Source organism: Anastrepha ludens, chromosome 3, assembly GCF_028408465.1.
Source record: "Anastrepha ludens isolate Willacy chromosome 3, idAnaLude1.1, whole genome shotgun sequence".
NCBI classification, from domain to species: domain Eukaryota; kingdom Metazoa; phylum Arthropoda; class Insecta; order Diptera; family Tephritidae; genus Anastrepha; species Anastrepha ludens.
This window is the reverse complement of record NC_071499.1, coordinates 501,129-609,069: the sequence shown is the minus strand read 5'-3', so window position 1 is coordinate 609,069 and position 107,941 is coordinate 501,129. Positions and strand designations below refer to the sequence as shown.

General features: G+C 35.3%; 9 protein-coding genes across 12 annotated transcripts; 7 read left to right on the top strand and 2 right to left on the bottom strand.

Annotated features, from left to right (window-relative positions):
• Nucleotides 1–27,527: 27,527 nt before the first annotated feature.
• LOC128859388 (uncharacterized) lies at nt 27,528–28,305 on the top strand. The gene is made up of 2 exons (XM_054096421.1): nt 27,528–27,603; nt 27,669–28,305. Exons 1-2 carry the CDS (start codon nt 27,553–27,555, stop codon nt 28,281–28,283), a joined length of 666 nt encoding a protein of 221 aa, XP_053952396.1. The 5' UTR covers nt 27,528–27,552; the 3' UTR covers nt 28,284–28,305.
• Nucleotides 28,306–42,228: 13,923 nt separating this feature from the next.
• Nucleotides 42,229–54,914, top strand: LOC128856786 (uncharacterized). 2 transcript variants are annotated; one of them, XM_054092109.1, is made up of 6 exons: nt 42,965–43,370; nt 44,926–48,474; nt 51,700–51,874; nt 52,474–52,495; nt 53,830–54,345; nt 54,413–54,914. In XM_054092109.1, exons 2-6 carry the CDS (start codon nt 44,959–44,961, stop codon nt 54,594–54,596), a joined length of 4,413 nt encoding a protein of 1,470 aa, XP_053948084.1. In that variant the 5' UTR covers nt 42,965–43,370; nt 44,926–44,958; the 3' UTR covers nt 54,597–54,914. The 2 variants fall into 2 exon arrangements, with proteins under 2 accessions (XP_053948085.1, XP_053948084.1); XM_054092110.1 differs by lacking the exons at nt 52,474–52,495; nt 54,413–54,914 and having other exon boundaries at nt 42,229–43,370; nt 44,805–48,474; nt 53,830–53,919.
• Nucleotides 54,915–56,002: 1,088 nt separating this feature from the next.
• On the top strand, nt 56,003–59,998 carry LOC128859387 (uncharacterized). The gene is made up of 4 exons (XM_054096420.1): nt 56,003–56,101; nt 57,892–58,361; nt 58,440–59,415; nt 59,477–59,998. Exons 1-4 carry the CDS (start codon nt 56,092–56,094, stop codon nt 59,869–59,871), a joined length of 1,851 nt encoding a protein of 616 aa, XP_053952395.1. The 5' UTR covers nt 56,003–56,091; the 3' UTR covers nt 59,872–59,998.
• Nucleotides 59,999–66,266: 6,268 nt separating this feature from the next.
• Nucleotides 66,267–73,528, bottom strand: LOC128859386 (protein obstructor-E). The gene is made up of 4 exons (XM_054096419.1): nt 73,164–73,528; nt 67,147–67,362; nt 66,877–67,071; nt 66,267–66,794 (listed from the first exon to the last, which is right to left on the bottom strand). The coding sequence occupies exons 1-4, from the start codon at nt 73,216–73,218 to the stop codon at nt 66,565–66,567; spliced, it is 696 nt and encodes a 231-aa protein (XP_053952394.1). The 5' UTR covers nt 73,219–73,528; the 3' UTR covers nt 66,267–66,564.
• A 6,123-nt stretch (nt 73,529–79,651) lies between these two features.
• LOC128856784 (rab-like protein 3) lies at nt 79,652–81,024 on the top strand. 2 transcript variants are annotated; one of them, XM_054092106.1, is made up of 3 exons: nt 79,652–80,209; nt 80,292–80,738; nt 80,826–81,024. In XM_054092106.1, the coding sequence occupies exons 1-3, from the start codon at nt 80,131–80,133 to the stop codon at nt 81,005–81,007; spliced, it is 708 nt and encodes a 235-aa protein (XP_053948081.1). In that variant the 5' UTR covers nt 79,652–80,130; the 3' UTR covers nt 81,008–81,024. The 2 variants fall into 2 exon arrangements, with proteins under 2 accessions (XP_053948081.1, XP_053948080.1); XM_054092105.1 differs by having other exon boundaries at nt 79,654–80,209; nt 80,823–81,024.
• A 68-nt stretch (nt 81,025–81,092) lies between these two features.
• LOC128856785 (adenosine 5'-monophosphoramidase HINT1) lies at nt 81,093–81,777 on the bottom strand. 2 transcript variants are annotated; one of them, XM_054092107.1, is made up of 3 exons: nt 81,669–81,777; nt 81,470–81,617; nt 81,093–81,418 (listed from the first exon to the last, which is right to left on the bottom strand). In XM_054092107.1, the coding sequence occupies exons 1-3, from the start codon at nt 81,710–81,712 to the stop codon at nt 81,149–81,151; spliced, it is 462 nt and encodes a 153-aa protein (XP_053948082.1). In that variant the 5' UTR covers nt 81,713–81,777; the 3' UTR covers nt 81,093–81,148. The 2 variants fall into 2 exon arrangements, with proteins under 2 accessions (XP_053948082.1, XP_053948083.1); XM_054092108.1 differs by having other exon boundaries at nt 81,470–81,611; nt 81,669–81,776.
• A 2,670-nt stretch (nt 81,778–84,447) lies between these two features.
• Nucleotides 84,448–93,910, top strand: LOC128856783 (dynein axonemal intermediate chain 3). Its single transcript, XM_054092104.1, has 10 exons — nt 84,448–84,509; nt 85,220–85,364; nt 85,426–85,566; nt 85,623–86,284; nt 86,347–86,521; nt 88,607–88,797; nt 88,854–89,951; nt 91,067–91,242; nt 92,878–93,080; nt 93,153–93,910. The coding sequence occupies exons 2-10, from the start codon at nt 85,243–85,245 to the stop codon at nt 93,781–93,783; spliced, it is 3,399 nt and encodes a 1,132-aa protein (XP_053948079.1). The 5' UTR covers nt 84,448–84,509; nt 85,220–85,242; the 3' UTR covers nt 93,784–93,910.
• Nucleotides 93,911–101,008: 7,098 nt separating this feature from the next.
• On the top strand, nt 101,009–105,347 carry LOC128856782 (protein obstructor-E). Its single transcript, XM_054092102.1, has 4 exons — nt 101,009–101,207; nt 103,040–103,231; nt 103,376–103,579; nt 104,551–105,347. The coding sequence occupies exons 1-4, from the start codon at nt 101,147–101,149 to the stop codon at nt 104,805–104,807; spliced, it is 714 nt and encodes a 237-aa protein (XP_053948077.1). The 5' UTR covers nt 101,009–101,146; the 3' UTR covers nt 104,808–105,347.
• Nucleotides 105,348–105,768: 421 nt separating this feature from the next.
• Nucleotides 105,769–107,664, top strand: LOC128856781 (succinate dehydrogenase [ubiquinone] iron-sulfur subunit, mitochondrial-like). The gene has a single exon (XM_054092101.1). It carries the CDS (start codon nt 106,455–106,457, stop codon nt 107,388–107,390), a length of 936 nt encoding a protein of 311 aa, XP_053948076.1. The 5' UTR covers nt 105,769–106,454; the 3' UTR covers nt 107,391–107,664.
• Nucleotides 107,665–107,941: the final 277 nt, after the last annotated feature.

Here is a 107,941-nt window from a genome sequence, read left to right as displayed (position 1 = left end):
ATTCGCCACTTAAACATAAAAAACATTGATTTAATTGAGGCTGTGGGAATCTCCCTATATAAAGTATTTTTCTTAAATGTCAAGGCAGCAAACAATTTCACAAAAAACGAAAGCATTAAAGCCATGAAAATCAAACCCTTCATCCCGAGATCTGCCATTGAAACATATGGAGTGATCAGAGGAGTTGCACTCTATCTAACAGAAGACGAAATACGTAAAAATATCAAATCTGAAATGAAGGTTCTCTCAGTGTATCGTTTTCAGCGCAGATCAGGTGACGGAACCAATTTTACCCCAACAACAACGTTAAAAATTGGCTTCAGTGGAGGTAAAATCCCCAAAAACGTTACCCTGGAATATTCCAGATTTGGTGTAAGCCACTTTTTCCCCCCTGTGCGTCAGTGTCACAATTGCGGCAGACTGGGCCACACACTAAAAGGATGCCGCTCAGGCAAAAGATGCCTGCAGTGCGGCAAGCCGGATGGTTGCAACCCTCCCTGCAATGTAATATAGTAAAATGCATCCTTTGTGGTGAAGCTTCTCATGACTCAAACAACAAAGCCAAATGTAATGTTTGGCGAAAAGAAAACGACATTAATGAAATAAAAACTATTAAAAAAATCTCCAGAAAGGAGGTACTGAAAACATACTTCTCGTCCACCAACCAATTTAGCCTCCTTCAGGATGAAGAAGTGGATTTCCCCCCGCTCTCTCCTGCAAGTGACACAGCCTTTGACAGTGACATTGTTGTTAACAAAAAGCTCACCAAGCGCAGCTTTAGCAACATAGTCAAAAACCAACACATTCCAAAGGAACCATCCCAACCAAAGGCTAAGTATACAGGGGCCATACCCAAGGCCACCAGCACACCCTGTTATGAAAGAGAAGGATACGTGGTCAGCTCCCAGCTGGAGAAAGTTCTCCTTGAGGTGCTGAAACTGGCCAGAGCTGCCTTTGTCAAATTGCAGGATGAGGATGCCCTGCAGCAGTTGGCTTCTTTAGACAAAATAAAGGACAAAATACTCATCGGTAGTGACATTGCTCTAGTGAGCCAAAGAAAGTTGACTTCCTACAATGACCTCGATTCGAGTATTACAATATAATTGCCAATCACTCAAAGCAAACGTCGACAGCATTGATTATTATATCAATAACAATGATGTCGACGTGTGCTGCCTCAGCGAAATCTTCTCATTTCAAGTGTCAAACAGTAGAAAATTTTTGAACTTCAAAATCTGCAAGAAAAGCAGAGCGGATGGTTATGGTGGGGTGGCCATAGCCATACGAAAAAACATTAAATTCAAAAGAGTGGCATATCAAACAGTTCAAGACATCTTAATTATAAAAACAAAAAACCTAGTCCCTAACTTGACCTTCGTATCAGTCTACCTCCCGCCCAGTATCTCTACTGGTGACTTTGTAATAGAAATTGAAAGACTTCTAGTTTTCTTAGAAGGCTGCCAAAATGTTATCATCGCGGGTGATTTTAATGCTAGAAGCAAATTGTGGGGTGATATAATAGACACAGGAAAGGGGAAAAAGCTAGCTAGTCTCATTCTCGGTTCAAAATTCGCATGCTTAAATGATGGCAACATCACTTTCAAAAAAGACCTAAAGAGTTCAAATGGATCGGTGTTAGACCTTACCCTTGTTAGCTTAGCCAAAAATTGTGCTTGGAAAGTCCTCCCCTTTCCTCTCGGAGGCAGCCACCATTTCCCAATCGTTTTGGATATTGAAACGGTTGTGAAAAAACAAGTCAAATTTATCGCCAAAAAGAAACTCCTTCATGCCTTGCAAGATGCAAACTTCGACCCCTGCTTTGAAAATATTGAGAACGTTTTCAAAGAGGAGGTGAAGGCTGCCACCTTTCGTCTAAAGGACAAGATGGCGCCCAAGCCTTGGTGGAATGATGCACTTGCTAAATCATATCGGTTAATGGTAGCGTCGTTCAAAAAAAGCAAACAATTCCCAACGCCGGAAAATCTTGATGTTGCCTTGCAACGAAGGGAACAATGGAAATCCGATGTAAAAAAAGCAAAAAAAGAAAACTTTGAGAACAAAATTGACGAGATCAATCACAGCTCAAACACCACTGAAGCGTGGCGCTTTGTTAAATGTCTAAAGGGGGGTAAATGAGTCATCTTCCGATTATAGTTGGAACGATGAGAAAAACAGGGAATATTTAGCCTTTTTAAAAAGTCAAGTCCCCTCTGATGTTGGCTCCTGGCGTGGACCCAGTGGGGCGTGCGCACCTTCAAGTCTTCGCTTCACGTATGAGGAGATGGTGGCTGTCCTCGACCGGAGGAAAAAGAGATCAGCGGGTGGCTGTGACGGCGTCACATATGAAATGTTAAAAGCCTTGACCGACAAAAACTTATGCACCGTGCTCACTGCCATGAATGACTCCTTTCTTTCCAAGGAAATAAAAGAGTCATGGAGGGTGATCAAGATTGTACCGATACCAAAGAAAAACAAAGATATGTCCGACTACAGAAACTTCAGACCGATCTCGCTTATTTCGGTGTTCATCAAAACAATCAACCTCATGATCAAAGGACGGTTGACGAAATTTCTTGAACGGACGGGGACCCTCCCCAAGAGAACCTTTGCCTACCGTAACAATAAGTCGGCGGCCATGTGTATCAACGAATTGTTACACGAAGTAGCCATTCTAAAGAAAAATAATCACAAAGCTTTACTATTTATACTCGACATTAAGAATGCGTACAACTGCGTAAAAATAAGTAAGCTTCGAGAAATCCTTGACGGGGCTGGTGTCAATGAACACTACACATCCTGGATCTGCGACTTTCTGTCGAAACGGGTTCTGAAACTAGGCAAGGAGTCGACTATTGTGGAGGATGGGCTACCGCAGGGAAGCTGCTTGTCCCCAGTTTTGTTCAATGTTTACACTCAATGGCTACACTCAGTACAAGATGATAAAACCTCAGTGTTCCAATTTGCTGATGATTTTGCTCTAATCTCTCACGATAAAAACTTTGAGATCGCAGAAGCCAATTTGCGCCACAAAATAAGGAGGTTTGCAGATATTGCAAATCACCTGAACTTATCCTTTAATATTGATAAATGCAAAGTAATGTATATTGCTCAAGGAAACAGGAAGACGTTAAACATTGAACATGACAACTGTGCAGTACCACAAGTAAACAAGTTGAAGTTCTTGGGGAGAGTCATAAATAACTCGCTAGCTGTGAGGGACCACTACACTGAGGTGGTCGGGAAATCTCTCAGCAACTCAAACCTTTTTAAAGTATTGACCACGGTCAGGGCAGGATTGCACCCGGAAGCTGCACTAAAATTCTACAGAAGCTTTGTCAGATCCAAACTAGAATATTGCAGAACCACCACGGCGCAGGCCAATAAAACCACTGTTAAAAAAATCACAACATTCCAGAACACCTTCCTGCGCAGGTGTCTAGGAGTTCCTCGCTCAACCCCTGTGCCCCTTCTCTATGCAGTGGCACATGAACTCCCACCTGAGGAGAGATCCTGGTGGTTGACAGCGAAAGAAATTCTAAAGCTCAAACAAACGAACGAAGAGTTATTCAATTCAATTGAGAGTAATCCTGCCCTTAAAACAAGTTTTAACCTTGTCTTTCAAAAATTCTCAGGTGTCTTCTTAAACACCAAATGCCCCGATCCATTCGCCAGACACAAAGGTTTAAAAGTTGATCTAAAGACGCTCCCCAACGTAAAAAATCAGGTATCCGCGCCTGAAATGAAAGCTATATTTGCTCAAAAGGTAAATTGGTATAAGAGGAATGGCTTTAGCATATTGGCAACCGATGCTTCTGTAGGCCATCAGGCCGTCGGCTGTGCTGTTTTTGATGTACTTAGAGAAACAGAACATAAATTCCGAATAGACCTTACAACTTCGTCTACCTTTGGGGAACTCTGGGCCATCCTGAAGGCTACTGACATAGCTCATGGGCACAATGAAGAAAGCCTTGCAATCTTTACTGATAGTCTAACCGCTTGCAAAATCTTAGCAAAAGATAACTCAAACAACTATTGCGCTGACCTACTAAATCGCAGAATCCTAGAGTACAAGCTTCAAAATGTTCACATTATTTGGACGCCGGGCCACTCTGGTATACAAATAAATGAAAAAGCTGACTCTATTGCAAAAGAGGCCGTCGACACAGGGCTGCCATTAGAAGTAAATTTCACGGTTGATGAAGCACTCAGAAACATCAAAATAAACATCTACAGGGAGTGGTTTCACAGGTTTAATGAGTTCTCACAAAATAATCCAAACCTCTATCACAAACTGACTAACAAAATTCCATCTAAACCATGGTTTAAAGGTCTCAACCTTGACGTTCCAGATATCAAATTGTGCAATAGAATCGTCGTAGGTCATACCTATGACAATATGTACTTGCACAAAATTAAAGTTGTAAACACACCACTCTGCAGATGCGGCGACACCGACTCCTACACACACCAAACTTTTGATTGCAAACTCCTTACTCATCTAAGAGCCAAATATCACATATTCAACACCCATAAAGACTTTGAATCCGCATTTAAATTTGCACACAACCACAATTCATACACCCCCATCATGTCATTAATTGCTTTTATTCATGATGCTAATATCACATTTTAAAGTGAATCTTTCTACATACACACCAGTAATATCCCTACGTTGAAAACCCTGGCGATTTGTGGAAGTCATTCCCGCCAACTACATCAAAGCACAAAAAAAAAAAAACATAAATTGGCTATGAAAAAAGTTTTCTTGGATATTTTTACTTACAATAATTTTATATCAAGTTCCGATATGGGTAACGAAAATAAGAATTGGCAACATATTAGGAGTCTTGTAATATGATATTTTATATTGTTTTTTGTTTCTTGTAACATATCGTAGATGCAAACATTTTATTGATCGGATTGCAAAGTATACATATTTGGATGTTTATATTATTTATTTTTCAATATGTACATATTTCATCCTATAAAAATTCCAAATGCTACACTGACAGCAAATTTCTTTTTTTAATGTAAATGGGCAGCAAGCAGGAATTTGCCTAATATAACATAACTTATTGGACCGATTAAAATGAATTTACAAGAACTTAATTTGGAGTTTTTTATACAAACATACTGAGCAACTTAAAACAGTAAGTTTTTATATTTTATTTTAACAAATAAAATATTTTTTTCAACAAATATATAATAAGATAGTTTGAAAGTTAGTTTAGTACATGCCATATATACAGTCTGTCTTAAGGGGTTACGCCACTCTAGCTACTGTAAAAAAAAGCAGTTTTTTAAGGATTTTTTTTACATTGAAAGAAAGGTGCTAGGAAAAAACTTTTTAAGTATATTATTAAGCATGTATTTAAGTGTAATTACAAATATTTTTATTGAAAAATATTACAAAATGGCGCCTTTGGAGTGAATCTCTGAACGCGCCCTGCGAAAAAGGCACTTCACGGCACGCAGTACAACTGACGTAAATGTCCACCTAAACCAAATTAAAAAAATTCTTCTCAATCGACGTGAGTATAGCTGTAGAAATACGTACGGGATTTTAGAAATATTGAAATTTGTGTATTTTGCAGATGTTTGAAGTCAAAAGTAGAATTTTTCATCTAAAATGGAACCGTTAATTGTTTATAAAAATTTTTCTAATTAATTAATAAAAAAATCCGTACGTATTTCAGTGCGGAATAATGTTCTAAAGATCCTTGTACAATTACAAGTGAAAATATTAAAAATTGTTTGTGTTATGCTGCGTGCAGTTTTGAAAAATCACGTTTTGAGATAAACACGGTTTAAATTTGAAATAGTCGTGTCAGAGACGTCAGAGGCGCTCGCGCAAAAGTGCGAAATATTAGAGATAAACATTTTTTTCACGCATAGGACTTTTTGTTTTATATTCTAAAGAGTTTAAAGCATCTTTTAAGCAAAAAAAAAAAATTTCGATATTTTGAAAATCCTAGAGTGGCCTAACCCCTTAAAGAAACGTGACCGACAAAATTCAAACCTAGAGTTGCGTTACAAAAATTAACTATAATTAATAATTTATTTAAATGCTATCCTTTTCGCGATTCGCGCTGTGCAATTTGTTAGTTTTATGAGAAATTTATAAAGTACGTTGCTTGATTTGAAGCAGATTATTGGAAACATGTTTTTCTTAATTTTGGTGTTTCACTGAGATTCGAACCGACGTTTTCTCGATGAATTCCGAATGTTAGTCACGCACCAACCCATTCGGCTACGGCGGCCGCATTATCACACGTTGAAAATGGTCTTGCATGGGCTAAGGCAAATTCAGAACGGAATTGGACAAAGGTAATACTCACGCGGGAATCTTCCTTTTGGGCGAATAGTTGCATACATCGGCCCTGGTGTTCTGCTGATAATTGACAACTTTAAGAAACTTTTAAACATCCAGTTAAGGTTGACGTTTGGGGCTCTTTCTCCCAAAAAGGATTTGGCTGTTTGTGTTTACAGCCAATTTGAATGCAGTTTTGATGAATAAAATGTACCAAAAAGCATCATTGCCATTAGCTGCGAAGATATTGGGAAGAACTAGCCGAACTTGGATTTTACAAGATCACAACGATCTCAAGTATTGAAGCCGAAGGTGTAGGGAGCAGAAACAACAAAATGGGGTTGATATGTTGGATTGACCTTCATAGTCGCCTGATGCCAATCCCATTGAAAATGTTTGGGAAAGAGAAGTGAGCAATAACTCAAAGGAAAACAAATAAGGATGCCCAAACAGTTATCAAGAAGCCGATTACTTCCACATCGTGCACAGAAATTAACACAAAGTATGACTCAAAGATGTGTAGCCAGCCTAATGTCGGTGACTATACATTTTATTGAAGCCCATATAAAGCAGTTTGTTAGAATCGAATTGGTCAAATAGTTTCCGAGTTATGGCGGGCGCGCTTCTACTAGATAGGCCGTATATGTACATCATCACTTCCAAGAGCTGAAAAAAATGTGCATATACAACGCACTATTCTTAATACTTAATCGTCATTTTAGGGTGATGAATAAAAATGTGTTTATTTTTGTTTTACTGTGTTCGAATGTGTTGCTTAGCATTTAGTATTCATAGGATTTGCACTGGTTTTTCTTCAGAAAATATTTAAAATTGTGTATGTTTTATATTGTAATGAAGGGTGATTTTTTAAGAGCTATAGAAAAGTTTTTTAAAAAACACACGTAAATGCAGAAAAATGCATGAAATTTTTATTTAAATCGATAGTACAGTCCATATAATTTAGTGTTTGAAGATTATTTCATGCAAATATTGACCGCGACTGCGCTTCAAATGGTTCATCCGCTTAGTCCAATTTTGGCATACTTTTTCCAATGTTTCGGCCGGTATCTCACATATAAATGCGTTGATGTTGTCTGCATTAATTGAAGCAGGATTGAGAGCTTTAACATACAGTCAGCGTCAAAATGATAGCACAATCACAAATAAACTAAAAATTGCTTCAATATGTTTGTATCTTTTGTTATTCTTTTTGTTTTGCAATGTAAGAGTTAAATGTGCCCACTTGCTCATTTTGAGCGGCATAGTGGTAAATATTTTTTAGTTAAACTACCGTTATCTGAAAAATGTGTGAAATCGGTGGGTCAAAATGATAGCACATTTGCACAAAATAATTCGTAGTTATTGATGGACAGTCGTTGAATGTGGACAACAATTTTGTTTCGCAAAAAAACGTGTTTATTATGTACAATAAAGATAAAAATAACATTAATTGATAACAATGGGGCGAGGAACGCAGCTTAACAGTGCAGAAGAGAAAGTGGCTCTAAATCTGCATAAAAACAAAGCAAAAATAAGTGAAATTGCAAAACATTTAAATAGAAGCCGTAAATTAATTTCAAATTTATTAAAAGATCCCGAGAATTATGGAAAAGCTCATTCCGGAGGCCGCTCAAAATCAATTACGGCTGGACAAGAGCGAGCGATTTTGCGTGTTGCATCCAATTCTGACCTCACTGCCAAGAAAATTGCAGAAGCAGCTGGTGTTGAAACACGTGTACGTAATGTACAAAGATTTTTGCAAAAATCTGAAACTATCCAACGCAAAAAACTTCAAAGGAAGCCACCACAAACAGCGACGCATCGGCAAGAAAGATTACAATTTGCAGAAGAGCACATTAAGTGGAATAAACGTTGGCGGCGTGTTATGTTTACTGACGAAAAAAAGTTCAATTTAGATGGACCGGATGATTGGGCTTACTATTACTACGACTTGCGGACGGAGCCTAAGGTTTTGAGCCGTCGCCAACATGGAGGAGGATGTGTCATAATATGGGCCGGGATTGGTTATCGTGGAAGGAGTGTAATTAAATTTGTACCTTCAAGAATGAACAGCAGAGACTACATAAATCTGATTGGCAACGAAGTGGTTAATCGTGGCCATCATGTTACAAAAGGTTCCCTAATTTTCCAGCAGGATAACGCAGCTGTGCCTACAGCAAAAATTGTAAAACAATTTTTCAACGAAAAAAAACATTAATATTTTGAAGTGGCCCTCCCGATCTCCTGACCTAAACATAATTGAAAATTGTTGGGGATCTCTTGCGAGAAAGGTTTACTCCGAAAATCGTCAGTATGATAGTATTGACGAACTTAAAAGCAGCATTTTAGCACAGTGGGACGAGATTCCGCAAAAGTATATTAAGAAACTATTTAAATCACTTCCAAATCGCATGACTGAAGTCATAAAGAAAAATGGATGGTTTACTCATTATTAGAATAATTTTTTTTCTTTATTTATTATTGTTATGTGTTTAAAACTCACTGATTCCATAAATGTGCTATATTTTTGACGCAGTAGGAAAATAATTTTTTTCACTTTAGTGAAGAGCTACTAATTTTGGTTGTCCATAAAGACTATTTTTAAATATTTTATTACATATATATAGGAACTGTATGAATCTAAATTTATCATTCGTAACATATGTAAAATTAAAAATAAAAAATCAAATGTGCTATCATTTTGACGCTGACTGTATATCGCACGATCTGGGTGGCCAATTGACAGGTCCCGAACGTGAGATAGAAAGTTCATCGAACTCGCCTCTCAACAAGTCCATTGTTACGTGTGGTATGTGGCACCGTCTTGCTGAAACCACATGTTATGCAAGTCAAGCTCTTGCATTTTTGGCAAAAAAAAAGTTGGATATCATTTCACGGTAGCGCTCACCATTCACAGTTAAGTTACGATTCGCAGCATCTTTGAAGAAGTACGGTCCAATGATACCTCCAGCCCATAAACCGCACCAAACTGTGACCTTTTCTGGATACAGTGGTAGCTCTTGCAATTCTTCTGGCTGATTTTCACTCAAAAATCGACAATTCTGCCTATTTACGTACCCATTGATCCAAAAATGAGCTTCGCCGCTGAACACAATTTTTAGACTTTAAACTTTCTTAACAGAACACGCATTTTTATAATAAAATTCAATTATTTGCAAGCGTTATTCGTTTGTAAGACGATTCACGGTTAAATTATAGACCAAACTGAAGATGTTTGACAGTGAAACAAAACACGAAACGCGTAGCTGTTTAAACCAACTGTTTAAAAAGATAATAGGTAAAAAATCACCCTTTATTTGTAGTTTCATAGGCTGCCATAGCGGAATGGGTTGGCGAATGACTACCACTCGATATCTCCCGGGTTTAAAGCTTGTAGTGAGCACGAAAAATCAAAATGATAGCAAAAGTGTTTTAATAGTGGTCGCCCATATGCAGGCAGTGGCCAATCTCCAAGTGCATTTCTGTCATGAAATGCTCCTCATGAGAAACCATCTGTCGTTTGGAGGCGGTATAAAACGCACGCCCCAATTATTAAATATTATATGTAATTATTTATATATTATACTTCTTAGCCCTTCTGCATCGTTAAGAAAAACTTCACCTTATTTGCTAAGGTCAAAAATGACCAGTCAGATATTTCAGTTCAAAGATTACATCATGCGATTTGAAAAATAATGAATTTTTATTTTAAAAGTTATGCGAATTTAAAATGCCGCTAATTTAAAAATAGAAAAACTTCTTTTAAAGCTCAGTAAGATCACACAATGCGCGAAAATGTTTTACGATTTCCACTTGGGCAAAAGGTCATGTGCCATGCCACTTTTCAGTCACTTTCCATTTTTGGGGCGCTGCGTATACTCCAGCGCTTCTAAGTAAAGTCCTCGCTTGTATGTTTTGGATGAATTCCAGTCCCAGAAAAAACCGTTAATAGCGAATATATTAATGAAATTGCTAAAAAGAGTTATAGGCCACCGCTTAGTTTGCCTGTAACAAGAGTAAACTGTCTGGCTGAAAAAACCCTGCTTGTGAACAAGCAATCTACAGCTCTCTTTTTTTAGTACTGCCCATTGGGAGAAATCTTCTGTTACTTCGTACAGTGCCAACAACAGTCATATTTCGTTGGAGGAATTCTTGTGCCAAGTCATATCTGATAAAGAAATTGCCGGTTATAATATTACGGCACTAATAGGAGTTGACCAAATCAAAAACAACGCGTTTCTCTTGATTTCTCTCTGGCTGTGAGTTTTCTCAAATCAGGCAAACATCGGTCCCTACACAAACTTGAAAGAGAGTAAATATAGGGTAGCCTTGCAATCGATTTCTCACATAAATCCCGCATTGAAGCGACTTACTTCACTGAACTCAATGGGAATTTTGTCATATGCTTTGTAATACATAGGTTGATCTATTATTATTATTAGTTCTGAATAGAGGAAAACCAAAACACAGTTCAAATCATCCGTATGTTGGATACATAGCTGGCGTTCGTTGCAACGAGCATCACAAAAAAATTAAATTCTGTTTATGTTTCGGGTGATTGTTGCGGTTATGAACAACAGTCAATTCAAAATGCTTCAGTTGTTTCAACGGTAAGTAAAGGGTGTTTTTTTTAGAGGTTAGGTTTTCAAGTTGGCACTACTTTTTTCGTAGATGGTCTTTTTGACAGCTGTCACTTGATTTATGCTCAGTTTGGTTTGCCATTTCATAATGAATAGACTTACACCTGAACAACGTTTGCAAATCGTGCAAATTTATTACGAAAATAATGGTTCGGTTCGCGCGACGCATCACAAGAAAATTTTGTTCAGCGATGAAGCTCACTTTTGGTTGAATGGGTATGTCAATAAGCAAAATTGTCGCATTTGGAGTGAACATAATCCACAAGCCATTGCTGAGACGCCGTTACATCCTGGTGTGCTCTATGCGCAGAGGGAATCATTGGTCCATATTTCTTTAAAAATGATGCCGGCCTTAATGTTACAGTCAATGGAGAGAGAGAGTAAAGGCTGACATCACTGCCATCCAAGAGATGCGATGGACGGGGCAAGGAAAGAAAACCATAGGACCTTGCGACGTCTACTACAGCTGCCATGTAAAGGAGCGCAAATTCGGTGTCGGATTTGTTGTGGGAGAGAGACTTCGTCGCCAAGTACTGTCGTTCACTCCGGTGGACGAGCGTCTCGCAACAATCCGCATCAAAGCCCGTTTTTTTAACATATCGGAAGAGAAGGACGATGCGACCAAAGATTCTTTCTATGAGCGCCTGGAACGTTCCTATGAGCGCTGCCCCCGCCACGACATAAAAATCGTGCTTGGCGACTTCAACGCCAGGGTGGGCAAGGAGGGAATTTTTGGTCCCACAGTCGGAAAATTCAGCCTACACAACGAAACATCCGGTAACGGACAGAGGCTGATCGACTTCGCCGGGGCCCGAAACATGGTAGTCTGCAGCACCAGATTCCAGCATAAAAAGATACACCAAGCTACCTGGCTGTCCCCTGATCGAAAAACGCGAAACCAGATCGATCATGTTGTGATAGATGGAAGACACGCTTCTAGTGTATTAGATGTACGTACGATCCGAGGACCCAACATTGACTCGGATCACTACCTTGTTGCAGCCAAACTGCGCACGCGCCTCTGTGCAGCAAAAAACGTGCATCTACCTACGCAAAGAATGTTCGACCTCGAAAAGCTGCAATCACAACAGACAGCCAGAAGATTCGCCACTCGACTCTCACTCCTGCTCTCAGAGAGTACTGCCCAACAAACCGGCATCCACGAACAATGGAGCAACATTTCTCGTTCTCTACGTACCGCCGCCGAAGAAGAAATCGGATTCCGGCGAGCCCGAAAAAACAATTGGTACGACGAGGAATGTCATGCTGCCGCAGAAAGAAAGGATGCCGCCTATAGAGCCACGCTGCGATCGGGCGCAACGCGAGCCATGTGGGATCGCTACAGATAGCTGAAAAAGGAAGCGAGACGTATTATCCGACAGAAGAAACGAGAGGCCGAAATACGTGAGTGCGAAGAGCTTGAGATGCTGGCCAACAGGAACAACGCCCGAAAATTCTACCAGAAAGTTCGGCGGCTTACAGAAGGTTTTAAGACCGGGGCGTTTTCCTGTAAGAACAAAGACGGCGAACTGGTGACCGACGTACAGAGCAATCTTAAATTATGGAGGGAACACTTCTCGAACCTATTAAACAGTGACAGCTGCGCATGTCACCGAGAAAGTGAAGATCCCGATACCCCAATCGTTGACGACGGAATTGTCGTTCCGCTACCCGATCATGACGAGGTGAGAATAGCGATAACGCGGCTAAAGAACAACAAAGCCGCGGGCGCCGACGGACTGCCGGCTGAGCTATTCAAACATGGCGGCGAGGAGCTGGTAAGGTGCATGCATCAGCTCCTATGCAAAATATGGTCGGATGAAAGCATGCCTGCCGATTGGAATTTAAGTGTGCTCTGCCCAATCCATAAGAAGGGCGATCCTGCAATTTGTGCCAATTACCGCGGGATTAGTCTTCTAAATATCGCCTATAAGGTTCTAGCGAGCGTATTGTGTGAAAGGCTGAAGCCCACCGTCAACCAACTGATTGGACCTTATCAGTGTGGCTTCAGACCTGGAAAGTCTACCATCGACCAAATATTCTCAATACGCCAAATCTTGGAAAAGACCCATGAAAGGAGAATCGACACACACCATCTTTTCGTCGACTTCAAAGCTGCATTCGACAGTACGGAAAGGAGTTACCTGTATGCCGCTATGTCTGAATTTGGTATCCCCGCAAAACTAATACGGCTATGTAAGATGACGTTGCTCAACACCAACAGCGCCGTCAGAATTGGAAAGGACCTCTCCGAGCCGTTTGATACCAAACGAGGTTTCAGACAGGGTGACTCCCTGTCGTGTGACTTCTTTAACCTGATGTTGGAGAGCATCGTGCGAGCCGCAGAACTTAATCGCCCAGGCACAATTTTTTATAAGAGCGTACAATTGCTGGCGTATGCCGATGATATTGACATCATCGGCCTTAACAACCGCGCTGTTAGTTCTGCCTTCTCCAAACTGGATAAAGAGGCAAAGCGAATGGGTCTGGTGGTGAACGAGGACAAAACGAAGTACCTCCTGTCTTCAAACAAACAGTCGGCGCACTCGCGTATCGGCACCCACGTCACTGTTGACAGTTATAATTTTGAGGTTGTAAAAGACTTCGTCTATTTAGGAACCAGCATTAACACCGATAACAATGTCAGCCTTGAAATCCAACGTAGAATCTCTCTTGCCAACAAGTGCTACTTTGGACTAAGTAGGCAATTGAGTAGTAAAGTCCTCTCTCGACGAACAAAACTAACACTCTACAAGACTCTCATCATGCCCGTCCTAACGTATGGCGCAGAAGCGTGGACGATGACAACATCCGATGAAGCGACGCTTGGAGTGTTCGAGAGAAAGATTCTGCGTAAGATTTTTGGACCTTTGCACGTTGGCAACAGCGAATATCGCAGACGATGGAACGATGAGCTGTATGAGCTTTACGACGACATAGACATAGCGCAGCGAATAAAGATCCAGCGGCTACGTTGGCTGGGTCATGTCGTCCGAATGGATACAAACGCTCCGGCTTTGAAAGTATTCGATGCGGTACCAGCTGGTGGTAGCAGAGGAAGAGGGCGGCCTCCTCTGCGTTGGAAAGATCAGGTGGAGAAGGACTTGGCTTCACTTGGTGTGTCCAACTGGCGCCGGTTAGCACGAGAAAGAAACGACTGGCGCGCTTTGTTAAACTCGGCCAAAATCGCGTAAGCGGTTATAGCGCCAATTAAGAAGAAGAATGGAGAGCACTATAGAGCCATGATTAATGACTTTTTCGTGCCTGAATTGGACGATGTTGATGGGGACGACCTTTGGTTCCAGCAAGACGGCACTACATGCCATACAGCCAACGCAACAATCGATTTATTGAAGGAAACTTTTTAAAACTTAATGGCAAACCCTTATCTTTATAATAAAGCTAAATTCTTGGCCATAACATTAAATTATATACATTTTATTTCATCTTGAAAACCTAACCTCTAAAAAAACACCCTTTATTTATTTAGCACTACAAAATATGTCCTACCGCTAGTCATCGGACGACCTTAATGGTAGAACAGGCAAGTTTTTAAATAATTTCTTTTAGAAATAAAAATAATTTTTTTCTTCATTTTTTATTTTTGTATTCATTTATGTTCAGAGTTAAATTGCATAGACATTAGGAAAAATGACAAAATATAGGTTTTTTTAGTGTAATGCGCTCAAGGATGAATTCCAATAACATTAAGCTAAATTATTAAACAATAAATAGTTATTCAATCTATATATTGATTTTGAATCCGTTCAAGCAATAAATCCAGAAAAATTAATCTACCCGTTTTCATAAGACAGATTAGCTACAAAATAACAATCAGCTGTCAAGACAAAATTAGTCATCGCCAATCATCAATCCAAATCAAGAGTGTAAAGCGGAAATTCTCACCCAAAGAGCAAAAAAGCAAAAAAGTTAACGAACACAGAATTTGTTGTTTACAAAAAGTACAATCATAAGCTTTACGTTATGGAATTTTGGGGATGCGCTAGCCAAAAGTGCTCACCTCTGTCTAACATCTGCGAAACAAAATCCTCCGGAGCATGGTAAACGCGCCATACTACATAAGGAATAGCGACCCTCACGTTGATTTTTGCATACCAACTGTGACTGAAGTAAGGAAGCAATTTGCCACAGCTCACAAACACCAACTAAAAAAACATGTCAACGATGAAAAATGAATTTTTTTTGTTTTATATATACCTATGTGATATGGATTTCTTTTTTTTTTTTGCGCGGCTTTTTGGATTTTAGAATTTTTTCATCTTACATGATTGGGATTTATCGCCAAATTTACTATAAGTCGCATGTATTTTTTCCCACAATTGCTTGTGTTTTTGCACGCATTTCTAAGGAACGTATATACCGTGTAAAAACAAAGTTGGGTGTATATATACTTATGTACATATACATATGTATATGCTTTTATGTTTTTGTGATGGATAATTTTCGTGATGGATAATTCAATGCAATGCATTTATCAATATCATCACTTTCCAATTTTAAACGAACATTTGAACATTGGAACAATATTGGGTTGCCGGATGCCTGCAAATGAAAATAAAAAAACGATCAAAAATGAAGAATTTAAGTTCAGCGTTGATGATGGGAATGGGGGTTATCGTATCTCCATAATACACACATACATATCGCGTTTTAATTTGAGAGCATTCGTTTTTTCAAATACTGTGGACAGCGTAGCCGGAGATGGACTGATGGGGGCTATTTTTTGAAATGCAGCCGAACGACGCGTGCGCGGGAAGAAGCTCTACATAAAAATTCTACAAATTTACAAACACCCTTCTAGCCAACGCCACTGCAAAATTCTACCTGCATACGAGCTTCGTTCTGTTTTGAGGTGTCTGGCAACATTAACCCTTTCTGCTGTTTTGACTACTGTAGTGGTATTCGCAGTATCTGCAGCTACGCAATTTATAATACGTAATGAAATTATGTTATTTTTGTTAAATAAAGCTAGCTGTTGATTTAGATATATATTTTGTCTTTACACATTCAACCTCTTCTTCTTCTTAATTGGCGCAATAGCGGCTTACGCAATTTTGGCCGAGTTTAACAAAGCGCGCCAGTCGTTTCTTCCTCGTGCTAACCGGCCCCAGTTGGACACACCAAATGAATCCAAGTCCTTCTCCACCTGATCTTTTCAACGCAAAGGAGGCCTTCCTCTTCTTCTGCTACCACCAGCTGGTACCGCATCAAATACTTTCGGAGCCGCTGGATCTTTATTCGCTTTATGCGCTATGTCTATGTCCTCGTAAAGCTCATACAGATCATCGCCTGCGGTATTCGCCGTTGCCAACGTGCAAAGGTCCAAAAATCTTACGCAGAATCTTTCTCTCACCCACGCTTCTGCGAAATACGTTAAGACGGGCATGATGAGAGCCCTGTAGAGTGTTAGTTTTGTTCGTCGAGAGAGGACTTTACTACTCATTTGCCTACTTAGTCCAAAATAGCACTTGTTGGCAAGAGAGATTCTACGTTGGATTTCCAGGCTGACATTATTATAGGTGTTAATGCTGGTTCCTAAATATACGAAGTTTTTTACAACCTCGATATTATAACTGTCAACAGTGACGTGGGTGCCGACACGCGAGTGCGCCGACTGTTTGTTTGAACACAGGAGGTACTTCATTTTGTCCTCGTTCACCACCAGACCCATTCGCTTTGCCTCTTTATCCAGTTTGGAGAACAATTGTACGCTCTTATAAAAAATTGTGCCTGAGCGATTAAGTTCTGCGGCTCGTACGATCCTCTCCAAAATCAGGTTAAAGAAGTCACACGACAACAAGTCACCCTGTCTGAAACCTCGGAGAGGTCGTTCCCAATTCTGACGGCGCTGCTCGTATTGAGCAACGTCATCTTGCATAGCCGTATTAGTTTTGCGGGGATACCAAATTCAGACATCGCATACAAGTAACTCCTTTCCGTACTGTCGAATGCAGCTTTGAAATCGATGAAAAGATGATGTGTGCCGATTCTCCTTTCATAGGTCTTTTCCAAGATTTGGCGTATTGTGAATATTCATTACGGATATTTAAATAGATGCTTTGTGCATATGGCTTTTTTAATTCACCAATATTTGTATCTTTTAAGCAAGTTATGCATGCAAATATTGCATCTCTTATGCGGGTGACAATTATAATTTCAGATGTATACGAAGTGTGTTCAAAAAATACGAGCACGCAAAACATTTGTCTTATTAATGCCTCTCATAAACAAACTAAACATGCTATATTGCTAAAACCGTGAAGATTTCTTCGAGACGAGTGTATCTTATTTTTTGAACACACCTCGTATGTGGACATTTATTATTGGCGTAGAATGACGTAGAATTCAAACAGCTGAGGCGGAAATTTGTAACTGCTCTTTGAAACGCACCGCAAAACACAGGAAAGAATTTAGCCAGCGTTAGTGATGTTTCATTTTTTGTCTAATTTTGTATTTCAAACTTTTCGGTTGCGCATTGTTGCTTCTTTATTTTAATGGTTATAAGCTGATAGCCAACCAAGTACTTCTGTGCCAAAATCACCCTCCACATATCTGCTACACACATATGCGAGTAAAATATTACAAGTTCTATATCATTCGTTTGAAATTCAAGTTAATAATTAAAAGTAGGTTCGACAACGCGGAAAATATTATATAATATTATATTATTCGCACATTATGAGTAAGTCATGAAAACGGCGAAAAAAGGCGGTCAATACGATCAAAATATTACAATGGCAAAATTGCTATAAGTGGGCTAACAGCTTCCCTTAACGAAGGCACACAAGTGGTTGGCATGGATTAATTTTATATGAATTGGGAACCAGGTGCCTTTGCACTTCATATACTGTTCAATTTACGTGGCATTTAGTCTCCATTTAATTTCGAAAACTTTTGGGCCGAGATGTTAATAAGCCGAAACCCCCAAATGTGAGTGGATTTTACATCTCGAAGACGCTTCCATAAAATATTTATACACGTGCATGTGTACATATTAATATACAATTAAGGAATTATATCACAACTGAATTTTATGATCTTTATACATACATACATATTTCTAAAAGGTATTTTTGTGTTAGAACACGATATCTCCTTAATATTTTTTCAAAGTCAATGATTGAGCCATCGCGCAAAATATAGTCTCGTTGTTCAAATTTAGTTACGTCTTAACCAAATACTTAAGAAAGCCAAAAGAATCGTATTCGGTCAATTACAGCTTGTTCAATGTGCTTTCTATTGGACAAAAACCTCTAACAAAGGCGGCATCTTCGACTTTAATCAAATCGGCCATTTGAAGTTTCTGGCCAGAAAACCTTTCGCAACCGTTTCAAGTGATTCATGTCTCATTTATTTGAAATATTAAACCGAGTAAACATTCATTGTACTGAAAATGGGCAGACATTTATTCTTTACACATGATTTCTAAATTCGTCCCTAGTCTCCATGTTGACAAGACAAGTTTCTTGGTAAAAGTAACAATATCTCATAAGTATGTTGAAGAGACCCATTCCATATGTATTAAATCTGTTTATAGTTATTAAAATGGATCTGAAGCGGATTCAAAAACATAAAACTAAAACACATATGCTCGGTTGTTCGAAAAAAATCAATTATTAATTACATATTTGAATTCGCGAAAGGAAAATAATTAAGTGCACGTTGACACGAACTAAGCTGTACTCTCCAATTTTTCACAACACTACCGTTGGTGAGCGTACTAAATTAGCCTAAAATAATACAACACTACAACTCCATCAAAGAAATGATATATAAACTTTAATTTCGGAGCCGAATGCCTGGCGCTGCGATTGCTTTAGTTTATTTAATAATTATTATTATGCAACAAAGCTTGCAAATAAAAATAAATAAAATTTAATTTATTCCAGCAGTGAACGGCAAGAATACGGATTCTCTAGGGTGATTTCGTTTAGAGTGTTTAGAGTTTTTGACTTGTCTGGTGACGATGCTCTCTGATTTTTTTGTTTTATGTTCATAATATTTAGGTGTTTTAAGTTTGATATACATATGTAGAGAAGTATATATGTACATATATACGTATAGTATATAATATTGACAAATACAAATAGTTAATAACATGTACTTACATTGTTCTTCAACTCTATCTCGGATCATTTATAAATTTGTAAATTGGTATGCAGACTGTTTTAAAATTTTTTTGAAAGTATGTTTAGATAGTAAAATAAAACTGAATTAGACTAAATATTTTCACTTTTGATTTTTATTGAAAGTAAAACTTTATGTTTTATGCGAATCTATTCAGCTCGCTGCCAAGTAGAAATGACTTCGTACAAGAATTATCAACGTGATACTTTGTCAGAGGACAAACAACTAAACATTACCGAATTGAAGTTGCCGTAAATTAAGGTATTTCAACAGCAGATGAAGAGAGAGAAGAAAGCACACCACGCCACAGTGAGTGGGAATCACTAAATGGTTCGAGACTATGTGTTGCATGATTGTATGCAACTACAGTCTGCTTATGTACTTATACATGCATACATAAATATTATATATGTAGATACATACTTATGTATGCATTGGTTTTGTGTACTGTCTGAAATAAATACTCCAAAGAGAAATCAAACACAATGCATTTTTTCCATACATTATGGCACTCGGGTAATGAGTAAGCTTCCACTTTGGTTTGAGCTTCTGGTTTTATTATCAATTCGAAAACTTTTGACAAACAACAAAGAAACGAAAGCTTTGAAAGAAAGTGCACTAGTAAAATACTTACATACATGTATATGTATAATATATGTAGTATGCAAATACATATGTATAAACGCATGCGATATTTTAATATATAATATATATGTACATTTGTGCGTGCTTGAAGTTTTATAATTTAACATAAGTTTAAATGAAGCATAAAGTACGTACCATCAATTATAACACATATGTATGTAAGTAGGTGTGTGTGCGAATGTATGTTTTCTAAACAAAATTAGCAAGTTTTTTCCATAACTTGCAGGACTTAGGCAGAAGTTGCAGGAAAACATTTTACAACTCTAAAAACCTAAAATTAAAGTGAATTTTGAAAGTAACTTTGTTTGCCATTTAGTTCGAATTCTGAACTAAATTAAGTGAAATGAAGAATAGGGCAAGAATATTTTTAGTAGAAAAAATTAATAAATTTAACAAAATATGGATAATCCATATGGATAAAAATAAACTTTTTTGCATGTTTTTTGCATTCTTTTACTTTTTACGGTCTTTCTATTATCATCCTCTCCTTAGAAAATAGTTACACTCTTATGTTAAAGAATGATAGAATTCAAGAATACAATAAGATCACATAATAATATAAGATTGAGAAATAATACGCGAATAAATTGCTGTGTTTCAATCACCAATTTGATAAGTGTGACGTCACTTGGCTTTACTTGGTGTGTCCAACTGGTTAGTACGAGAAACAAACGACGCTTTGTTAAGCTCGGCTAAAATCGCGAAAGCGGTTAGCGCGCCAATTAAGAAGAAGAGGGCGTCACACACAGAGCTGACTCTGTCAAATTTACGGAATGCGGATTACCGGTTTGAGATGAGCTACTACCCTTGCATTCTCTTAATCGTGCATTTCTACAGTTTATGCCCGGTAAGTAAAGAAACAGACCTATTAATATAGAATAAAAAAAAATAAAAAATAATCATTCAAATCGGTTTTTCGTAACATATTACAATTTACTTCTAGAACTTCGTAAATTACGATTTTCAATTAAAGCCGCCTTCATATGGTAGGCTTCGAATTGTGGTTCATATGAAAGTTTATAAGTTTGTTCATAGGAATTCAAAACAAAGTTCGTGCGTTGAATCTTTCGTAATTAAAATAGTCTCCACTCTGTAAAAAAAACGGAACTGTGGGCAATATTGGAACAAAATTTACGGAAATGTACTATTTTTTTGGTTAGAAGTTTAAGAATACTGAAGGAATAATATATTTACTTATTCTGTTTATTTATATTTTATGCTACATTAACTTTATTTTTGAACTCACCAAAAAGTCAGTTTGAAAAAAAGAGCGGGATTTCAGTTGCCAAATCATCCCGGCCTAATAATTATGTTATTTTTTGCTGCAAAAAAGCCTTTAGGCACAAAATTCCCTTTCTTTTAAGATATGTAGCTATTCGCAAATTGTATGCATCAAATATTCTTAAATGGAGGCTTCTGTCGTTGATTGCCTCTGAATGTCGATAATGTCACATTTTTCTAATAGCGGTTGCCCCTCGGCAGGCAATGGCAGACCTCCGAGTGTATTTCTGCCATGAAAAAGCTCCGGCTTAAAACTGTAGGTCCCTCCATTTGTGGAATAACATCAATACGCACCCCACAAATAGGAGGAGGAGCTCGGCCAAACACCCAAAAAGGGTGTACGCGCCAATGATATATATGTATTTATAATAAAAATCATAGGTTATTCGTAGAGGACGGGATTATTTTTAAGGGAAGAATGTATTTGATAATACCTATTTCACATGGGAACTGCTGGTATGGTACTCACCATTTTGCTTGAAAAATCTAGTGTCTGCGATGAATTTTATGGCCTCATAATAATAAGATTGTAAGAAAAATTATGAAAATTACAGACACTTTACTCTTGGATTAATAGGAACTTTTGTTCCTCTCTCACGGGTGGGGAATAATCTGTCGGTAACATATAAATGTGAAAATCTGTTCGACTTGTTTATAAATTATAAGCCGTAGATAACCCTTAGAAGAAAAAGTTACTTGATTTTTTTGGGAAAATGGGCAGCTGAAAATTTTGACATGTGTTTTGAATTAAAAAAAAGTACATTAAACCCCTCGTACGGTTTTTACAATGCCAACCAATAAAGGCACAAAGACAATCACTGAAGCTCGCAAGAGTCCAATTAGAATAATAAAGTTTTTTACACAAAAAATTATGCGTCGCTTGTTCAAGGCTCGGTAACCCGAAAAATATATTAATTTACGCTCCAATCAATGCAATGAATAACGTTGTTTACCAAAATGCCTTAAAATGAAATCTGAATTAATGTACGCGTGTATGTATACTATAAGATATTGACCGTATTGTTCAGCGCAGAGTAAGTTGAAGCATTATTAACCAACGTTTAATGTTTGTACGAAACTTTCGATGGCGATTAAAAATTATTGAATGGCGATGTTTCTATTGAACTTTTTCCAAAACGAATGTAGACTCATTTTTCGAATAATTGCATTTTCCAAAATGCATGCAACTGCGTGAAGTGAATATACGGTTATTTACATAATTTTTAAAATTATTTACTCTGCACGCGTATTTAAGTGAAGTTATTGAATTAGGCTACAGTTTATGGTATTTTTACTTGAACTGTATGCCAACCGAGTATACCGCACACACACAATCCAAACAGTGCGACGTAAAGAAAAAAAGAGAAATGGATCATTTAAAATGGATTTTTAAGTATCAATTCAGGAGAAAACTGCCAGAATTAAAAGATTATGTTTCTGACTTTTCTGAATGCTATTTCCTGAATACATTCACTGACAAGTGAGGATATATTTTATTTCAGCGATAAATTACATGTTGAATGAGGTTTTTTTCAAAAATTGTTGATGTTACGCTATTAGGCATAAACTATTATTGCAATTTACAGTTACAAAGTTTGTATTTATTAGCTCTTCAAACACTATATTACCCCCGTTTCCTGATGAAATATCGTTTTCGTAAAAATGTCTTTTATTTACAAGTATTTCAACTTCTTAACGCTTCATCTTCAATGCAGTCATATTTAAAACAGAAAATCATGTGAAGAATACATCCATATACAGTTATTTGAACGCTGAAATCTAAGTTTATATTTTCCTCGAAATTATAATGGACTAATGGCAAAATTTGTTTATGTCTCTTCTTCTTCGTACTACCAAATTTGAAGTTGAAGTAATTTGAAGTTACATCCTAAGAGCAGCAGATTTGTTTATTTTTTTCAGATTTTGTACTTTGAATGCCATTGTTGCTTGCTTTGTTTGTTTATTTACATTCTGACTGAAAGTTTGGCACTCAAATTATTTAAAACTAAACTATTCTGCAACAACCTTTCCCTCATTTACAGTACAATTTTCCTATGCTAAATATTATGGACTTAGATGGCTTGATGTCCACCAAATAGATGTCACCCACAAACTCAATTGGCTTAGATGGTAAAATTTAGTAAGAGATAATACGAAGAGTAACATTAAAGGAAATTTTTGACCTCTGAAGCCAATTGAGTTTGTGGATAACGTCCATTTGGTGCACATCAAATTATAGAAAAAGTTTTTTAAAATGGCACCTTTTAAGTACATTTTTGTAATGAAAATATTTCTCATGGACGGGTTTGGTTTCTTCGTAACCAGAATTATTTTCTTTTTCGACATAGAAATTGCTTTAATTTGGCCAATACATTTAATTATAAGGGTATCTATTTGTACTACAATTTACAAATTGCCAGAAAGTGGTGGACTGTATTGGTCTAGACGATGGATGTCTCAAAACGGCGCTTTAGTAATACTTGGGGAGAGCCAGACTGGTACTTTAACCATTTCACCTACCTACAAATTAGCAAAAAAAACTAAGTAAATTTATAGCACACAATTTCATTTTTTCTATATTAGAACAAAATTCAATCATGGAATTTTATCTCTCCATATTAAGTTAGGTACATTTTTAAAACAAAAGTTATCGTTTCATAAAACATTCAAAACACAAAAAAAATTTAAATAAATTTAAATAAATCAAAAAATTGTGTATCAAAAAAATTTTTAGAATTTTTTTATATCAAAAACTACTTCAATAGGGTTGGGCATAGTGCACTAAATAATTAGTGCAATAAGCGTTTCGCTATCACTACCCCTTTAGTGACAGTTAAAACACGAATTCCACTCTCAGTGAAGATTTAGTGATAGTGATTCAAAAATTGCATTATTAGTAAACATTTTTACTATAATTTTTTATCTTCAGAATTTCGTTTAAATTAACTGCTGCCTCAAAAAAGCTTAAAAACACTGCTTTTTGCACCGTTAAGACCACTAAACTTGTACTGATAGTGGATTTTTTTCACTATCGCTAAAGGTTTAGTGATAATACCCAACCCTGACTTATACTCAGACGTATTTGCTTCCCACCTTTCGCACAATTGATGTTATTATACAGTAGAACATCTTCACCAAATTTCACTAAAATCTAAGCGATGAACAAACTCGGAGGCTGGCGGCCGCTATTGTAGCATTAGGAAGCAGTGGGGTTTTTAAGATATACGTGATAAATAATACTAACAATAATATTGGCACGCCCCTGAGAGCCCCTGTCGCACATTGACAAAATAGTAACTTACCAACTGTGATAAAGAGCGTTCGTGAGCAATACCTTTTTTCGGTATTGAAAAATGACAAACAAAAGTACCCTAATAAACACATAAAAATAAGCTTAATTGAATTTTTGATCTTATACTGGTTAACGCTAATATTAATATTACCATCTCTGAATGCTTCTCATCTGCCGACAAACTTCATGTCACTTATTGCTTAATGTTGAATTTCATAAATTTTCGAGGAGTTAACAAGATGGAGTTAAATTTCTTCTTTTGTTTGTTTTCTAGGTTAAATAGCATTTGTTTGTCATCAGGTGGAAGTTGATGAGTGCTATCTGCCTTCAAAACTTAGTTGCTCGAAATGTTTATGAAAAATATTCCAAAAATTAAAGAAACAGCCTTTTAAATTGGTAGACTTATGACCTTAAGAAACTTAAAAACAAAGGGAATAAACTTCATAAATTTAACTTTACTGATAAATTTGCCGCGCATTTAAAGAATTTAATTGGTTGTCGAGCTCTATTTCGCTTGATTTTTCGGTGTCAAAGAGGGAGTTTTATGCATTTTTTAACTTTAATTTATTTAACCAAAAAAATAAATAAATATATAAATGGCGCTTGCACTTCCATTGGATGTTTGGCCGAGTTCTTCTTCCTATTTGTGGCGTGCGCCTTGATGTTGTTCCACAAATGGTGGGACCTACAGCTTTAAGCTGACTCTGAACGGCAAATGGCTTTTTAATTAACTTTTTATTTAATCATCTATAGCAATTTAGCTTTAAGAGGTCTGTGAAAATGTTTAAGACTTTGTGTATGTATTTATACTTGTATATAATTTCCAAAACCAAATTAAATAAAAAGAAAATGAGGGCAAATATTTCAGAACTCTCATTTACGTATATTACTCGTGAAGTATACATAGAACCCGTCAAATACACACACTCATACACTACATATAACTGTATATATGTATATCTATCATATATATATTCGAACACTATAAGTTGCAACTAAAACATGTGTAAGCGTTTAAAATCAATTCAAAGTAGTTGTAACAAGACCGCATATTAAGTTCAATGCAAACTTCTATTGCTGCTTACCTTTGCCTAACCAAAAAAACATTTGAAATTCCAGGCAAAAAATTGTTTTACAGTCTAATAATTATAGTGACTACGTATTTGAACTCAGAGTGGTAGAATAGCCACAGGTTATTCATGTTTCTTCAGAGTTTAATACGCTTATTTTCACAATGTTTGCGCAATCCAACATCCGTTTTACTTGTACGATAATTTTAATTTGTTCATATATTTACACTAAAATACTAAGCAGATATAATCCCTTCCATTGCTGTCTTAAAGTATTGTAATGATAAAATAAATGTGTTAGTATCGACAAATCCAAGCGAAAAAGTTAGAACGGATCTCTAGCAACGGTTGAATACCAATTATTTTGGAATACCTATTCTCATTTCAAAATTTTTCTTCATAAAATTCTTTCTTTGGAAATGATGCATTTCAAAATTCTGTATTACAAACTCTGAGAATCGTACGGATAATGAGAAGAAGTGCGAACATATAGAATAAGCTTATATTGAGGTAATCTGGTAATATCGAAATAACTACCACCAAATTAAGAAATGGTTCAAATCGCTAAAAATTTAATTGCATTATATATCAATTTCTTTTGTATCTCATATTAAGCTGATTTATTGTAAGAAATGTGTACATACATACATATCGATATTAAAACATTGACACCTCGTATCTGCCCCCGCGTAATTACAATGGAAAATATGTCACAGCGTTTTGTCTTATACTCGTAGCAATGTTTTAACTTATAAAAATGAGAGCAGGCACAGAAGCAAAAAGGTATGTACAAATATGTTTTAACATCAACACATTGTTTTTGAGTTTTTAATAAATACCAATTTTTTTCTTGAAAACCACATACATTTCTTTTTTTTCAGTTCTTTAAAAAATACGGAATTATGGCCCAAAATAAATTTGTATACAGAATTCGAATACTCGAAACATTAGCATTACATTATTTTGCCTTTACAGATTTTTGATTCAAAGAATTTAGGTCGATTCGGTTCATTCCAGATTTTTATCCAAAGGAATATTGTGATGCGGAATAGAGGAACGCTCCCTTCTAGTAACTATGACATTTAAATATACATACTTTGTCATATTGCTTTTAGTTTCATTATATTCTGAAATATATATTACTAAGAGATTGTAAATTTTGGGCGTATAAAAAGTAAATAGTTACTACAGACATTGGTCTATCAAAATATTCACTAAAAAATTAAAGCATTTGCAAAATGAAAGGATCCGTTTGCACCTTTATTTTTTAACAAAATTTGTTTGTTTATGCTCCGAATACAACGGGTTTCTGATAAGTCAAAATGCGTGTAACGATAGGACCATTTATGGTAGATTAATTGAAAATTTCTGTCTACAATATTAGCACTGCCATAAATTGCTTTGTAGTGGCTAATCTTAAGCAGTTTTATTAACTTTTTGATAACTTTTGCTGGCTTTGGACAGTGGTTTTCTCCAGAGGCCTGAAAACAATACAATTTTCGGAACAGCTTGCAATTTTACCGATGAATTAAGTTGAAAATTACATTTTCGGAGTAGAAATTGTTTCTGCTATGTCTAACGAATTACCAATTGCCAATTTGCCATGGAAGTTATTATATAGCAAAAGCAAGATCTTCGAGATCAAAGCTGGACATATAAGTGTATATGCTACGCTTCACATTTACTTTATCTTCATATTTTTCCTTAACTATGAATTAGGGCTGAATGTAGCAAACATATTTTTCCTGCTCGGTTTGGGTCGAACTTTCCTCTCCAAATATATAAGTATAACTATTATATAATAGTTATAAATAGTATAAAAAATCCAAATGAGTTACAGAATCTAGAATCGTTTCTTTTAAAGGACACACTATTCAATATGCTATAAATTCACAGTGCTTCTTGTTATGTTCATAAATCAAATTACGCACATATGCAGTTATAATGAAATATTGAGCCCACAGTAATGAAGGTCACTTTACATAGATTATGGCGAATGTGTGGCGCTATATAAATTTATTATGGACTGCATGATTTATTGTAGCAATCAAAATTTCTTCATAATCTAAATACACTTGGAAATTGAGATTTTCTTATAAAAGAAGCTACTTAAATATTAAATATATCAGTTTTCAAATTTTCGTCAGGCTAAACCAACCTTGGAAAATGAAGACGCTTATTTTTAAAACTCTCGTTCTATACCTTTCAGCGATAGCAGTAATTAATTTTCAATTAAGTACAAATGAAAATGAGAAAAATATTATTATTTTTATTGTTTTTAGATCAGCGCTGCTGACGTTCCAGTTCCAATTGATAACTATGAAGGAATGGTTAACGATTTAGTGAAGGAAGCGCAAGATGCAGCATTAAAAACTGCAGAGGCTTTGGAGGTTCAGTACAAGGTAACTGTTGTAGAGCCCCTCGATCAAGTTGATACCGCCGTGCAGAAAATTGAGGAGCGACGTGAAGAGGATGCCAACTGTGTTGCACCTAAAGATCCAGAAATAGATTTGGTCGTAGATACTTTACATGAGGAGTTGATGGCGTGTGGCGTTGTTGCTGCTAGAACATCAGCACAAATTATGATTGATGTTAATGAAGCAACCCAGCAATTGGTGTTTGATGGTTATGACCTCTTAAAGCTTTACCAGAAGTGCAAAAACTACAAAAACAGTGTTTTGAAAAGTACCTGTTATACGAAGTTATCAATTAAAGCCACATTGTATCTAAGAAATTCTCGTCGATCCATAAAGACCATTAAACAATCTAAGCAGCGCGTCCCAGACGTATTTACGGACGCGAATATATGCACTAATAATTCGGCAGATAAGGCTGTTATTGAATTAGAGTCCATTCAGGTTGAAGTCGACTCCTGTATAAACAAAATATTTAAATAAAATTTCTATGTTTTCCATTTAATTGAACCGCATTCCACGCGTAACAGTAAACAGTTTCGTACCAAATTCTATATTTGTATTTAAAAGAGTGGTTTATTAATTTGAATTATTCTAGGTTTTGTCAACTTTTTCAAATATTTGTTAAACCAGAGCATAAATGCATGTCGTTTTAGAAAACTTGCTTTGAATGCTGTTTCCATTTTGAAGTGGGTTTAGTTTATATCATTTTATTTGACGGAGATGTATATGTGTGATTCTACATCTTCCTCTATGTTATGGATTTTGTCGACCAATCAAACATATAGTTAAACTGCTTACTCGAATGCTTCTTTGTAGTCAGCGGAGAAGTAAATTTAAATATTTATCACATAATTGATGTATTTTTTGACTAATCAAGCTTCAGGGTGGTGTACGATAAAGCAAACATTTGTGATAGTAATTCCAGGGTGATAGGTAACTTCAGCTGCCACGTCATAGGGGACTCGGCAGCAGAACTCTGCACAGGGATTCACTCACTCTTCTAATCTGTCGTTTTTTGGCTGCTACGAAGTAACATTTTTTTGCATATCACCAACCAAATCTCAGTTTTTTTGTAAACAAACCGTCCGGTTACGCCAGCAAATCAACGACGGAAACGCAAAAGTTTTTTTTGAAAAATTTCGAGATGCTTGGAAAACAAACCACAAACACTACTGCGTGATTAACTGTGATAAGTGTAACAAAGGGTAATACTAACGTTGTAATACACCAGAGTATGCTTATTTTTATCGCTATTACATATCATTTTTTACAGATAAACGAGTATATAAAACTTTTCAATAGATATTGGATTTTCTTAATTTGTTTGTTTCAAATATTATATAACCTTTAATAAATAAATAGAAATTAAATTAATTTTCTTTTAGAAATGATATTAAATTCTACATTCTTATACTGTATATCAGATGTCCAGAACACATAAGCAATAAAAGATTTAAGTGGCAAGCGGAGTTCCTCAACCAGTTTGTCTAACTCGCGGACATAGCACCATCTAACACTGTATTGCTAACCACGTGCACACATAGGTACTAAGTACGATGTACATATGTACAAGAAGGTAAGACAAGTTCATATGCACATACAAGTACAATCCGTTCGCAAGAGTTCAAGTTGAGTCAAACTGAGTACCCGATTGTAATAGTGTTTAAATTGTGCTCGCATAATGCGTTTTGATGGTGTGAGTTACGCCAAATAACTACTTGTATAGTGAAATCCGATTGCCGCATTGAACTTGTTAGCTTGAAGATTTAGTCGTTATTTCAACGTCAAGAAAGACAGTTGTGTTTCGGTTAGATACATAGTGGGGAAAGATATTTAAAGCGATAGAATAAAGTTCCTATGGAGTTGTAGCAGCGGCCGAAATTTAATTTCACAACAATGACTGTGTATGGTCTCATCGTTCAAATCATATTAATTTGTTATTGAACTCGCTATGTTGCGATAATCTTGGAGGCATCAACAATTTCAATGGATTATTTTTGAAACAAATTAGCTCACAAGTGGCAAACCAGTTCCAAATTTTGAGTGAGTAGTTTTCAAAACAGTTTTAGTTATCTAAACGATTTTAATATCTTTAATTTGGAAATCATTAACCTAAAATAACAATTTTCGGGGACGGTCTTAATTTAAAAAAAAATATGAGGACGCTGCTTTCTAAATTGAATAAATATTATATATATAAATTGCTTATTAAAATAAAATAAAAATAGTGACAGAAGTTAACTTGTACGTATATATATATACTCGTATGCAATTAATACATGGCTTGAGTGAGTTGAACCAGGGTTAAGGTCCCTGTGCGTCACAAACCGGTAGTTAACACTTAATTGCCAAAGTTTAAAAGAAATCTAAAAGAATGCGGAAGCAAACAAACACAAATAAATTCCAATTTTTAAGCCCAACATTTTGGAAGAACAATTAGTAGAGTAAAATAAACTTAGCGGCTAATAATGCAATCACACTCATCAGCGGAGTTAGAAAATGACATTTGAATTGTGAAAGGAAAAGCAGTGTGCTTTTTTGGTGAATAATTTATCTTGACACAGCTAATTAGAACCCAGCACTTTTACTATCTATGCATACGGAAAGAAAAAAGTGATATAAAACACCGTACATAAGTTATCCAATAATGAAAAATATTAAAGGTGGTATTTCACAATGGTCAAAAGTTATAATGAGAGATGTAAAATGGACAAAAGGAACGTTAATAAAAAGTATTTTTATATAAAGGGTGATCAATTTAGAGGTATTGGATTTTAAATTGAAATAAAACGGCGAAGCTTCAAATGGATTCGGCAATTTTTATAATTTTTATTGTAGAACCATTCTTGACATTTAGTTTTTAAAGATCATCCCTTCCCAATGTTCACCGCAACTGCGGCGTAATTCGGCCATTCGTAAACACCAATTTTGAATGACTTGCTGGAGGTCTTCGGTCGGTATCTCGTGAATAACTTTAGTAATGTCGGCTTCCAATGCCTCAATTGAAGGTGGTTTATCCACAAAGCATTTAGATTTTTCACGCCCCCACATAAAAGAAACAAGAGATAAATTGTTCACCGAAACGACGACGAACTAAATCCATTGTTTCACGGGCTGTATGACAAGTAGCGCCATTTTATTGGAAGCAAATGTTGTGAAGATCACGGGCTTCAATTTCCGGCATCAAAAGTCGACTATCATGGTGCGATAGCGCTAACTATTCACTGTTACATTGGCACCAGCCTCGGCTTTGAAGAGATACGGGTCGGTGACTTCTCCAGCCCATAGGCTGCATCAAACGTTTGATTTCAATGGATGCAATAGCTGTTCTTGAATGGCTTCGGGTTAGTCTTCAGTTCAAATATGGCAAGTTTGCTTATTGACGTAGCCATTAAGGGGGGAAGTACCTTTAGACGTTTCAAAAAATCGATTTTTTTTTTATTGTCTTAACCGATAGGTATATGCTCTAAGAATATTACTGCAAAATTTCAAAAGCCGATCTTGAAAATTATGGAAGATATGCCACTTGAAAGTGGCGCTCGCCGAGCCGACCGAGCGCGCCTGGCGTCAAGGATCCCCGTTGCGCGCGTAATCCGGAATACCGTGTTGTTTTATTTTCCAAGAATTTAGTGTAAAGAATGCGACTTTTCGCATTCTTTACACTAAACTTACATTCTTAAAATACTCTTCTTCACGCATCTTTTTCGTCAGTTTCTCGGGCTAGTTTCAGTGTTGCCTCGACTCTTGGCGAGTAAAGATGTATCCCAAAGGCACAAAAGACTCCGCGACGCGTAGTTCGATTTCGAGGAAACGTAAATTTTATGGAAATCGATTTACGAAAAACGTTAAGGACGATCCGAATGCAAGTTCTGCTCGAAAAAAAATTACAAGTTCAAGTGCAGAATCTGTGATTGTGAATGTGCTTCACACGTACAGAATAATCGAATTTTTGACAGTTTTTGGCGCGCTCTCGGACATTCTTATCTGCGCAAATTGTAAAAAAGAAGTGAAATTCGCGGAATGTGGACAAAGATGTTTGGGTTTTAAGATTGTTGTTTCATGTTCATGTGGTCGGAGAGAAATAAATTCGGAGCCAACTCTAAATACTTGGGCATCAGTGCAAGATGTTCGCCGATCAGATGGACGACGTTAGACTGGCGCGCGCAGACCGACGTCACAGCGACTGCACGAAGGAGGCCCGCAGTGCTCGTAGGGAGGCACAACTCGCCGAAAACGAATATTTTGAGGAAGCTGAGGGTTTGCTCTATGAGCCTGGTGGTGCTGATTAGCGTCCAACTTCGGTAAGTTTCTTTTTCCTTGACCGCGAACTTTAAACGGCGTTTTCTCGAAACCATGTTTTTCAAATTGGCGTAAGTGATTACGGAAAAAGTATTGAACCAATTTTCTTCATCAAGGTTTCATTTTAAAGGGCATAAAAAGCTACTCTAGGTAGACTACGGACGAAAAGAAAAAATAATTTTTAGATACTTTTTAACACAAAAATGTTTGAAAATTTTTGCAAAAAAAACCAAAAGTTTTTTTTGAAGCCTCATTTTAATGGTTAATCTTCGAATTTGCTAGAGATTGTAGTCTATCTAGGATAAAAAACCCTCCTGAGTAAAATAATGTTTGATTTTATGATTTCAGATGAAAGTTGCGGTCAGGATCGCTTTCGCCGAATTCGATGTCAGCGGCGACACGATTTACGTGAACCGCCATAACTCAATTAATTGCTTATTTATAATAATGTTAAATACGCTTTTTTCTTCTTGGAGCATTGCCCTAAATATATATCATATTAATTTCATGTGCACTGTTTTCATTTTCCCAAAAATAAATCACGAAAAACTGGTTTTTTTCGGCCCTCTAAAGGTACTTCCCCCCTTAAGCCAAAAATGGGTCTCATCGCTGTACACCGTAAGTTGGCTTGAGCGCGCGATGAATAATTTTCACAGATCGTCGATTCTCGTAATACAATTGTATACGAGTAATTTGTAAACGTTGTGGAGGTGTAAATTTTTCCATGATGAAATGTTAGTGAATACTGAAAAAAATATGTATTTAGTTTTACAGTAGTCACGGGTGACCTGTCAAAAAACTCTATTGGAAAAAGTACCTCCGATCTGATCACCCTTTACAATACGGATATTATCTCGATAAGGTAGCAATTCAGTATGTGCAAATAGGACTGAAGAAGTGGTCAATCAATAGTTCCAGTCATGGTCTTTCCGAGCTATTTCGGAGTTCTCCGGAATGGTGGCATTGTAAGCCAACATTACTAAAGTTATTCACGAGATTCTGACTGAAACCCTCCAACGAGTTACTCAAAATTGGTGTTTATGGATGGCCGAATTAAGGCGCACTTGCGGCTAACATTTGAAAGGGATGATCTTTAAAAGATAAATGTCAAAAATGGTTCTACAGAAAAATAATAAAGATTGCCTAATCATTTTGAATTTTCTTTGTTTTAGGTCAATTTAAAGTCCGATACCTCTAAGTTGATCACCCTTTATTGATGTTGAAGCTTATAAAGTTAGGTTTCCCTTTTAACCATGATAAATTTCTCTTCCAAGCAGAATTACCTGGATCTGGAATATTTCGTTTTTACAAAGTGTTTTAAGCAATCTATTCGAATGCGGCAACAGAAACAAATTGTCGGCTAATATCAGTAAATATTTCAACGTGAACCACGCTAAAAATCTAATTTCGATTGTCTCCACTTATATGATATGTAGCATTTCTAAGGCTTGCCTTTCCGCTTGAAATAGATTTTCGGATCTAGGTGCTGTTTTTCACTCCGGATGCCCTTTTGATAATCACATGAGTTTCATTATTCCTAGGCCTATTCTAACTTGGGCTTTCTTCGATGTTAGGCAAGAATTTAATGAAAACCCTTTATAATTCTATGATAATTTTTTAATTTTATTTTTTTGTGTGTTTGTTTGTCTATTTACATTTCTCGTACCTATGTATTTGCCTATTTGTAATCACTAATTTCCGAAACTAGCCAATGGATTTCCATGGGGCTTGAGTCATGACGAGACAAAGAAGAGATAAAGAGATAAACCAATTGAAAATGTAATGGAGGGAAAATTTGCTTTGCAAATTATTGTGAATCAAATTTTATTTTGCAAACAGCATCAACGTATGTCGGCGAGCCCACTGTATCGAAATGCTGCGGCTGTATCGAAATTCTGCCGCTCCGAAAGCTCAAATTAAGCGAACTGTGTCCTATGAGCCTTCGATCTAGTGTTTGAAAAAATGTATTTTAACCATTTAGCACCGGTTCATATGATCAAGAGTAGCTTTTTCACAAGTGAGCTACTTTTGTGTTTTTAAATGGCTTTTAATTATAATAATTTTAGGCATACACAACTTTTACAAACTGAATAGTCATATTATTGGTCATTGACTTCTAATGATATATTTTATATTACATAACTTTTCCGATAACCCCGTCAACGTATCTTCTGTAATTTTGAATATATTATAAAATCCAATAAAAGTGGTTTCTCTATAGAATTTCCACTATAACTAAGACCTATTATTTATCTCTTCAGTACAGGCTTGGCCAAAAAAAATTCATTCGAATAAAATACCAACAAAATTTAAATTTTACACAATGAAAACACAAAACTAACTTCAGACGAAAAATATTCCCAAGCAAATTTACCTTTCGCTAATAAAAATACAGCAATTAATTAAAAAGTGAAGCAGAATACTTTAGTAAATGTAAAATGAATCATCAAATTTGGTTTTTGAATAACTTTTTTATTAAATAAAAAAAAGAGGTTGTCTGTAAAGTCGGTTTACTGACGATAGTTTAACGTGACAACGTCATAAGAAAATATTGATGGAATGGTTGCAATTTTCAAAACAAAATTTTAATTTTATTTGTTTGATAGATATTTTGTATGGATATAGAGGAGGAGGTAAATGGAATCGCAATGGAATTGATCAAGTTACATTTACACCCACATGAAAAATGACGAAACATTTATCAAATTCATGAAAGATATGTTCAATTTAGATTGTGCATCAGACGTTAAACACTCCCTTTCATTTCCTACTTTTTCTATCATCGTCCTATTCTCAACAGAGAAATGGTTCATGCACACTAGGCTGGTCCTTAAGTGTACTGCATGAAATATTTTGGTGACTTTTCAATGCAGGAACCTCTCAATATAATATTTTTGATAAAAAAAAATTATTCCCAAAGTTTCATACCGATAAATTACCGTTATCACGTGCCGCAATGCCACTGAAGTTACGTTGTTAAGGTACTTGACCACCTTGGAAAGCTAAAAAGTACAACATATTCAATAATTTTTTTTTCATGTTCTGTATAATATATTAAAATAAATTTTTTTTTAAATTTTTATTTAGAGCTTATATAATACAAAAAAAAATTGATTTATTAAAATTTCTTTTTTTAACATATATCCAGGAGGCGCCAAAGTCGAGGCCTGAAGAAAATCATGTCTTGCGGCGGACAGTTAATCTTAGAAATGGTTATTCTAAAACAAAAGAGAGAAACAAAATTTTCAAAAGGAAGGTTCCTTGCGTGAGAATTTACCATAAACTGACAAAAAAAAAAAATAATAAAAAAATGGCGGATGTTTGAAAAAAAGTTAAGAAAACACCCCTGTTTTTCACAATGTTATGCTTAAAAAGCAATACTTTATTAACTTTTTTTTTGCAAAATGTGGTAAATTGGCATACAAAACATCTTAACAAATAAAACAAGACCAAAATCATTAAAATCGGCTAAGCAGTTTCGGAGATAAAGTGTCCGCCATTCGAAAAAAAGTAATTTCTGGAAAAACGCGTTTAAAGTTAAAACTTGCTATTTTCTTTCCGCTGAGTCAGCAAGTAATGAGTGCAGGATGCGCCTGCACATTTTCACTGATTTCACTTTGTTAGAATTCGAATTTAAAAAAACAGTTTCAGGTGATGATTTTTAAAAGTATAAGGATTGAAAAAATGTAAAAAAAAAAAATTTAATTTTTTGAAACTTATAAGGTGGTCAAGTACCTTAAGGCAATAGTGACGAAATTGTCATACACTGCTGTGTTGCTATTTTGCTATCTTCTGGTTTTCTTTTTACCGTTATCATAATTAGCGTAAAAGAAGCAAGCAATAAAGGGCATATTGACTGCTTTAAATAACACATATGTGTTGTAATTATTTTGCGAATAGTTCCGTTATTCTGTTAGCGTTGTAGTTGCATTAAAAATTTTTTAAGCTCCACGCAATTTGTGTGATTCATTATAAGTGAAGTGAAGTGAAGTAAAAATTAAGAGGCATAAATTTGTCATTTAAGAAAAACTTTAAAATGCCGCGACAAGGAATTTATTTAGTAGGTGCAATGAAAAATCAAATTCTTGGCAGCAAGCTGCCTTCTAATCAAGATTGCTTATCTGTTTTATTTAATAATATGCGAAATGTGCGCTTGAATTTGTCAGAAGCGGCAAATTTAGTGATCGACGAGTGTGAAATATTTTGGCGAAAGGCAAGAATTCCGACCAAAGACAAGAGTGATAGTGTGAAAAAGTTAAAAAAATTGTATGAAGAATGGCGAAATTTAGAAAAAAGCTGTAAACGAAGAACAGATAACCAACAAGGTAAAGAAAAGGCGTTCAGCGAAAAATTAAATAATCTGTTTGACATTGCCCATGCAAATGCTTTGAACATTATGTCTATTGAAAAAGACAAACAGTTTTTAATTGCCCAAAGAAAACCAAATCGTGTAGGTAGTATGCTTGGCATAGATAACAAGATAACTGCAGCAGAAAAACGAAAAGCGGTAACTGAAAAAAAGAAAGAGTTGAAAAAGCAAAAACTACAAGCTGAAAAGGAAAAAAATCAAACCTACGGTAAGTAATATATTAAATTTATAAAATAGCAATTAAAATACATAAATAAATATTTTTGATTTCTAGTTCCAACTCCCAGATTTTCTTCTTCTGATTCAGAAACTTCTGAAAGAGGCAGCGTTTTTGGTGAGGCAGAACCTCGACTTCTCAATACTTGTTCCGATCCTACAGCATCATGGGAAGAACAAAATAATTTATCTCTTGTGCCTGATAATAGAAAACTCCGCAGAGCAAGAAATTTAATTCTGACTGGAAGACTTGCTGCTGCTTTAGATAAATGTCATGTCAGTGATAGAGATGCAGTACATATTTTAAAATGCTTGTGTGGAAAGTCTTTCTTTAGATCCAATGGACTTTGTCATAAATTGGTCATCTATTAGACGAGCAAGACATAAATATCGCAAAGATATAGCAAGAGATATCGAAAGAAATTTTTCAGGCTTAAATGTTGACTTTACAATAGTGCACTGGGATACCAAATTACTGCCAGATTTGACCAATACGAGTAAAGTTGACCGCCTACCCGTTATAGTCAAAACGCCTGTAATCGAGCAGATTTTAGGAGTTCCACATATTCCTTCAGGATGTGGAAAAGAAATCTCCAGCGCAGTTTATGACACATTAGAAAAGTGGTCATTGCAACATAAAGTTCAAGCCTTTGTATTTGATACAACATCTTCCAATACCGGCCGATTAAATGGAGCCTGTGCCATGTTGGAAATGAAACTTGGTCGCAGCATTTTATATCTAGCTTGTCGGCATCATGTTTATGAGTTGGTGCTGCAATCGGCTATTTCAAGTGTAAAACTATTTAAATCTACTGGTCCGGACATTCCATTATTTAAAAAATTAAAAGCTAACTTTTCAAAAATCAATACACAAAATATCTGTGACTATAGCACAAGCAGTAAGTTAATGACATTATTAGAAGGAAAACGCGATGAAATATTACAATTTTGCTTGACAACACTTGAAAAAGAGCACCAACCACGTAATGATTATAAGGAATTCCTTGAATTATCGATAATACTCTTGGGTGGAACACTTCCTAAGGGCAATATCATACGAAAGCCAGGTGCTTATCATCAAGCTCGGTGGATGGCAAAGGCCATTTATAGTATAAAAATATTTCTATTACGGAATGAAGTCGAAACAACGGAAGATGAAAAACAAGCATTATGCAGAATATGTTGTTTTATTGTTGTTAACTACATAAAACCATGGTTTAGAACAAACAGAGCAATCGAGGCTCCATGGCAAGATATTTGTCTTTTGAGAAACTTGAATAATTACCTACAAAAAGACGAAACAGTGGCAAAAGCATATATAATGAAGTTTATAAATCATCTCTGGTACTTGGCAGATGAGGCGGTCGTGTTTTCATTATTTGATCACAATGTGCCAATTAAAGAAAGAGAGAAGATGGCGCAAAAGCTTAAAAATATAATGCAGGATAAACAAAGTGAATCAAATAATGAAACCGATGCCTCGAAAAAACTTTCTGTTCAATACAAGGACCTGAAAATTTTTTTACAAAAAGACCTTCCAAGTTGTTTAATAACTGAAAATTCAATGAATTTATTTGAACGCTTCAATATAAATCCCGCATTTTTGAATGAAAATGCTGCTGAATGGCATCTTAACCCGAAATATATTGAAGGGAAAAAAATATTGGACAACATTAATGTAGTCAACGACACAGCTGAAAGGGGGGTGAAGTTGATGGAAGAATTCAACAATTCTTTCACTAAAAATGAAAACCAAAAGCAGTTCGTTCTTCAAGTAAGTAAAACACGTCATACAAAATTTTGTTATTTATTAAAAATTAACGATTTTCATTTATATTATAATTATAGGTTGTGGAGAAATATAGAAAAACTTACCCTAAACACACCAGAGAGGCTATGAGTGTCGACTTCAGTAACAAAAATAACAAGTGAACTAAGTTTTTATTCAAAAATTATTTGAATTTCTTTTTATTTATGTTTTTTTTTTTTAATGAGAATTTGCATAAAATAAAAAAGCAAAACAAAACATATCGTCAATTTTTCATATATCTTTTCTAAGTATGATTTCAATGTCATTGCGGCACGTGATAACGGTAATTTATCGGTATGAAACTTTAGGAAATATTTTTTTTTATCAAAAACAACATAATGAGAGATTCCTGCATTGAAAATTTTGATTTCGAAAAATAAGGACCACCCTAGCGGACATGTATGAAATATGTACATTTACATTCAAATATTAATTGAAATTTATTTTTTAAGCCATTCGCTGTTTTGGTTCCATTTAAGTACAAAAATACTTTCTTGCTAACATTTTCCCCAAAATGGATTTAATTTGTTCCTTCTTAATCACCTTGTTAAATGAAACCTTTTGTAAGGGAGTGTCAAAAATTTAATGATCAAACCGTTAATAATTGAATCGGGCTACATATTTATGTATGTATGCATATAAAGAAAGCAAAAAAATAAAATGGCCTATAATTATCGCGAATGCACAAACACCAAAAGAAATTCAGCCCACAAAATGTTCACGCCATTTCTATGCAAATTCATAAATAAATTTCCAGGAGATAAGTTGGAACACCTGAACTCTATTAGAATAATGCATTGGTCTGGGAGCTGGTTAGGTTCCTTGTAGCAGTGAGCACTGGATCATGCATTCTTTGGAAGGTGTGGTAAAAGATTTCGGGGATAATTAACTTCGAATTGTACACAGCGAATTTAAAATTTAAGAAATAAAATTTTACCCACTTGTCAAATTTTACACATCGTAGAAGAACTAAACTAAAAATATTTTCGATTTTTAATTTATTTCAATGAAAATACAAAACTTACTATATTTTTTATCATGACAACTACTACGCAACGCGAATCTATTAAAGGTGGTATCGGTAGACCAGCTGATTTGGTTGTTTTCTTTCGCCATATGCATCCGGATGTCAGAATAAAATGTCGGCTGTGCAACATAGTTCGCTCTTTTCTTTTTCTTTTGTCGTGACATTTTTATGTACAAAGCGTTGTTGTTGGTCTAGTGCAACCACCTTTAAAAAATGCGCCTTGTTTCAACGCATTTTTTAGAATTTTACTTTTTATGCGGCATGTTGATATACGATGTGTGATCAAAAAATAAGGTTAATTTTCAAATTTCACGTTCGATACACTCATCTCGAAGATATGTTCACGGGCGTAGCAATAAAGCACGTTTAATTTGTTTTTGAGAGGCATAAATAAGACAAGTGTCTTGCGCGCTCTGCGATTTTCTGCTATCGACTCTTGGGTCTACTGGACTCTTCCACGGGACGATTAGGCTTTGATTTCGCTATCATAACCGTGTACCCATGATTCGTCACCAGTTATGATCCCTTTAAAATCTGGATCATAGTAGACGTCATTCAACAATGTCTGAGCGATGCTCATGCGCCGTTGTTTTTGGACAAAATTCGGCAATTTTGGAAGGAACTTCGCTGCCACACGCTTCATGCTCAAAATTTCCGAAAAGATAGCATGGCATGAGCCAACCGATATGCCGACATCCTCAGCAACTTCTCTATAACAATTTTCTTCACTTCCTCAACAATTTCATCGATTGTTGATGTGCTGGGGCGTCCAGAGCGAGCGACGTCATTCACATCTTCTCGAACTTCTGTGAAAAGCTTGTACCACTTGTAAACACTTTTTTGACTCAGAGTACTCTCACCGTATGTCAACATTTCAAGTGCTTTTGAGCAACTTCTTTGAACCATTTTTTCGATAGCAGAAAATCGCCGAACACGCAAAACACTGGTCTTATTTATGCCTATCACAAACCAACTGTGTATATGCTATATAGGTGGGACTGTGGACATGTCCTTGAGACTAGTGTCCCAACATAAAAACAAAAAAATAAAAATAAAAATCGAAAGTCGAATGTACCCGCAAATTTGAAAATTTACTTTAGTGTATTAGTGTATGTATGTATGTAGTTACTTATGAACAATTACTTGACTATTTATTGTATACATATTAATGCATTTTATTTTTTTCCATTTTTTACAGTTCAACAAAGGTTGAAAATGATGCCTAAGCAAAAGGCCTACCGCAAATTATGTGACCACTGATGAAATATTTAATATTTGCAAATATGTATTCACATGCAATTATCTAACGCTATTTTAAATAATAAAAGGAAATAAAAAATGATTTTTTTGTAACATCGTTTCATTTATCACAATCGTCTTTTCTGATTTTTTGAAAAATAAACCGAATAGAACAGATCACAAATTCAATCAGATCTCTATCAGGACCATATCGTTGTTGTTCCACACTGACCACTGGAAGACAGCTGACGTATATCGACCTCTCCATATCGGCCCTACTTAGAATACACATTCATCAACTGGGCAAAACTAAAATTTTTAGTTTTTTGACAGTTTGCTAACTGGTTTAGAACCAGCTGTTAGTAATTCTAAGTTTAGTATGTACTAGGCCTAAGAAAAAGAAAAGTCGACTTCAGCTGGATCATGACTATGCACCAATCTGTTGTATTGAACTAGTAATTGCCGTAATATACTTGTATGCATTAGTAAGTAAAATGTATAATCTTCACATGCAACAGTACGAGTGAGGATTCCACTTCCCGTTGCATAGGACGACACCACATTATGGCTCTCGCTATTCCTGCTAATCTGACGATTTCACGAGGTCGTGCGTAGCGTAAAGCAAATTATAGGATCTCTGAATTAAGATTGGTTCACAATCCCCGCAAATCCTGTACCGCAAGGGTACACATCATTCTTGATGCGGAAAGTCTAGAAATCCGAAAGGTTGTGCACTTTAGAAGAAGGAGTAGACCTGCGGAAGGAGTTGACCTATTTCCGGAACAATGGCTAGTAAAGGAAAGGGTGGTCTTATTCTTCTGACCCAACCCACTGAAGGTAAGATTTGGTTACACATTGACCCAGAAAAACTATAATAATTTTCTTTTTCCCAAATTTATCTACACAGATATGACAGTGGCAATGGCGAGTTCTCTGATCCTCTTATTCTTCAACATGCCGCAATACGTGATGGATCCTCCATCAACATCCTTCTATAATCCCATCTGTGGGCGAAGCAGGAAGGGGTCATTAACACGGAAAAGAAATGAGCCTATTTCTAGTTAATTATAAACTCAGTTCTAAATAAAAATGTTGTAATTAACTCGAACATTGTTAGATTAGTTGGTTGGTAAGTCTACCCAAAATATTTTCCTGGTTCGCCGTACCATCTTTTTTTTTGTAGGCTTCGTCATGCCCAATATGTATTTAATATGACAAAAATGAAGTTCGGGAATTCTGACAGCTTCACCCGGCTGGTGACGGTCGAGACAATACCTCCGTGCCAGGGAATCGGACTCAATGGACGAGTCGTTCGTTTTAAGAGCTCAGTGAAGGGAAAATTTCAATGTTGTTTGAATTCAACGGAAATATAAAGATGGGCAGAAAATGCCTTTCTGGGGCAATTTACAGACGAAACATGAAATTCGTAAATTTGATATGTATGTATGTATTTTTTATTATTTTGTACTTTAAAATTCTCAATGGCGAATTTCTTGTTTTCAATAATTACAATGAGCTGTCTATAGTTAGTGGGCTTTATCGCTTGCAAAATCAAAACAATTTGAAACTTCCCCTCAAAATAAAATTTAACTTTGCTCTCTCGATTTCCTTTTTCTTCCTTTGGACCGCGCGATTTCATAATTGTTCCGAATTTTTAACAATTATTTGTCATCACTTTCAGCTTTTAATAGTTAATCCTCAGTCAGTCCTGTAACGGTTGTTGACCAACGAATTATGTTTGAATTGCACGGCTTGACATGCAATGAAACGCCGAGTACAAAGTAAAGTTAAAACTTTAATTTTTTTTAGTATCTCAGAAAGATATGCAGGAATGAGTTCTCGAAGCACCTTGTACTTACATATCTGTACTTACTTAAGCAAAAATTCAGAACCAAGCCCCACGCTTGCATACAGAATAATCCACCAAGACACTGAGCTCGTATTTAAAACAGTATAAAAGTGAAATCAACGAAGGAAAATCGCATTGAAGCGAAAGCATAAGAACGTCTGCCCTGACATGATTCGATGTTATTGTTCTCATTGTACTTGATTACTACTGTGTTTATTAATTGAGTGAAAAGCAGAGGCATAACTTGGGCACACATTTATATTTTATATGCGTGTTCGTATGTAAAGACTACATTTATATGTCCGCGGGCTGAAGCTTGGCGCCAGACCCAGATGGAGTCATTCAGTCAAACTCTCGCGGTCAAATTATACACAACCTAACGGGATAAATACGGAAATTGAATTTTTTACAATCAAAGAGTTAATATACTTACATATTATTTACAATATAATTTGCACTTTCCCCCCAACCTAATGAAGAAGTTATATTTGTGAATGTGTTAAATTATTTTTCTTTCGCCTTAAATAAAATGTAAAACAATATATTTATTTAGCCGGAGTAATTAGATGGTGTATGTATGTTTATATGTGAATACGTGCATACATATTAAAATAAATCGTTGTACAAGTAATGGCTCATTTAAACGCTCATTATTACAGATACATTTTATTAAAATACAGAGCTATGTTTTGAACAAACACACAAATAAGAATACGGCATGCAATACGGTACATACTCATATCGTGCTTTAATAAAAAGTAAGTAATGGGTGTGGTGAATTGAGATGAACACAAGTGTACACGTATGTATATAATATATGTGCATACATATGGATGTATTTTTGTACTACTGAAGTCGAAATGCAACATTAAAGTCATTCTCCCATCTTTCATTAATTAACTTAAAAAAAGTCTCACCATTTCTCTATTATTCTTGCATCCCATTCACTCAGACTCCTACATATATATGTATACGAGTACATACATATCTATATATAATATAATAAATATACACCTAACTCTTTTTTACATGCAAAAAATCGTGTAAAAACTATATGCAACATATGATAAATTTGGGGAGAGCCTGCACAATTTTAAAAGAGCGACTAAGGAGAAAACCCCTAAATATTTTCCCAAAAAACCACGTAATAATGAAATCCAAATCAGATAAATATCAAAATCATTTTTATTACAAAAAACCATTAGGAATAAATATCATTTTTATTACAAAAAACTATTAGGAATAAAAATCAATATGATAATGAGAGCAAGCGTGCACGTTTACTACAGCCTAGACCAAACATGTTATCATCAGTACATAGATATGTCAGATACTACATCAGATAAGTCCAGCCCATCTGTCGGGTTTTATTCAAACTACGAGTATTAATGATTTCTGTTGGTTTTTTACTGTCTCAAGTTGTTTATACAAGGTGGCGCAAAATTAATCACCCTATCGGAAAACTTCTAATTTTCCAAATGGCGTTGTACGTCGGGCGTATTTTACACTTGTGAACTAGACAGCCATAGTATACAAACCTACAAGCAATGGAGGGCGTAAAGGCCAAATAAAGAATTTCATCATTAAAAATTTGTTTATCCAGTAAAAAAATGATTCAAAAACTAAATTGGATATCTAATTTTGCTCCCCCATGTACAATACTTGTTATCCAGCTACACGCGGCCTAAAAATTACGTTGAAATTTTAATGGTTAGTTCTAAAATGTATTTATTGCATCGTTTTTGAAGGTATGCATGTACTCGTATATATGTACGTGAAAAATTTGTACCTAAGAAGATATTATTTTACTAATTAGTTTGTATTATTTTTCGACTTGAGATTCGTCCAAGAAGGAAAATTTAGTGAACCGTGTTAATTCAAAATCGTGTAAAAAAGACTGTGTAAAAAGAGAGTTGGGCAAGTATATATATATATATATACATATATATGTGTATATATAAATGTAGATATGTATGTATTTACATATTAGTTTTCGTGTTTTCTTGAAATATTGTTTCTTGGAATTCTGGTTATTTTCTGAGTTTAAAAACTCATCCCAGTAATTGTTAATATTAAGCAAAACAAATAATAAGCGAGAGTTATAATTTTCCCTGAGTGAAAAGTATATTAATTGAATTTTAATTGGTTTTTTTGTTTTTAATTTATGTAACTTTTTAAATGGTTGCAAATAGAAATCTTGGAAGGCTACTTGCTTCGATTGTAGTAACTCAAAGGTCTACTTACTCATGTGCATATGAAATCTGTCTGAATAATGACGAGTAATATGAGCTTTTGATTATAATTATGAACTAGTTTTCAGAAAAGAAGCAGATATCTAACTACAAAATGTGGGAAGGAAAAAGAGATGACGGTGCTTTCCTTAATGGTAAAGGAAAAATAAAGAAAAATGTTTCAGTTGATAAAATGGGATTGAACTTGGAAAGCAGTTGTATTTTAAGAATGGGGGATAAGAAAACGTGCGAAGTAAACAAAAGTAATTATCACGAGAGTAACGTTTCGAGTATGGATAGCAAATACATGATTTATGGCTTACAACCTGGAGTTATTGAGCAAAACCAACCCATCTATGAAAATATGAAGCACGATTTGCTCTCAGACCAAAAATTTGTACTAAGAAAATTATTTCGAACTATCGAAAAGCCGGATACTATATATGAGAATTTGTGTCGTGGATGTGGTTACGGCGTTTTTGAAGCAAAAAGCTATTTATGTAATTTTTGTTCATGTGTTGTTGGAGGACTGAGGAATAACCAGTTGCGGCATTTAGAAGAAAGCGATCAAATTTATGTGAATACTGGTGAGAATATTTATGAAAATGTCTGCGTCAAATGCTCTGCTTTGTATAATACAGATGCATGTGAGATCTGTTTAGCGAACGAAAATAAAATGACACCCAATATTTTTGAAGAAATGCAATTGGCAGTTGCTGCTTCCAAAAAAGATCAAATTCCCACAAAAATATCAAAATTGAAATCATTTAATAAACAAAAACTTATTAGTGGCATTTTTGGATCGTTGAAGAGAGGTGTAAAAACCAATCAACGTTTTCCAAGTGGTCCAGAACACGGCAGAAAAAAACTTACTCAACTGGATATTATCCATCACGTGGATGGATCCAATAACGTTTTTCGTACAAATGAAACCTTTGATATACAAAGAATATGCGAATTGAAACAAGCCCAAAAACATTTCGCTGAGATTTCTACTAGTGACCAGCATATTTACGGTCGTTTAAAATATTGTGAAAGCATTGACAGTGACACTACTACAGTAACAGTAGATACATTGCGTATGTTTAGATCCAACTCCCAAGACCAGCTACAAGCATCCAAATTAGATTCTATTTGTTTCACAAACACTAAAGAATTTCATTCACCACCGGCAATCAAAAACGCTTTGATTTCTTCGAGAAGGCAATCACACATATCGCAACCCCCCCTTTTAGACTTCAATCCACAATGCATTCCAGATAAAAATGTTAATCTACCGAGTGATACCAAGCTTGCATTGCCATTGTCCAATAGTGTTTGTTATTGGATGAAATTATTACGTAAGCAGGTTTACAATTATCACGCTCATGATGCATTATTTGATGATGGGGACTTTACTTCGTGCATTCCAAAAAGTATTCCCTCAAAAAATGTACTATTACATGCATATTGCGTCTCTAGTTCGAGTTATAACAATTGTAGTTTGAAGGCGTTCCCCTCTCATTTAGCAGAAACTATGACTAATTTTCCAGTCACTGATAAAAAAGGTGAATTCAAAAATGCAACGCTTATGAATAAAATAAACTCACACTCTGATTCCAGTAGTAATGCTCGTGTTGTTAGTGAGCAAATGGAAAGTCGTTTCGATGTGATGGTGGACGCATTTAAGAAAAATGTGATGACAAAACATTTGCTCTACCATCAGAGAGAGTCGCAACCATCTGTTGATCATTCCAATTCGCTCAGCGCAGTGCCCAAAGCAAACCACTTAACACGATCAACACAACAGCGAACAAAACACCAAATAATATGTATGAATAACGAAAACAATGCAGCTTTTGACTGGCCTGCCGAGCACAGTCCGATTTCAGCAATAAATTCTCAACAAGCGCTCTCAAGAGTTGGCTCCCAAAAATGTCTAGCTAGTTGTTGCTCAGCTTGCAATGTGGTCGAAGGGAAACATCATCGTTGCGGGTGTTTAAACGTGGGAGATCGTATACCTCGTGCCCCCTACTCCGAATTCCAGCAAAAAACAGTGGCTTCAGTTGAAAAAACTGAGAATAAAAAAATAAAAACAAAAACTTTACTAAAAACGGAAACGGCTGACGCATATAACAGTGCTGTGGCATCTGGTGTTAATAAAAAGCAAGTAAAGCAAATCAACTTTATTGCCAATGCTACAAATAATATTGGAAATAATTCATGCCTAGCAAATGAAGCTCACTTAAAGATTAATTTAGTGCGTTTAATAAATAATAGCTATATATCTTATAGTCTTAATACAAACGTTTTACATTCGTTCTCTAATCGATCACAGTACTTTCATTGGTTACAAGAATGGTTGCTTTGTTATTATAACCCGTGGAGTTTGCACGCCAAACGTACTTTGAAGGTGCTTGCTAATTGTAATAGCTTTGAAATAGCTTTTAAATTATGGGCTATACTGTGTGAGTCAGTGCCGCGACATAAAAGTATGTGGAAATATGATAAACAAGGGGCGGGAGTTTGTAATGGTAAAGCACCGATTAGCGGAGCGAACGCACAAGTTGTTATGAAATATAATCGTATGGCAATGCAAAGTGAACTGGAAAACGTAGCTGTTTTTGATGAGAAAAATAGTGAAAATCTATGTGTGAAAAAAATTGTGGGTACAAACAGCCCAATGAAAACCAACGACGAAGTAGTTTTGCGTATAAAGAGCAAAGAGTCTTTAGAAAGAAGTAAAAAAGCTCAAGGGAAATTTTTAGATCTTGATAAAAATGTAGCTGAATTGAATGAGCAGGGTTTAAAGCAGGAGGGTCGCAGCGATAACTGCGATGAAAACATAGAAGTTAGGTTGGGATCATTTAATGAAAAAGCAATCGTTTCTTGCGAAACAAAATCTCCAAATGGTAATGAAGAACAGCAAAAGGAGGAGGATATTTATCAACCCATTTGGAAATTTCAAACTGTTGGAGAAGCTCATGAATCCTACGATAGTGATCCTGAATATTATGATGCAAATAGCCGGTCTACAAGCTCTAAATCCTCATTGGTAAAACAACAAGTAATACCATATGATTCATCAATACCATCGCTTTTAACTTCCGATAATGTGGAAGATCATGGCGAGTGGGAGACAGATGACGAGTTCATGTTCTCAAAAATTGTCGACGGATGTTGCGTTGCTAAAGACACGACACCATCACAAACATTACACAGCTCTGTTACGCAGGGCAGCAATACAAAGACAAGTAGTAATACAAATGTCGCTTCATCAGCGAACTTCAATTTTGAACACCCTCAACTCCGTGCAGTGTGCATATTTTTCAGTCTGACTGAGCCCAATATCCGTGCCATTATCTACGACTACAAAAGGGCTCAAGCTTCGCAATATTTTTCAAAAAATGCACAAGTGCACCCAATAACAGAGAATAGGAGTAAAACAGTCCCCATTACGCCAATTAATTACCTTTGGAAATCATCTTCAATTGATCGTGTAATGGATCTGCCTCGTAAAAACTCAACTTGTTCAACAACCAAGATAACCTCTCAAAGTGGCGAAGCTTTATCAGTTTTTAATTTGAAGTCGGTGAATGCGTGGAAGCTTAACCTTTTAAATATATCCGATGCAGAAGATGAGGAAGATTTGGTAAGTAAGAGTAACTTAATGTGAAATTTTGTATAAGGAAGCCAAGGTATTGGGATATGGGATTTAGTTTCCAGAATCACTGAAACTGCTCGGTTAATGAATACTCATTTAAATAGGCATTCGAAATAGTGAGCAACGAAATTTAAGGACAAAGGCTTCCAATAAGTGAAAGCAACTTACCTATGTGAAATGTGTAGACTTTTGTTTATTTTGAAATGCATCCTTCTCTTACTAAATAGCGTTCAAATATGATTCCTTTATATATTTGACATAGCGACCTTCCTCGGGAATAGGGTAGCGTTCCACAATATTTATTTATTTATTTCATCAATTAAAGTATAACTTAAATAGATTACTAATATTAAAGCTATGTATATGGTAAACAATACTGTGAGATACATTAGTCACAATTCAAAAAGTGTATCTCCAGATTAAGTTTTGATTTGAAAGTCTCTCGTGAGTTAGAGAATATATCCAAATGTTTGCATAATTGGTTAGACTGTCTTATACAACGTGCAAGCGGTTCATTTCGACTAAAATTGGTCTTGTGATAAGGTAAATGGAACATATTGCTGAGTCTTAGTCTACGAGTAGGACAATTAAAGAGTATTAGCTCCAGCAAGAAGTGACATTTGATATGATTCGTAACTATGTCCCTTATAAACATTACCGATGAAGTTTTTCTCCGCATTTCTAAAGTTGGCAATGCTAACAAAAGACATCTACTTTTATATGCAGGCAAACTGCAAGGCCAACGAAGTGAATGAATAGCAAATCGAGTGAAACGTTTTTGAACCTTCTCAATTCTTAAAGATGAACCCATATAGAATGGATCCCAAATGATGCTGCAATATTCGAGGTTTGATCTTACAAGAGAAAAATACAAATTTTTCAGCGTAGAAATATCCTGGAACTCCCTTGAATTCCTTATTACAAAGCCAAGCATAGATCTAGACTTGGCACTCATAAAGTCTATATGTTTGGGAAACGACATTTTCGATGTAAATATGACCCCCAAGTCTTTCTTTTCGTAAATTTTTGTGAGGTTGGTAGTGCCCAACTTGTAAACGAAATCAATCGTAACTTTTCGTCTACTGAATGACATGTGCTGGCATTTACCAGCATTAAGAGGTAAGGAGTTATCATCACACCAAGCTTCCAATCTGGTTAAGTCTTCTTGAAGTCTTATGCAGTCAGTTACGTTCTCTACCCGACTGTAAATTTGCAGGTCATCTGCATACATCAGACAACGTGATGTCTCGAAAACGTCTGGAATGTTATTAACAAACAGTAAGAACAATAGTGGTCCAAGATGGCTACCTCGAGGTACGCCTAAGGTAACTTTGATGGCATCAGATTTTATGATATTTATACGAACGAATTGAGTTTTATCTGTTAGATAAGATGCAAGCCACTTGAGTAAGCTAGTATGAAGACCAAATAGACTATAGAAATGTTCCTTTATTTTGAGTAGCTTTATGTAAAAGTAGCATTAGAAGCAATTTTGAAGTAAGCAAACTCACAGTTGGAAATTGAAATAAATTGTATAAATAAAAAAAACGAATATATATATATGTATATAATTGGCGCGTACACCCTTGTTTCACAAATGGAGGAACCTACAGTTTCAAGCTGACTTTTATAAGGAGCTTTTTCATGGCAGAAATACACTCGGAAGTTTGCCATTGCCTGCCGAGGGGCGACCGCTATTAGAAAAACCCTTTTCTTCGTTTTGGACTTTCACCAAACCTACGTTCTCTCTGAATTCCGAAAGGTAGTCCCGCACTAACCCATTCGGCTACGGCAGCCGCCATAAAAAAACAGTAAGGAAGGCTAAATTCGGTCCGGACTGAACTAAATATATCCACGCAAATTGGGTAAAATTTAATTTGGGCTGGCTGGTAATTTTCGGAAAGTTATATTGTAGCTTATAACACCAGAGTAACGAAAGAAACGTATTCTTAATATGCAAAAAGAAGTCTTAGATTTTATCGGCTCTCAATATTAATTATGTCGGTTATAAATGATTGTGAAATAAATTATATGTGAACTTAGCTGACCCTTATATGCTGAAGCTTTTGTATTTGACGTTTCAAATTTGAGGTATGCATGCTTCATTTGGTCTCCGTAATATACGTGCCATGCTGTTAGAGCTGAACGAATACAGAAAGTATTCTTCCATTTTGTGTTGCGTAATTTACGCTTTTCGAATCCTATCTTTAGCTATGAAGCTGCTTATTGATTAACTTAAAATCATTACAGAACAGGAGAATAATCCTATCGTTGTCTTTCATTTTTGATTTATCCGTGCTGCTTCTTGAGAGGATTTTCTTTAATATTCCGGCCAGAGCTCTGCGTAGTTCGGAGTTCTTCTATGTTGTCTCTTTATGCTTGAAATGCTCCTACTACTAGCGCTTTAATTGAGTTCAACAAGTATTTAATTTTCAAAAGATCGTCTATTGAAATTTTTGAATATTTATTGTAGATAGTTTAATTGTACATTTTTTACTGCCTATAAATCTTAAAATATGTTCGCTTAGCCTATAAGAATCTATTATATTCATTGGCTTAATAAATAATTAAGAAGAAGCATTGTTTGTATAAGACAGTCATGAAGACTTTTAAGCAACCACCGTCAGGGCTTTTTCATAAAAATTACTTGTCCTGATTTCTATGTTTTGGGTTTACATTTGAGTGAAATTTAGATTATAATATTTTATATTAATAGCACTTAACACAATCTCCAAATTAAAATATATTTTTGTGAACTTTTTTAGGGTCTGATTTCTTTCACGAATTGAAAACTGTGAATGTTGTAAAAATACCGGCATAAGTCACAAGATTCAATCACAGTTAATTAATATATTTTAATATTTTTATTATTTTTCGGCAATGCTTGCATTTTGCTGCTTAAAATGTGTTAATTTTAATTCACTATTGAAAGCATTTCACTGTGGCGTCTGCAATGAATCCTAAATAAAATATTATATATTTTTCCATCATTGCTAACGCTGAGATCCCGTAGAGTTAATGTATGATACTAGCGCAGTATACAGCTGTATATTAAGCCCTTCTTATATATGATACTTATAACTATATTTTGATACGCTCCTCGAAAACGTTAAGTCTATTCATTCGGTCTAATTTGTAATGATCGCTATAGGAGTTTTTGAATATTTTAATTTGGATGTGTTTCTTATATTAAATGTTTTATTAATTTTTTAGATCGTGTCAGAAAATGAGATTTTGCGATCGCAAATATTTAAGGAGGAACCCGAAAAGCCGGCTTCTGTCAAACCCACCACTTTACAGCGCTTCAAAAGTGCTTCTTTCGGAAATCTTTTGGAAATACCGAATGAGGATGACAAGAAATCAATTACAGAACGTATGCGAAACAAATGTAAGTATGCACTTTGACTTTATGTAAGCGTTACATTTTTTATTCAGCTTCAGTCATCTATAGATATAGCCGCTTAAACTTTTATGCGATTTATTTCCAAACTCTTGGTTATTTTATTTGTGTAGGTGGCCCAATTGAATTGTTTCTTTTTAAAAGATTTCGTTTTCTTAAACTGAACTACAATTTATTGAACATGAAAAAGAATTCAAATTTGAATTTGAATTTCAACACAAAAACCTCAGAGAGCCCTATTGACCATCATAGCCGCCCAATTATTACAGGTAGAGCGGCTTGACTTTTTGTGGGACAGAATCGTCTACATTTTCTTATGCCAAATTGACCAGATGGGAACTTTGTAATCAGAGAAGAAGATATCCGTTAGTTGGCTGTGTTCATGCATGTGTTACACCCCCTTTGATTTTTTCCAAGGCTCTATAAAAAGCTCCTTGGAAGTTTTCAATCTAATATAGCTTTATAAAATTTTTTTTTACGATGCAGTTTTAAGGTAGTGGCAGTTCAATTGGGTCATTCTCTGCTGTAATTTTTACAATAAAATTGTAATTTTAATATGATTTACTAAGTGTTTCATTTTTTTACAGTGCAACGAGGAGTTTTCAAGCTGTAAGTATACACCGAAACGAGTATTAAAAAACTTGTTTCGAAAAAAAAAGATCTATAATCACCTGCAATTGTATATATTATGTTATGTTTAATCATCATTGGGTATCGGTTTTTAATTTTAGATTGAAAAGTAGGTAAATAATTTCTTTTGTTTGATTTTATTACAAATACGAAATGGCATTCTGTGTGGGACTAGTTAACAACTATTTCCATTGAAAAAAATATAATATCTTCATCGTCACATTGAAATGTGACAAAGAAAGCTGGACAAATTCCAATATACGTATTTAAAAAACGAACAATTGTCCGTACAGCTGGTATCGGAAGAGTTGTCACATTTTAAGCTTGAGTTTCATTTTGAAGTTTTTAAAGTTTGGCCATGAAACTATAAGCGTTCCAATTTGCTGTATTGTATACTTATTTATGTGTGTATATGTGCATTAGGGTCACCGAGGATAGGAAAAAGCCCCTTGAAATACTGCCAATCCTAAAACAATCTGGTAGAAATTCTAGGACTCAGGCTTGGTTTTGTGGAACAACTATAAGGGGTCTTGTAATGGATATCATTTGCCAATATAAAATACATAGGAAAATGCGACACTGACTAATCTTAACTCTATAGTTAAATTTATATTTTAAAATGATTCGCAGTATTCCTATAACATCACTTTCTCAAAGTGGACTAAGGCAAGAGGGTGTGGCACTGTTAAAAAACGTTTTCTATTCAAAATTTACGTTTTTCGAAATCGTGAAACTTAGATTTGATTTTAAATAGACTTCACGTTTATTGCTCTGGCTCTCTATGCATTCTATTTATTTATTTCCTCAAAATCGAATTGTTAGGGAATGCTGATGAAGTTGTATTTTTGCTGAATTTAGATCCCAGTTATTCTAACAGCAACGGAAATCTCTCGGAAGGGAATCTTGTACTAAATGTAGGTTACTCGTGTTAGCTAACGCCAATAGGAACGTCAAAGGGATTTACATCATCTCCGGCTTTCTCTTCATCTGAATAACAGGTCTGATTTAGGAATCTACGAAACTTTTCATCATAAATAAAGTGCCTTAAGGCCACGGAATATTTATTCTCTAGATTTCTGTTCAAATTGATTTTCGACAGCCGTCTCATCCGAAAACCCGTGATTCCGTTAATTGTTCCTTAAAATTGAAAAATAGGGCAATGGGCACAACAGGCAAGACTACCAGAATAAAATAAAAATCTTGGAGAGGCACTTAATTGCTAACCGAATTGAAACTAATGAAAATATTTATTCATGTTTCAAAATTGTTGACTACCTTATAAACTATTGTCAACACTTTTTATTCCATTGTAGAAATATGCGTTCACCAAAAAGCGAGAAAAAACGAAATGGCATCTTTCGCCCTGTAAAAACGGGAAGTTTGTACTTGGAAGAGGGAATGCGACCAAAGTTTCCGATTTTCTGCGCGTCACTGGAGCAATTAGAGATGAATGAATCCATAAATCCAAATGTTCCACGCTTTGTTGTAGACTGCGTATCTTACATTGAACGGAAAGACTGCATATTACAAGATGGATTATATCGAGCCTCCGGCAACAAAGTGGCCATTGATGAATTAAAACAAAAATTATCAGAAAGCTACATTTACGATTCGAAACTGTTAGTAGCGGATGATATACATACAATCACCAGTTTACTAAAGCAATTTTTTCGAGAACTGAGCAGCCCTCTGATTCCCCAACCGATATACGATCGCATCGGACGCAATTGCTCTGATGCTGCTGGTATTGAGATGTTACGAGATGTCCTTGAAGAGATACCTGAACCTAATCATGCAACGTTGAAGTTTCTTATCCGACATTTGAAGAAGTAAGTTTACCAAAATTATTAATATAGCTCGTTTTTATAATTAACGCCAAATTTACCTTGAAATCAGTGTGGCAGCCTGCAGTATGGAAAACCGAATGCCCGCATCGAACCTAGCGATTGTATGGGGCCCCTGTATTTTTTCCTCAAACCAAATGGTATTTGTTGACATTGGCCGGATGAACACATTAACTAAATTGTTAATTGAAAATTACGAATATATATTTAGAGAAAATGAACGACTTGTTAATTAAGCATTTATTGTAATTTTACATATAAACATTCTCTATTTTAGTTTTACCTTGTTTACATATTTGAATTGGAGTATTTGCCGAAAATTCACTTGTCAAAAAATACTTAAAATTTGTTTAAGCGTAAGTGAAACATAGAATTTAAAGGAAAACATAGTTTTACGAAGACGAAGAAATCATACGAAATGTAGTTATTTATGTAACCATTTAACCAAATTAACAATGTGATAAAATATTATATATTGATTGTGTGAGCGTAAGTTTTAAAGTTATTATAATTATGTATTAAAAGCAAAATAAATATTAAACTTCAAAATATTATTTTTTCAAAAATATTTTTATTTTGTTAAATTAATCTGTTGTTCACCACCGCTAAAATAAACAAACTTGTCGCTGCTCAATAAAGATGGAGGATGAAAGAACCTTTGTAGTAGAAGTAAGGGCGCACGGAATTTAGTGGACGTGGTTTTTATCCAATATCAATGATATTTATGTGGAATCTAAATGAGGTGGAGAGCAATACGTTTATGTACTAAGTTTGGAAGAGTTTTCCCTCCCCAGACGAAGTTTCAAAAACTTTTTTGACATGAATCGATATGAAAAAAATAGGCATTTCTGAAAAAACCTGTTTGACTTCAAGATAAAAATTTGTATCCTTGACTTCCGTTATGTTATAATCTCGAGTTAATCCACATAAAAATGTAATTTTAATTACATTATACAAATCTGTATTGCTAACAGTCCCGAAAAATATGTATTATAAAATTAATAATATAATAATTAATATATAATATTTATTGATTTGTTTTCTAGTATTACTCCCAATCATAATATACGTATATATGATACACATGTTATATTACCATCATCTGCACAGAGAAGAAAAGATTATGCAAAATCTCATTGTTTATAATTACTTTAGAAATGACACAATGTAACGCTTACTGTAAAATTTTTTGGAAAAAAAATTGCCTTTTTTGAAGACAAATTTTTCAAAAGTAGATGAAACATTATTATAAGTATTATAATTTTTCCCAAAGAAATTTTGAAATACTCAATGCATCGCAATTTGCCCTCGGCCCCCGATGCGTTGATAAATAAATTGTCGAAACTCGGTCAATTATTGCCCGATTGATGTGAAATTCCGTATACCATATGTTTATACCCTGAGAACGACGACTGTGTCATAAATTTATAAACACAAGCAAAGTTATATCAGACTGCAACAAAAGTTGGAACCCCCCCGCCGCCCCCCCAAATCTGAGCATCTGCGCACGGGCCTGCACCATCATACCATAAACATATGTTCTGTGTCAGCTGACACGATCAAACTTATGAGAGCGCCATGTAAATGAAAACTCACGAAGTAGGAAATCAAGAACACTGTTACATGCAATTAATTTAATATTTTTTACAAATTTTCCTCAGTCTTCAGCAGAACGCAATAGAATTATCTGGATTTTAAATTACTTTACAAGAGCAGAACGAAAAATACACAATGGAGAAAGGTAACATTGATACTTTTGTAGTTTTACACAAAACAAAATACAAAATGCAGGCTGAACATCTGTTCGTCTGAACAATGTGGTTAAATTATGTGCGTTTTTTGATAAACAAAACGACTCAGCCTCCCAGCTGGATGAGGTTGCCTAGTCTTATTTTCTAGAAAGTTACTGCTGACAAGTGGTAAAACAGAAAATGTTTACGACTTATTTTTTTAAAGAGGCGATAAGTTCCGAAAGTTATTCCAATATTTGTTGGACAACCCACAAAAGTTTATGGAGCATTTCAGGTTGAGACCAACCACATTTGAATATTTACTAAAGAAGATGGAAGAAAAAAACTCAAATTAAACGGGCTTGGCGGCCGCCGTAGCCGAATGGGTTGGAGCATGATTACTATTCGGAATTCACAGAGAGAATGTTGGTTCGAATCTCGGTGAAACACCAAAATTAAGAAAAACATTTTTCGAATAGCTGTTGCCCCTCGGCAGGCAATGACAAACCTCCGAGTGTATTTATACTATGAAAAAACTCCTCATAAAAATATCTGCCGTTCGGAGTCGGCTTGAAACTGTAGGTCCCTCCATTTGAGGAACAACATCAACACGCACACCACAAATAGGAGGAGGAGTTCGGCCAAACACCCAAAACGAGTGTTCGCGCCAATTATTTATATTTATATATACATAAACGGGCTATAACTTTAAGGTAAGCTGTGGTAGTTTTTATCAGCTATACCCCATATGTCATATATTAACGAACACAAAACTAGTTCATTTGTCGATATCACTATGGAAAAACTAAAATACTCGAAACTAGTCGTCAGAACACATGAAAAATTCTAATTCATTTGAACTTTCGAATTCTTTTGACTGGTTTGTGCAAGCAAACACTTTCATTGCAAAACAAGTATTAGTTTTTCGAACGAAGTTTAAATAGTTCCTCCGGGTGACAAAATGCGGAACAAGTACAAGTCACCTTTCATTTGATATATTTATTATTTGTTATAAGAAACTCCACAACATTATTACATATATGTATACTGATTTCCCCTGAACCTGTCGTACGAAGGCCAAATAAGGGGAAAGTTTATGAATTAAATCAAAATTACATTATTTTCTGTTCAACCAACTTAATTTAAAACGGGGTTAATTTCGCATTTTTTTTTAATATCCATTATATATTAATTATATGTATACAAATAGGCAAAGTAAACGAAGGAGTTTTTTAGGCTGTATGTATATACAATGATACTTATTTCGTTAAAATCGGTTCTGTATTTTACAATATACAGGTATTTTAAAATTTTGTAACTTCCAACTTTTTCCCCTCTATCACCCATAATTTGTTTTTGTAGATAAATTATGTTTTTCACTGTTTTGAAGGAATAAAAACTAAGAAATATTTGGTCAAAGTTCGTACATATATTTTACCGAAACCGAACAGAGCCTTTGTGCCCGAATATGACCAAAGCCGAATCGGGTGGTTGGTGAATATTTCGGTTATATTCTTTCTCATAATAAATAAAGGATGCCTAGCCGAACTACTACTTTTTCTCCTTTATTGATATAAATTCAGACATCATTTTATTTTCGCTAAAATTTCATTATCACACACAAAATTGTGAACGATCCTATCCGATAGTTTACTTAAAAGTCGATTAAATTTTAGCAGGATGGAAAATCAACCCTTTCTCCTAAGTCTGGCAACATGGAAATTATTTTATTAATTGTATACTTGCATTCAAGTGATATGCTCAAATTGCTTTATTCAAAGTCGTAATTTATTAATTAAAGTTTCAGAAGATATGGAGCTAGATTGGCAGAATGGCTTTCAACAAATTAAGGAGCGCGGACTGTATTTGCTCCAGTCTGAAAAGTGGTCCGATTGTAGATTTCTGGTGGGAACCTCTCCTAATCAGCGTATTTTGGCTGGGCACAAATTGATTTTGGCAATGTCCTCACCTGTTTTTGAACGAATGTTTTATGGTAACCTCCCAGACGAGAGTGATCCTATTTTAATACCCGACGTACAACCTGATGCCTTTCAAGCAATGATGGAGTACATTTACTCGGATCGCATTAGTATTAGCTCTTTCGACAAAGCGTGTGAATTGTGTTATGTGGCAAAGAAGTATATGCTACCTTACGTAGTGGAGCAATGCACTCATTTTCTATGGGCAGATTTGAGCCCTAAAAATGCCTGCCGCGCTTATGAGTTTGCTAAGCTATTTGATGAGCCTCGATTAATGCAAAGCAGCATGAGTGTAAGCAGTAGTACCGAATTTAATTATGTTTATAAAATAAGCTAGTGCCATTTGGTTTCTTTATTTCTTTTTTTTCAGATCATAGCAGCTAACACACGTGATGTGTTAGAAGATCCTAGTTTTGTAGATATAGAAATGTCAACCTTAATGGCTATTCTTGATCAAGACCGTTTAAATATTACGTCAGAGTTGGAGCTGTTTAATGCATTAGTAAAGTATGCTTCTGAACGTGGACTGTTTATAGGAAATGAAAGCTTGCACTTACAACAGCCAAACTCTTATCAAAAGGGCCCGAGACAATCTTTGCCAGCCCTAGATAATGACGACTCTGAGGATGTGGAAATCAAAATGGAGCCGGACATCTCAAACACTTTGCACAGTCGAGAGGACGATGACTTTACTGGTAATGTAGTAGAAGACGTGGTTGTTGTGGACAGTGACACTTCTGGTCCATATGATGAAAAAGATTGTGCACATAAAATGACACCACCTTCCGAGTCTAATATGGTTACTTCGCTATCGTGTTCCAATAATGAAATTGACGAGGTTCTTATACGTAAAGCTATTCAGAAAATTCGTTTCCTAACACTCACACCCCAACAATTCGCAGAAGGCCCTGCACGTTCTAACCTACTTAAACAGAATGAAGCTCTTGCCATTCTCATTAAAATTTCAAGCCCGACGATTAACGATTGTCCAATGCCTCAAGGCTTCTGCAGCTCAAGGACTAGTCGAGAATATTATGAATCTCGTAGCCAACGAGATTTATCTTCTTACCGCCATTCAGTTCCTTCGAACGCTCCTGCTCCAACAAGTTTTGCATCATTTGAGTCTTTTATGGGAAATACGACATCTAATGTATCAACAGCTGCTCAGTCGGCATCTTCGAACAATTTAAGTACTTTCCAAGGTGGTAGTGATACTGATTTAGCTACGAACGATACTCGCCGATCTTACTGCGTTCGAACACTTAATCAACAGTTTGATTATAGAAACACCAGTGTTACTGATTGTGGACTAACATTTCAAGTGGATAGTAATATATGGATCACAGGTTTGCAAAATTAAATTTCACGTTTGAAAACTTTTCAATAAAAAACATGTAATATATTCAGGTGTTCAGGTTCCCACCCAAGTCCTTTGTGGAGAGCTTATGAATTCGGCTGGCTTTTCCGAACGATATACGGAAATTCTCTACGCACATATTCAAGATATTCAAGGTTCAAGGCTTACCTATACACACTGCACATCCCGGGTACGATATGATTCCTTGCTAGAAATAACGTTCGATCGCCCAGTGTACGTTTATCGTAATTTAATATATAAGGTGTATGTTGTTTTCAACAAAGTCGGATGGTATCCCATGTATACTTGTGTTCCGGACGTTGTCTGTAACAGGGTCAAATTCATGTTCAATGTAGGCAATCCTGGTGAGTCGGTGAGAGATGGGTTAATTCGCGCAATTGTTTTTTCAACACCGCAGGAGCAGTCTAGAAGTGTAATAGAATAAGCGAAAAAATATTATAATCCCGTCATATTCATAACAAATATTTATGAAATATTTGAAAAATAGTTGTGCTACTTATGTAATCCTCAAATATACATATATACTTATACATATAATTTATTCTCACTCATTATTTAAAATGTCTTATCATTACCTTCTGGGGGTGCATACACAATTTGTTTTGATCGGGTACAAATCTGAGTAATCCATTATTAAATATAAGTTCAACCATTGAGTAAGTACTTACACAACGCTACTATTAATCTCAAAATTGGTCCGTTTTTCAATGCAAACTTCAAACCGAAAATCATACATTTGATCTCAAATTATCTTTAGTTTATAAAGGACGTAAAGTAGTTGAACATATATGGAAACATCGCTCATACTTGCAAGAAAATAAGCTTGAATTACTATAACAATCTTGAGGTCTTTAGGAGGTTTCATTTAAGAATCCTTCAAGCTTTTTGTTTCTCTTTTTGGGAAAAAGTTCAATATAAACTGTTTCATTTAAGAATCCTTCAAGCTTTTTTTTCTCTTTTTGGGAAAAAGTTCAATATAAACTGTTTCATTTAAGAATCCTTCAAACTTTTTGGTTCTCTTTTTGGGGAGAAGTTCAATATAAACTGTTAAAAGTTGATTTTTATTTTATCAGTAAAAAAATAACGGTTAAAAATGGGACTTATTTGTTTCGGAGAAAATAAAAGTCTTGGCTAAATAACATAAGTACCTTCAGTACTTGAACTAGGACTAATCGATTCGTCGTAATTTACAGGTCTGAAAGTATTATATATAATTGGTTGAATTGAACCTTTCCAATTCAATAAGGGAGACAAAATCTAGATGCGATCTGATTCCCTTAAAGCTTAAACGTACTTTCACGCATTTTTGGGATAACAAAAACACTTTAGCAATGTAATTAACATAGGAATAAGTGCATATCAATTTAAACATTGTTGTTGTAATAAGTGATTGCAATTGCTACGCTATTTCGTAGTTTTAATTTTTGCTATCGCTACTGCTCTCAACTTGAACAGATGAGTAGGAGAATAGGTAGCACCCAGCGCGCAAACTTTTTTTGCTACGTTTCGTTCCTGCTTGTAGCTTCAAGCAATATTAAAAAACAACTGAAGTGCTATCTGTAGCTTGACTTCTTTTTCTTCTTGATTGGCGCGATAACCGCTTACGCTCAGTAACAAAACGCGCCATTCGTCGCTTTCTCGTGCTAATCGAAGCCAGTTGAACACACCAAGTAAGGCCAAGTCCTTCTCCACCTGATCTTTCCAACGCAGAGGAGGCCTTTCTCTTCCTCTGCTACCACCAGCAGGTACCGCATCGAATACTTTCAAAGCCGAAGCGTTTGTATCCATTCGGACGACATGAACCAGCCAACGGAGCCACTGGATCTTTATTCGTTGCGCTATGTCTATGTCGTCGTAAAGCTCATACAGCTCATACAGCTCATTGCTCCATCGCTTGTGATACTCGCCGTGCAAAGGTCCAAAAATCCTCCAAAGAATCTTTCTCTCAAATACTCCAACGGACGCCTCATCGCATGCTGTCATCGTTCAAGCTTCAGCGCCGGGACGGGCATGATGAGAATCTTATAAAGTGTTAGTTTGAGCGATCTGTAGTTTGACTAGTAGCAAAGAACTTGGAATCGGCCAGAGCGCTACACAGAAATGTTTCATGTGTGCTAGGGTTATGCATTTTTGTGGTGATTTATTGAAAATATATTGTTGTTGTGGCAGGACTCGGATAACGGCGTCGGGAGGCGGGGGCTTAAAAAGGTGGTAAGAGACTCCTTTGACGAGATTGGGCCTTATGAAGTAAAGGAATAAATCTCCGTCCATTCAGTACTAGAAATATAAGCAGAGAATATTCAATTGTGCTAAAAATACCTAATAGTAACATTTGCGTCTCCTCATTTCATATGCATTTTCCGACATAAGTTACTGCTGAACGAGCTTTTTCACCGTTCAAGCCTTTGTAACGGGCTTATGTTGTTCCGTCCGTTGCGGCAACGAATTTGACTGACAGCCAAATTGACCCACAGCATATACGCCCAAAACGAATTGAGTATCGAAGGGGACGCCATTAAAAAACAGTTATTTTATTTTTCGCGATTTTGACAAGTCTGAGGACATATCCCTTCACAATAATTGAATTACCCTAAATTTCTTAAATCTATACTTCATAAAATACTACCTTATATTCTAAATCAATACGACTTCCTGACTATGCCAGCGTGTTCCAGGGAGAACTACTAGCAATCAGGGAAGCTTGCAAAACACTAAAGCACTACAAAGAAATTGGTGCAAGAGTAGTTATCTTTTCAGGCTGTCAAGCAGCTATCAAGGCCCTAAATTCCAATTCTATTTCATCCAAGAGGAACTAGAACTGCTTGGTCATTGGCTTCAAATTACTCTCATATGGGTTCCCGATCACAGGAATATAGAGCGTAATGAGATAGCAGATGAGCTAGCAAGAAAAGGCTGATTGTGATTCTTCCCTGAACAAAGTTTTAGAAGTTCTTTCGGGAGAAAACATTATCTGCTTCATGAAAGCCAATCTGGATTAAGGTCAAACAGAAGTTGCATCACTTCACTTTTGAATATCACAAATTTGGCCGGAATTTGGTCGTTATTGTTTATCCTGTACATCAACGACCTACCCAAAGTACTAAAACGCTGTGATATACATGTTTATGCTGACTATGTTCAAATGTATCTAAGTTGCCTGTTCGATTCAATTAATATATGTAGAGTAGAATGGGGTAAGATAGGTATGGGGGCACAATAGGTAGGTGGGGTTTTCGTCGCACCGTTTTTGCAGAGATCACTCGTCTTATGTGAATTGAATACGTGGTGGGGAACAACGTTCGCGACTGTCATTTCGGCCGTCACCATTGATTAGTTATCCTAGTTCTGGCGTCGTTTAGTTTTTTGTGAGCTTTTCTCCGACATAGCATTTTTTTATTCTACGGTGCAGTGCATTTAATATATGTAAATATTTTTCAGGTGAGTTTTATTTTACGTAGAAAATAATGCTGAACACGAATAATGTGTCAGTTTTTTGATATTTTTGTTTTTTAGAAAAATATCGACGCAAACATAAAACATGTGCTTGGGGGCACTATAGGTCAGCCGTCTGGGGGCATTATAGGTCACTACTTTTAATGGAATAAAATAAATTTTAATTGTTTTTGCAGCAAAATGGTGCGTAATTATGTGCGAAAAACGCCGAAACGAAGTGAAGAGGACGTAAAAAACGCAGTCGCGGCAGTCCGAGATCGCGCTAGTGTTCGATCAGCCTCTAAACAATTTAAAATTCCTCCTCTAAACAATTTAAAATTCCGTTCGAAACATTACGTGCTTGCGTGATGAATTAAAGAAAAATTCCTAACTTTTATAACATGTGCAGTGTTCATACTCTATAAATAAAGGTTAAAACGTTAATTTCCAAGCCATGTACATTGTTCTTTTCCCCTCACATATAGTGACCTATCGTGCCCCCCGATTTTGAAAATATCGAAAAAAAGACCCTTTGTCTTATTGAATGCAGCTTCTAAAATATTTAGCCAAACATAAGTCAGTATAACCAAAATGTTAGCAGATAAATAACCTTTCAAAATCTTGCTTATTTTTCAAAATCAATGCAAAAACACCGTTGCAAGAGCTCTCCAAAAAAAATGACCTATCTTACCCCATTCTACTCTATTTAAAATCTACACAACGACTTAAGTCATGTTAATAAATGGGCTGAAAGAAATGGCAAGTAAATCGCAATGCATTGCTGTTTATAAAAAAATACTTCCTCTTGACCGATACGGTAAAGTAACTTTGAGCAACTCTAAAGGTTTAAAAATTGTTTGCTAGTCCTTCTAAATGGCGTAGTGGATTTGTAAGTTCATACATCCAACTCTACCGAGTATACATTATACTAAGGGTCTTGAGGTTGTCTTTGACGATAAATTTGATTTTCATAATCATGTCATCAATAATCATTGCCTCAAATCTTATATCGGGTGTTTTTTAACAGCATGAGGAACCATCGATATACATAGTTTGACAGCTGATAATGGCAAAATGTGTTTACATTTCTCTTCGGGAAGGTGATGCAAGTCTACTTTGAAAAAAAAAAAAAAAAAATTCTGTTCCCGAAGTTCATAGAGCACTGGCGACATCATCGGTTTTTCTTTCTTTCGAAATGAGGAAGGAGCTAACATTATGGCGAATGGCGAACGCTATCGAGCTATACTGATTGAATTTTTGTTTCCAAAAATTAATCGGCTAAACATCGACGACATTTGGTTCCAACAAGATGGCACAACTTTCCAAACAGCGCGTTTAAAAATCGACTTATATCAATATTCAAGCCATTATTGACGCCATATAGCCAGATTTATTTTATTTATTCCACAAATAAATGCAATGAAATTACCTACCAGATTATATTAAAAAAATTCATTCCAACAATATTTCTGTTTGGCATTTAAGTTCAAGCTCTTAAAAAACGATACTATGATAGGGTTCGTTCGGCAGGATCGTGCAGAATTTTTTTATCCATAAGGGAAATCACCCTACACCTCTTTTGAACGATTACATCTTGCGTATGCTACAATTGTTTGGTGGCCTTTTTAACAATTTAACATTGGCAGCATTAAAAGCGTTTAATCCGTTTTCCTTCCACCGTATAATTCTCATTTGTTGATTTTAAATTTAAAACCATTGGAAAATGGGAGGTTTGTCCTCTCACTAACTTTTGTGTTTGGCATTATCCATGGGATTTTTGACAGCCCGGCTTTTTAGAGAAAATAAATTTTCAAGTTCCGAGACATTAAGTTTTTATCCTTATTTTTGTAAATAATCTGTAGGTATTATTGTTCATATACTATATAATAAATAGATAAATAATTCTTATCTGAGATTGGATAAAAATTTGTTTGTTCGCGCTTCATACTGCAAATTTGTTTATTATTATTATTTTTTCCAAGGATTAATTCCATTTGAATTTTTTTCAAATTTAGTGTAGCTTTATCGTCGACAGGCGAGGTATTATCGGCAAAAAGTGCAGCGGTGCGAGATTAGTGCACCAGAAACCGTTAGCCAGGGTTTTGCTTTTAAATAAAGCCATAAATTTCAACTCGCTTACTAGCGTTATTGCGCATATAATTAATTAAATTCAACTTGGATATTACAAAGTACAAAGTAAGCGAAAGTACAGGATGGGCCAAATAAGACATACTAATGTTAAACACAAATAACTTTTGCAATAACCATTTATTTTGGTAAATTGTTTTTATATATTGAATGTATTTTATGGAAATTATGTATGAAATATTACATCAGACAAATGTCCACCATTTTTCTCGATACAAAGATTGGCTCTTTGTAACGCGTTTTCCATTACACCACATAATGTTTCTGGTTGAAGACTCAGTATTTCGTCTCGAATATTTTGCTTCAGCTGTCTAATAGTCTCTGGTTTATTAAGATACACATTGTCTTTTAAATATCTCCATAAAAAGAAGTCGGGCGTAGTCAAATCTGGCGAATGAGGTGGCCAAGGGAAGTCTGAGTTTTGGGCAATCAGACGTTCGCCTAAAATTTCACGCAGCATGTCCATAGTTTGCCTAGCAGTATGCGCAGTTGCTCCATCTTGTTGAAACCACAAATTAGGGTACTGCTCCGCCATTGGCCGCAAAAAGTTTTCAATCTATGTTCTGTATGAAGCTCCTGAAATCGATTCCGGCGTTTTAACCTCATTTTCGAAATATGGACCGATAACTCTAGTGGCCATAACACCGCGCCAAACAGTACATTTAGATGGGTGCAACTAATGTTGGTGTGTTGCTCTTGGATTTTCAGAGCCCCACAATCTACAGTTTTGTTTGTTGACATAATCATTTAAATGGAAATGCGCTTCATCCGACATATGCCGATATTTACGCTGCGTTAAAACAAGTGATCATTGACAAGAATAGAAAAAATCCATAATTTTAACGCGTTGTGTTGTACTGTAGGGTTCCATAATAAATTTCCAACAATTCAATTATAACATACAAAAAGAGAAAAATAAATATGACAAAAAATGAAAAAGTTATTTGTGCTTAACATTAGTAGGTCTTATTTTGTTCTTGTTGTTGTTGTTGTTGTTGTAGCAGCATAAACATTCCCCATACATGGAGGAAGAATGCCGCTGGAGTGACAGTCCTTGGCCGGATATAAATCCGGGTCGTTCCGGTAACATAGAACCGACTGTCGTGGAAACATGTTCTTAAACATCGATATCGTTGGTGTAAAAATACTGGATAATTTGTATACATTGGTGGGCAATATTTTATTTTAGTCGCGCGTTTGGCCTACGCGTACAAACAACATTGAGCTAAGTATTTCAGATAATGTTAAATAAATAGATTTTATTGCATCGAATAATGCTGTTTTGTTTTTTATGTATATTTTTACAAGATTTAATATTCGTTTTTAAGATTTATGCTAGCAGAAAATTTCTTGGACACATTGAAGCATTAGTAATAAAGAAAAGTTGGAGATGTGGATACGTAGATACGGTAGACATGCGTTTGATGACTTTCAGCAAAAATAAAGCAGTAATAAAATATTCGAAATAGAAGGCAAGAGAGTACGTATGTATATACAAACAGATTATTAAAACATCGCAGTATGAGAGTAAACCATATTATTTTCCAATGCTGTTACATTTGGTGGATACATAATCTGGATCTTCGCAAGTAAGTGTACTTTCATCGAAAACCTTGTTCTCGCCGCATGTTATCAAACGGGGATAACCCTCTACACATGTTATCAAGCGATGACAATCTCCCTGAACGGGAAAACGTGGGAATGGCCAAAAACGTGCAGCTGGTGAGCTCGAGTCAACTTTTGTCGGACATTTGAAACCCACGACCGCTGAAAAATATAAGTTTCGGTATGTAAGAATTATTAAGAGTAACTTGAATGTTTAATTTTTATACATTTTATTGGTAATTACCTTCTGGATTACAAACATGTAAAAGCTGATCGGGCCAGTTACAACCGTGGGTTCGATCATCGTAGGCCAGACCGGCGTCACATTCTTGTTCGATTGGTTCTCCGTAAGCGCACTTTATATAAGTTGTGGAACATTCCTTTGAGACTGGGTAAATGCCGAATTGGTATTCACAACCAGGTGTTGATATTGGTGTTGCTAGATCGAAAATTGTGTTGCTTTTATTTTGCTATGGTTTAATAATATAATTGAAGATAATATTTAAGCACTTACGATCCCATTGCCGTCCCTTACAATCAACAGCCCAATTATAATTACAATGATTATGTGCAGCTCCTTTTCCATCGTATAAAAGACCATTCTCACATGTTTCCAAAGTCAGGGTTCCATTTGTACATAGGAAGAATTGGTCGCATTGCTCAGTGTGTGCGTATGCCTGTTCACCTATCTTTTCTGGGCATTCGGATGCTTGAACTGGACCGCAGCTACCTTTATACAAATATAAACGGTTATACTATAATAATTTTTAGATTTATAAATAAAATTAATTTTTAAGCGGATATACTGTGGATATTCTTAATGTTTCCCTTTTTTTGATGAATGAGTATTTTGAAAAACGTTAAAAAAACGTAAAGATGTTGCTACAGGTATGTTGATTCTTGTATCTTCTTAAAATAAATGGCATGCGTATTAGAACCTCTAATTTCGTCGGAGATCCCGATTTGGAAACGTGGCAAAAATGCTATTATAAATTAGGACAAGATCTCGAAACTCTCCCGCAATTTCGAAATTTGTGAAATCGGCACGAGTATTATTGATTTAGAATGAAACACAACTTTGACAGTTTTTCATGACAAATTTATACGAATGGTTGGTTTGCTTTGTGAGGAAAGGCATAAAATAAATAGAAATAATTAAAAAGTGTTTTTAAACTTTTAAAGTGAGCAAAAATGTATGGAAAATGATTTATTGATCAATTGACAGTTTTTCGTGACAAATTTATACAAATGCTTTGCTTTGTCGAGGAAAGGCATAAAATAAATAGAAATAATTAAAACGTGTTTTTAAACTTTTAAAGTGAGCAAAAATGTAAGGAAAATGATTTATTGATCAATAGTGCACACTTTTCAAGCTATTTTTTCAGTAAGTCTCGGCCAGTCACACCCCGCCGTCAGTACGAAAGGTTGATTAATATGCTGACGGAAGAGTCAAAATGAATTAAAATAAATTTTGTATATATGTATACATAATAAAGTAAAATGAATTTTTTTATATATTCTTATACAAAATTAATTATATGGTAAACACCTGTTCTGGAAAGCATCCTATTCTACCCATTAAACTGGTGCACCAATAAAATCCATTTTAATTTTAAACAACGAGTTTTATTTAAATGTCTTTTAAAAGAAGGCTTTCTATGTCAATAATTATTAACAATGTAAATAAAAATCATAAGAATTTCATTGAAAAAGTTGGTCGCCCTAATTCGAACTTTCAATGGGTTGGCAACACTAGCTACGAAAACGTCTGAATTACCAATAGGATTTTCCCGAATTCTTGATGGGAATTCCGTTCACGATGGGAGGTCACTCATAACACAAAATTGCGCTATTTACGCTCAAATGAAAAAAAAAAAAAAAGTTGGGTGGAAATTGATAGATGGTTGATAGCGCATACAAGCATTTCATTTAAATGCACATTAAGTAAAAAAGTATTGGGTTAATATTAGTTTCCATTTGTAAAACTTGGGTACCGGCTGCAAAACGTCTTCAAAGTGGGCGAAGCTGGTCTATTTTATCGAATGCTACCTTAAGGGGTTAGGGGTAGTCAGAATTTTCAAAAAATCGATTTTTTTTTTTGCATTTTCTTAAAGTATAATGTTTTAAAAATATTGTGTAAAAATTTGAAGTGAATCCGACAAATACTTTTCAAGTTATTCAACAATTAACAAAGGGCGCTCGGCCGCTCCGGAGCCGATAGCAAAACTTTAAATGCGTTTTTCTCAAAACTATGTTTTTCAAACTGGTGAACACTGTAACTTAAAAACCGCTACGTAGATTTCAATAAAATTTATACAGCTTTTGAAAAACATAAAAAACTTGTGCCTGATCGAAGGATTTTTTTTTTTTTCAAAAATTTCGATTTTTTTTTAACAATTAACTGTTGGTTTTTTCCCGAAAATCTGAAAAATATTTCCTGAGGCCGCCATTTTGTTCATTTTGAAAAAAAAAAAAGCTTCGATCCGGCTCGAGATTATCTATCAATAAAAATAAATTTTCTCATCCGATTGGTTTTAGATGAATCTGCAAGGACTTGTGATGTTCACCGCAAGGGACTTCTGGAGAAACGGGCTTCACACAAACAGCGATAACTTTTGCAATTATTAATTTTTTTTTTTGAAATTTTGGTGAAGTCAAGTTAAAACATGATGTTTTTATGCTATGTTTTTATTTTTGTTAAATAAATAAATTAAGTAGCAAAAAAAAATTCGTGAAAATCATCATTTTTTCGGGCCTCTGACTACCCCTAACCCCTTAAAACCATTGGTAATCAAACACTGAAGTGGAGTTGGAAATTTTCAATTCCTAATAAATGGTCAAAAGGAGGTAAAAGTAGTCCATTGGCATCCGCTTACAACGCTGGAACAAAGCCAGGAAAGAACATCTCGTAAAAAAATGGATAGTAACTGAATTTCTCACAGGTTGCAGGCTGAGATAATATTGGCGCAAACTACCCATTAGCAAAAGAATTCGATGCTAAAAAAGTAAACGAGTTGCGAGTCTATAGTGCAGGAAAAAAAAAGGAATTACCGAGGCATAGCAATGAGAGAGATCAGCTGATTTGACTTTTATGTGTTTTCTAAACTGTCAAGCTTTTCCATATGATATTTAACTTTGTTGTTGTCTAGAGAATTCAAACCTTAACAAAATACACGTCATTAAAGTTCTACCTTATTGATGTGCTCGGAAATCTCGGTTTAAAATCGGAATTTCCTTTGTTCTTGATTAAAAAGCCGTTACCCTTGCCGCTAACGCGACAGCTACTCTCGGTTTGTCTTTTCATTTATTATCGGTATTTAGGCATCGATTGGAAACGGTCACAAGGGAGGTAATATGATACAATAAAAGTGAAATATTAGTGACAATGAGAAACCTTTAAAATGGGTAAAAAGAGGTAGCAAAAAGCGGGTTATTTGAGAACACACAAAGAAATGCAAAAACTAAATTTAATTTTAATAACAAATTGGTGTAAAACCGAATATTTAAATGGTACGAACATTTGCATTTTATTTAAGTAATGTGTTGTAGAATGGACCCAAATGCTTTATACATATTTATTTTTATATTTGGAATTACCAAAATAGTTTATATGAATTCTTATGAGTCGGTAATGCACACAACCTTTCGACTCACATCGTTTATTTACAAATCTTCAAAACAACATGTAACGTCTCGAATTCCGGAAATTCACAAATTTCTTTTTCCTTATACATATGTACATACATTTTCAATTACATGCGAGTATGCCTTCGCGAATAACGGTGTGTAAAATAAGCCATGAGAAAACTTAGTAATTGCACATCCGCCGACAAACAATAAAACAGGTCATACCCGAAGATATGCATATTCGTATGGATGTATGTATGTATGCATGTAATTTTGATCATCAATGTGTTTAATTTTGAGTGTCATACTTACACACATATTTAGATACATATGTTTGAATTATATAATTCATTATAAAGTGCGCATGTGTATGCCGGTACAGACTTTTTTCTTTTATTAAAAGCTGTTGCATCACCATCAGTCGATAAATCGCTACAAACAGACTAACAGGTTTTGTTGATGAACGGTAAAAGTAAGCTTTTGCAACATAACAAATGCATTTGTGTATGTATATGTATAAACGACTAAACATTATCAATACAGTACAATATCTATTATTCGGATAACAAGCTTACGTTTGATAAAACGTTTGGTCAAGCAACCAGTTGTTTAGGTCGAATTCTTTGCAGTCGTATACGGTTCAGTGCCCTAAGGATGCAAACTTGAGTCTTAACATATCACTAAGTAGATTCACGTTGAGGGCTCAAAAATTTCTTCCTGAAGCAATACAAAAATTGTTGTACTCGTAGTATTGTAGTAGCCAGAACAGGAATAAAACAACTTCTGTGTTGAAAATTGAAACAAAGTTAAAACAACAATTTTTTTAAGTCGTAAAAAACTGCAAATAGTACCTCTAACTTGCTACCTTTTTGCATTACCAAAGGTTCTAAAACTAAGAAAAATTTCTTGAAATTCAAGACATTCAAATTTTCGTCCTAGTCCTACCTTCAAAGTTGGAAAGTTTAAATACATATAGTAGGTATTCGGTTATATTTCTGAAGAAACCAGTTTGCAATTTTACGTATAAATATATGCATTAATACAAAGCGATATAAATATTGAATATCTAACATTTGAATTAAAATGCGATTGTTAGACCTTTCAAATCTGGTCAAACCAGAAGACAATTAAACTACGCCATGTATTATGTACAATATACTATCCACCCAGCGGGAAATATGTATTTGTTAATTAAAAAATGTACGTTAAATAGTTTGTCTGCCCCTTGATGTTGCTCAACAAATGAAGAGACCCAACGAGATGTTATTATTTATGGGAGTACTATAACATACATTCGAAGGTTTGCCATTGCCTGCAGAAGGACGGCTGATGTTAGAAGAGTTATAACACATTGAATTGAGGTATTCCTTATTTGTTTAATTTCAATGAATATGAATTCACTCGAAATCGCAACTAAAGAGGAGTACAGATCTGCGATCATTCAGAGTATACAGATTGAAAAAAATACGAAAAGGTTCGAAAAAGAAGCCTTTTGCGAAACTTCCCTTATTTCAAACGTACGACTACTGATTTTATTGACTGGTAGAATTCCGAAACTGGCTTCTTCTGTGCATTTCTTGATATTCATAGTTTTTTATAGTTTTGGCTCTTACATCCGTTTTTATGAGGAGTTTTCTCATGCCAGAAATACACTCGGAAGTTTGGAGACAACCGAAGTACCGAATGGTAGCCACACATATGTATATGTACATACATATATTTAGTAGCCAATAAATTCGTTAAGCAAGGCTTCCCACTAAATATCGATCTCAATGGCTCGAGCATGGCCTTAATTTTGAATCCGATATTTGGAAGCTCGTTCATTGCTTGCTTTTGCGATCGTTGCTGTTATTTCAAGCTTGTGGTATTTCCACGCCTGCAATATAGTATATACATAGGCACATACTTATATATGAACATAATCTCACACTCAATACAATCGATTACTGTAACACAAAAAGCGTATTGCTCCACTTTACTTGAAATCGCGATCATAGCTACAATTACATAAATGTTATATCTGCATGCATGTGTGTGTATCCATATGTACATACGTGTATGAGGGTGGATCGGTTTTTATGAGGGAAAAATGATATATGTCTGATATGTGTCTAAATGAGCCTCATTATATAAAATATAACTTACAAGTCCAGTTGTGTATTATTAAAAGTTTATCGTGCATGAAAAGTTGGTATTTCATTTTCTAGTGACACTTCATTATAAGGATAAGTTGGAAATTTCTGCTGGGCAACTTTTTGCTCGAAACAAGGCAGACAATTTCTCAGTAATTTAGCCAGAACAACTCTTTACGCTCTTTGTTTTTAAGGAAGTCATTCATTGCTGTGTGCATCTATAGGTTTGAAATAGTTTTTCCACCTGATTTCGGGGCATCTTTCCTCAGAATCTAAAATACTTTTAATAGATTATAAGACCGTACACAACAGTCACAAAGTTGGACTGCCCTAATATACAATAAAGCACACGTGCATGCGTTCGAGAATGTGCAAACAAAATCAGACTGGCCCATTTACACACACCAAATGTATATGGCGGTGCATATTGGTTGTATATGCATTGCATATATTACATATGTATGTGTGTACTTCTATTGAGTGCCTTATTAGCGTAACACACAAAAATTGTCTAGTGACTTATTGGTACTTTTGCTTTTACTTTCGTCGTGATTTGGTTATGAAAGTGTACCTATACGCACACATACGAATCATATCTAACGTATGTACTTATGTATATTTCACCTATTATCGTACATGCAATATCTAATGTGAACGGAAACTTATACAGACATTTGATACACTTTTAAACAAACAAAAAAATAGATTATTACTTGATTTGGTTGCTTGTTGAATGCTTCACACCAAAAAAAAAAGTATTTCATTTGTTTACCTTGCGCTATTACTCCAAGGATAACTACTAAAGCACTTAAACCTCTTTGCTGCATAGCACTATCTCTTTAAGAAGCTCGATTTCTGGAACAATAGTATTTTTCAAATTTAAAATTTTTGTAACTCCAAATCGCTGCTTCGAAGGAGCTAGACTTAAACGTGTATGCAGTTACGCGATGCGATCTTAACTGAATATATTTGACCACAATACCTCGAAAAGCTAAATATCTTTGAATATGAAGAAAAGTCAAACCACAACGTGGTAACGTTGGAACGTGATTTCAGATGTTTATGCACACACATTTGGTATACGCGCAAGCTTAATTGGAAGTCAAACTTGCCCTAACGCCAATTCGTTGAGTTCAGTACAATACCAAGAGTTATAGGGAAAGCTTTTTGCCAACAAACTGATCGTTAAGGCTATTAAGTTATGTAACTCCAACTAATTTAGTAAACATTGAGTTTTATACCGAGGAGTTGGATTCGTATTTGCATGTGCATTGTTGTTTACTAACTCATGTGTTTATACATACATACATACATACATATGTATGTATATTTTGTGCACACTTTATTTATAAGAACATTGTACAGAATTCTTCATAGCTTTATTTAAATAAGCTTAGAGTCTTAATTGGTTTTAAAACTTATAACTCCTGAAAGGAATGTTTTTATTTGGTCAAAAGAATTTTGGCGTTTTAAACCTTGAGATTTTTTATATTCTAAGGAATCTACATATGGGGAAAGGATACTTGCACATGAATGAATTTGTTCCGTACCATTTACTTTGCTCGGTGCCAGCGAATTGAATTGAAAAATTGGAATAGAAATATATCAGAGCCCTACATATAGGTCTCTTCAATACGCCATATATGGAGGAAGCATACTTGCACATGAATGTATTTATTCCGTACCGTTTACTTTGTTCGGTGCCTTCGATTCAAATTACATTTGTTTGTGAAAATAGTGAGTTATACCAGTTTTATGAGGTATAAACATATTTGCTAGCGGCGAAACTTACTCGATAACTTAGCAGTTGCTTTCCAATACAAATCTTTCGGCAGGTACGCAGAGCCCGGATATAGCGAGCAGAGAAGTGGCGAATCGAAGGCGCATATAGTACTTAGCTTAGCTCGACTCTGTAGCCCAATGTATGATGCGTGACTATCGTTGCCCAGGAATCGAAACCCACTGTCGACATTTTGTTTATTATTCATTTATCTGCTGCGATCTGTTTAATAACATTTAACAATATTTATACTTAAAACTAAGATACTCCGCGAGACATCCATAGAAAGCACCTAGTGGGGCAAGCATTCCTCAAATTTTGCTTTTTAGTTCATGAGATCTATTGTTGATTTCCTCTTCAATCTTTTAAAGGAAATGGGATTGGTGGTGATTTCTGTAATTAATGGGTTTGGGTGCGATTGAAGTCTTATATTGTGTGATGAGCCCTGCTTTTTGATTTCTTCAGCTTCTTCATATTGCATATGTCCATACTGGTTTAAGGATAGCTGAGTACAGTGAGAACTTATTTTCAAGGGATACATATGAATTGCGATTTAACAGCCTATAAAGACTTTGAATTTGATTCCTAGTGCCTTACGTTTAGTAAAAATATGGTTTTTCCATGTGAGCTTGCAGTCAAGATGCATTCCGAGATATTTTGTAACATTACTTTGGGGTATAATTGTCTTCTTGGCGGTAACTTGAACAGAGTTTGTCTGATTTGATTTTATTTTCCAGTCTATGAGCCATTAAGTTATTCCACCATGTCTTGGAGTTTAAGAGAAGCCGCATCAAGGAGGGAGTCCATTGCGAGTAAAGCGGTGTCAACTGCAAAAGTCCGACGATAGTTTCCTCAGTAACTGGTAGATCGTGAGTGTAAATTAAGTATAAGATGGGGCCCATAATACTATTTTAGGGTGAACCAGGTAAACTTTCGCAGAGTTTAGATTGGTCTTCATTTTGTTTTACAAAAAAGTGGCGATTTTTTAGATACGATTTGGATATAACAATTTGTGGGTAGAGCAGCCTTTATTTTACAAAGTAGGCCGTCATGTCAGACGCGGTTGAAGGCTTGAATATGTCTAGAAATGCAGCTGTGCGAGTATTACTTCTTCTGTATGCTTTGAGAATATTATTTATGAATCTATGTACTTGTTCGATGGTACCATGTGTTTTTGTCCACAGCTCTCACATGATTGCCCTGATACGACCATCAGGAAGTGTGTACGGTAAGAATGGTACGCTAGATGACCGGTCGATAAAAAATCTTCCGAAACTTCGTTGTTGACAGATTCTTGGCTCTTGTCCTTTGCATCACCTTTCTCCGTCGGAAATTTACCGTCTTCGCACCGCATTTAAAAGAGTTGGGCAAATTGATATAGTTTACACAGCATGTATGCACTGTAGGTCAACCTCCATGTTGTTGTTGTTGTAGTATTTTACTAATCTTCATCTTCTCTATCGGTGAACGCATCGTGGCGCTTTGGTAGTCTTCGCGGCCAAAAGGACGATCATACCTCGTTCGAGCTGCCCTTGAGACCGCCATGTATGTTTTTGTAGTAACTGTGAAGGCTGTGCCTATTTGGGAAATAAAACGTGTTCGATAAGGTATTTAAGAGAGCCACCATGCAGTCACAAGGTTTAATAGCAAGGTTTTAGGAATAAATCTGAATAAGCAGCATCTGTGACATTTCCCCATTTGAAGCGCGGATAAATACGTCTAGAGCGTCCGTATAGGACTTAGTTTTAATTTTGTTTATGATAAGGGGTAGTTGATTATTCTCGTTTGCGTAGATGAAATTGATGTTCAAGGATGCGTATACCCCTTTCCCTGCATTGTGTGGGGAAAGGAATTTCTTGATTTTTAAATTATTGCTGTCAAAAATACTATAGGAAATATGAACGGGTAGGCGATATGGGCAAGGGTCTACCGGTCTTTATTTCAAAATCCGAGAGGATAACTTCTACAGAGTGAACCCAGGACACGTACTTTACTGCAGGCTCTACATTTTGGCCGTATTCCTCAGGTTCTCCACATTACAATACAAAATACCAGATTCATTTCTTGGTTGCCAGCTTTAAACCTCCACAGTGTGGCAAAGGCGCGACTGTTGCATAGGTTGTTTACGTGGAATATCTGCGACTCGCCATGGCCTTGACTTCCACAGAGGGCATTGCGGCATATGACTGTGCAACGTCTGACATTATTTACCATACAAGAAATCAATTAATAAATTGCGCAATCCTGTCGCATGCATCCCTGTGAAGTTTGTTCCAAGAAGAAAAAATGTTTCAATTAGAAAATGGAATGACATGAAAACAAAAAAGATTGAACACGTATAAGGCAAATGGTAAGATAATTGATGGCTAGTAAACTAAATTATATTTTTATTGAAAATATGTGGATCTCCTTGAATTGGGGCCAGGGTAAGAACAGAGATAGTTGATGGCCCCTAAACTATGCAAACCCATTTTAAAGCTCATTTCATCCCCTTTTCCAATTTCACAACCAAAATCAAAATATTTTCAGCTGACAAATGCGTAAAATTAATCACCTTATTGGAAAATTTGTAACTTTTGAAAACGGCACCGTATGTCATACTTGTGAACCAGACAGCTGCAGTATTCAAAAAGAACGCATAAAGGTCAAAATAAAGATTTCCATCACTCGGACTCATTTTCTTCTTATTTAGTAAAAAAGTTGTTCAAAAACAAAATTGTATGTGTCTATAACTCACTTTAAAATTGGATGGACTTAATTAAGGGGCATTGAATGAAGCACTAGAGTACGGGGAGATGTGAACGAGATTGTTGATTGGTTGGTTAAAGTGGTAATCCATCCAGAATCCAAATAGCGCTTCCGCGCCATTTTGTTGCCACATCCTCGCACCCATTTGTTTAATGGTTATCTACAGCATTTCAATATCCAGTCTGTGCGGTTTAAGACGGTTGCGGTTGACGTCTAAGTCAGACAGTTGTTAGAGACTCTCGAAGAGTGGTCTGCGAAGGGTTGACATTCCCTCCTACTTGAAGGGAGGATATTCACAGAGGAATGGAATATCGTTTTCTTTTTCTCAGGTTGTTTACAACTGTGACAGTGTGTGTTGTGAGTTATGTCCATTTAGCCTGCTTGTTCTCTAATAGAAAAGTAAGAGATTAAAAATAAGAGTTCCAAGTTTTCTCAAATTCATATTTCTCTAAAGAAAAATCAATTGATATAGTACTCGCGATCATATTTCATCTTTGAGTATATGATGAATAGTTAAGCGAGCACTGCGGCACATTTACATATTGGTTGATATTCCTTATTTAACAAATGAAGTGTGACGCAATCTAAGTGGACAATTTGCCCATTTTACGGCGCATCGCTGGTATTGAACTTTAGAAATGATTGTTGCCGCATCTTTGCTTGAAAAATGCATAAAAGTTACTAATCGGGCTTTTGAAGCTAATTTGGCTGCTTTATCTGCGTGCAAATTTATGTTAATGCCAGTGTACCGAGAAACCCACATCAATTTGATATTTTATGTAGTTGAGGGATCAGCTCGTTTATGGTGGAAATTGGTTCAGATGAGTTTCTTGATTTGGTGGCTTTAAATTGCACTTCTGCTTCAAAAGCTGTTGCAACTGTGGGTAAGATGCTTTGCGCTAGTTTTGACGTCAACAACGGCGAAATATATACCGTCTATAGAATTATATCCACCAGTAGACAAGAGTTGCTAATACCTCCGTAAAAATAGATCGGTAATTTTTTTGTATAATTGTCTATACAGTAGGTTCTGTTTTTATGCGGCTTTTTTTTATGTGGTTTTGAAATAGTGCGGTTTTTTTTTTTAATTACAAAATGCATGTCGACCTATCGGGAATTGTACATATAAACAAGATTCTAAACCAGCTAAGCAAAAACTCATCATAGATTACATCAGAAATGCTAACCCTACAAGTATGGAACCGCCTGCATAACTATCTAGATCAGACGTGTACATTTCCTAAAGTGACGAAAGTGATTTTACGCCAAATCCTAAACGAACGCGCAACATGAGGGTATTGTCTGATTCTATTTCTGACTTAAATTTATTTTTCGATTCTGACGTTTCTTAAATAAAGATATAATTTTCAAAAATACAATATTTTGTTTATGCGATTTTATTTAATTATTTTAGATTCATGCGGTCTATGGAACGTATCTATAGTTATAATATGGGACTAGGACCCTTTTTTATGCGATTTTATTACATTATTTCAGATTTATGCGGTTTTAGCATTTGAAACGTATCTATAGTTTTACTATAAAACTGGTAGCTTTTTTTATGCTGTTTTTTTTATGCTGTTTCTTGCGGAACGTATCTACCGCATAAAAACAGAACCTACTGTATACTAAATTTCTCTCCCAAAATCTGAGATTATAAAATAATCATAGATAATAAGCCCACTTTTCGACATACAACCCTGTGCTTTCTGTGTAATAGATCATTATGTTTACGAATGTAAAGAAAAACGTCAAAGTAAAAACTAAATAAAATGGATACCGGCAAAGAAAACGGTTTGAAGACATAATTCTAATAAAATGTTTGTTAGATATTATTAACTATTCATTCATATAACAGAGAAAAAGCGTTTGTACATGAACAGGACACACGTTATTTTTTATTATTATTACTTATTATAAAATGTAATATCGAATTTCGATTACGTATTGCTGCCATAATTTTTTTGAAACCTCAGTACACGTCGTGTACGGATTTGCTCCAACTGTTTATTATTAGCAGCCAATTGCGCAGTTAAATTAGCTCTTCCTTCTGCTTATCTTTTTTTTCATAGCGTTAATAATAATTAAATAAGCCAAAATTACCAAAATATTCCAACAATATAATTTTATTATTCATTTTCATTTCAAATTAAACCTTTCACAACAGCATTGATACCTGATTGTCAATTTTGCAGGTAATCTGCCATATGTGATAGGGTAGATTACTTTTGTGGATTTATTTGTAATTAATGCATATGTGAACGTACTTTTAATCTATTTAGCACATGCCGATGACATTTGCCTACTGCCGTATGGGATGTGCGAACTAAAACTGATGGCACATTCAACGCAGGAACAGTCACAAACAACGAGACTTAAAATCAATATAGGAAAGACAAAAGCATTTAACCTGAATTTCCCTTTAGATTCTTTAAAAGTGGTTGCGCAGGTTTTTGAAAGCGTGGATAATTTCTGTTACTTGTGATCAAGGTGGATTTAATAAGGTGACAACATTCACCCAGCTGAATTTTTCGCCGTAGGTATGGCTTACGTCAAAATGATATGCTTTGTTTGTATGTATTGGTATGTTTACATTTGCATGCTGATTTTGACATGATGCTTGCACCAAACGCAACAACAAATACATGTAGAGTTTTACTTATATGTGTTTGCTGTCACCTGTAATAAATTCGCCTTGCTTGTGATGGAGGAAGTGAGTCTGACGTTGAAAGCAGAATTACCAAAGCCAAAGCGGCGTTCGGCACTCTGCAAAATAATAACAAAACTACGCACTGATTTTTTCGTTGAGCTCGTGAGGCACTCAGGCTCACTCCAGCAGCATTCGCCGTAAATGTATAAGGGAATTTTATATTACTACAACAACAACAACAATCCTGGGGTTCAGACTGCAACGAAGTAACATAGATGGAGGCTGCGTTGATTTTCTTGTCTTAAACAAACCGCTGTCACGTCCGGGAAAACATCCCCAGTTACATTAGCAAATCAGCTGATTCCTTCAAAATCGCTGTGAGCTAGTTTACGGTCTGATGTTGGTCACATCTTCTGGATTCTCTTCCCCGTGGCTAAAACGCTCTTTTTCAAGTTTGCTTGTTTTTGAAAATCAAAAGCTGGCAGCACTGGCTGTTTGTTGATAACCAAATATTGGGAATTTTGTTGGCACTAAAATATAAACCTCAATACAAAATCCTCGATGGATAATGAAAACTTTACCGGAAATAAAATGGCAAATAATATTGATAAAGTTCGGGTACTTTTGGTTGGGGATTCAGGTTTGTGTTTGTGATGTTGAAATACAGGATATATACATATCTGGTGGTGACTTAATTTCATCTAGTTGATTCTCAATTAAAGGAGTTGGAAAAACCTGTCTCACGCACTTGATAGCGCACAACGAATCTCTTACCCGTCCGGGATGGACAGTTGGATGTAATATAGAGGTTAAGTTACACGAATACAAGGAAGGAACTCCTCAACAACAGCCTTATTTTATTGAATTGTTTGACATTGGCGGATCAATAAGTCATCGGAATACACGCAGTGTCTTTTACGCTCCTATACATGGCATTATTCTGGTTCATGACCTCACAAATCGCAAGAGTCAAGAAAATTTGCGCGAATGGTTGTATGAAATTCTCAATAAAGATGGAAAAGACGTAAAAAATAGCAGTGGAGACAATGTTTTCGATCCGGAACAATTTTTAGGATCCACCCAACTTCCATTGTTAGTAATGGGGGCAAAATTGGACCTTTTAGATGAAAAACGACAACCGAAACCGCTACAAAAGATTGGTTGCATAGGTAAAATAAAATGTATACGTGCATTCATATAACATATGAATATATGTCCAAAATTACCAAAGTAATAACTTAAATAAATTGCAGCAGAACAGTGTGGTGCTGAGGAGATATGGTTAAATTGTAGGAATCCTCGTAGTCTTTCCGCTGGAACAACGGATGCTGTAAAATTATCTCGATTCTTTGATCGAGTGATTGAAAAAAGAAATCAATCGCGGGACCCTTCCGCCATATCCACAGATAGAAGAAAACATACAACACTATTACGTTGAAAACCTTGTGGCGAGTTGTTAAAAGAAATTATTTACAAATTTGTCGCACGCATTTACAAAATAAGTAATAAAAATGAATTTAGTATTCTGGCTTGAGAATTGTTATATTTATTATTTTATTTTAACGCAACGCAAAAATATTTATCCTGGCGGCCACTGCATTTGGCGTCCACCAAGGAAGTGCAAGTGTAAATGGTAAACGGATTGCGCCCCATGTTGACCATTATTTATAACCACTCGGTATCCTTTATCTAGACCTAACTCTTTGGCTACTTTTGCACCAACTAACATAAGGTGACCAAGCAATTCTTTGTCATCTCCAGTAGCTAGGGACAATTGGGCAATCGGTTTTCTTGGTATCACAAGAAAGTGCGTTGGTGCCTGGCCATTGATGTCATGAAAAGCGACACACTAAAAACAGATTATTAGGTTAACATTATTGCAACGTAAACGTAGACCTACTTTCTCATCTTCATGGATGAAGTTACATGGAATTTCCTTGCGAAGAATTTTTCCGAAAATAGTATCATCAGCCGCTGATGCTGTCTGCGCTTTTTCGACTTCGCTGGACATTTTAGCAAAGTTGGTCGAAATAGGCTTCAAACTGAAACTGGTAACACTTATATCAAAATACTTCGCATAATTGATAAACCAAACTTACCTATTTCGTAAAGTTGACCTAATGCTCGAAATGGCAAAATACATCTGTCAAATTACTTCCAGAAGCTAATACCAAAGGCAAGGCGAATTGATCATTCTTATGCCAAAGGGGCCAAAGGTAAGTACACACAAGGTGACTTTGGCATAGCAACGGTTTTTTTTTCTTGCGATTACGACAAATGAAAATTAAGGCGAATTGAGTACCATAGGTGGCGCCTTGCCAAAGCAGTTACTTTATTTTTCACAATTTTGACAAGTCTGGCGTACCCTTTCCAATACAAAACAAATAAAAGTAGAAGACACATGTTTGTGAAAATTCAGCGAATGGCTCGGTAATATTGAGACTTGTGAGATTTAAAATAAACAAACTTTAATGAAACAAACGAAGTTCCGTGTGTTAAATTGGGTATATAATAGGACTATGAATAAGTTCGTGCGGTTTTTTTCGAAATTTGAAACTTTATTGACGTAAAATGGTTACAAATTTAATATTCAAAATATTGTCCATCGCTTACTACTACTTTTTCCCATCTTTCTGGCAATTCACGGATTCCCTTTGTGAAAAATTCGGTCGGTTTTGCCGCAATCCACGAATCGATCCATTTTTTGACTTCATCGTAATTACGGAAGTGCTGGTCAGCCAGGCCATGTTGCATCGATCGGAAGAGATAGTAATCGGATGGCGCAAGGTCTGGACTATACGGCGGGTGGGGTAGGACATCCCATTTGAGCGTTTCTAAGTATGTTTTGACCACTTGTGCAACATGTGGCCGAGCATTGTCATGTTGCAAAATAACTTTGTCGTGTCTATCGGCGTATTGCGGCCGTTTTTCTCGCAGTGCTCGGCTCAAACGCATCAATTGTCGTCGGTAGACATCCCCCGTAATCGTTTCATTCGGTTTCAGTAGCTCATAATACACAACACCCAGCTGGTCCCACCAGATACACAGCATAACCTTCAGGCCATGAATATTCTGCGCCGACGTCGATGTTGAAGCATGGCTAGGGTATCCATACGTTGCCCGACGTTTTGGATTGTCGTAATGGACCCACTTTTCATCGCCAGTCACAATTCGATGCAAAAAACCCTTTCTTTTGTGCCGTTGAAGCAGTTGTTCGCATGCCATAAAACGGCGTTCAACGTCTCTTGGCTTCAATTCATACGGCACCCAATGGCCTACCTTTCGGATCATTCCCATGGCTTTTAAACGTTTGGAAATGGTTGATTGATCAACTCCCAAAGTTTTTGCAACCTCTTCTTGCGTTTGAGCCGGATCTTGATCGAGCAATTCCTCCAATTCGGTATCCATGAACTTTGGCGGCGCACCCTCGCGTTCTTCGTCTTCCAAGCCAAAATCACCACTTTTAAAGCGTGCAAACCACTTCTGGCACGTTCGCTCAGATAGAGCATGCTCACCATAAACTTCCACCAAGATACGATGACTTTCGGCTGCTTTTTTCTTCATATTAAAATAATGAAGAAGAATTCCCCGCAAAAACACATTATTTGGCACGAAATTCGACATTTTCAAGTGTGGTAAAAATATTGTTGTTTACGCTTCAAATAAAAAACTTATACTGACGTTTGTGCCTTACGACAGTAGCTCTCCAATGAATGTTTGGAAATGTGGATCGATGGAATAATAATCAAGTTACGCCATCTGTTGTAAAACCGAAACGAACTTATTCATAGTCCTATTAACATATTGGAAATTTTGAATATAACATGAAAGGTGGGTAACAAACAAAAAAAAACAAATTTGTGGAACAACAAACCGAATAAGTTAAAATAGTATAAAAACAATATTAACGATTAACGAAGATAACCTTTAATTTTTATAACTTACTGCTGAGTTGATGAGCAAGCTAGACAGGGGACGCTCGAGACGGCTTCATCAAAAATGAGAGGATTGGGGCAGAGAATGTTAATGGAATGAGGAAGCGCAAATGTTAAATGAGCTTTTTTCGAGTACTAAATTGAAAATTCGTTGTAGAGGATTTCAGATTTTTTACTGTTTTTATCACGCTTGTAGAGGATTTCACATTTTTTTCTCATAGTCGTAGGGGATTTCAACACGCTAGTAAGGCATTCGTCGTATATCATGCTCCCAGCGAATCGAATGAATTTGCGATTGAGGAATCCTCGCAAGCAGTTAAATTGGTGCGCAGACGCTAAAGCCGACGGAATTATTCGCTTGGTTTTTGTGGCGGATATTTAATTCAAGTTCAAGCCCTGAAGAGTCAGTCTTTTCCTTACACCATTTTTTTTACAATTCAAACCAGGAAAATTTGGGAAAATGTTTGAGGTGATTTGAATTATAATTGCCTTAAAATAGTAAACACACTATTTTTTTTTTTTTAACTTTTTTTTTATATTTGAACTTTAGAAATTCATACTGGATATGAACTTATTTTTATATAAATCAAACATAAAGGAAATACATATATGGTATATAAACATTCATAAATTTAATCTCTTTAGTTCAATCTGAACTATATTGATGAGTAAATATCATCTGTCCAACTATTCTTGCCCCTCAGTGAAAAGATGGGATATGTACATACTTTTTAGGTCTTTACTATGAAGTAGTGCACTATTATTCGATATATGAATGTTAATATTCAAGAGGAAAAGTATGTATTAAATTTTATAAATAAAAAGTGCAGGTTGATTGAAAAATTTTATTTTAAAAATTTGCGGCTTTGGTTCTTGTTGTTATGAAAAATACTGCTCTTACAGAAGCTTCAGTGACTTCCGCAATAATAAATGTTTGACACTTTGGGCTTCGTCCGAGGGTTGAATGAACAGTAGCCTACAAATAAGACGAATTCCTGTTTCAGGGTAAGTTTATAACTTTGCAGCTATATACTTATGCTTTTTATCAATTGGAGAACCACATACGTAAATACGTGATAGGGCTTCCACCAAGACAACGCACCAATTCGCATTGCACAGACTGCAACAGAAATGCTTTCGGAGACTTTTCCCTGCCTGCCTTGAGATGACCCCTATTAGAAAGAATTTGATAGGGCAATTTACAATTAATTGCTAATTACCATGGCAACACCACAACAATATTTATATAGTTGCCCCCCTAAGTAAAAAATGCCATGGAAAAGCTCCTCATAAAAAAACCATTTGGCGTTCAGAGTTGGCTTAAAACGTAGGTCCCTTCATTTGTGGAGAGCATCAAAACGCACGCCATAAATAGGAGGACAAGCTCGACGAAACCCCTAACAAAAAAGTACGCGCAAATTATTTATTTATTTAATTAAAAAAAATGTCGTAACGCCAGGCCATTTGCATTTCATTGTGAATTTTACTTATGTCTCATTTTCAAAGTGAGCATCGAACTCTGAACCAACTCAACTGTTACTATGTACAAATCCACTAGGCTACACCTTCCTAATAATAATAATTTGTATGAAAAATATTACTGAACCCAAACTTGTTGCTATGGAAATCAAAAAATTCGTTTTCTCAACATAAGCATTAATTTTCAGCTTAAATTTCATTTATAATTTGAAATACTACTAAAAGAAATTTTTAAGGCAAAAAACGCAAACAATAAAAAATGGCAAAAGCGCAGTCTCGAAGAAGAGCATCTCGGATTCTTTTGACAAAGCCTAATACACTTAACCCAATGATTGGTGAACCAGACGAAGCACCCGCAGAAGAAGACTCAGATGTGCAATTGTGGGTGACCCTAATATAATTTATTAATTCGACATTTTCATTGTATTTTGTCCGCTTCCAGGGGTTCGCCAGGAAAACTCCATGTTAAGAGATGGCGTGAACCAGAATCAGATGAAGAAGACAATCCAGAACATAGATATGACATTGCTGAAGCGTGGCGAAGTCTCTTTGCCTTGCCCTCGTGCACCCAAATAATTCTTAAGTATGTTAATACTTGCCAAAAAATCGTAATATACTTAAACTAATTTAAATTTACAGAGAGAAGGTACAACGCCATTTACAACTTTTGATTGGCTTAAACGTAACTCAAGAATTCCCTTGGAAGCAAATTAAATACAAGAATTTAATAGATCAACTCGATGATATTGAGGATGGTGATTTTATAAATGCTACACTTCAAGGGTCTAATTTAGAGGACCATTTGCTCTTTGGTTACGCACCAATTTTAACGGAAAACCAAGATGATGTACCTGAGGGTGATCCCTTCATTGTTTTTCTAAGCCCAGCAGACGCTAAAGTCGCGTTGTCGATAATTCGAAATATGGAGTTATATGAACGTTGGGCAGTGAATAAGCGATTGTTGAAGAAACCGCGACGATGGGTATCACTAGGGAGTGAAAATGAAGTAAATTTGACTATAGAGCAACAGCACGCAGCTCGATTGGAGGTCGAGGTTCAAAGTGTGTATCCCTTAAGAATACCCGATAATAAAGAATTCTCTTTTCGTAAATCGTCGGATGTACGCGATGGATACGTAGAACTTTTGCCAAGCGAATCAGTAAAATTTGAAAATATATCACGTCGACGTGTTACTATTGGTGTTCAATCCGCCCCAACTTTAATTCATTTGGAGCAACAAACAGATCCAACATTCCCAACCAATGCCTGGGCCCAGTATCTGTATGAAATAGTTGACGCAGGTTAGATACAATCCGTTAATCAAATCAAATTTTAATAAACTCAATATGTTTTAATATAAAAGAGGATTTGGATGAAACATCAGAAGACGAAGCTTCCAAGGATCAAACGCTTCCGTCGAGTAAATCTCCAACTCCGGCTTTAATGGAACCTCCAACTCCAAAGCCACCACCAGAACTTTCGTCTAATATCCAGCTTTTGTTGGACACATTAGAGTTTAATCAAATTGATATGTATCGGTAAGCTCCTGTTGTTTAAGATATGTATAAGTATGCACTTATGCTTTAAATTTTTGACGTCATTATACAGTTAGCCAAAGACCTTGTATAGAATATTGTTCTCTAATTCTCTATGGCCTTTTGCTACCCTATTTACATTCATAGTACACTGAACACCAAGAACTAGACAAGTACTGGATTACCTATGTAAAATATATCGCAAGTCCGAAAATCTACATATTTCTATTATCATGTAACATAGTTTTCGGAGTATTGCCAGTGATTTTTTATTAAACAAAAAAGGTGGGTCCTAAAATGTTAATGCCTGGAGAATCCGTTAATTGATCAAAGTATATATATATATCTTTTGTTCATGGCAGTAGGAGGTGCTAAGTAAAAGAATAGAATATATGTAGACACAGCCCATAAAGTCTGCGTGTACCTCACAAATATTTTTAAATTGATTAAAAACAATATAAATTTATAGTTGAAAACATATCCAGAATCTTGGAAGCAGGTAATTTTTTCAGACGAAAGTTAATTTTGTACTGGGCACTGCTCTTTTAAACAAAATCTTGTTGGTGCAGCCAAACATAGCGGTGGAAGTTATAGTGTGGGGATGTACTATATGGCGGCAAGTGATGTGGATTAGTTAGAATTTATTGAATCGACAATGGATAAATGCGCATATTTGAACCTTTTAAAAAGGAATTTGAAACAGAGTGCAGAAAATGTCGGTTTATCAAGAACGTTATGGTTCCAATAAGATAACGACACAAAACACACAACCGAGACCGTTAAGCTTTGGTTCTCCTAAAATGCTCCAAAACAGATCAAAACACCCCCACACATGCAATAACAAGTAAGGTGGCTTTGCGAAGTGTTATGCGGGCAGAATGGGCGAAGATTACACCTGAGGATACAAAGAAGTTAGTAAACTCAAAAAGTTCATAAATTCTCCGCAGAATTTTTCTATCCAACCCTCCAAGGGCCATCGCAGCAAGCTTCTTCTTCTTATAAGAGGACGAATATGATGAGAAAGTGTGATTTTTGTTCGCTAAAAGACATTACTACCCTGTAAACGGTGGTCGCATATTGGTAAATTTAACTGGCTACTCAAAATAAAAATGGTTTTGAATTTTCTTCCGGATATATATCCGGTTTATTTTCTTGGTATTATTCTGAATGCTGAATAACGAGTAATGAGCAAGAAAATGCAAAACGGTTGGATTTCAAGGTAGACGTTATTATTGTTGTTGACATTGGTTCACAAGTAGACTTTATACACGTATAGTATATAGACTTTATAACCGAGTGTATTTCTGCCATGGAAAAGCTCCTCATAAAGAACCATTTGCCGTTCGGAGACGGCTTAAAACTGTGGGTGCCTCCATTTGTGGAACAACATCAAGACGGACACCTCCAATATGAGCAGAAGCTTGGCCAAACACTTAATAAAGTGTACGTGCCGGTTATTTATTTATTTATTATGAATTTTTTCTATAAAGTATTGGTTTAACCGAAGCTTAGTTTTTTTTTTACACTGGAAGCAAGATAAATAATTCAAAGGAGAAGGCTTCACTAGTGTTTTTCTAATATGATAATAATATTTTCTAATTTTTGGTATTTGTGGGTCAAGCAAGCAAAGTTTTACAAATATTAATTTTTGACTTTATATAAAGGGTCAACCGCAAAGCGTTGCTGAACAACCTCCAACATCGATATCTCGATGTTCTCAACAATTAGGCAGTCATGAATCGAATGTTTGGCAGATTTTCCCTGTTTTATGTGATGTTATTTTTCACATATAATTGTTGAGAGTCGTATTTTGAAAAAAAAAAAAATAGTGAAGCTTAAAGAATCTAAATTTGTACATGTTTTACTTTAAAACAATATCTCGGAACTTCTTTTGAAAGACGTTTTATATAAATTATAATGTAAATGAATTGTAAATGTTAATTCACCGTTTTTTTTAATGAAATTACAACTCAAGAAGAAAATGATGGTTTTTGAGGGGAACTAAATTTTGCTCGTCGTTCGCGACCCAAGTGTATTATATTTGTTTTCAACTTGCACCTTCCGCATGTTTTTGGTTTATAATTTTAGCAATGACTACGCATACATTTGTAATAAGCCTATCGACCAGTACACCACCCCCCATTTAGAAGAAACTCTATGTTTTGCTAACATCTCCAAGAGTTACGAACGCTATGTTTGTGGGATTGATTGGTACTCTAACCTGTCCGGACTTATTGTAACTTCTTACACATTCAATACTCCAGCTACAGTCGACTTAAGTATATCTATGTAATCTATAGTTTTGTTACGCCTATTATTAATTATGCATTTTTAGTATCGCAACGTGTCGACATAGTCCAACGTGCTGTATTACAGCCAAATCCTATTTTAATGTGGAGCTTTGCTGACAATTTAAATTACAAATTAGAATTCGAGTCTTCACAAGAAGTAACTGTACTCTCATTTTGCCCCCACGACCCAAATCTCTTGTTTGGTGGAGGCAAAAATGGCCAACTAATTGCTTGGGATCTTCAAGGTCGGGCAGAAAAATTGGACACTGAAGAGATACTAACAGCGGCACAAAGTAAATATCGTGTTTTAATAGCTGATTTTCTAAAATGGACAATACAGATTAACGAGGATGCTATTGTACCGCCTGTTATGACATCAGCATTAGAGGTTTCTCAAAAGTCCGCAATTACTGGCATATATTGGTTGGGACACCATTTTTATGTGAACTCATTTGGCAAGGCTCTTACTGATCCTAATAAGGAGATAATACATAAATTTTTTCTCACGTCCTCTGTGGATGGCACACTTTTCTTCTGGGACTTGGATATGATAAATGATAAGAAATTACAGGCTATGGCAATGAGGCATGAACAGCCCAAGGCGCTTACACAAAATGAGTCAGTCTATAAAAATAAAGTACTAAAACCTGTTTTTGCTATTGTATTTAATGAGCCCATAACTTCAATATTTTGTGACTCGTCCGTCTTCCGTTGCCATATAACGGATTCAGCGACTAAGATTGCAAATACAAAAAACTTTTCGACAGTTCTCAAACCCAAAGATCCAAAAGAAATGAAGCAATCAGTTATTACGTCATCATTTTATGGGCGCATCGAAAGACTAAATTGGTTGGGTTCATATGTCGATGCGGAATGCCGTGAGACTGTGTCACAAACAATAAATTTTGCTCGGGTTCATGATGGGCCAGTAATTGCAATGAAGAAGAATCCTTTTTACCCAATTGTGTTTGTGTCAATTGGCCGTACCGTATTTGCAGTGTGGAAGGAGAATTTTAATTATTCACCTATATTTTGGCGAAAGAGTTCTACGGATTTGACTGCTGTTGCGTGGAGTGAGTCTCGACCTGGAATGTTATTTTTAACTCGAATTGATGGAAATATAGAAGCTTGGGACATTTTAGGTAAATATTGTTACTTATTGCAAATATAACTCAATTTTCGTATACATATGTAGATGGAAGTACTACGGAAGGCGTTAACAGCGGATCCGCCCCTAAAGAGTTTTTCATCCCAAAAACATTATTTAAATCTTTCTGCTGGGGCATATCTTTTTCTCCTAACACATAGAATATCCAAGTGAGAACGAAATTGCAAAGTGCAGCAATCAATAGTGTGGAAGTCTATAGGGAACATACAAACCAAAAACATTGAGCTTTCATAAACCAGACTATTATTTATTTATTTATTTATACGACTTCTATTAACATCTCGACTCCTGCGCTACCTTTTGGATCCAAACATACTCAGATTAGTTGTTTTCAAACACATTTAATATTAGGTAAAAATTAAGAAAATTAGCCTATATAAACGATTTTTTCGAATATCTCGACAATAGCGCCACCGGGTACACTGTTATTGATGCTTGTAAATATAATATGTTATTTTTTGGAGATATTTCGGAAATATTTTATATTGATATATTACTTTCAAAAAATTGTAATGTGGCTTACGGGGTGAATATTCCTTAAAAGTCTTCAATTTTAGTTAGTTTGTACTGATTTCTTACAAAAGTGAAAAAAGTACGTTCAAATTTAGAAAGATTAATGAACCGCTGATTACCGAAGGTTGCTCCATTTTCCCATTTATTGATTTACGACGCCCTTTTTTATTTATATAATTCAAACTAATGTATTATATATAGAGTTTATTTATTTATGACTAGCTTTTTTTCAACTAATTAGAACCTGTAAGAATGTTTTTGTTGGTATTACGGCCTAGTAATTGAAATTACGCAACCTCATCTCTATGTATCAGTACTAACTTGGGTACGCAAGTTCGATGTCCTATGAAGTCCTTATACAATATTCAATATTCTCAATCTTCAGTTTTTATTGAAATGAGTTTCTGATAATCGGCTTTTATGACAAGAGTAATATTTATTTTTTATTTGTTAAATATTTCGGATAAACTATTTATTTCCCATTGCATTTCGAAAATTATATTAGTTAAACCTTTCCCACCATAAATTGCCAAAAAGTCTACACCTCCTATCCTTCACTTAAAATATTTATTTAAGCTCGAGACGACGCTGCCTGCTATGATGATATTCTGGGCGGAGGGATAATAACGGCCATATCGGAGCATCGACCTTCAGATCCTGAAAAGTTGCTGGGAATTGGTGATTATAACAGCAGTTTCCGCATGATGAAATTACCTAGCAGTTTCTTTACGGCTGAGCCTAAAGAATTAGAGGTTCGTTCACATTCTTCAAAATTTTGATATATATATATATATACATATATTTATTTAATTGTTGGAAGACATGGCCGGCGAGGACAATCGCACCCTACTTCGGGTATGTAGAATCGTACTACATCATTAGTTTTTTCAGTTTTCAGCACGCATTCATAAAAACTTTTGTTTGAAAATTTTGCCTTCACCGTTCACAGTTTTCGGATCACAAGTCTTTAAAACTTGCTATTTTCAATCTTATACTTCCACAAAAATGTTGCTCAAATATTAGATGTCGCTCTGAACATCAAAATTACAAGCCCTAAATGTTGTTAAAGCTGAAATTGGGGTTTTTATATATAATTGCAGCATTTCGTTCATTTTGCTACTCATGGGACATATAGTATATACGAGTTCGCAATGTCATACGTCGACATGCCGTTAAAATTAAATTTTTTGTATCACCATAAGAATCGTTTTGGCCTTCACACTCCCACGGGTTCAGGCGAACACGATGGAATAATTCACCAGATTGCCACTCCTTTAAAGCATTAGGATTCTGGATATAAACTTCATTCAATGTTCGCTGATTTATGCTGGAATTTTATTGTCGAAAACTAGCCTTTTTTAAAGCTTTTTCCGCCGATGTTACAATTAAAATACTTCTGCTTTGGGATTTTGCACCCAGAATGTGATTCTGAATATCTTAGCTAAAGGAATTTTGTCGAAAGACCAGATGAAAGTGAAGAAAAAAGGCTAAAACACCTGAAAATGTTCCTTGGAGGCAAAATTTTCCAAAAAATGTTTTATGAAGACGTGCAGAAAAACTGGTGTTGCAGTTCATTTTCCTATACCGAAAATAGGATAAAACCTTCCTTTCCGCGCATGGCTTTTCTTGTGGTTATAACAGTGTAATAAGAGATTCTCTAAATTTTGCATAATGACAGAATAGCAAAAGTATAAGAGCATAGAATTGTACCAACCTTAAAAGAAACAACGACATTTACATGAGTATGCTGTAGCCATTCTGGCAGTTATTGGATATTTTTTGTGTGTTTTTTGTTATGTCATTGCAAGTATTAGAAAACTTTGCAATTCTTGCACCTTGCACAGGTTTTGCAAGACATAGAGAATCCTAATTCGTTGAATATTTATTACAACATTACAGATAAGATCATATTTTCTGATGAATTACTGTGCACAAATCCGTGTATATCCAATCCCTGAGCGACCTTCGTCAGACGAAAATGTGCTGTCAAAATAAAAACACACCCATATACAAATATGAGATTACATATGATATTGACACAACCAAAGAGAAGCGTTAGACAAACTTCGTCGATAACAGAATTATTTCTAATTTTCCCCTTGCCGCCGGCCGTCAAAACCGTTGAAAATGTAAACAAATCCTTTTCACAAACGTTGCATCACTTGCAGAAATGCCTTGCACATTATGTATAAACAAGAAATTTAAAACTTTGATAATTAGAATTAACCGAAAAATTTTGAGTTCATCTTTTCACTTCTCATGCGAATTTCGTTTTGGCTCTATTTTACTGTGCAAAAATTTCAATCGACGGTATCGCTTCGCCCGCCGAAGTTCGCTTGTCGATTTGATTCTGTTTATACTATACTATTATGCTTATTTTTCATTAGAGAGTTAAAGAGTATTTTAGTAGAGAAGAAAGTCGCAAAAAATCTATTCAAGCATGGGAACAACAGTTCTTCGAAAATAATCGTGATATAATTGAAGCAAAACGTCAGGCCGAATCCGATGCCAGGAAAGAGCTTGAACGGCTTGAGAAGGAGTATTCACTAAATGCCACACGTAAAGTCAAAGATGAAGCTGGTGATAAAAGGTATATAGTAAATGTTCGAAAAAAGTGTTTTTTTATAAACTGAAAACATTTTTTATTGCATATTTCCTTAAGGAATGAACACAAAAATCTTTCATACACAGAACGTATGAAACATAAATGGGATGAATTGAATTTGAATCGCCTGCTAACTATTTTAATGTCTCGTAAACGTGTTGATGAAGAAAAACTAGAGCGAGAAACTAGACTTGAAAAAAATCATTTGTCATATGAGGCAGCAAAGAAACAGTCATTAATTCGCATCCAGCAGCGTGTGGGAGAAGAAGTAGCGGCTGTAAGGGCAAGGATACTACCACATGAAAACGTCGATCTTCAACGCATCGATATGATACTTTCATCTGTACAAGTGTTAATGGAGACAGTTGATGATTATAATGATATTGAGATGGAGTCCAATGAAGTGGTGAACAATTTTGATGCCTTTGATACCTTGACTTATATTGACTTTTTATACCGTGGGGATCATCGTCGCCGTTTGCTGAACAAATCGATGGGTGGGAACACTGAACGGCTGCATTGGTATGAATGTATTCAAGATGATGATCTCTTAGAAGAATGTGACTGGGGTTATAAGAACTTCCTTGAAGCCCCCGCTCCCATAAATGCACAAGAAAATAATGGAACTGAAAGTCAAACTTTTAAATCGGACACCGCAGAAAATGGTGTTAATGTGAATTCAATATAATTGCAATATGCAGTGGCAAATAAAATGTAATAGTATCACTATAACGAAACAAGAACTTTTTTTAATACGCTTACTTAACTTCTATCATACAGAATCATATTCAGAATCTTGAACATTTATTATTGTAAATTAATGCAATAGAAAGCCGAGCCGTTTGATACCAAACGAGGTTTCAGACAGGGTGACTCGCTGTCGTGTGACTTCTTTAACCTGATGTTGGAGAGCATCGTACGAGCCGCAGAACTTAATCGCTCAGGCACAATATTTTATAAGAGTGTACAATTGTTGGCGTATGCCGATGATATTGATATCATCGGCCTTAACAACCGCGCTGTTAGTTCTGCCTTCTCCAAACTGGATAAAGAGGCAAAGCGAATGGGTTTGGTGGTGAACGAGGACAAAACGAAATACCTCCTGTCTTCAAACAAACAGTCGGCGCACTCGCGTATCGGCACCCACGTCACTGTAGACAGTTATAATTTCGAGGTTGTAAAAGACTTCGTTTATTTAGGAACCAGCATTAACACCGATAACAATGTCAGCCTTGAAATCCAACGTAGAATCTCTCTTGCCAACAAGTGCTACTTTGGACTAAGTAGGCAACTGAGCAGTAAAGTCCTCTCTCGACGAACAAAACTAACACTCTACAAGACTCTCATCATGCCCGTCCTAACTTATGGCGCAGAAGCTTGGACGATGACAACATCCGATGAAGCGACGCTTGGAGTGTTCGAGAGAAAGATTCTGCGTAAGGTTTTTGGACCTTTGCACGTTGGCAACGGCGAATATCGCAGGCGATGTAACGATGAGCTGTATGAGCTTTACGACGACATAGACATAGCGTAGCGAATAAAGATCCAGCGGCTTCGTTGGCTGGGTCATGTCGTCCGAATGGATTCAAACGCTCCGGCTTTGAAAGTATTCGATGCGGTACCAGCTGGTGGTAGCAGAGGAAGAGGAAGGCCTCCTCTGCGTTGGAAAGATCAGGTGGAGAAGGACTTGGCTTCACTTGGTGTGTCCAATTGGCGCCGGTTAGCACGAGAGAGAAACGACTGGCGCGCTTTGTTAAGCTCGGCCAAAATCGCGTAAGCGGTTATCGCGCCAATTAAGAAGAAGAGAAGAATGCAATAGAAAACATTTGCCATTGAACGTGAACCACTCTTACGAAAGGAGTTCACGCCTGATAAAATAATAATATTTACTTAAGAAATAAGAGCGTAATGCTGAGAAAAAAATTTAATGTTTTATGTTTTATGCTAAGCGTGATTCCAGGAAATAACAATTTTTTTAGACATAAACGATAATGATGACGCAGTGGGCGCAGGTTTTGTCACATGTAATTTGCAATGCAGTGTTGCATATTTGTTCATAGGAAATGCATTACAGCATATTTGGTTAGCATATCATCCCCTTTCTGTGTTCACCTCGTAACTTTATTTTTTTTCGAAATTGAGATTTTTAGTGAAAAACACTCCTTAGCTAGCACTCCTGTTACGTAAAACAAAACATACAATGTTCATAATGTTTATAGAATTTTTTTCAGAGCGTTTCGATTTTTCTCGTATCTACATGTTCGAATTCAAAAACCTCGTATCTACAATAAGTATCGTATCAAATAAGTTATAACTTTTCATAGAAGTTAAGTGACTCTAACCATTTTTATCGATTTACTGCAAACTATGATTTTGTAGATACGAGCTTAACACAGAAAGGAGACGATATAACAAAAATATGATTCACCAATTATGCTTTTTTACACTAGCCGTCGTCGTAGAATGAATTGGTGCATGACTACCATACGGAAAAGCGTAGGTTCGAACATCAAATGATAGAAAAAGTTGTTCGGCCCTCGGCAGGTAATGACAAACCTCCGTCGTTATTTCTGCCATTAAAAAGCATCTCATAAAAAAACATAAATGCTATGATGCCAGATTATTTGTTAGATTCAAAAGTTGAGAGGGATAGGAACTTCGCACTGTTTTCATTAATTGAACATTTGCCTGAACATTTTTCGTTCGGAGAAAGTTAGGAAATTTTTTGGGAAATATTTATATCCGCGTCGTTTGCGCTCTTTTTTATCATATCAGCTGCCCTATAATGTTGCAATCAATCATAGCCCCTCAACATGGCCCCCTTTTGTCAATATCAAAAATAATCAAAGGATATTGAAAATTGTTTGCCTATTTTGATAATCGGATGTGAGTTATGTCTTTGGTTTTGTGGTTACGCAACGTCTTTACGTTTACTTTTTTCTTCCAGTCAAACTACGATATTTGTGGACTCTTATTGGTCTTTCACTCGGTACTCGTTGCAGAAAACATTTGCTTACTTTAATTCATAATTTAGAATATATCTACTTATTCTGTTACTTGAAAAGTTACAAACATTTAGATAAGCACTAAATTTGTATTTTCACATTGTGAATATTGTTACGGCAAATATTACAACAAAATTTTAAAGATACTCGTAGTCAGAGAAAATTACAAGAAAATCGTGGAATAAATTTTAGCTCTCATTTAGATTAAACAGAAAAGTGTTAAAACGCCTTACATATTCGATCATTTTCCAAAATTTCTTAGCTTTTTTAACCAATCATTTTAATGCTTCAATTGTTTTTTGTTGTTACGCTTTTATATAAAGGCGTGTAATTTTTCACATCTCCCCAGCAAAGCATTTCATAAATTTATATTAAGGTGGAAAAAAGTTCGCAAATATTTGGTTGGGGAAAAAGAAACCCATTATTTTCTCGGTGGATGGCTGTAGTGATCGATACTTTACGAGATATCGATCAAACAATTTAAAGTTTATGCGAAATAATTTTACGCAAAAATAGTTGATTTATTTAGTTTATCAAAACGTTGAAAATTAAATGATTTTCTTACAATTTTTACTTTTCTTCCACTTGTACTCAACATTTCTAAGGGAACGAGAAAGTTGTTTACTAAGCAAACCTTTTATTATTGAATCAATTGCGGCGCTAATAAGCCAACAAATAAAATTTGAGATTCAAAAACTTATTGAAAGTCTCAAATTAGCAGTTGCAATAAATCCATTAACAAATTCTACAAATAAAATATTAAATAGTGAATGTTTAGTTCTTAGTGTGCAATGAGAAACTTGGAGGGGAAAAAATGGAAATCAAATAACGGTTCCTTTCAATTCGTAAGCAAATTATAACAATACACCTTCATTCAGAATGGCAAAGCGGCTCAACGAATACCGGTTAAATGCCAATACTTGCACGTATTCGTTACCTTTCAGAATGCTAATAGGTTTCTGATTAAAAACCCGCACTTGTTACTAAATACGTTTGAGTTGGCTGTATTGGGATCATACGGGAGGGCTGACAGAAAAACATTTTATAATTGAAGTGAAGTATATATGAATGCATGATTGGACGTATGTACGTACAAATATACTTTACGTTTATATTTATATAGCCACGTACAAATGTATGCAGAATGTGCAGAATGACCCTTATTTTGAATAAAGTTCGAATTCTCGGTCTCACCCAATAGCCTAAAAACTTAAATATATAAAGTGTTAAAATTATGATACGTCATAGCGAAACTTGCTTAATTAGTACGATTCTACAGTTCCTTTATAAAATGACTAAATTCAGAGAAAGTGGCCAACTAATAACGGAGTTAAAGAAGAAAATAACTATCGCGCTTGAAATTTAGAGCAAATATGTATGATGGATAAATAAATCGTTGCAAGTGGTTAACAAATTCATCCGCAAGTGACACTACGACGATGTGTTACTTTTTTTGAAATTTCAATTTTGTATGCAAGAGCTATTAGAATATCAAGAATTTATTTAGTTGGAGCGGAATATTCACAAAACTTCCGTCGAATAAAAAAGTTATTAGAGAAATTATCAATACCTGAAAGTGTGAGATTGAATACAAAGCGACTTCGTTTAGGAAAAGAAAGATCTGAAGCACTGTTTATGAAAATGAAATGTTAAAAATTTAAATTTAACTTAATGAAGCTTTAGTTGCCATTTGAATTTGCGATCAGACGTTACTTAATGATGTGTTTTATTCTATTGACTAAGAACCATGAAGAATAGTGGCATAATATTATGTCTTGTATATTTTTTCTTTAGAAGTACATACATATCTAATCAATTATTATCAAACCAGCTGATTCCTTCAAATTCGCTGAGAGCATTTTACAGATCGTATACTATACATGTTCATATCGCAAATAGGAATTTAAGTAGTTTTAAATTTTATAGTGACTTTTCTCACCCCAATGTTAAAAATATTGCCATACGTCCGTGAAAATGTGGTGCATATCATATGCAAATAGAACAAACAAAAAACTTAAAAGCTTATGTATATATGTTATGTATATTTAATATAAAATAATAATATATACATGGAATATAATTAAATAGTACGATTTACATCAAATTTTTGCAATAAAAAAGTTTTCGCCCAACTATTTGGGTAAATTTGCGTTTACAGATAAACAAAATTAAGCTAAATAACACTCATCATCACATTTTTTTAGAGGTACAAAAGGCCACATGTTCGCCTGGGACAACAGTTTGAGAAAAGAAAACGAAATTATTGCGAGAAAAGAAAACATCATTAGTTGACTATTAAATTTTTCTCGAATTTGCGCCAGGCTCATTCGAAAAAGTAGAAGTGATTTTCACATTTCTCTTTTTGAACTGCAGTACTCTAAGAAGAGTAAAGACATGGTTGAGAGCAACTAAAACGGAATCTCGCTTACCATTTAGCTTACCATTTTTAAAGATGAGACCTATTCCAAATATATTTTTTCTTTCAAGGTTTATATGTGTTTCAAAAAAATGGTTGCTGAAAGTGGGACGGAATTAAAAGATCTCATTTTAGATGAGTTCGCAAAAAACCTGCAAAAATGTGTTATTATTTAGTTTTTTGTTTGTTTATACGCTGCAAATAAATTGAAAGTTAAAAAAATAATAATAAAAATGACCCTCCCTTTGTGATTAGCTGACTACACCCTTGTATTGCAAACTGAAGTTCACCCTAAAAATGGCTAAAGTGGTATTTCTACGGATATCCAAGCTTAAATTAAAGTCCACAAGAGTGCACCATCTCTCAATGAAATGAAGTTACAGTTTAGCATAACACTGATACAGAAGTGGAGTTTACAAAAAATGGCACGGAATTGTATTTTTGCTCAGCTTTACCGGTAGCATTACCAACACCCTGCTAGGTGTTCATGATGGTTGAAATATAAAAGAGACTACCACTGCTCAATCGCATCTGACAATATATGTATTTGTGGTACTCAATAGTCAGGTTTGGTCGGCAATTCAAGTTTTTCAAACCGAAAAGTGCTATAAAAAGAAATAAAAATTGTTGTCTCAAATAAGGAAATTAATGAAGCTCACGGAGAGCTTCATTAACCCGTCCATTTATTCAACCTAGCCTTCTATATGTACATATGTACCTACTAATTTATTTATTTGGGTGAATTTGGTTTTAAAGTCAGTATTAAATGCATAAATAAAAACAATATTTTATTTATATTTGAAAAACCTTAACAAACTGTACAACTGAAATGCAAGGTCTGTTGCATAAGTTTCCTCTCTAGTGTGAAATTCATAAAACTAAAAAAGTTTGTTAAGATCTTGGACCATCGTCGTCTTTAAAACTCCCCGATCTTCTTTAAATTGTTAAGCCACTGGTAAATAACTGGAAAATAAAGAAATAAGATAATCAATCACCACAATACGCTTTTTTTACCAAGCGATACGTCCGAGTTTAACCGAGTTTAAGATAAAATATAATATGGGATCTAAAGCCTCATTTTTCTACTGATGGTTCAAAAGTACTGTCCCATTGGACTTATTCAGCTTCAAGTAAACCAAATATAAAATTTTGACCCAATTGTACGGTTATAGGAGAAAAATGTATGCAGTCCGGGAACTTTTACGACAGACCTTGTATTAACATGGTGTCTTCTGAATCAATGTTGTCGAAGTATACGCATCCGACCACATGTACATAAACATGGGCATTTCCACAAGAGTGTCAAACACGACTGAACAAATAAAAAGACTTTCAAGGTCAGATAACAGGCGAAAATACTCAAATTTTATTATGTAGAGATATTTACAGGTTAATATCAGAGTTTAATATCAGATTTAAAACATTTTCGACAAATTTTAAACAAGCATACTTTAAAATTAGATAGAGAGGTAAAAAATATAGAGTTCGATTAATGGTGACTTTTTTACTTTGCCTTGGATGGTATCCTTAGGTCACGTACGTAGTGCAAAAACATTATTTTTCTACGTCATTTGTACTTTACCTGTCGCAAGTGTTTCACAGTAAAAGTTAAAAGCGAAAAATCTGGCATAATAATTTGTCATAATAAAAATTATATAACCTTTTAAAGTTCGAAACGTACGATATTGTAAGTACTGTAAAGGTAACTAAATGTATAAGAGACCACTTGCCTTTTTTAATTTTTTATTTAAATAAAAGTGGCAGGGTCCACTTGACATTTATAATTTTTTTTATTTAAATAACTAAAATCAGCTATCATATTAAGTGGAAGCACAGAGAGGAGTTGGAGGAAGGTGAAATAAAATTAAAGAAGTACCGAAAAAGAATAAGGCATACATACATACATGCATATGTGTGTAGATATTTATTTCATAAGTATTTGAGGATAGTATAACAGAAAAATCTGTCGCGTACGCTAGGCCACGTGCAATATACAACTTTATTCAATATAAAATGAACTAAGGATTGTTTTTATTTAAATGTGAGGGACTGTAAGGGAAAAATATTTGGTTTACTGTAAGAAATACAAAAACACCCCTATTATTTGCAAATATTCGCATATTTTTTTACATGTCCTTACTTTGCTCGATATTTTAAAAACAAATGCTTCGAACGAGTTCGATTTTTTCAGGAAACCAATTATTTTCCAGTCACTTCTCTTCCTGCAAAATCGAATCCACTCTATAGGCTTAGGAATGTCGCATACTGTGCAATGGAAATGCCCGTATGTACAAGCATATATGGCCGCAAAATTGTATGTGCGCTTCGAATATAATGTACTTACTTGCTTTCTTGGTTGTATATTTATTCCCCTTTGTTCATTTTCTTAATAAACTGGATTTTTAAGTTGCTTAGCCACACGGCACTAAAACTAAGAAAGATGGCCAACTGGTTTGTAAATTAGCATGGCTATAGCCGATGCAAGTCTTCAAAAGTGTGAATCGTGGACAAAGAAAAATAGTTTTTATCCAATTGCCGTCAGGTGCAGAAGAACGGCGACATAACTCTCCTTCTATTACCGTATATAACTGTGAAGAATTGTGAAAAGGTTCAAGCCAATATTTTTTAAAATGAAACAACACTTCTTATATTTGGCAGTGGGTATTCTGGCTCTTTGTGTTGCAGCAGAAAGTGAGTGATTTATGCACATACATACATATAACTATCTTCTTAATCTTTAAGTGACCTATTTAGCTATAACAGACAAATTTGCTTCGAGTGGCTAGTTAATATAAAATGGGTGCATAATTACCCATATATATTACTCCAAATGCTCCTACTCAGTTTTAAAGTATGTGCATATAACGGTCATTCGAATTTGTCCGAATATTTTTCGAAATGAACGGGAAAATTAAGTCTTTAGACAAGTTTAGCTAGCTATTATATAGGACAATGCACGAGGAATAAATAATATCACGAAATGCCTCTATTGGTATCAAGGTGTTCCAGAAAAGCGATATAAAAGATGTTTATTGGAACATGTGCATGTGTATATATAAATATGCATACATACTAAACACTTGGTGTTTGACTCAGTTTTGCAACGTGTCATATAACCTTGGACTACTTGATATTATGTACTTGTATATTATGCCATACTGATTATGAAACTGAAAGTTAAACTAAAAGTCAGGAACTGGTTTGAACGTCCTCTTTTTACCATTTAACAAGAAATGGCCAAGAAATTTGCATAAGCATAATTCAAAACAAAATTTAAACAGATGTATGCATAATTTATGTGTCTGTAATACGCTTACTAGTGAAGATATAGGAACACAAACGTATATATCGGTATTTATGCACATAATTAAGCGTATCTTCGTAGCTAAAATAACAACTCGTTAAGTGTGCACACATCTTTATCATCACATGAATGTTGCAAATAAGTTGAAACCAGTTTGCTGTCGTAATTTTTGCCGCACACTTTCATAATTTAACACACACTTATACTTGTATATTGTCACTATATGACTGGGGCTATAGTCGAAGCTGGGTTCGTCACATACCAAATCTCTGAGTGTATCTTACTTGTATTTTCTGCCTTAAAAAAGCGTATTTTAAAAACTGTCATCAGAACGACCATCGCAAATAGGAGAAAAGACCTTGCCAAACCTTTCACGGTGATATATGTATGTACATGGAATATTAGATGTATTTTTGCCATTAATATTGCATTTTCAGTTATTGTTCAAATACGTAGTAGTTTTATTGTTAGTATTGCTAGTCATTAGTATTTTAACAGCAACTGTGGTTCAATTGTAGAATTTCGGTAAGTTCAAATTCCGAAGAACTAAGTTCTCGAAATCTTTTCAAAATCAATTAGTTTTTAGACGTACGAAACATAATCGTGATTTAATATTCGTGGTAAGTGAAAGGAGAATTTCACTCTCCCTCCTACTGGTGGCGAATGCAATCTATCGAATAATATCCGCACATTAAGAACTACTGATATCAGTGAACACTTCACACAATTAATTTGCATACTTCTATTATTATTATTATTATTGCAAAAGGATAATACAATTATGACTTCAGAATCTAGAAATTAAGCGTTAGCGACTAAGATCATGAGCTGAATACTTATATTTAAAATCAATTAGGTCAAAAACGACCGGATAGACCTGCCGAAAAAGGGTCAGCTACGCCTCCTGAACATACGTGTATGTATCAGTTAACCATAATTGCTTAATCGTTTCCTCTGCAAATTATTCCCGAGCACATTATTCTAATTGACGTCAGTCATCGGTTACCCATAGAATATTCAAAATAGAAAAGTGATATTTTTTCGGTTCCCTATTGGTCCCATTTTATTAGCATTGCACCACGGTGACAAACAGACATTCATGTTCACCTGACCGATCACAATGTGTTAACACATATTTCATATTTGATTCTCAATCAAGTTGGATCAAGTGCTTAGGTTATTGCAATTTACTAACTTAAATTATTACTTACCATTTAAGCTGCATTCCAATGTCCCAAACCGGATGGCCAATTCCCCGATGACGTGCAATGTGATAAATACTACCAATGTGATGATGACGTGGCGAAAGAAAAGCTTTGCCCCGATGGCTTAGTATTTGATCCTCTCAACAGGCATATCAACAAATGTGATCAGCCATTTAATGTAGACTGTGGAGACCGAACTGAGCTACGTAAGTTAAAACACAATTCTACTTATTTAGTCATTTTATAGTCACAAGTCAGACATTAAAGAACTAGGACTAGAAATTTGTTTTCATTTTAATTAATTAAATAATATTAATTACAAAATTGTATGAATTTATTATAAATTGCAGAGGAACCAAAATCTACAAAATTCTGTCCTCGTAAAAACGGATTCTTCGCACATCCTGATTCTTCCGTGTGTGATATTTTCTACAACTGCATCGATGGAGATGCATTAGAAATGAAGTGTACTGTTGGCTTGCACTTTGATGAATTTGGTGGAACTTGTGTTTGGCCGGATACTGCTAAACGCGAGGGTTGTGAAGCGCCACAGAGTAAGTTGGAAATGAGGAATACTGTTTAGTATGTGCCTCTCCAGGAGCATGACATGCAGACAAAATAAAATAAAATGCTTAAAGTGCACAAAAAGCTTAAAAAAATTAAATAAGTTGCTTTGAATGGTACCAAAAAGTGTATGCACATTAAAACTATGTGCAGCAACTGATATAGACACCACTCTTGGTTTATAATATAAAACAAATTCGAATCTATAAAATAGGGTAATTACTATAAAATAATACGTTCCAAATGGAGAAAAGACTTGGGTGTGTGTTTAAGAGCAAACCGTCTTGTTAAAAATATTGTTTAAAGTTTTCGCAAATATATTCCACATGACTTTAAAATGGCCTCTATTTAAATCGGTATACATGGTAAAACTTTTATTGCTCTTACTACATTTGTATGTAATATACTTAGAGCCTTTTGAAATCGAAATCGCACTTCTGAACGTCAAAAATGTAATTTTTATTTTTGCATAAACTATTAATCTCAGAATTACAGTATCGTAACGTATTTCTATTCTACTAGTTAAGTTAAGTTTAAATCGGCTTGTGACGATTTCTCTAAAATGGAAAATCTCGTAATATTTCGAATTGTTTTCGTTTACTTTTAAAATGTAATTAACCGCTACTCGATCCCACAGCCTCTTTTTAATTTATTCCAAGGATGGTGTTATCCAAACTATCCAAATTTCTTACAAGTCTTGATCCAATTGAAAAATGTATCATAGCGGCTTGAAGAGTTTTTTTGTGGGTTCGATCTTACAAGACGAAAATCCATGTCCTCATTAGAAGCTGCCAAGCGCAATTTAATTTGGTTTACAACTGATGCCGTTGCGTTGAAGTAGGCTCCTTTTACCTTGCACAAATATATATGTACATATATGCCTACATATTTGAATGATTTTTATGCCATCCTAAGTGACATACTTTTCTAACTTAATAAAATTTATTCCTCCTTTTAACAGAAAAATCTCCCAGTGGTTTCGTTTGTCCCAAAGATCGACCAAAAAATGACGATAAAGGCCAAGTAGTTACGCATCCGAAGTTTCCCCATCCAACAGATTGCCAAAAATTCCACGTCTGTTTGAATAGCGAAGACCCCCGAGACCTCGCTTGTCAGTTGGGTGAAGTATATAATGAAGAAACAGAGATGTGTGATGCTCCGGAGAACGTGCCTGGGTGCGAGGATTGGTACAAGGATTCTGATGACAAAAAGGAATAAACATAATTTTCTTTGTCAAAGTACTTTCGTGTATAAACAAACACATACATAGATAGTGCATCTGCCTATGTATGTGTTAAAAACTTTGCAATCGCCTAAAGTTGCAGCAGCCATTTGCATGTATAAATATTAGTAAGCTATTTTTAATTCAAAGCGCGCGTTTAAGCTTGTAAAAAGTTTTTATGAACAATGACAAAAGAAATATACGCTTTAAGTTTTATGAATCATTAATAGATTCTTAAGGTTTAGTGACCGACAAAATGTTCTTACTGTTTTAATAGTCTTTTAATACATACTTTGCAATTGATCTATGTACATACGCTGAAAATAATTATATTGAGCTTTACTTTCAATATGCGCCTGCACAAAAATATTCTATAATACTAGTATCTTTTCTGTTCTTGTTTGTATTTTTTAAGTTTTTAGTTTAACTGAAAGTGCATGCGTCACATGCCGTTTTACAACATTTTATAATAACATTTTTTGACTGAAAATTATGTTAAGGCGGAGAAAAATAAACAAAGGAATTTAATAAAACTCTTTTTGTGTTTCTTCAGCCTATTTAAGGGGGGAGCCTGGTTTATGAGGTCTAAAAATTGCATCTCTTTACGATTTTTTTTTTAAGGAAAAAATTAATTTAGCACTGCAAAGTTTTTTCTATCTTTTAATGAACATTTTAAAAGTATAAAAAATTTGTGTACTGGTTAAAATAAGTTGAAAAAAATGTTTAACATAGAAATTAGTAGAGCGCTGCAACGCTGGAGTTTCCAACTGGCGTACAAGATACAGCTCGTAATTATTATCTAAAGCAAAAAATTCAAATGGATTTCTAATTATCATGATTTTTTATTCTAGATGAACTAAGAACACTGAGAGAAATTCCAAAATTTCAACTTTTTGGAGGTTTTAAAGAAAAAAATGCCTTTCTATAAAAAAAAAAATTCAATTCAACTTGGTATAAAAATCTTGAAACATTTTTTTTTATCTATTTTGTTAGTTCAAATAGAAGAGAATTTAATACTGAAGGGAACAAGCTATGATTCATATCAAAAGGTTCATTAGTTTTTTTTTCATTCATGTACGCGAATTCAAAGAAATCATAATAATGAAAAGTCGAGAAAAGAAGATAAAGTTTGTACTATAGCTGTCCGGGCACAGCGTAACTACCTAACGCTCGCCTACCTTTGGCTTTGTATCTACGGAAATATTGAGAATTAGGCTCTGCAACTTTGTGTGAATTTTCTGAAATATATTAGGAATCGCTTAAAACGAAAAAAAAATTGATTGTTTTGACCTTATAAACCAGGCTCCCCCCTTAATTGTCGCAAGGATGCTTTATAACAGCCCGTTTGATTCTCTTCCTCTTCTTGTCAACGCATGTCTTTATATGTACTCTATGTAAGTAAGCATGAAATAGGTACATATACTATACATATTAACCTTTTCTTCCCTTACATTTGCTTGGTTTAAATTAACCGAACAAAATAAGAGATTTAAAGTTTTCGTGGTTTTATCGAAATGAAGTTTTAACAAATTTTAGGTAGGTACTGAAATTTATGTTTTGATTTATTAGAAGTTTCAGTAGACCCACAGTAAGCAGACCGACAATAAAATTATTAAATAAATTTTTGACGCATTTCTATACAAATGTTAAGATTGCTCCAAAAAAGTTGTCGAATATATGGGAAATCCGTGTATGGGCATAACTTGGCCAAATACTCAAGCAAAAAGCCACCAGATAAATCTGGTTTGTCTAAAAACAAGCAGTCTTTAAAGAAGGCGGAGAATAAAGAAGCAACTTTGGCTGCACCCTCAACTAAGCCTGCTCCCCTTATGAAGGAAGTTCAGATATATCGCTGGCAGCCAGGAAAAAGCCCGCGTCTTCAAAGCTACAATGTAGACCTTAACAAATGTGGTGCTATGGTCCTTGATGTCCTAATAAAAATAAAAAACGAAGTGGATCAAACATTGACTTTTAGACGTTCCTGCCGAGAAGGAATTTGTGGCTCGTGTGCCATGAACATTGGAGGCATTAATACGTTGGCTTGTATATGTAAAATTGACAAAAAATCTTCTGGAGTACTGAAAATTTACCCATTGCCACACATGTACGTTGTTCGAGATCTCGTTCCAGACTTAGGCCATTTCTATGATCAATACCGCTCTATTAAGCCATGGTTACAACGTAAAAGTGATGCTGAAGAGCCCAAAGGAAAGGCGCAGTATTTGCAACACATAGACGATCGCAAAAAATTAGATGGTTTATATGAATGCATTCTCTGTGCCTGCTGCACATCAGCGTGTCCGTCCTATTGGTGGAATGGGGATAGATATTTGGGCCCCGCAGTGTTAATGCAAGTATATCGATGGGTTATAGACTCGCGAGATAATATAACCGAGGAGCGGTTGAATCAAATACGCGATCCGTTTAGTATTTATCGTTCCCACACCATTTTGAATTGCACAAATACCTGTCCGAAAGGGCTGAATCCGGGGGAAGCCATTATTAAATTGAAACAATTATTAAGTGGCTTCAAAAAGAAGCCAAATGCCTTACTAGAGACAGACAAGCTTCTGAAGTAAAATATATCTTTGAAAAGGCAATTGGATTATGTAATACTTTTATTTTGATGCATATCTGCAATTAACTATATTCATGTGTATCTTCAGATACTTGTACCTATGTATACGAGTATACGTCAATTGTTTTCGAATCACTTCATTATTAATAAACATACATTTTAATTTTTGTATTTGCTGATAAAATCTCTTACATACATAGATAGAAACTGCTCTATATTTTTCGTCGCATATTTAGAAAAATAATTTGTATGGAAAATTACAAGTATGGAATCATTTTTAAATGATTTGGCACCAAATAAATATAGTAGAGCTTAGAATACATCCTTGGAAAATGTTTCATTGCAATAATTTGCAACAATTGATTTCAATTTAAAAAATCTAATTTAAATAATTCAAATTGAAAAATAATAAAAATTAATAAATCAATGATGATTGAAGTTCATGGTTGAAATCTGCTCGGAGATTTGCCATTGCCTGACGAGGGGCGGCCGTAATTAAAGAAAAAATTTTCAATCATTTGATGTTCATGTACGGATATTCGAACCTACGCA

What these genes read in the sequence shown, in the direction of transcription:
- LOC128856783 (XM_054092104.1), top strand. Translation starts at nt 85,243, where the DNA reads ATGGCAAAAGCGCAGTCTCGAAGAAGAGCATCTCGGATTCTTTTGACA. An exon ending in AATCAAATTGATATGTATCG is followed by an intron (nt 86,522 to 88,606) that starts GTAAGCTCCTGT and finishes TTATAATTTTAG; the next exon opens with CAATGACTACGCATACATTT. An exon ending in TCCAGCTACAGTCGACTTAA is followed by an intron (nt 88,798 to 88,853) that starts GTATATCTATGT and finishes ATGCATTTTTAG; the next exon opens with TATCGCAACGTGTCGACATA.
- LOC128856786 (XM_054092109.1), top strand. Translation starts at nt 44,959, where the DNA reads ATGTGGGAAGGAAAAAGAGATGACGGTGCTTTCCTTAATGGTAAAGGA. An exon ending in CAGAAGATGAGGAAGATTTG is followed by an intron (nt 48,475 to 51,699) that starts GTAAGTAAGAGT and finishes TTAATTTTTTAG; the next exon opens with ATCGTGTCAGAAAATGAGAT. An exon ending in CTTATCCGACATTTGAAGAA is followed by an intron (nt 54,346 to 54,412) that starts GTAAGTTTACCA and finishes CCTTGAAATCAG; the next exon opens with TGTGGCAGCCTGCAGTATGG.
- LOC128856782 (XM_054092102.1), top strand. Translation starts at nt 101,147, where the DNA reads ATGAAACAACACTTCTTATATTTGGCAGTGGGTATTCTGGCTCTTTGT. An exon ending in TGGAGACCGAACTGAGCTAC is followed by an intron (nt 103,232 to 103,375) that starts GTAAGTTAAAAC and finishes TATAAATTGCAG; the next exon opens with AGGAACCAAAATCTACAAAA. An exon ending in GGGTTGTGAAGCGCCACAGA is followed by an intron (nt 103,580 to 104,550) that starts GTAAGTTGGAAA and finishes TCCTTTTAACAG; the next exon opens with AAAAATCTCCCAGTGGTTTC.
- LOC128859388 (XM_054096421.1), top strand. Translation starts at nt 27,553, where the DNA reads ATGAAGACGCTTATTTTTAAAACTCTCGTTCTATACCTTTCAGCGATA. An exon ending in TATACCTTTCAGCGATAGCA is followed by an intron (nt 27,604 to 27,668) that starts GTAATTAATTTT and finishes TATTGTTTTTAG; the next exon opens with ATCAGCGCTGCTGACGTTCC.
- LOC128856785 (XM_054092107.1), bottom strand. Translation starts at nt 81,712, where the DNA reads ATGTATTTTGCCATTTCGAGCATTAGGTCAACTTTACGAAATAG. An exon ending in AGGTCAACTTTACGAAATAG is followed by an intron (nt 81,618 to 81,668) that starts GTAAGTTTGGTT and finishes AAGTGTTACCAG; the next exon opens with TTTCAGTTTGAAGCCTATTT. An exon ending in TCATCCATGAAGATGAGAAA is followed by an intron (nt 81,419 to 81,469) that starts GTAGGTCTACGT and finishes ATCTGTTTTTAG; the next exon opens with TGTGTCGCTTTTCATGACAT.
- LOC128859387 (XM_054096420.1), top strand. An exon ending in TAATGCAAAGCAGCATGAGT is followed by an intron (nt 58,362 to 58,439) that starts GTAAGCAGTAGT and finishes CTTTTTTTTCAG; the next exon opens with ATCATAGCAGCTAACACACG. An exon ending in TAGTAATATATGGATCACAG is followed by an intron (nt 59,416 to 59,476) that starts GTTTGCAAAATT and finishes TAATATATTCAG; the next exon opens with GTGTTCAGGTTCCCACCCAA.
- LOC128856781 (XM_054092101.1), top strand. Translation starts at nt 106,455, where the DNA reads ATGTTAAGATTGCTCCAAAAAAGTTGTCGAATATATGGGAAATCCGTG.
- LOC128859386 (XM_054096419.1), bottom strand. Translation starts at nt 73,218, where the DNA reads ATGCAGCAAAGAGGTTTAAGTGCTTTAGTAGTTATCCTTGGAGTAATA. An exon ending in TAAGGGACGGCAATGGGATC is followed by an intron (nt 67,072 to 67,146) that starts GTAAGTGCTTAA and finishes TTTTCGATCTAG; the next exon opens with CAACACCAATATCAACACCT. An exon ending in ACATGTTTGTAATCCAGAAG is followed by an intron (nt 66,795 to 66,876) that starts GTAATTACCAAT and finishes TATATTTTTCAG; the next exon opens with CGGTCGTGGGTTTCAAATGT.
- LOC128856784 (XM_054092105.1), top strand. Translation starts at nt 80,131, where the DNA reads ATGGATAATGAAAACTTTACCGGAAATAAAATGGCAAATAATATTGAT. An exon ending in ACTTTTGGTTGGGGATTCAG is followed by an intron (nt 80,210 to 80,291) that starts GTTTGTGTTTGT and finishes TCTCAATTAAAG; the next exon opens with GAGTTGGAAAAACCTGTCTC. An exon ending in ACAAAAGATTGGTTGCATAG is followed by an intron (nt 80,739 to 80,822) that starts GTAAAATAAAAT and finishes AATAAATTGCAG; the next exon opens with CAGAACAGTGTGGTGCTGAG.